This window comes from Simochromis diagramma, unplaced genomic scaffold, assembly GCF_900408965.1.
Source record: "Simochromis diagramma unplaced genomic scaffold, fSimDia1.1 OVJJ01000293.1, whole genome shotgun sequence".
Classification (NCBI taxonomy): domain Eukaryota; kingdom Metazoa; phylum Chordata; class Actinopteri; order Cichliformes; family Cichlidae; genus Simochromis; species Simochromis diagramma.
The window spans coordinates 22223490-22367668 of NW_024386801.1; the positions used below are offsets into that span (position 1 = coordinate 22223490).

The 144179-nt window shown below is 38.2% G+C and overlaps 3 protein-coding genes and 1 long non-coding RNA gene across 6 annotated transcripts in view; 3 read left to right on the forward strand and 1 right to left on the reverse strand.

Moving 5' to 3' along the window:
• Window positions 1–3254: 3254 nt before the first annotated feature.
• LOC120730485 lies at window positions 3255–5518 on the forward strand. Its single transcript, XM_040026891.1, has 3 exons — window positions 3255–4101; window positions 4550–4832; window positions 4997–5518. The coding sequence occupies exons 2-3, from the start codon at window positions 4623–4625 to the stop codon at window positions 5516–5518; spliced, it is 732 nt and encodes a 243-aa protein (XP_039882825.1). The 5' UTR covers window positions 3255–4101; window positions 4550–4622.
• Window positions 5519–28479: 22961 nt separating this feature from the next.
• On the forward strand, window positions 28480–76090 carry LOC120730282 (chemokine-like protein TAFA-5). The gene is made up of 4 exons (XM_040026570.1): window positions 28480–29539; window positions 48123–48272; window positions 59652–59779; window positions 75622–76090. The coding sequence occupies exons 1-4, from the start codon at window positions 29449–29451 to the stop codon at window positions 75628–75630; spliced, it is 378 nt and encodes a 125-aa protein (XP_039882504.1). The 5' UTR covers window positions 28480–29448; the 3' UTR covers window positions 75631–76090.
• A 60950-nt stretch (window positions 76091–137040) lies between these two features.
• Window positions 137041–144179, forward strand: part of LOC120730288 — a 9856-nt gene continuing 2717 nt past the window's right edge. Inside the window, exons 1-2 of the long non-coding RNA XR_005695077.1 lie at window positions 137041–137120; window positions 137367–137446. This is a non-coding gene — a long non-coding RNA (uncharacterized LOC120730288). The remainder of the gene's footprint in view (window positions 137121–137366; window positions 137447–144179) is intronic.
• The window catches only part of LOC120730284 (bromodomain-containing protein 1-like), a 14899-nt gene continuing 13263 nt past the window's right edge, over window positions 142544–144179 (reverse strand). For 2 of the 3 annotated variants that reach the window (XM_040026572.1, XM_040026571.1), the window contains exon 12: window positions 142544–144150. In XM_040026572.1, coding sequence (XP_039882506.1) covers window positions 143964–144150 — 187 coding nt within the window. In that variant the 3' untranslated portion in view covers window positions 142544–143963. The remainder of the gene's footprint in view (window positions 144151–144179) is intronic. The other variant, XM_040026573.1, reaches the window with a different exon arrangement.

Genomic DNA, 144179 nt, shown 5'->3' on the forward strand with positions numbered 1-144179 from the left:
CTGGAACACACAGGCAGGGTCTGAGGGTACAACGCAACACTGGGTTGAGGACAACACAGGGCTAATATACACAGGGTGGTAATCAGGGAATGGGTAACAAAAGGGAGACACAGCTGGGGGAGATCAGGGCTAACGAGACGGGGGAGCTAAGCTGCACACACTAACATAAGACAAAGACTTTCACAATAAGGCAGGAAACAAGAAACCACTAAACAAAGATGCAGACACGACACAGAGACAGACTAGACACTGAACAGAAACTGCAATACACATGAGAACCCAAAACCTAAGAACTGATACCTCACCAAGAATAACTGAAACAGATCTATAATGATAATAATAAACAAAGCACCAGAACATCAGAAAATAATCCATAATGCAAAAATAGACCAAAATATAAGAAACTCAAAATGCTGGGTCAACACTGACCCAGAACCGTGACAGACAGTACAAACAAGAAACAGACAAATGTTAATGTTTCAATACTTGTCATATTTACTTTACTTCTGCTTGGTTTTACTTGTAGGTGGACACCACTGCGTGATTTCTAAGAGAAGAAATATCATGTCGTTGTTCATACAGGGTCCAAATGTTAAGGGGGATCTACAAAATAAGTCCACTGGTAACTGGCACAGTGATTGGATTTTTACCTGCCCTTTTTGATAAATCTGGCTCCCAACATTTCTTCCAGTCAAGTTTAAGGGTGGAAGGAAATCACAGACATTCACTCATGTGCAAGTACAAGTGGTTAAAATAGTAGTATGAAAGAACAAGAGCTCCGAAAGCTCTCTTATTATTAGGATCAGGATGACTGAGAACCTTCACAGACTCTTATTATTAGATTATTAGTAGTAGATTTGTTTTAAATTTCCTGATACAGCTCATGTCATTCTCACAGGTTTTCTCATTATTTTCAGCATCTTCCTGCCAGTGTAGTGTTGCCAGGGAAACCGACCTTTCCAAAAGAACTTTACTATGAAGCACTAATGAGGATAAATCACGAGGGACGAGAAGAAGGAACTCCATCTGAGATACAAATGTAACGATCAAATGTATGTGAGTGTTACTGACTAGGTTCATTGAAATAACCTTATATCAACAGCTAAAATACTTTGGTTAAAATATATCGTCTGTTACTGTAAGATGGGGGTGCAGAGTGGAGAGACTCAAAATCTCTGTTTCAGGATATCATTACATTTTTAGAGGGTTCCAGGTTCCAGTAATGGCATGGCAAAATGGCAATCTTGCAAAGATGAAGTACAGCCTCTTCTTTCATTTTAAAATCTAACTTTGACCTAGAATGCACATATGTATGTTAAGTTGTATTACAGAAGGTAGGAATTAAAGTAGAAATATAACCCCTCCTTCCATTTTAGCCTCAGCAGATTTGTGATGTCGCGGGGTCCTCTTTTAACCCTCTCCCGGACAACAAACTCAGGCGTAGTCGGTAAGGTCTTTTAGGGTGGATAATTTATTTAGCCGGCCTCCCCAGTGCACAGAAAATTATTATGTACAGCAAATAGAATTGACTTAGGTCAGTGTCAACAAAACGTCTGTATACCCGACCCAGCCTACACGTTACCCTCCTTGTAACAGCTCACTGGGCTCTCTCCCCACCCCGTATGACCTGTCTCTTATATCCCATAGCCCCTCCCCCTAGGCGTAACAATCATTTCTTTATTATTACTTTAATCCCCACTGTACCCCCTCAGCTTCTTTCCCGCTGTAGTCTCACAACACACATATCTATTTACAGACTCTTAGGCCACTTCCAATCAGCCTACAATGTTTCACAAAACATTAAAACAATCCAAAACAAAGGATGCAGTTCACGTGACCGTCCAAGCCCACGTGAACCCATTATTTAAACCCCGGAACACCATACCATCGGCTTGCATCATCCCGCATCATTGGAGATCACAGCGCGTCTCCTCGACCGACTTTATTAACAAGGTAAGGGGAAATAAGTTGGCCACCCTCTATGCTGCTCCAAATCCCCCCCGCACCCCCTTTTATTTATTGGTGTCTGTTAGAACTAATGGTGGCGGTGCGTATATGCGCCCCGATCAGCTGTCTGCGGCTGGGGCGATGTAACTCCGTCACACCACTGCACAAATTTCTTTCTGGTACAAGGCTTCTTTGGATGGTTGGAATTACCACACAGGAAAATCAGCTTGGAAAAATCCAAAGGTTAAATCTGACCTGACAGCAATGACCAGGCGAACATGCTTTTGTACTGACAAATGTGTCAATAATGGAAGGCGAACAGCAAACTTAGAGTGACCTCTTGCTTTCTCCCAGAGTTTGGCCTCCTGGCAGATAAATGAAGCAGAAACGAGGCTGTGTTCTTAAACAGAAAGATGTGATATATTATGAATGGACACTGCTGTTGTGTGTTCACCAGATCCATTGTCAGACATCCTCTGTGTTGTTCACTGTTAGAAATTTGTCATGTGAAGCAGAAAATGCACTCTGCGTGAGTAAACACGCTCCATATGTTAGAGACACACTATGTGTGTCGATGACAGGTCACATCTCAGAAATAACAAGCTGGGATAACAGACTCGATCACACACCATAGCACATCCACCTGCACTGGAATAGAGTTTAATGGTGCTGCCACATTTTGTACATGATTAGTTTATTGGTTAGCCATGGGTAAATCTGCAGATTCCAAATCACATATGAATCAACAACAGAAAAAAACCCTCAAAAAACTTCTAAACCTTCCAGGCCAGCCATACTTGTTTGATGTTTTTCTAAATTTATTGTCATTAACTTTAAGATTTAACATGCTAACTGAGGTCCATAGAGTCTGAGATGTAGTTCGTTTTTTTTTTTTGTTTTTTGTTTTGCTCTTTCTCTGAGCATTGCATGATCTCACCATCGAGTGAATTTGCTATGAGGTACACTCCCGGGAAGATTGGGTTACAACACCTTGAAGCTCCAGGTCAGCAAAATACAAAATTACTACAATTATAGAAGTAGTCACACATACTGATAATCACTTAATCAAGTCTCGCACAAATGTATTATGATCTGGGGTGGATTATCCATTGGGCTTTCTAGGCACATGCCCAGGGGCCCGTATACATTTGGGAGCCCATCCAAGAGGCAAATGGAAAAGAAAAGTCCAGAATTGTATTATCTTAAATATTATCAAAACACTTTTTTTTTTTTTTATCATAATAAATAAATAATTGGTAGAATCCAGTAGTCTGTGTTTAAAAAACAAAACAAAACTTTATTGGTTTTCTAAATGGATACATCCTAAAAGTGCTTTTCCTGATAACAGCTCTCTGGGCTTCATTATTGTTTCAACACTCATTTGGGAGTGGGACTGTGGTACTGTCAGGAGCTGCAGGAGCTGCCAGAGGAGGAAAAAGAGGAGGTGATCTGCTGGAAAACAGAGATGTATGTGTATGAATGTGCTTTAACAGCTTTAAATAATGTACTTCAGAGGTTTTAGTGAAATGTTACTGTTATGGCTACTTTTCTCTCTTTTTACAGTTTTTCTCAGTTGCTTTGGTGCATTTCTCACAACAGAATTAAACTTTGCACAAGGCAAATGCCTTTGGACATGAAGCAGTTGAGTAAGTACAAATATCTAAAGAATGGTCACTTTTGACTTGCAATTCCTCACTATCTCCTTGCTTTTATCATGAATGTCACAATTATTTATACTTGTACCGGCTGAATATCCATTGTCCTTACAACTAATAGTCTTCATTTCATTGCTTGTGTCAGTGCACTCAAAATTGTTGAACATCTCGTCAAACAATTTGTACACCCATTTTGAAAACCCTATTTTTAATAGTTTCCATGAAAATCTCCATAAATTACTTTTCTCAGGTGAACCTTATCTCACACTAATGAAAATTAGTGTGTGTTACTCTTACTTGCAACCAATGAAAAGCCTCTTCTACCCAGTCACAGATGAATCGCGTTACAGTATCCCCTACTCTACAAGTATATATATAATGTAAACCAACAGACAGGATTGGCATGAGGTGCATACTGAATCTACAAAACTGCAGAACATGGAACGTCAGCCTTGTGGAAGAGGGGGTGAGGATCGGTGGAGGACGAGGACAAAACCGGGTAAGAAGAGGCCAACCACATAGACACCTTCCTGACGAAATCAGGGCAACACTTGTGGATCATGTGATAAACCATGGCCTCACAATGGCCGAGGCTGGTCGAAGGGTGCAGCCAAATGTTGGGAGAACTACTGTTAAGTTCTATTATTCAGACATTTCGTCTGGAAAACAGGTGAGCATACTGTAATGTAGTTATTCAGCACAAACTAATTTGCTCTGCACTTTCATAGTCATACAGGAGACTTGCATTAGGACATGACCTTATAGATCTTTACATATAGACGTACTGTAACTGAAGCGCAGACTTGGCCCAGGTGAGGCATAGTGTGCTGTGGTACAATACAGTAATGCTGTAAAGAAAGGAGTTTTGAATGATAGTCATGTAACAATTACTGTAAGCATGTTTGCGCTTATTTATGTTTGTGTTTTTTCATCTGCATCTCAAAAAGGACTGCCAGACAACCTAGAAGAGGTGGAAGAGGTCCACTTTTGACTCCGCAGCAAGAGGAAAGAATTTGTGCAATGGTGGCTGCAAACAACGCTTTGAGACTGAGAGAAATACAAAGAACTGTCGTAGAAGATGACACCATCTTCGGAAATATTCAGTCAATATCAATTTCCACCATAGACAGAGTCCTCAGACGGAATGAAATGTCCATGAAGCAATTGTACAGAGTACCATTTGAACGGAACAGTGATCGAGTGAAGGAGCTCCGTCACCAGTATGTACAGGTAAAACATGTTTGCATATGTACCTCTGTTTACTGTAAAAGTTTAGGCCATGTACTGCACTTACATTTATGCATGTTATTGTAATCCTAGTTACAATTCAAACTGTACAATCTGTTGTGCCAAATGCACTATTACAGACTTTTTTATTCTCATCCTTTGTATAGCGTATCCTGGAATTGGAAGCCAGGGAACCCCTGCACACGTTTGTATATCTTGACGAAGCGGGATTCAATCTCGCAAAAGGCAGACGGCGTGGACGAAATCACATTGGAGAAAGAGCCACCATTGATGTCCCAGGCCAACGAGGAGGAAATATTACAATGTGTGCAGCAATCTCAGAAAATGGCATTCACACCCATATTCCTCGTATTGGTGCATACAATACACAACACCTGTTGGCTTTTCTGGACGCTCTTTATAGGGACCTAATCCCACAAAATAAAAGGGATGATCCTGGTGACAATCGGACAATGTATGTAGTGGTTTGGGATAATGTTAGCTTCCATCACTCTGCTGTAGTCAGGCAGTGGTTTGCAGCACACGACAGGATGCTTATGGAGTTTCTTCCTCCTTACACTCCATTCCTAAATCCAATTGAGGAGTTTTTCTCTTCCTGGAGGTGGAAGGTATATGACAGGCATCCACATACCCAAATGACCCTGCTAGCAGCCAGTGTTGGGGAGTAACGGAATACATGTACCGCCGTTACGTATTTAAAATACAAAATATGAGTAACTGTATTCCGTTACAGTTACCGTTTAAAAAGGTGGTATTTAGAATACAGTTACTTTGTTGAAATAAATGGATTACACGGCGGTACTTTCCTGTTTCATATTGTGGTGGGTCAGGACTGTTTGGGTTTTGTTTGACAGCTATGTTCTGTAGTTCCAGGCGGCAGCGTTACGGTTGCCATGGTTACAGGGTGACGCTCTCTCTCTGCGTGTTTCCTGGGTGATAGAGCGCCTTTTTGTTGTTGTGCTAAGCTAATAAGCAGAACGCTACAGGTATGGCTCTAATGTAGCCTCATGGGCAGTGTAGTCCGTGCTGCTGGGAGAATGGACTGCCATACCCGTTATGTGTCTGTGAGCGCGAGGAGGGAGAAAAAGGCGAGTGGAAAAGTACGAGTTGTCATTGAGCAAAAACGGGAGCTGGAAGCATGTAAATATAATAATAACCACTGCAGCCAAGAAGAGTGCCTGACGAGCCCAGTTGTAAGTAAGCTATTAAGACTTGACTGTACGCTGTGTTCGTGTTTTCCTCCGAAACAATAAGTTCCGTTGGAGCAGCCTTTCAACGCCTCTCTCTGTCTCTCGCAAGCAAAGTTGACCTAGACAACAAAGTAAAGCTATTTTTTGGCTACGAGCCCGACACGGAACCCGCCATATTAGTCAGAGGTCTCGTTCAGAGCCGCGGACCTTCAGTAATAGTAATAAATCACAGCAATAGTACATTCACGTTGTTGTAAAAAGCATGATAATATATTAAGTAATCCAAAGTATTCAGAATATGTTACTCTCATTGAGTAACGTAACGGAATACGTTACAGAATACATTTTAAAAGTAACCTTCCCAACACTGCTAGCAGCTATGGATGCAGCTTGTGACGACATCACAGCAGAGTCCTGCAGAGGGTGGATTCGACACTCCAGAAGATACTTTCCCCGATGCATCGATAGAGCTGACATTCGCTGTGATGTTGATGCAAATATGTGGGCAGACAGACGGGAGTGTCTAGATATCAATGATTGATATGCAGCAGTGTCTGTTTTCCAGTTGTTGTTGTTTTTTTTTGTTTCATAACTACTGCAGTAAGGTTTACTGTCTAAGTGAGTTTATGTTTGCTGTAAAATGTTTGATTTACTGTATTTCCCCAGTTGCACAATGCTGTGAACAGTTTCAATTAAATATTATCAAGAGTGCATATGAAGTGTCTTGATTTTCCTTTACAATTTATGGTTTTCAACATGCCATGCATGCTGTCCAGACTTGACATGTCATTGGGAAGCACCTACAAAGAAATCCGTCACAATGAGAACATGTTCAAACCATTTGATTTTGTGACCAAAGGTGCTGGTGTAATGACTTGTAATTGTGACAGCCCTGTCTCAGCCCTGACTCAGACGCCAGCAAGGTGGAGGTGGAGTACTGGTTTGGGCTGGTATCATCAAAGATGAGCTTGTGGGGCCTTTTCGGGTTGAGGATGGAGTCAAGCTCAACTCCCAGTCCTACTGCCAGTTTCTGGAAGACACCTTCTTCAAGCAGTGGTACAGGAAGAAGTCTGCATCCTTCAAGAAAAACATGATTTTCATGCAGGACAATGCTCCATCACACGCGTCCGGCAAGAAAGGGTATACAAGAAGAAAAACTAATGACATGGCCACCTTGTTCACCTGATCTGAACCCCATTGAGAACCTGTGGTCCATCATCAAATGTGAGATTTACAAGGAGGGAAAACAGTACACCTCTCTGAACAGTGTCTGGGAGGCCGTGGTTGCTGCTGCACGCAATGTTGATGGTGAACAGATCAAAACACTGACAGAATCCATGGATGGCAGGCTTTTGAGTGTCCTTGCAAAGAAAGGTGGCTATATTGGTCGCTGATTTGTTTTTGTTTTGTTTTTGAATGTCAGAAATGTATATTTGTGAATGTGGAGATGTTATATTGGTGTCACTGGTAAAAATAAATAATTGAAATGGGTATATATTTGTTTTTTGTTAAGTTGCCTAATAATTATGCACAGTAATAGTCACCTGCACACACAGATATCCCCCTAAAATAGCTAAAACTAAAAACAAACTAAAAACTACTTCCAAAAACATTCAGCTTTGATATTAATGAGTTTTTTGGGTTCATTGAGAACATGGTTGTTGTTCAATAATAAAATTATTCCTCAAAAATACAACTTGCCTAATAATTCTGCACTCCCTGTATTATCTGTTTTGATTAAGGGACTTTTGAAGCATTGACTACTTACAGTATTTTGAGCAACTGACTTGCTTTTGAACAACTGACTTTTCTTTTTGATGAAGTGACTCACTTTTGCAAGTTATCCACCATGTTTTGCAGTTTGCACTAATTGTTTTGAGAAGAGCCTTAGTAGTGGTGCAGAGATCAATTCTGTTGTGAGAAATGCACCAAAGCAACTGAGAAAAACTGTAAAAAAATTTATTTATTTATTAGTAAGTTATGGTCTGTTCTGTGTAAGTGTATGCATGCATTCCTGTACAATATGACTGATTACTGAAGAAAGTGTGATCCTTAAAACAAGTTGGCTAAGGCTCATTAAACATTTGTGCCAAGGGGTCTGTTACTTAATAATCCAAGCATGATTATGATCTATAGTCATAACTAACATTCAAAACAACACCAAATCTTCTGGGTTTATTTTCTGAACCCCCACCCCCAAAAAGGTTAACATCATTACATCAATTTAAATAATGATCGATGCAACCAGGAGAGATAATCTATTGACTATCTATTGACCTTTTTTTTTTTTTTTTTTTTAAGTTCAGAGTTTGCCACTGTTGTCCCATCTGTGTTTTTACAGCTGATCTAATGTGTAGTGATCATTATTCCCACAGTTCATCTAGAAAAACCAATACTACTGATCAATTTCCACTTCCATTGTAATTTGAGTTAATGAAGATGTTTGACTCCACGAAGAGGTCGGAGGTCAAATGCTGCAAGTGATGAAGGGTTAGAGGGGGAAGTACAATGGATAAGTGTGGAGGATAAAACATATTCAGTAAGTGTCAATATATATTTCTATTAGCTGGGGAAAGAAGAAAATAGGGAAAACACTAAAAATAACAGATAACTATATAAATTGTACACAGGACCCTAAATTAAACCTTGAAGAATACCGATAAATGTTCAGTAAGTTAAATTAAACTCTAAGAATAAAACACATTTTTTCAAACCAGAATTAAAACCACAGTATAAGAGAAAACCAGGAGATTCTGGAAAGATCATTGGATTAAAAAAATGTATGTGTAAGGAAATAAAATGACGTGAGAAAACTAGGAAAAAATTGAGAAATAATAAGGTTATAAGAAAATCAGTAGCAAAGACTGCATTTTTTGAATTGATCAGTTAGTGAATAAAATGTATCACCTTAGTATAAGGAATAAAAAAAATATAGTGCGACACAAGGACTGATGCACACAATTAGATTCCAAAAACGTTAAAATGAATCTGAGGAAATATAGAAAGAAGTGGAAAAACCTGGGGAACAAATATGTTTGCCTCGGAAAATAAAAATAAATTTATTTTTAAAAAGACCACAAGGAAGGTGGGCTCAGGAGAGAGAAAAAAAGTCCCCCTTCACCCACCAAATCACCCAAGCTTTTTCCCCCCTATATGCTACATACTCTTTTATATACCTTTCTCAAGCTGCTGAGATATAGTAAATACAGTGGTCTTCTGGAAAAAGAAAAAAAAAAAAAAAAAAAGCGTTCTCCTCTGTGCTCACTGAACTCTGAGTGCTTGTCTCCACACAGCAAACTGGCACAGCATGAACCTGAGGTGAAGGAGAGAAATTCACTGATGTCTTAAAGAGATGAAAACAGCAATTTGAGAGGAGAAGCTCAACGGGAGGCAGAGGAATCTTCAGAGACAGAAAAATATCTTCACTTCAGAAAAAAAGAGAAGTAGTCAGCAAAACCCTGCTGTTTAACACAGTGCTGAGACGGTGAATACAGATGTCACTTGATCCAGAGCAGGAGGGTCGACAGAGAAAACTGAGCCTCAAAAATATACACAGAGGAGCCAATTATGACCTTTTCTGGTAAGGTTTTGGTGTCTTGGCTTCCTCCTACTGTCAGGGCTCTGTGTGCGGGCAGGCGGAGATGAGGATCTAAATGCAGGACTCGGATACTGAATTGCAACTCAAAAAACCTCAGCATTATTGCTGGTGATGAAACAAAACATGAACTGACAATGAACCAGTGGCAACAGGAACACACAGGTAAATATGAGGGTACAACACAACAGAGAGCAAAGGAAAACACAGGGCTTATATACACAGAGGAGTAATCAGGGAAAGGGAAACAGGAGGGAGACACAGCTGGGAGAGATTAGGGCTAACGAGACAGGGGGAGTGAAGTTAGACACACTGACATAAGACATAACCCTTCAAAATAAAACGGGAAACAATACACAAAGACGCAGACTAAGAAAACACGGACTTTACACAGGCAGAACTAAAAGAAACTAAAGGATGCTCTAACTCAGTTGTCTGGTCATAATTATCTGATCATTGTCAGAGTTCTTTAACATCTGCTCATTTCTCATGAGTCCAACTTATTACAGCTAGCAATACCTGTTGTCAACATTTCTGTGGATACATTAGATGCTAATAGTTTCATAGCTTTATTTGAATTTTGCTGATCTCTCATTCAAGTTAATCTTCTCTTGCATTTCACACTTGCACAGATACTGCAGAACCACTGGTAATTTTAGATAGAAAGAGATTTTGAGAGAACTAACCAGTTATGCTGTGCACTGTGCAATTTTAACCTTTTGTGAATGATCGTTGCAGGTGATAAAACCTGGGTCTCTGACTATGGGCAAACAGTTTTCAGTCCAGACTGAAAGGTACTGAGCCAGGTTTTTTGTTTTTTCCTGTTAAGAGGACGTTTGGATAGTTTGGTTCCCGTTATAATGCCATATGACCATGTCTGAGATGACAGTGATTTGCTGGGATAAACATGAAACACATTAGAATTTGAATTTAAATCCTTTGTTTCATAGTTGTTATAGAGCTGTAGCTAATTTTACCTCTCTTAACTGTGGAGATGGGATAGTTCTGTGGATATTAAATTAGGGGCATGGCTGCTTTGACAGATATGCCAATATAGACGACTCTATCCATCACCTCTCTGTGAAGCTTCATATTCAATAACTGAAGGAAACGTCTTAACCAAGTTTGTAGTGTTGATACCTTCTGGACCGGTTTGATGAAATCTGCCACATAAGGTATCATATGCTTATGCAAGGCTCTTTAGTCATTTGTGGATGTAGCTTGCTATCCAAATAACAGCACTTCACAGTCCTGGATCTGAAATACCAACACTAAGGCTTCAAAATGCAGAGATAACAGTGGGTCATAGCATAGTGACAGCATCCATCACTTATATACAGTTTATAAAGTACATCTAAGAAGAGGTCTCTGATAAACCCTTTAAAGCCGGTCGGAGCGGGCACGCTCTGTTTTGCTAACTATTTTTAAATCCCTGTAAAACCGGAACCAGGTAAGCTAGCGCAATAATTTTTTTTGCACATGAAACCGGAGGAGGTGTACTTACATCTTGTGCCATCAGCTTGTGCTAGGTCATGGTTTCCTTCCACATATAGCTTTGCAAAAATTGCATAAAAACCACTTGCAGGAACAAAAACATAATATTCCAGAAACACACTTTGCCGATCTGATCAGCTGTTCGTAACACTTCCTACATTGAAATAGATGCCAACGATGGCATGTCTGCCATTACCTGCCCAAAACCGGAAGTGACATAATTTTCGCGGAACATGTAGTTTTTTAGGGCAGGGATAGCTCAGTAGGTAGAGTGGTAGCCCCATGATCGGAAGGTCGGGGGTTCGATTCCCCTGAACAGCTACCCTGAGGTACCCCTGAGCAAGGTACCGTCCCTACACACTGCTCCCCGGGCGCCCAATGGCTGCCCACTGCTTCACTGAGTGAATGGGTTAAATGCAGAGAGGAATTTTCCCCACGGGGACCAATAAAGTACACTTTCTTCTTCTTCTTCTTCTTACTTGTAGGCCTTAAAAGCCTATACTGGTGTCCCAGTCATGTTTGACTTTATGCTTTTCTGAATAGTTGCTGGGATGCTTAGAACTCAAATTGCACTGCTTTAAATAGTTTATTTTGATGCACATGCTGTTTTCTTTGCAAATTTGCATCATTGGATTGTTTTTCGTTTTTCTGCAGTATATAAAAATTGGTGTATCTCAAAAATAAAACTATGAAGACACCCAAAATAAATTTCCTGTGGTTGTAAACTATTTTTTGCAACTTTTTTGTATTTAAAGTTTTGAGGGATAAACCTCTTAAATTTCTCTAATTAGAAATATATGTAAAAAAACAAAACAAAAACGATTTTCAATTTGTCTGTAGTTTATTGCACTTTTTTGCAATTTATGTGGTTACTATGGATTTAATGCATAAATATTATTAAAATTCGGGCTATAACAGTTGTATTGATGTATAGCAACTTGAAATGCTCCCAAAAATGGCACTATAGCATGTAAAAATATAAAGTAAGCTCTGGCGGACTTGGTTCTATGGTAGGTCTGAAAGGGTTAACTTAAATGTCAAAATATAGAAGCAAATAGGTTGGTCTTAATGAAAGAAGAAGAAGAATTCATTGTGCCATAAGTCGGAGTAATTAAACTAAAGAACAGTCTATACAATGCAAATCTTATTGTGATAAATGTCACAGATTTGTAATTATTATTATTAGCTATTCATTTGAGGTAACCAATATATTTTATAGGTAAACATTCTCCTCACTGCCACCATTGCTAAGCTACTTAAATGGCTGATGACCAAAATTAGATCATGATTAATTTTGGGTTATATTTAGAAATACAAGACAACAATGTAGCCATTCGGTCACCTGTTTTTAGTTTGTTTGAGTTTTTTTTCCTAAACAGTGGCCTAGTACAATCTTAGCATCACAATACTGATTTTTATAACTGTAAAATACTAGAATCCATAGACGAAGGAGTTTATACTAAAATCACATATCTTGTTATCTTTTCAATAAAATGTTCTACGTGTATTCTCAGTCTTTTGATCTACTACCAAAGAAGGATTGCACATATGTATCCTGTAGCAGGGTGTTACTCTTGACCTCAAACAAAGATGAAAACTTTTTTTTTTTTTAAATCTCTCTGACCTGGAAAATTCTCTCTGAGGTGTTCACCACTGCCTGTCTACCCTTGACGACATAACCTTCCATAACCACTGCTGCCTGGAGAAAAGGCCAGCACTCACCCGCAGAGAGTGCTTAGCACTGGTGGTAATTGGATCCCAGTTTTCCTTTGCCCCCCCATCCCTCCCTAACTTCTCCGTGTCCTCTCCCTGCTGGAGGTGTCATCATCAGTGCTCTAATAAGGCGAAGGCTGCAAATGCCTTCAGCAAGTCATTAGTCACAGTAATGACTTCCCACTCCGCTCTGAACACACTCTGCTCCTAATGTGCAGGACAAGTTGTATCTGCATGTACAGTACAGAGCTGGATGGAAGTTTAAGGACTGAAGTCAAAAGACAGGAAAATGCAAAGTGAAAAGTTGTTAAAATATTTTCCATCCAGCAATGAAACCCAGTGACAGTTTAACGGTCTTTTTAAATTTAGCAGATTTTTTCATATAGATTTTACCAGAGATTGGTCATCAAACATAACAAGTCTGTATGAAAAGCAAGCAAGAGGGTTTTTGGCCTCTGTCTGGGACCACTTGTGGCTTTAAATAAATCCTTTCTTAAAGGCAAACTTCTCCCTTCTGCAAAAAAAAAAAAAAAAATGCTGTTCTTAAATTCGCTTGGTTACTGCAATACTCATACTTCCTTCATTACTAATGTTACATGTTCAGCAAGCGTGACATCACCGGCAAATAAATTCTATGTATGTTTATGCCTGCTACATTTATACACTGAAGAACTCGATGTGATTTCTGTTGATCTCATCTACATGTTAGGCAATAGGCAGTGCTTCACAATATGAGCTCAATGTGTCCTGATCCAGTATCAGTGTTTGAGGCTACCCTGTGTTTATACATACAGACATACATGTTGGTTACAGTCAGTGTTGGGGAGTAACGGAATACATGTACCGCCGTTACGTATTTAAAATACAAAATATGAGTAACTGTATTCCGTTACAGTTACCGTTTAAAAAGGTGGTATTCAGAATACAGTTACTTTGTTGAAATAAATGGATTACACTGCGGTACTTTCCTGTTTCATTTTGTAGCAGGTCAGGACTGTTTGGGTTTTGTTTGACAGCTATGTTCTGTTGTTCCAGGCGGCAGCGTTACGGTTGCCATGGTTACAGGGCGACGCTCTCTCTCTCTCTGCGACTGTGTGTTTCCTGGGTGAGAGAGCACCTTTTCGTTGTTGTTGTTGTGCTAAGCTAACAGGCAGAATGCTACAAGCATAGCTCTAAAGAATGTAGCATCATGGGCAGTGTAGTCCGTGTTGCAGGGAGAATGGACTGCCATACACGTTATGGGTCTGTGAGCGCGAGGAGGGAGAAAAAGGGGAGTGGAAAGGTACGAGTTGTCATCGAGGAAAAACGGGAGCTGGAAGCATGTAAATATAATAATAACCACTGCAGCCAAGAAGAGTGCCTGACGAGCCCAGTTGTAAGTAAGCTATTAAGACTCGACTGTACACTGTGTTCGTGTTTTCCTCCGAAAACAATAAGTTCCGTTGGAACAGTCTTTCAACGCCTCTCTCTGTCTCTCGCAAGAAAAGTTGACCCACACAACAAAGTAAAGCTATTTTTTGGCTACAAGCCGACAGGGACCCCGCCGTATTAGTCAGAGGTCCCTTTACTACAGTTCGGAGTCGCGGACCTTCAGTAATAGTAATAAAGCACACAGCAATAGTACATTCACGTTGTTGTAAAAAGCATGATAATATATTAAGTAATCCAAAGTATTCAGAATACGTTACTGTCATTGAGTAACGTAACGGAATACGTTACAGAATACATTTTGGGGCATGTATTCTGTATTCTGTAATGGAATACATTTTAAAAGTAACCTTCCCAACACTGGTTACAGTTATAATGATCTCTACACATTTATAAGAAAGATTTTTTGTGTTACTTGTAGACAGGAGTTAGGATTTTTGTAAAGACTTGACTTTTGGATGAAGTCAAATTTTAATGCAAAGAAAAGAAGCAGAAGAAGAGGGCTCTGCTTTGTTGGATGAGTCATTGACCAGTAACCTGGGGTAACACAACTGCTTATGTGTGATTGCTTCATCCTTTGATCATTTATACTTCAAGAGTCTCTTTTCTGCTCTAAACACACATACATGAGTGAAAGAGGAAAATGTAGCTTGGCGTTGGGTAGTAGTCTGTAGGATAACTTCGTAAATTGGAAAAGAGATATAAAATGGTGGAAGTTCAAGGAGAACGAATGCTCCTCAGAGTTCAGGAAAGACTTGAGAAAGGCTCTTTAGGGTAGAGTTCCAGATGATTTATGACTGCAACGGTACAACTGAAGTGGTGAGGGAAACTACCACAAGGCATTCGGTGTATCCTCTGGACAGAGAAAAGAGGATGAGGAGACCTGGTGAGGATGTACAGGGAAATAGTCAAAGGAATTGATTAGCAAAGAAAATGTGGGATAGTCAGGGAGGTGAAGAAAGAAGGCAGGAGTACTGGGAGGTTAGGCATACAGCAAACACAGGTAGCAAAGGAATAGGTTATATTGAGTTGTATGTGAGGTTAGATACTAAGGAAAGAAGAGGAATTGCATCAGTTGGCAGAGAGATCAAGCCTCTGATCAAACCTCAGAAAGACCCTTGGGGCTCAAGAGGTAAATAACAATAATTCAAATCAATTTTATTTATACAGCACCAAATCACAACAACAGTTACCTCAAGGCACTTTACATCGTAAGGTAGACCCTACAATAATACATACAGAGAAAAACCCAACAATCATATGAACCCCTATGAGCAAGCACTTTGGCGACTGTGGGAAGGAAAAACTCTCTTTTAACAGGAAGAAACCTCCAAACAGGCTCAGGGAGGGGCGGCCATCTGCCGCGACTGGTTGGGGAGAGAAATAACAGTCGTTTAAGATGCTTTACATGATAAAATTAAAAGCAAAAATAAAAGAATAAGAGGCAAAAGAAATACCAGGAGTAACAAGAGCACCCAGAGAGCACAACTCCCCCAAGGGGGGTGGTTAAAGTAAAGTAAAAACTTTGATGGTTTTATTACAAAATTCTGATGTTTGCCTATTATGGCATTTGCTGTGTACACCCAAAAGCAATATTTCAATACCCACACACTCAACCGTACACACAGATACCAATCATGTACTAAGATAGGAGCACCACGTCCTGTGCTGTATAAATCAAATAAACAAATAAGAATGTTGCACCTGATGTATCCAACAGACATGAGAGAATTCAATAATGAAATAAGATATATTATAATGCACATAGTGTTATGAGATTTTTTTTTACACATGAACGGTGTGATGCAAATATAATAGTCCTGAGATTAGGATGATGTAGATGGTGAATTTGAGTGTTTCTGGGAGTTTAGTACAGTAACGGTTCTTGGGAAGAAGCTGTTTTTCAGCCTGGAGGTGTCTGGGCTATGAATGGCCCTGGAGGTGGCAGTAAGGTGGCAGTAAGAGGAACAAAAGGTGCTGATGAAAGGTCAGTTCCATCTTTCAAAGGCTTTATGGAGGCAGCAAGTCCTGTGTCATTCAGTGTGGGGAGTGGGAGTCAAATGATTTTCTCATCTCTGTGGATGGATTGACTTTCTTAAGTGTCAGGAAGTAATAAAGCTGCTGTTGAGGCTTGTTTTAATCAGAGCAGTGGAGTTGCCTGTCCACACGAAGTCCTCCTAGACATCCATCACCAGAAATTTAAACGAGGAGACTCTCCCCATTGTTGCTTCTTTGATAATTAGTGCAGGGAGGTCTTCTTTGTGTTTTCCCTAAATCCATAGTGATTTCTTTTGTCTTTGATGCTTCATGTTAGGTTATTTTCTGTTCTGTGTATTGTGTTCTGTCCTTCACTTTACAGATTTTGGTTAGTGTACAAGCAAACACAGACAGACAGACAGAGAGAGGTGGGTCAGCCAGGAGCACATATACAGGTTAAGACAAGGCTTGCATAGCCTAACATTTGGGTAGGAAAGGCGACCTAAAATTCTGATCACTCACCATTTAGACATATGTCTGTGAAGGTTCTCAGTCATCCAGGTCATCGTAGTCTAAGGAGCTTGGAAAGAAAAGCGTCTGGACTTCTTTAAGTTGCTTGAAGACATTTCACCTCTCATCCGAGACACTCATTAGAGTGTCTGTTTTCTGTGTCTTAATAGTATAGTCTGAATTGGTTTGACTGTGTAAAGACTGTGGTATGATTACCAGTAGCCTAACTTTACAGGAAAAATGGTAGTCTTGATACAGGTGCTGTGTCTCTGAGTAGACTTTATCAGGTCAGTAAATCGCCCTACCTAGACTCTAATTACAGGCTACCAATGGCCCAGTTGCCATAGTCATTTAACTTCCTAAGCCCAAGGCTATTTTTTTTTAAATTTCCACAAGAGAAATCTGGTGCAAAATAAACAACCTTGGGCTTTGTGGATAAGAGGCACAGGGGAGAAGAAGGAGACAATCTAGGAATGGTTCTGTCATTCGTGTTTATCCTGGTAAACACCTTTTAATATTTAGGAGCTTTTATTTTGACAATCTAGCTTGAAACCAAGCTAGCGTCCTAGAATTATGCAACTATTTGCTTTTTTTCTTATGCATGTTTAAATAATTATTTTTATGCCTGTGCCAGCTCTTCTAGGGATCTCTACACAGGATCTTCACAATTTTCTGGAGGAAAGAGAGGCCACCATTTCTATAGAGTAAAGCTAAGTCAGTACATGGTTTGGTATAATGGCTAATGGTGAACTTAATCCGTGGTGATCTTGTTGTGGAATTTATATGGACAATCTATATATACATATATATATATATATGTGTGTGTGTGTGTGTGTGTGTGTACAAGCTTGATAGCATTCGCTGATAACTTGCCACACCACCCTTTATCTATATACATGTAATTTTTTTGCTTCTATTAAAATTTCAAAATGATTCTCTGTGATAATTATTTTATTTTCTTCACAGCGTTCTGTTTTCACTAAAATCTTGGCCAGGAGGGAAAAGAGAAGGAGGAAGAGTGATGCTTTGGGAGCAAGCATGAAGAATCCGTTTGCTTCAGTAGTGGTGCTGGTGTGAGCAACAGACAGCGGCAGGGGGATATTAGGAGCTGATATCTTGCCTCCTCATTCATCCCTGATAAAACACAGCAGGATGACGGCTCTGCTATTTCTGCTGCTGCTGCTGAGATGATTGCTGTTATTATCTGGCTGCTGGAAGCTTCTGTTTAGAGCTCCTGGATTGTCACAGCAGACCAATCAGTCAATATCAGTGATATATTTATGGAACTCCTGCTGGGTAACATTAGTGTTTGTTCAGCTAGAGTCAGCTGATTATACACAAGGACATTTATCATGTTTGCATCAAATGTTTTAAGTAGAAAATAGACAATATTATGGATAAGGCATTGTGTCTTTTATCCCAGCATAAATGGGATGATGGTTTAAAACAAGTTTAAATGTCAAACAGACTGGTTTCAAAAGTGGCTAAACAATGTATGGAGTATTAGTTCCTTATAGTATGGTTTAACTTTATGTCAAATGGTTTTTAGGCTCAAGTTTTAGTTTTAGATGCTATTATTTACCATAAAAGTATTTTGTTTCCCTGCTTTGGGTAGCAAAGCAGTGCATGAACAAACAACTCTGACTGGTTTTAGAGGTCACCAGTGTGGATCATCTACCTCCATCTCACCCTGTCTCTAGCATCCATTTCTTTCACACCAATAGTCTCCATTTCCTCCTTCACTACATCCATAAATCTTTTATGTTGTCTTTCACTTATTCTCTTTTTTTTTCTTTTTCTTTTTTTTCTTTTTGCCTGTCCCATTTGGTTCTTTAGCCGTCAGAATTGTTGTCTGAAGACCAACAAGGATACCCAATGGATGTACTTTGCCAAATGGATCATCACGGCCTTGCCGTATTGGTCCATTTGATCAGCCAGGGATAGGAAAGGGAGAAAGAAAGATGAAGGAAAAGAAAAACAGAAAGTAAGAGGGACAGTGAGAAAGGGCAGTTAAAAAGAGAAAGAAGAGGAAAAAAAATCTCCTGGATCACCTGTTGAGAGAAAAAGAAGAGAAAACAAGCAAAAACAACAGAGCAACATACTAAACACAACACCATCACGTTAATCTAGCTAAGTGTAAACAGCAGTAAATACTAAATATTGAATGTTGTTCTGCAGCACATAGGACCGATAGCGCACAATGTGCTTGGAAATAGCAGCCAATAGAGGTGTAGTTTATGTCTATGAACAGTGAACACCTGTGTGCACACCTGTGTGGATCAGCGCGCTTGTATTCAAAAGGTTTCCCCATGTAATGGTCTGCTAGAGGATGTAGAGAGCCATAGCCCTGTCCCCCAGGGCATGAAGCAGGCATGGAGGAGATCCAGGCCCCAGACATCCAGAGGCCCCAGAGTGCGACAGCCAAAGGAGGACCACCGGAGGGGCATCAGTGCCACCCTCCTGGGAAGAGCTGAGGAGAGCCCCAGATGAGGAATCACCCAGTAGCCACGGAGCAGAAGCCAGAGGGGGCTGCAGTGGCGTGCCCGCCGGCTCTGCCGGCAGCCAGATGTACCAGAGTGAACCGAGCCGCAGGCCCAGGCCTCCCGAGGGCCCCCTTTGCCCTGGAAGAGGCCTGACCGAGCAACAGGCACCAGGCCCCGCCAAGTAGTCACCGGGAGTGAGCTGGTACATACCTGAGCGCCCAGCCCGGACACCAAGAACCACCAACGCACCGACTGAGGGCATTTCACTTATTCTCTTGCCTGGGAGATTCATCATCCTTTGTGCAGTATATCCACTATCCCGCTTGTCCAAACTATAGCAACCTTGCCTCACTGCCTTGGTCTCCAAATTGCTCAAGCTGTCTCTGTGATGCACTCATTTATAGTTTTTTTCATCTTGGTCACTCCCATTGAAAATCACCACATCTTCGAATCTACCACCACCACCATCTCATCATAAAAACCAGCACAGAGAGACTTTAAAGTGATTGTTATAGTGATTTGACTTTAGAAACATGAACAGGTAGAAACAGAGGCTGCAGCCTGACTGCTTTTGTTATGTGTTGAAGTTCAGGGTCTGGCTGCTGGGCTGCGCACCATTCACTCAATCTTAACATCATCTGGATTCTTGGCTAGCTTAGTGTTAGCATGGTGTCTGTGCAGGTACTTGCAAAGAGCCCGTTAGAAGCATAATATTGCTGTCAACTGAGCCCTCAGTTATCTCTGTCCTGAATGCAGGACAGAAACAACTTTAACTTCCACTTTACTATTGCGCTTTCATCTATTTGTGCAATAAAAGAAATGTTTATATCCACGTTGTGGACTGAGCCACTATTTTCCTCCCCTGGCACACAAACTGAAATCAGCTGATTGTAGTGCATGTGAAACCAATAAGCAGGACCAATAGACAGGCAGACTAACGATCCCAAGGAACTGAAGCAGTGGGACCATTCTCGATTCCCATCCCTAATCATAGTCCATGGAAACTCCCGCCTAACCTCATCTGTCAACCTGTCCATCAGCACTGCAAGCAAAAAGGGCCTGGGCTGTCCCCCCACTCTTTCCATGATCTCTTTCACTCCTCATTCAAACCGTCTGTTAGAGTTACTTCTATCCTTTAAGAGTCTTGTCCGGTCGAGGTAGCCCCTCTGTATTGTGCCATTTTTTAATGGAGTGGCTGTTTGGTGTGTCCCAGGCTATTTTTTGCTTGACAAGATCATTGTAAAAATGATCTTTGAAGCTGCCAATGTGCGATGTAGGACTACTGTTCTAAAGCCATGACTAAAGATAATACAGCAGATCTTTCAAGTTGGTCATTATTTGTTTGGGACTAGCCAAAAATCCATATTGTAAAGCCAGCTCTAAAAGATACGCTGCTGCACTCTCTATGGTGGAACTGATTTTGCATCAATGATGCAAAATCAGTTCCACCCAAAGAGTCTTAAAAAATATGCAGAACAGATACAATAGAACTCCATTTAACTACAAAAAACCAGCTCATGTCCTTGATGGATGAATGCACAAAAGCTGCTCAACTTAAGAAAAAAACTGTACTATACATGTATACACGTTAAACTCATGGACTGAACATACACACACCCACAATGGACAACTGTACCCTCAAACACACAATAATAACATGGACTGAACCACCACTCACAACCACTAGCACTTTATATAGCCTCTGTAGAAACTATCTACACCCTCACTTATCTTAACTGCACTACTGTATAGCTCTGTGTAAATAATCATTCTGTACATTCGATAATCTTTAATCCTACAACTGTTTACAACTTGCATAGTTCCCATTTCTGTATAGCTGTATATCTCAGATTCTGTAAAGTTATTTATTTCATATTCTGTATAGTTTTTCATATTTATATCCTGTTCATAGCCTGTACATAGCTTGTACTCACTACAGCCTGTACATACTTATAGTTTAGAATATTCCAACATACTTCTACCGTGTACATTATAACATACCATAATAGACCCATTTCTGTAATATACTCACATATCTATATTATTGCTAATATATATGTAATATATCTATATCACTAAAGCACTTCTGGATGGATGCAAACTGCATTTCGTTGCCCTGTACCTGTGCATGTGCAATGACAATAAAGTTGAATTCTATTCTATTCTATTCTATTCTATCTGCCTTGCCATCTTTAAATGTTGCCTACAAATTTGCAAAACACTCAGAAAGATGCAATGCGATAGGCTCGATGAAACTGAGAAACATTTGGAATAAATTTGTGAATGGTAAATTGTATATTTTCATAAATGTAGGTATGTTTATAAATATAAAAAAGATGTAATGTTTACAAATTTTAACATTTGCCCTACTGTCCATATTGCCCATCACATTATTCTAAAGTAATAAGCAATTATAATGTGCCTCATTATAACTAGAGGTTATTATAAATAACATAGAGGTTTGATCGTGTACAGCAGTTTTATGTATGAAGGTTTGTGATATAGTTATAAAATCCTGAGCTATTTAAGTCTTGTGCAGCAGATGTGGACCCATCCTAATATCTGCTCATTACTGTGCTTTCACTCTATTTTTGAAATGCAACATTTTTCACTTGTTTCATATTTTATCTGTAATCTGATTCAGTCAGCCTATAATGGATAAATTTGCCTATTTAAGCATGCTGTCATCTTCCTTCAACATCTTTTAACTTCAATGATTTCTGTACATTTATCTTTCCACAAAAACCTTCCCCTTCCTCTAGTCTAAAAATCTTTAGTCAAGACATGCTTTTTAAAAATCATTTTCACTTAACAAAAACCTTCTTTTTTAATATCTCTGAATTTAGTTACTTTCTTGGGTTTTAGGCTTCAACCTCAAACTGTTGCATCTCACCTACACCTATGTAAACACTGAGAATTACTGTCTGTCGCACCCTGGAAAGCATCAAGCTTCATCACAGAAAACAGCTCGATGATTTTTCTTTCACCTTTCCATGCTGGCATTTGATCAGTGAACCACCTGCTGCTCGAGGCAGTTCAACCCACACTTACTGAGGTTATATACTTCAACGGACCAGAGAACACAGATAAGCCTAGCATTTTTTCACTTCCCAAACCAGTTAATCCATGCTGACATTTATCCTGATATCTTATTACAGCAGAAATTTGAACACTTTGACTTCAGAGTGAAACTTTTAAAGAAAGCTTTTTTATATTGAGTTACGTTAATCTGCCCTATACACGTTTAGGCAATGAGAAGTCTGTGAATATAAAACAAAGAAGACACCATGCTCCTGCTGTCATAAATAGAAGGACCACTATTGAGTTTTGTTTACTATCTGGGTTTACATAAAGATTATATTTAACCAGGATTGTTTCTAGCTGTAGAGGATTCCCAGTTAGATTCACCATGATATGATCGCTTTCTTCTCTATAAGGCTTTGGGTTGCATTGTGAAAATATTAAACAATATTTTGAAAGGTGTCAGTGCCTGTGTTTCACATTTTGGTTTCACAATATGGAATAACTTATTAAATATTTACAAAGCATGACTCCTCCTTAGTATTTATAAATACAGATATACGTATCTTAATTAATAAGCTCATATATAACATGTTCATGGTATCATTTATAAACTTGAAATAAGTTATTAAAGTATTTAGATGCATACACACGTGTGTGTTTGTGAATGTGTTAATAGAGGTTTTGTAAATGCTTATTCAGTAGTGTATTTCATGGTAAATTCATGCAGATATTAGTTGTTACTTAAGTGTTTTGTCTGTCCTCATCTAAACTGTGGGCAATGCTTGCTGATGAAAATTAAAGTACCTTAAGACTCAAACAAGTCTCAAATCTCTTCACAACAGCACAAAGGACAAAAAACAGCAAATGGCAGAGAACCTTGCAAAGGATTATTATTGTTTAAAGCACATTTTTATTATTAAGAAAACTTTTTTTTTCTGGCTCTATTCTGTTGCCCTAATGCACTTCTGATATTCTCTCAGTGTTTTGTTCATTGTTGTTCAGGCACATGTTCGAAGGTCTAAATTATTTTGTAAATTACAAATGCCTTGACACATATATGCAGCTCCGACTGACCCCTTTCCTGTTTTCATACTTAAGTCAACACCAATGCGTGAATTACTCCATAAAATGAAGGCAGGTGATTGAAGCGAGACTTTACTTAAGTCCAGTTGTCTAATTAAGGTGAATTATTCTTGAACGTTTTTTGTTCCTGTTATTGTTTTGAACATTGCCAGATAACATGTGGGTCCATTTCTGTCATTATTATTGTTTCCTTATTGGTGTATCTAAGTTTCTACCCTCACCGCTGGCTACTCAGGAGCTACTGTTACTGTGATAAAAGCAGGATGTGTGTTCAGTGACATTTTAAAAAAGAATACTTTTTTTTTATTATTATTTTTGTTTTTATTTTTCTATAGAAGAAACTAGTAAAACACATGCTCAAATTGTGGCGTGCAAATGAATGCAGAGGTGCTCCAAGTGTGGAAGTGTACACAGAGATGAAGAATGTTGAGATAATTTACAACATGAATGCTGCAACACTGGTAGGCAACATGTCACCTATGGGAGCATCGAGGGAGGGTACCAGAGAGAGAGGGCAGAAAGGGTGAGAACAAAATCAGAGGAGGAACTTGGTGTATATTTTGAGTGAAATGTAATTTGGGTTGGGAACTTCAATGCACAAAGCACATTACTGGGTAATTGCAATGAACGGTAAATATTATAGCAGGTGAAAAATCAACAATTCACACTAGGCTTACATTCATTGGTTCGTGTTTGTTATGAAGGGTACTTAAAAAAGATATCGGTAGGAAGTGACCACTGTCCTTTAAGGGCTGATAAACAGTTAAGTGTAGAGGAGAAGGTTGCACCGAGTGTACAGAAGTGAGCCTTTTGGAGTACCATTGAATCCTGGTACCTCATTCACCCCTTCGTAGTCCTATCTATGTTCCTAACACACATACACCAACACACATGCACACATCTTCCTTTACATGCTTAATATTCATTAAGCTATTTAAAGAGCACTTTTGCTCTGTTTCAGGTAAATTGTAAATCTGCACCACTGATTTGTGTGATGAAATTTTCTCTTCATCTTTTTTCTGCTGTAGCAACCAAAGTCAACCAAAGTAAAACACAGGTATTGTCACAATTTGTTTGGTGCAGGACTCAATTGCAGGACTCCAAAACTAGTGAAAAAGTGAAGAGATGGGGATTGGGATAATCAACACTGTGGAAATTGTTTGGATTGTTGTTGCACATTACCTTGTATATAAATCCACTGAACTTTTGAGTGCGTCCTGCTTGCCTGGCTGCACCTTGACACTGATGAGTGTCATCCCCACTAACATTAACTATTAACAGGTAACCCCACATTTGCCTGTTAATAGTTTAAATTTTACCGCTATGGGGTTAGCACGCTTTGTTTATCATTTATATAGCACTGCCACCTCCTCAGGTGCTGCCTTAGTACATACTGACTTGTTTACTAAGACTTTTTACTTGAATCATTTGCAGCACATTTGGTTCACCTTGGATGGTCATTGTAGAGACACATGATATTAATTCTGCTATTTACTGTCCTATAGTACATGTAGTATGATTTCTTAATTACTTTGTGAGTGTGTATCCTTTATCCATGTACCTGAACTAGACCTCTGGTTGATTTGATTGACCTCCTCTCCTCAGTTCCTTTTCTGTCAGACACTTTTCATTTCCTGTGCTGTTACACACACCAGATAGGTCCTGGCAGCATTCTTGTTGATGTCTCTCTCTCTATAGATTCATCTCATACAACACCTCTGACTGACAGTTCTGTGGAAAGCTAATCGATGGCAGGAAAACATCAGCAATAATCACTGCCGGCAGAAATCCAGAGAGCGTGACCTGATGAAGACGGATCTCCATCAGAGCAGTAGGGCAGCTCTGATGGAGTCTGTCTGACAGGACGCTGAGAGCTTTGATAAGAGTCTTTGAAAGCAACCTGGAGCCTCTGAAGCTGAGCAATCAATCAGCTGGATGGATTCATTCAGAGAGGTTGAAAAACTGATGCACTGCTGTTACTGTCTTCAAATGTTTCCATCATCAACCAACAGTTTTATTAGTCCTCATTCATCTCTAAATACTGAACACAAAGGAGAAACGTTGCTGCGTGATATTTATCAGGCGAAGTTTGGAAAAAAAATATTGCTGCTTAATATAAGAAAAATTATTTGATAAATAACTCTCCCCCGAGATAACTTCAGGCTTTACTCAGTGGACTAGAATCATTCATTCACAAACATTCATATTTGTTTGTTTTTCTTCTTTTTTCCGCAGTTATGAAAACACTTTTGTGATTCATGAGCTCAGCTAAATCAATGAAATTTGGTTGTCTGCACTGTTTCCCATTATAGCTTTCACTAATTATTTACTGTAATAGGTTTGCAGTGTAGCGTCCTTGTGTTGTCTATATATGTGTTCATTACAGATGTTTGTTTTAATAATTTGCTGTTTGTTTTTTTCTGTTTCCTGTCATTTAACTGAAACTAATCACTTAATAAAACCATGATGTGGTACTGACCTCTCCTTAAAAAGAGAAAAAGGAACTTCCTTGGACTGTTAAAGCCTTTTTAGCAAGTTTTAAAATGTAATTGATCAGTAGCGACATTATTAGTTCATATGACACAACATGATCAGGGGTGCAATGATGCATCGAGTTAGTTGAATAATTCAATTATAAAAAAGATTTTATGTATATTTTTAAGCTATTTTTTTTGTCTTCTTTTAGGCTATACTTGTTATTTGTAGCTGTCCATCCTAACACAGCAGGCTAAAACTGACTCTGATCCTCAAAGGCAGGACCGCATACTGGAATATATTTTTCCTAGTGTGATGTCAAGATGTCTGCCAAGAAAAAAAGGTCTATCTGTATATCCCACCTATCTGTCTGTGACTCGTAGGTACATCACTGTTTGGAGAGGATCTCAAAGAGCCACCTAATCACAAAGACATTCATTCATTCATTCAAAGACTTTAGTTTTTCTTTAGTTCAATAAAGCTGGGATTCATGTCTACAGACTACTTTTGACTACTGCCTTGCCTTAAGAGGTCTCCATAGTCAGCAGTGCTTTTTTCATTTGGCAGACTTTAATGCCAAATACACTTCCTGGCACAATCCTCAAAGAGGGTTTGTGTAGAGCAGATCTATTAAGAAAGGGTTTGTGAATTTGATGATTGACTAAACAGAAAAAAACTCTCTTGCAACCAGTGACTTTAATGAGCAGAAAAAAAATGACATTCTTTATTGAATTTTTAATTTATTGAATTGAATTTATTATTAAAACCATGGTTTTAAATAAAACTAGTTTTGATTTTATCTAGGATGTTGTTGCAGTGTATCTGACAGCTGGTACCTGGGAAACCCTACACCCTACTACAAAAACATATCCTAAAAAACCAGTAATACTCCGGCAGCTGGGGGGCCAAAATAATACCATAAAATACCATAAAATAACTTTCCCATGAAAATACGGTTATTTTCAGTAATGACAATGCAGTTTGTTGCCCTAATTTTACATGGGATTTTGCCTTTTTCAAGCGCTTTTAAACATTAAATTAGGAACAATTTAATGTGATTAAACAATGAAATTACCTATAAAAAAGGTCAATGAATGCGGCAATATGAATAATAATACTTAAATGTACAGAAATATACAGTTAACAGTTGGTTTAAATAGCAATGGATTGCATTCATATAGCGCTTTATGAGACCCTCAAAGCGCTTTACAATTCCACTTTATAATTCCCCTCTGGCCATCACCAGTATGGTAGGTGAAGTGTCTTGCCCAAGGACACAACGACCGAGAGTGTCCGAGCCGGGGCTCGAACCGGCAACCTTCTGATTACAAGGAGAACTGCCAACTCTTGAGCCATGATTGCCCTAAATAACAATAATTATTATTATTATTTGATGTAAAAAAAAAGTTTATACAAATCATTTTATATATTTTTCCATAGCATTACATTTGAATTTAACAGTTTGATCTTTCAAATAACGGACAAATGTTTGTGAAATTATGATGCATTTGTGAATGTATTTTAACAATCTAAATATGCATATGTACAGACAGATACATTTAAAAAACAAGAAAATTGTGTTACAGTGATTTTACGTTAATTTACATTTGAAATGTAAAATCACGGTCTATTTATGGGAATTTAATGATATTCTAGAAGAACAGTACAAAACTGTAAAATACACAGTAAAATACTTTTATATCACGATTTTTTTACAGTGTACTTAACCCTACATATGCTATTTTTGTATTTATATTTAACTGATTACCTTTTAAATCTGTTTAAAAGTATTTTTCTTGTATACTGATTGCTGATGGATGCTAATATTTGTGAGGTGATTAATAATTAGCAGCAGTGGTATGGACAGTGATTCAGAGTTAAGAGCGTGATTCCTCTTTACTGGAGCAGATCGGCGGGGAGGAGCTTGAAGTGTTGCCAGTGACAAGTTATCGGTTGTTGCCGCAATAAAAGTGAATAAATAAGATAAAAAATACATTGACCAGCTGCTAAAAACGGCTTGTAAAATACCACGAGTTGTGTGACACTGCATACTTTTAACATAGCAGTGTAACAGCTCGAGCTTGTGGCAGCTACCGGTGCACACTACTAAACATCTCGGGAGCGGCGACAGCTCCGGCTGGAGACTCTGCCGAGGACCGTTAATTTGAGCGGTGGAACTGAAGGCTCGCGGAACCCTCGCAGAACATTCCAACTATAATGTTTACCAAGCGATTCACATGAGAAGCCTACCTATCAGACAGTCCACAGCATTACCAGTTTCTCATGTGGCCCCTGGGAAAACATCTCACCCCTGCTCTAAATGAATGTATAATGAATAAATAAATACACGAAAACATATTTCTGACATTTCTGCTATTTTTCATGTGTTTACTGTCGTATATATAACAAAATAGGGACGATACTGTAAACGTACTTTTGTTCTGCAATTTAAAAAATACCAACATGCCAATGTTAACTAAAGTAGGCTTGCAAATAGTTTTACTTGAAATGGAGATTCCTCTTAATTTCTCTGAACACGTGATATTTTTTTTTTATTTCAATGAAAATCAAAAAAATAAAATAAATGATGAATAAAAAAATGTTCTGTTTATTATTAAAAAAAAAAAACATTATTAAAACAAGATGAAGCCTTAAGAAGACGCTTTCAGTTTCCAGGTTGTGTTTGCGTCCTGTGGAAACTGAGATACCAAATACCAATAATGGAATAATAGCAGTAATTTAAAATAATCTTTTACAAGTGATGACACTTTTTATTCATGAATCTGAATTTATTGACCGATAAATTCAATTTAATCCCACCCCACACAAACGTCAGAGTCCTCCCCGGAGGTCAGGGACTCTCTGATTCCGTTCCTGTCCATCATGAAGTAGCCTCACTCAGTCTGGTTGTCTTAAATACTGTGTACGCTTTTTTTCCCTCCATATTGGTCTTTGTAATTGGTGTGACGTCAGCTCGTATGTGACAGAGAGAGAGAGAGAGAGAGAGAGAGAGAGAGAGTGTGTGTGTGTGTGTGTGTGTGGGGGGGGGGGGGGGGGTACTCAGACCTGCACACATTACCTGCTCTTCATCCTTCTCCGTGCTCATCACTTATCGCCAGACAAGCACCGGGGCACCGACCAGGATCACAAACCCCGCGGAGAAGCGTAAAGTATGCCTCCCGAGGCGCTTCGGTTTGGACCCGGTGTCTGTTGTTTAATCTTTGGCGGATTTTACGTGGACGAGTTAGTGAATGGATCCAAAGGACACCGAGCCGTAAGTTGCAGGTTAAAGCTGGAAAACTTCTAGTTTGAAGCTTATTGGATTGTGACTCTGCAGCGGAGGACTTCCCACATCAAAAGCTGCTGCTGCCCGCAGGGACCGCCGGGGAGCTCTGTGAGGACCCTGTGATTTCTCGTGTAGTGGAGAAGAAGATCATCTTTACTGTCCCAGATCTCCTCCACTGAGGATCTGTCACTTCAGGCCCGTTTGTGAATACATATCTCGAAGATGAGAGGTGTCTCCTCTCTCTGTCCTCCTCTTGGTCGAATGTGGATGGATGTGGCGTCGTGAGGAGGCACTAGCCTGAGGACAGTTTGGAGTTTTTTGCCCACACATTCTTCACCTCATGCAGTTCTTTCGGCCGGCCTGGGCTCTGACTGCCGCCGCGGTCTGCTTCCTGCTCCTATTGCTCCTCCACAGCCAAATCCTGAGGGAAGGTAGTGTCTGGTTACATAGTTACATACATATGTGCCTGTGTATGTTTGTGGTCAAACTTAGGAGCCAGAGTGCCTCAACAGGTCAGATACAATATGGGAAAAAAATGTACTGAAAGGTTTCTGTCTCTGTGGTTTCAGTACCCGGAGACACTAACAGGGAAGTGCATTTGTGCATGCAGTCCCGCGGTTTTAGTCGTCTGTGCAGCGCTTGTGCAGCAGTGATATGGTTACGGTATGATGATGATGATATGGTAAATTAAGGCCAGAGATGTAAAACAAATGAATCAACATCAGTAGAAACGGACCGTGGTCGGGACGTCCGGGCGGGATAAGGCGCTCAGGAAGCAGTCTGAGCTCCAGCAGAGCTTCGATGTTTTTCGCTGTAGGAAACCGAAGCAATCAGAAACAATCTCAGAGATGAAACACTCTACCTGTCTATCCATCGTGCCACACACACAGACTGTACGGTTCTGTACACAGACCGTGCAAGGAAATCTAATGAATGTCATGGCAAGTTATTAAACTTCATTCTTAGCAATTGTGACATTTATTTTGTTGGTCTGGTCGCTCTACTATTGCAGTGTTTCATTTCTAGACTGATGTGCAGGTTTTATCAGTAACAGACACAATAATACAAAGTGTTTATTTTACTAATGTTCTGGACTATTTTTAATCCTTGTTAAAAAGTAGTTTTGATATTTGTATGCTGATCTCTGTTGTGTTAAGAAAATATATGACATAATGTGGCCCCGCCGTACACAGGGTTTAGGCTTGTGCAAAGCTCCACTCTCTCAATGCAGGGGCATTACACTTTTATTACAATTATGATTAGAAATTAAAACTTGACCAAAATCTGATTAGATTCAAGCAGGAGCTAGAAAAGTCTCTTTGCAACTCTAAAAGACAACAATCGGGAAAACAAATGTTTTTCTGATACCTTTTATTATTTGCAATGAAAAGAATGAAGTTATTGAGCTTTTCTGAGGGGGGTGGTACTCACACAATGAGGGTAGAGTTCATTTGTTCCTCTGGAGGACTCAGTAACCTCGTACCGTGTTTCACTGTGTGCTGTCACATGCATTATGTGAATGTGAATATAAACAATAGGTTTTTTTTTACAGTAATTACATAAACAAACACAATTGTGTCTGAGAGTCAAATTGAGTCACTTAAAATCCAGTGAACTGTTCAAGTTTGTCAGAAAACTGCTTACTGACTTTATTTAAGGGATAATTTTAAGGCAATATCTCCTTCTCCTGTTAACTTCGTCTTGGATTCATCTGCTTTGTGACTGCATTTAACCTCTAACCATCATATTTACCATCATCTATTTTTTTTTTAGTTTACTTTAAGCATTTGATCTTGTTTCCCCACCTAAGAAGTGGTTTAGATACTGCTACTCATCCTCTGAGACCCCTGCAACTTTCTTATAACAGGGTCATTGCTGGTGGATCCCTTATTTTCTTTACTTATCAAATTCTTCATCTTTGATAATGTTCCTTTTCTATTCTCCTATATCCTCTGAGATCTTTCACTTTAAACAGATCTTCAGATATTGTAGTCTAGATAGTCGGAAGAATCTCTCTTATTAGCAGTCACTATTATTTATATCAGTATATGTCATATATCATATCAGATTATTCGTGATATTATTTGTGATAATATGAAGTATTTACGTGATATAAAAGTGTCATATTACAATGTTATCACAATGCCAAGTGTTTACTTGCATAATACACGTGACAGGAGACAAAGTCAGGAAAACAGGAGTTTCATCAGCAATTGCTAACAAAGCACAAAGCTTTGTAAAATATGCAAGAAAACTGTTCCTGCCAAAGGTGGAAACAGTACAACCAGGCTATGACGGCATGTGAAGAGATGATACAAGCAGCTGATGGTATGTGACCTAAAAGTATATAAATTACTCCATCAAACTCTCTCGTTAGGCTCAATATGACAAAATAGTGCATGGAAATTAGTAAAGCAGTTACATGGTAGTAAAGGAGGACTTTAAGCAGCTGGTTCAAAAGCCGAACTCAACATACAATGTCTCGTGTAAAAAGAGACATTGAAGAGTTCTGAAGAGTTAAAAGGTTAAGTTACTTTAGTTATTATTACTCGAAATTACAGCGCTCTGTCTTTATTCCATATGTAGTGGCGACAAGAACAAAATTCTGTCACGGATACAGATGTTGGTGATCGTGACCTTAAGTGCAGGCGATGTCTGTTGAACGTGACCTGTGGAAAAAAATACAAACAGAGAATAAAACGTTGCATTTGCAGGGGGATGATTTATACAAATATAATATTATACTAAATCTTTTATTTAAATTTTTTTTTATAGATTTGAATAATTGCTGTATGTGTGACAATATTCACGAACAGTTTTGTGGAGATTGGCCTGCACATTGAGGAAGAAATAGTGTACATATATGCAAACATACATAATGATCATTATAGTAAGAAGATAGATAGATAGATAGAGAGGGAGAGAAAGGACGGACAATGATCTTAATTTTGTTTGCACTAACAAATAAATTGTACTGCTTACAAACTCCAGTCACCAGTAAAACATAATAAATATAATTGTCATCATTTTCTTGAAACATTGCATTATTTACATCTTTAGCTGAGTGATTCTTGCCAAAACAAGCAGCACTGCAGTAGTAGAGAAATTCTTTTTGTAACTTCCTTCCGGACTCATCTGGCTGAAATGTCGCCAACAGTGTGAAAATTTCAGTGTTCAGGTTTGTTCTGTGAAGGAAGTGCAGAGCATTTTTACGAAGCCTTGTCCCTGAAGCACCACACACACAATACTCCAGCTTAGTGTTGGAGTCCCACTCGTACTTTGCATTCACTAAAAACACTGATATAAAATTGCTCAGTGATCCAAGTGGAAAAGCACCACAGCGTTTACTTTAAAGAGAACAAAAAAAAAAAAAAAATCAACCTATTCTGCTTCCATCTCTAGCAGCACTGATTTTTCTGTGGTTGTCAGTACTAGTTTGCAAAAAGCACCTCATCAGGGGGTTCTGCAGTGTTGAACGTGCCCCTTCTTTGGGATACCAAGAGAGCAGTAACATTAATAAGCTCAAACGTTTCCAATGAAAAGTGAAAATGAGTTAATAAGTTGTGATCAGAAAGGGCCAGTAAAAATTAAACAATGTCTTTTGCCTCTATGGTGTAAGCTGGATCGTGTCCAGTAAGTTGAGCAATTTTAAATTTGGAAAAGTGGACAACGTTGCAAGGAGCCAGATCTAGTGAACAGGTCAGCCGATGAGCAAACATTTTGTCGATGTAGCCTAAAAAATGTATCTTTAATACAGTTTGTGCCAGCACAGTGTCTTTGCTACAGCCTAGTGCAGCCTCCATGTTGTTGTAGGCTTTCCATAAATATGATTGCAAAAGTCTTCATCAGCAGCTTCTGCAGAGGAAAATCTGCAGGAGAAAGTTTATATTCTAACATACTAACAGTCATGCTGCATCATGTTCACCTACAGAAAAACAGAGAGAAACATCTGGATGTATTATAATCAGTGTTTTGTTAAGCTGCATTAACACTCAACGACATCATCAGCTGTAATATCAAAAACTGGAAATGATATTATAACAATTTGTGTCAGCCAAGAATACAGTGAGAACATATTCAGTTCTCTCATCTTTGGTTAATACTGCACATAAAATCTGCAGTTATTGAAGTGAACTTATTTTTTGTTTACTTGTGGAGTGAACTGAAAAAGATTCCAACTAATAATAAAAGTACAGTGAGGGTAGGATTAGTTAGTGTCTCAGTAGGTCTAATGACTTTTCTCAGGGCCTCATCTTTAGCTACTGTAGGTCTTAACATCCATCAGGTCACTTTTCCAGCTAGCCAGTGTTGAAGAACCACTTGCAACTTTTGAGGCATGGAGTAAAAGCTAACAGTCTTTCCTTGGTTTTTGTAATTGCTATAGCCAGGACAAAACAAAACTGAGCCCACTTTTTAGACCATACAGTGTGAAAACTGTAATACATTTATGTTTTAAATTATGGACAGTACAAGCATTTTATGCCCACTTTGAGCTCAAGCCCCTTGTCCTGTGAAACCAGGCAGACACTCTTTCTACCTTTATGACTTTGTCTTCCAGAGAACTGTTTTGGAATATTTTGTCATTGGCGGTGATAGTGCTGGGATTAGGTTCACAGCTTAAGTTGTTATTATTGTAGGCTCAAGAGACTGGGTGATTTGCCATAATGCACTGGGCTTGACCACTTCCCCCTTTTGTGCTACTATTGCACACCATTAAATTTGATCTACTCTTGCTTGTAATTTGTGTTATGTCCTGTTTGTTATTGTGTTTACTCTATGCAATCCTCTGGTGTCCTCTTCCTCTTACAAGGCAGTTCTTTCTTACCACCATCACCAAGTGCCTTCATAGGAGATTGTTAATTTAGTCTTGTCTCTGTTTAATATTGTTTTTCTACCACAAAGTGTGTTGAGATAACTATTGTTGCTAACTGTTGTCTGAAAAATGATGCCCACCCCACGGACATGCCAGATTAAAACAGACTCGCCTCCAACTCTAAACTACAAAAAACAGCAAAAACAAAACAAAACAAAGAACAAAGTTAATCATAAAGGCAGATTATAGTGGCAGGTTGTGGTTTTTGCTCAGGGAGCGGTCTGAGGGAGGGCTGATCGGCACAGGTGTTGTACATTCACTAATCCCACCTCTCTCTTGTTATGCGGTAGCCTGCTGGGACCTTGAGGCTCTCTTGCACACAGGCTGAGAGGTTACAGCCAGCTTAATAAAGAAGAGCTCAGTTATGATTTGTGTGCAGTTTGGTGTGCTGAGCAGTTATAGCTGAGCACACAGTCTTTATGGTGTGACTGAGGAAATTAACACTGTAATGTACATCTGAGTGTGTGCTGAGGAGACCTTACGGTTTGTGGGATGACTGTTACACGGCAAATTTCCCAAGAGAGGTGGGAAACTGAGCACTGTTTTATTGAGTGTAACGAGAGGCCTGTGACTGTAAGAGATTTGGGTTTTGTTTTGAATTCACACACCAGTAAAGACAAAAACTTGAAGAGGGGAAAGAAATGCAAAGAGACTTTATTTTTGAGAAGGGGAAAAGTTTACCAAGGTTTTTATGTTTTCTTGGAACCAATTTCACACTAGAAGTCTAGTCTGTGTGGTATGTAAAAACCACATAAGATTTCAAAGGTTGAGGGTAAAATTTTAACAATTTGTTGTATTGCTTTTACACCCGGATGTATTTTATGTAATAAAATGCAAAGGCTTGAAAAATGTCCTTTTCAGGATTTTGCACTAGCTGCATGGTAGTTAGCTTGTTTTGATTAAAGATTTTCTTTTAGTTGTGTGTGGTTCAGGGCTTTAGGCAGACCTGAGGACTGTACTATGAAGCAGGACTTTTCCTTATCAAGTTAAGTTCAAGCTTAACCCTGGGTTTTCAGTAGAGATGGCACGATACCACTTTTTTATGTCCGATACCGATACCGATATCATAAATTTGGATATCTGCCGATACCGATATGAATCCGATATAGTGTGTTTTTTAATCAATAAAACTGTTTTTTTTTTTTAATATCTTGCTGCATTTTGTACAAGTTCATACTCAAGTTTAAATAAACAACAACACTAAAGCTATTCTGTTATACCTGTATGTAAAAAACACACTGCACCCAAAATATTTCATAGTTGAGCAACACTGATCAATCTAATAAACTTAAACCTGCACCATCCTTCCTATTCTGGTATTTTAAAGAGTACTTAGAGAAATATTAAGCAACCTAACTAATAGGGTTGCAAACTCCCAGCAAAAAAAAAATAAAAATAGGGAGCCACCCCTCCACCTCATGATGCTTAATCGATGTAATCAAATTTAATTTGATGCAGGGGGGGAAAAAAAATGCACAGAAATAAATTATTTTTCAAGAATAATTAAATAGATTCAACATCTTTCTTCAACAGAATTGCAGGATTTACAGATGGTACTTTCCCAAAGGAAAAAGTACTATAGCTTACTAGGGTATATTAGACTTAACAGTTACTATATACAGTAATGGACTTCTATACATTTTACATCAGATTAAAACTTTGGGTGTAAGATTCAGATAATTATTTATTAAAAGCTAGACATTTTAAATGAGAATAAGAAAGAAAAGTATGTCTTTGTGCCCCCTTTTCCCTGTTAATGCCCTATCGGCCCCCTGGCTAAACTTTGCTAGATCCGCCCCTGCACAGTTACCAGCCGTCAGCTACGTAGAAAAAGATCCTGGTGTAGAAAGTAATATTAAATAAATTCTAACAACAGCTTATCAAGCTTAAACGTGCTGCTGTTGTTCAGCCGCTGGTTTCCTCTTTCTGGTGCAAAGTGGGCCAAAAACAAAGAAGAGAGACAGACTCGCAACAGAAAAGCCGATCAGCTGATCATTAATCAGTTTCCCGATTGAAGTAGCAGCAGGAGAGGGAGGGGAGAGAGAGGCAGTCGCTCCATATATCGGTTGTTAAGCTTAACATGGGAACGCTTTACAAACATTCAGAGATGAACTTACACACTTGCTTTACTTCTCTCTGGGATAACTTCCTCAGATGAAAGCCGCTCTATCACGTGAGGCATACTGCTCCGACGTGCTATGGTTATGAGCAGAGTTACGCCATGTCACAAGTTTTGTGAGGTGCTTTTTTGATATTTAATGGATCGGATTACATTTTTTATTTCTCTACGATATCCGATCCAGTAATTTAGGTCAGTATCAGACCGATACCGATACGTAATATCGGATCGGTCCATCTCTAAGTTTTCAGTATTTCTTTTTACAGGGGTCCATTGCCATGGTAACCTTAACCTGCAGCAAACTTGTTCCAGATTAGAAATCAGCTGATCAGTTCTCTAGAAAGCTGTGCCTCCATTCCTGGAAGAACCGTGAGAGTTGGAAAGTCTACATTTTTTTAATAGTCAAAAGTCTATTTCCCATTCTGTGTGATGTATTGAATATATATTTCTATATGCAACTTTATTTATTTAAAACAGTCTTATGGTTCTACTGCCCTGCGACAGACTGGTGACCTGTCCAGGATGTACCCTGACAGCTGGGATAGCCCCCCCCCCAACTCCGCTCCTCTCCACGACCATGAAAAGGAAAGGTGGAAGAGAATGAACTACTTGTTTATAATCCATTATAATTCTTTTGTATATAAATGACAAAGCTGTGAGTAGTAACTCACAGAAGTCAGCATTTTTGCTAGTTTTCCTTTATGACTTAAAATAGGCTAATGTGTATTACTATAGCATCTCATTTCCAGTTTTACTGATCCATGTGCTTAAAGCACACACATTTAATACTACAGTGCTTTTCTTCTCTCACACACTGTTGTGTTGTTTTCAGTTATTGTGCGTTTCATCTAGTTTTATTTTGTGTTGAAAAATCAGCCACTTTGTTGCCAGTACACTTATCAATAATTGTGGTTGGTCAGATACTACAACACCACCTCTTTAATGTGAATGCACAAAGGAAACCCAAGTTGAGCCAGAGTCATGTGATCGCTGCTGTTCACGTAACAGAAAGCTGGCCTCGGTATGTTGAGCTCGATTCATAGTACAAGCCTCGAAAAGAAACTGTCCTTGATGTGACAATTCCACTCTGGGTCTTTGTGAAAGTGATTTTTGACATTTCTGATCTGATACCAGACTTCTTTCACACTGTGGGTGATACCTGGAATCAGTCATGTTTCATAGATGTTACTGTTTTTATTTCAGGTAGAATATGCACTTCTGAGGCAGCCAGATGCAACATAACACTGGCACATTTAAAGTTCTCCTCAGTCTCTGATGTATGACAGAAAAACAATAAAATCCCCTCTGCTCTCCGTGAAGCAGAAACTTGCTTTTTTGTTTTTATTCAGCAGCTGCTTCCGAGTTTCTTCATCATATGCAGATGTTTCAGATAATCAGTGCTGCTGCAAAAAGAGGAAAATCATAAAGTCCAGCAGCTGCTCATTGAAATTCATCAGTCATAGCTCAAACAGAGTCAAGTGAGCAGCTGCATGTTTGCAATGATTCTGCAGAGTCTTTTTTGTAAAACGGTCTGCCAGTTTACATGACATCAAAACACAAGGTAAAAAAGCACAGTATAAAAGATCAGTTGTAGAACGTTGTTTTGGTTGTCTCTTTTTCATTGATCATCACAGTGTGAAACACTTTAATGAAGACAAACCGCAGATCAAGTTTAATTTCCTTATGCTCTCTGTTTACTTTGTGTTTCCTTCCTTTTATCTGCCTGCTCATAAAGCTCATTTAGATCCTGGAAACAAACCTGTTATGCAGCAGACACGCTGTTGTGCCTGCGGTGTTGAAAGCTTAACTAAGGAACCTTCGGAGCCCAAATTAATTTTCAATGCTCCATTAAGTTGAGCGTATATTCATGGGAATTATGAACACAGCAACTGAATGAAAGAGGGAATCATCAGCTGAGGAAAAAAAAACACACAACAAAAATTAAGAAAGCGAAAAGCTCCAGAGAGTGTAATTGGATTTGAATAAATGGGTCTGGAGGAGGAACATCAGCGAGTGATTCAGCGGTAAGCATGGAAGTGTGACAAAAAAAAGCCAAAACCCCCTTGGCTCAGCTAGACAAGATAGGATCTGTTGCCGTGTGCACAAACACTGACAAGCTTTGATTTCCAAAATAAAAGTGTCTTCAGCAGAAACACGAGCTCAACTGAAAACATTAGTTTTAAAAAAGTTAAACTATATGTTCCTGTGCAAAATAGAGGAGTCGGACTCCAGGGTATAAGAAAGGGTAATATACAATTAAAAACCTTAAAAAAAAATCCTATTTGGAAGCAACACTGAATGTGACTGACGATGGCAGCTTCTTTTGAAGGGTGGGTGGTTAAAGTCTCATCACTCAATCAAAACGAGAGGTTTATTTCTGAAATACCAATGTTCACGATGCCAACGCTATGTGGTACATCACTTTTTTGCACATGCAACACTCTGTCATGTTCTCGCAGGTCATGTAGCTTCTCTGCAGCTGGCTGGTTGTATGTCACATGTGTGCAACATATGCTAACATGCTTTCTGTGATTGTTGTTACAGCAGACGCTGTCACTATCCATGGGCTTCTATATTTTAAAAAAGCAAATAATAATATTTAATAATAATATATTGCTGAATATTATATAATAATAATATTATATAATAATATTGTAGTAATATTTTTTGTATTTTAATTATGTAATTATTTCAGTTATGCATTTCAATTTATCTTTTTACATTTCATATTTATAAATCAAAGTTTTCCCTGATATTTAACATTGCACTTTAATAATATACTTACATGGTCTACCTAATAGATGTAACAAAGGTATCAATTAAATGTGTCATTAATTAAAATTGGAAATAATAACAATAATAACAGACATTCCTTCTGTTACCTTGAACACATAAGCAGATTTCTGTGTCTGTGCATTGTTCTGCACAGTTTATGAATGCATTTTGCTAGAAATCTTTATTAGCTTGTGTGGATGGATTAGCTTAATGGATATTTGATGCCACAGTGGCAAATATCAAACATCAAACATACAATCTACAGGAAAGGCCACAATAAATACACAGAGAGGTCATTGAGTGATAGAACACTGGTGAAACTAATATGGGCAGTGAAAGCAATCATAAATCCAGGAAATAAAAACAAACATACAAAATACCCACAATGAAAGTAATTGTAAATTTCCACAGTAATGCTAAGCACACATTACACTGAAGAAAGGGGAAGATACAGACAAAGAAAGACAGGAGGCAGGAAAAAGAAGTAAAAAACAAACAAACAAATAGTTAACAGTTTGGTGCATCTGTAGATTTGCTTTAATACTTCCTCTCCAAAAGTTGCTCTACGTCATGTTAAACACAACCTCTGACTTCTTTGATAGTTTGCTAGTTTGCCGTCTGAGAACAAACTGCTTTAGAGACTTCCATCTCACCCGTTGCTGGATTCTGAATTTGTTTCCTGGTGCACAATAATAGACTCATTAACTGTCATCAGAGGGCCAGCAGACAGCTGCTTTATCACGTCAAAATCAGTTTCACCCTCATCATTATTCTTCTTTCTTCCCTCTTACGGTAAACAATTCAATTTGCAGGGAAATTGAAAAAAAGACAATAGATAATAAAAGGTCATATCCACTGGGTGTCAGTTTATCTTTTGTCATCTCCATGAATAGATTGTGTGTCAGCTCCCACTGGTAAGGAAACAGCAATACAAGTGGAAAAAACAATGTCCTGTAACTGTTATTATTTTCCTGTAATCTGAGCTTTTCTGCTACAGCCGAGTTTAAAGCGATTCGTTTGGCCAAACAGTGGAGTAAAAATCATACAAGTGTTTCACTGCAGAGAGAAACAGCAGAGATCAGAGGAAGGACCCACTGGCAGGTAGTCTGCACAGAAAGTGTACTGCTGTAAAACAAAGGATGATGCTGAATGTCAGCTTTAGTCCTGTTAAGTTCAGCTACAACTGTGCCTCTTACAGTGAAATTTCTTGACAAAAAGGTTATTTTTCTTGTCCACTTTTAAAGTAAAACTTGAACAGAGTTTTTCCAGTGGAGAAATTAACAAACAGGAACTAAAATTCAAAATCACAATTCACAATCAAAATTCAACTAAAACTAATAATTACAATGATAATTAAATGAGCAGGATTTTTAAAAAAAATCAGACCTGAAGTTTAACATGACTAGAATAATATCAAAATTAAAATATCAAATTCAAAAACCAGAGAAATCCCTGAGACCAAGAAAACATACTGAATTAGGTTGATGGAAAAAATTCCTGAGGTTAGAAAGAAAGTCCGGACAGACTAGACAGCAGTTTTTCTTACTTTCTAACTGTATTAGTGTCATTTGTTGGAAGCAAAGCTAAATTAAGATCCTCTCTAGTTTGGTGTGATTTTATGACCTTTGATTTGCATTAGGTATGAGAGCAAACAAAGCGATGGAGAAATGTCATCTCCCCAAGATGAACTTTGGCCTTTTGGAACCGGAAAGTAAATCAGTGATTTGACAAATCTTACGGACCTGATTTTATACAGAGAGGAGAAAGAGGGAGAAGTGTCATAACTACTATCATGGTAACTCTCAAGCAGTGATCAGTTTCCATGCTGCCTTGAGGTTAACAGAAGCGGGAGGTCACACCAGAGAGATAGCTAGAGTGCTATTAATGCAGGCTGTCATATGTAATTATGAACTTCATTTCCCCCCCTGGCCTGTCCACCAGTGTAGCAATCAGAATTGTTGTCTGAAGGCCAAAAAACGCCAAACAAATTTACTTTCACAAGTGGAGCATAGTGGCATTGACTATAATGGCCCACTTGATGGTCATATTTTATTATAACTTTATTAGGAGTTTTTGTTTTGGATTATTACAACCCAGGAAACAGAAAAGGAAAAAAATGAAAGAAAGTGAAGTTGGGGGAGAAAGGTAAGAGGAAGACAGGGAGAGAAAAATAGAGGAGAAGAGGAAAAACACAAACACAACACCTGTTGAGGAAAAAAAAAACAGCAGAGAAACCACAGCAACGACCAGCATAAATAACAATGACAATGTTACTGAACAGCACAGAGTACTAATAATACAAGATATTTTTAGAGGCAACAGCAGCCCAATATTGTGTGTGCGAGCACCTGTGTGCACACCTGTGTGAACACTTGTGTGAACACCTGTGTGCACACCTGAACTTCATCAAAAGTGTAGTCTCAGCACAAAGTTGTGTGCAGTGTTAGTGTTAGGAAAGATCATGTTACTGTTAGACTCACTTTTATGAAACTGTTTTCTTTGTATGCGTTTCATCAGCACAGAGCTCAGTTTCAGCATTGCATCTTTTGATTAGTGTCTGTCCTCAAATAATAACCAGCCCCGTATGAACCTCATGTACAGAAAGTCACAACTTCATTTAAAGACAGGCTTGTATTAGAGACACACGGTGTGGGTTTTATTTTCTCGAATTTCCTGTTTTATTAGTATATACTGTTGTGTTTTAAGTGCAAGTCCTCAGCTTCACTCTTAACGTCAGTATTATTGTATGTGGTGACTCACTCTTGAGTGTGACACTCTGAGTTTGCACTCTGGTAATGAACCATACATTTGGAAAAAAACAAACAAAAAAAACCAAAAACAGAAACAAGTGGACTTGTGACTTATATGTAAACTGAGGGGTGAGCTCCTGCCATTAAAAGACTTTAGGAGAAATCATGTTGTAGTTTTTTTTATCTAACAAAGTTGAAGTAATACAGCAAGCCTTCTCTACACTAGGGGGGTAATTTGTTTGCATACTGACACTTTTTGTTGCTCATTTGATGTTTTCATCTATTGTTTCGATAATGCCATTTTCCTGCACTTAAAGGATCCTGTGTGTTTTGAAGAGGAGAAAGTATGCCTTGTCACAAAGACATTAATCCTCCTGAGTGATTACTTCCGTGACGGACAGCAGCAATGACTCCGAGCTGATAGAAACAACAGCACTGCGCCTTTATTCATGTTTCATCGAGGCGTTGCTGACAGCAAACACTGCATGCTGCTTCAGAACCTCTGAGCTCCCAAGCACTTCTGACACTCTGCCATGTTTCAGTCTGACAGGCTTTTCACCCCAGCAGCCAGTATTTCAAACAGCCCCAACCACAGAATGACAGAATGAATACAAAAGCAGCTGAAGGACAGAGTGGCCTCTGAGAGAGGCTGTGAAGCTGTTCTCGAATTATTTAAACTCAATGAAAAATAGTATTAAAACTGCATAGACCGCTTACAGAAAAGTGATCACCAAAATCTTAAACTGATCCCTAAAATTTATAGAGGGCCAGTGTAAAGAAGCCTTGTGAGAAGGCTTGCAGGGACATGTGGGGTCATTTTTAGGTGATCCAGGGATTTAGTGGGGCAAAGGAATAGTCATTTATAACAACTGAACTGTGAAAGCTGTAAAATGGACACTCTTCAGCAGATGATAGAAACTGGATGGTACAAAACAACCAACATGTTTATAAAAACTGAACATCTGATCAGAAGGAACACTAATTCCAGGTGGCTGAGATGTGATGGATCTAAGATTCTCAGTCACCATTCAGAGGAAATTATTAGGTACACACACAAAAAAAACCTTTTTGTTTTTTTGCATATTGAATGCGTGATAATTGGCTGTCATCAAGTTAATCAGATCTAAAAGACAGATCGTGTAAATTTAAATATACAAAATGACATGTGCAACTGAATATCATCTCCATAACAACCAGTGTTGGGACTAACGCGTTATTAAGTAACACGTTACAGTAACTACGTTATTATTGTGGTAACGAGCACGGTAACTAGTTATTATGCAAAAATAAGGAACGCGTTAGTCATTACTGGGATTTAAATAGGCTCGTTATTCGTTACTTCGTGTGGTGGCTAACGCGGAGCTTCCACATATTCAGTAACATTAGCAAGTGGTGGAGAATGGCAGGTGGATGAGGGAAAGGGGAGGCAGGAGGAGAGACCCGAGGCGGCCGCTGGTCTGAGTGGTTTATCTGGTTTATATTATAAACAGGTTTATCTTTTAGGTGACATGAATGAGTTGAAGGGAAGTTATGAACTGTTTCTGAGAGACAAATAACACCAGGATCTTTTTTTACGTAGCTGACAGCTGGTAACTGTGCAGGGGTGCGTCTAGCAAAGTTTTGCCAGGGGGGCCAGGTAGGGCATTAACAGGGAAAGGAGGGCACAAAGAAATACTTTTCTTTCTTATTCTCATTTAAAATGTCTCACTTTTAAAAAATAATTATCTGAATCTTACAACAAACGATTGATAGATTGATACATATATACCATCAAAACAGTGTACATCACTGTCACAACACTGAAGGACCCGTCCCATCCTGGCAACAAACTGTTCCAACTTCTGCAATCTGGTAGAAGGTTCCGCATCTTCCGGGCAAGGACAGAGAGACTCAAGAGGAGCTTCTATCCCCAAGCCATCCGTGCCCTAAACACACACACCCGCCCTCTCACATCATCTATAATTGACTGAGACAGGACTCTCTTCCAGACACTAAACCAAGGCACAATATACATTTCAATTCCTTTAATTTTAAATATGTTTATATTGTCTATCCTGTAAAATAGTCAGATGTCTATTCATATTAATGTACAGAATTCACCTGCTTGCTGCTACTACTGCACATTCACCCAATGTATATACTATATGTCTGTATATATATATATATATATATATACTATATGTCTGTATATATATATATATATATATAATGTTCTTCCTCTACACCCCCCCCCCAATTTTTGCACATGTCGAGGAGCGTGTCAGGCTACATTTCACTGTGTGTTATACTTGTATAACTATGCATGTGACAAATAAAGAACCTTGAACCTTGAACCTTGAACAACAGCGTTTGTTTTCATTCAAAGGCTTTATAATTTTTCCTATAATGGCGGGCCGGTCTCCAGTCAAAATGCCCGGAACGATTATAGTCCCAGTCCAGCTCTGTATGCAGCTCATCTGCAGTCTGGTGTTACCTACATCTTCCTATTCAGAAGGCAGAATTTCCGAGTTCTGAATACAATCAAAAGCACCACGACTGCAGTTTTTGTGTTGGATGTAAAAAGCGCACATGACGCTGTGACGTAGGCTAGAATCATGGCAGCAGTCAATGACGGTCCAGGCGTGGGATTTCTCTCGTGGAAATATGCACATTTTTTTTTCTATTGGTAGGTGGCACAGTGCACTTGTGGCAAGTAAGCAAGCTAGAAGACTGGCAAAGTTATGGAAGCAACACATTAACAAGAGAATTCTGAGTAAAACCAAAGTTACTTTCCCTAGTAACTAGTTACTCTGAAAGTAACGAGTAACTTGAAGTAACTGAGTTACTTTTGATAGAACTAGTAATGTAACTAAGTTACTAATTTAAAGTAACTTACTCAACACTGATAACAACTCTATGAATGCTCAAAGACAACAGAAACAGAAACAGACATTTGAAAGCACTTCATATAACTAAATAAACAATTAGTACTTGTGATTTCTTAAATATGTTTGTGTTTCTTTTTGATAAAATGGGTATATGTGATGATTGTAATCCATCCATCTATTCTCTTCCACTTATCCTTATCAGGGTCCTTGGGGAGGGTTTGAGCCTATCCCCGATAGGTCGCCAACCTGATGCAGGGCTAACACAGAGAGACAGACAAACAACCATTGTACTCACATTCAAACCTATGGGCAATTTAGAATGACCAATTAACCAAACCCCACTAACTGCCTGTTAGTGGGGTTAGTTGGGAAGAAGCCAGAGTACCCAGAGAGAACCCAGGCAAACACAGGGAGAACATGCAAACTTCACCGCTCAGAAAGGACCAGTCTCTATATTACTACAGTTCATAGAATTCCTTAATGGACATTTTGCAGGCTTACATTTCACCCTCAATTACAGTACTGAAGAAATTAACTTTCTGGACATAAAAGTAACAAAAAAAGACAAATCTCTATCCACCTGTCTCTATTCTAAACCCACTGATCAGAAAACATTACTTCATGCTGCAAGTTTCCATCCGAACCACCTCAAAAAGAGCCTCCCTGTAAGCCAATTGATTAGACTCAAACGTATCTGTGAAATTCCAGATGAATATAATGAGAGCAAAGAACAATGTTGAACAAATTTAAAGAAAGAAAGTACAAAGAGGAGTGGTTAAGATCTGCAGAAGAGAAGGTGAATTCAGTAAGCAGGGATTTCTATTTAGCAACTAAGAAATCTCCAAAACTTAAATCTAACCTTGTCTTTTGCACAACTTTTACACCAAAAACCAGAACCATTAAAGAAATCATTTTAAAACACTGGCATATACTTCAAAATGACCCAAACTTATTAGGTACCTATAAGGAACCACCAATGATAACCTATAGGAGAGGAAGGAATATTAAAGATAGAGCTTGCCAGGACCCTAATACTCCAGATAAAACCCTAATAAGCCATAACGTACAAGGTAATTTCAAGTGTGGGTCATGCATTAATTGTCAATACACCAAAAATGTAAAATCATTCAAAGACCCTATAAGTAACAAAACCATTGCAATAAAGGGCTTTATCACATGCTGAACTAAAAATGTAATGTACATGATACAGTGCCCATGCATTAAAATATATATAAGAGAAACATCCCGCCCTCTGAAAGATCGAATTAATGAGCACAGAAGTTCGATCAAGAGGAATGATCTAACCAACCCTGTTGCAAGACGCTTCAATGATAAACATCCAAGTTCACCTTTATTTTTTCTTGGCATTGAAGTAATTAAACTAAACCAAAGAGGTGGTAATACTAATTTTATCCGGAAAAAAAGAGAAGCATTTTGGATATTCCGTTTTAAAAGTCTGCACCCTAGAGGTGTGAATGAGGATTTTTCTATCAATGAGTTTTTGTGAGCTTAAACTTTTTTATATTTTTAATGTTTTTACTATTATTTTTTCCCAGTTACAATATTCTCGCATGGGTAATGTTTATTTATTTATTTATATTTATTTTATCAGCAAAAGAAGGAGTAGCATTCTAGACATCTCGTTTTAAGTCTACATTTGAGAGATTTTACATTGTAGAGACATAAATGAGGACCTTTCCACAAATGTGTTTTCATGTTATGACTTCCTCTTGTTTCTTAACTGCTGCACCAACCTCCTTATTTTTTTATGAAATGCTGTCATTTGTAACCATTTTATGTTTTGTTTTGTTTTTTTTGTATATTCATAATATTCTTCTTATGTATTTCACACATGTGTTATTTTGAGACAGCTGGGGATTATGTCCCCCCCCCCCCATCTTCATCATTAATGATCTAGTCCAGTATGTTTACTTGGGTGTGACTTAACCAAATACCAACCTGTTATACGTTATCTTATCTATCTATGAAGATGTGATTGGTTATTTTGAAATTTTTTTCTGTTTCCTGTCTTTTATTTAAGCAAACTTCTACAATGTTTTACTATGACCCTGATGAAGGCCACAAGCCGAAAAGCGTTGGTCACATAATAAAGTTGTTCCTCTTCCCTTAAGCGTTGCTGGAGTTCCTGCATTGTGAATTGTTTCATCCTCTCCATGCACCTTGGAACTAGGTGAAGTTGTGCCAGAAACTTTTGCTGTGATTCACACAAAGGCCCTCGCCAGATGTTAGAATCAAACTCAAGAACTTTCTGTGAAGCAACAGTGCTAACTACTGTGCCACCATTCTGCCCATGACAAATATAATGAGTGTATAAATTAAATAAATAAATAGATCACAAAAGAACCATAAAAAAAAGGTATAAATGAAGAAGAACATATTACAGATAGTATACAGGAATTAATTATTACGTTTCAGGAGGTCCCTCAAAGGTGCCGTGGATATCTGACCTCCCATTCTATGCCCAGCTGTTAAAAACCTCATAGGGCAGAACAAACATCTCCTTCTCTGTTTTTCTCTTTTGTTCTTTTGGAAAAATTTGTGTCCACAAAGGTGTTTTACAGACATGCCTGTTGACAAAAATGACCAGCTGCCCAGGGAGTAATGCTGCTGAACCTTTTGAAAATGCCTCATCTTTAATGAACTTCTCCCCTTGTTTTTGTGGCTGTTGCTGTGGGCACTGCTGCTTTTCTGTTGTCGTTGCTGTTTTTCATATTGTGACCCTGCTGACCCCTCTCTGAACGGAGCCTCTTGTTTTCTCTTTTCTGAGCTCGTGGCTGTTGTGAGTCAGGACCTCTCTGGAGAGGCGATGGTCCATCCATAGCCCTATTGATGACAGTTCATCAGCATGCAGGGGGGACTGCTGCAGTCACCACAGAAACCACATACACCCAACCTCTTCAAATCCCAAGGCTTTAATCTTCTACTGTGATTCGATTCCACTGCTCTCTATTTTTTCCTTTTCATGAGAAAAATTTATTTAAATAACAAATTGACAGAATGTGTTATTGTAATAAAGGAACTTTAATTTTGTTTCTGAGGATTAATTATACATCTGCATAGATGAAGGGGTGAGGGGTTGTATGGGCAAATTGTATGGGTCCCTGCAAATGTTTTTCAAAGCCTTCATGTTAACGTAGGAGCTTGAAAGCTCATTTTTCACATGAAAATCATGACATGATATGATTATACAGTCACCGGTAACTTTCTTTAGGTACACTTGCTCGTACCAGATGGGACTCCTTTTACCTTCAGAACTACCTTAATTCTTTGCGGCATAGATGCAGCAAGGTTCACATTCATCAACTGTACAGCCAAATCTTCTATTCCAGCATATCCCAAAGGTGCTTTCTTGGACTTAGAGCTTGTGACTGTGACTGAGCTTGTGACTGTGCAGATCATTTAAGTACCCTGAAGTCACTGTCATGTTCAGGAAATAGGTTTAGAGAAGTTCTTAGCTTTGAAACTTTAAGCTGGAAGCTGAGTGTATTCCGTGAAAATAAAGTGTTAAAGATGTACAATTATCGTTAAAATAAACAGAATGTAAAACATTGTCATCAAAGTTAAATTGACCGATGAAGTTTATGGGATTTTCCTGCTCGCCTCCCTCAGGCCAGCTGGTAGCAGGGACCTGTGAGATTGTGACTCTGGACCGTGACAGCAGCCAGCCCAGGAGGACCATCGCACGGCAGACAGCTCGCTGCGCCTGCAAGAAGGGACAGATTGCTGGTACGACGAGAGCCAGACCAGCCTGTGTGGATGGTAAGATCCTCACTGTCCTCAGACGACTGCTGCTGACTGGTGAATACGATGAATAATATATAAAAATATATTATGTTAAATAAGACAAGCAGTGAATCAGGAAAAAAAGTTTACATTTTGAATATCAAACTGTAAAAAGAGTTAGAAAATGCCAGGTTTCATTTAACACCTTTTTGGCTACCACAAATGAACTAAGGAAATCCCAAAAAGTTGGTTATGTTCATCTGGACTCAGCGTTTTTAGTGTCTTCTTCAGTCTCAGCTGACTGCAGGTTTCCCCAACCCTATAATCAGCACATTTACATGATGACCAAAACTTGCTCCATGACTAACAATGCGCTGTGAGGTCAGTTTTGTGATTATGAATATGCAAATTTATATGCCCAGTGATCAATGGCAATGAGAACCATTCACAGAGAGTTGGGGAATGGGTCCAATCATAGCATTGTAAGTAAGTAAAAGATGTACCATTAAGTGTAATTTGTGTACACAAATGTGTCCATCTGTGTAGACATTTTTGTTCAGACAGGGGGAGAGAGGTTTTTACCTACTCCAATCGACTAACTCCGTGTCACTGGAACTGGGTAACATATGCATTTTTCAGATTGTGGGAACAGAGCTCCGGCAGGAAGACAGCCTTTTCTTCGTCTGCCAGCAGACTCTGAACATGCTCTCCTTGCTGAACCATAAGGCCTCGGCCTCTGGTCCGAGATGGATGTTACCTTTTCACATAAATGGCTTCCATAACTCTTTGCTCAATCAAGCTTTGGAGTTTGAAAGCCACAGAGACTCATTGCTATTGATCAATGGTTACACCAATTTATATGTCAATGATCGTGAAACTGACCTCATATTAGTCAGTGGCATTTGTTTTGGTCATAATACAAATGAATCCCAAAAAAAAAAAAAGCTTTGAGGCTGAATAGGAAACAGTAAAACAAACAGAAACGTTGGCCTGGTTTAATTTGACAACTTTTTAGCTGTTAGAAATGAACTTAAAAAAACTGGTTTCTTGTGTAGAAGTAACATTACATAACAGTGCGTTATACAAAACTACTGCTTGCTGAAGGCACTTGGATGAGTGATGAAATATGTCTCCCACTGAGCACGCCACATCCAGATGAACAGAATCCGCTTTCTAGGATATAACTTAACTCATGGGAATAACATGTTTCTGTGTTTGGATACAAATTTCTGTACTAAATTTACAGCTATAACATATGAAGGGTTAGCTGGATGACAAGATGAGCGTGCTTTTATAGCAAAGCTCTGACAGTATTGGTGATCTTACTTTTATTTGCTTATCTATAATCTTTGATTTGACTTTTCTATATTTTTTATTATGTTTACATTTGTTTATGTTTGTTTGAGCATTTGCTTTTGTCATTTCCTGTTTTTTTGTTTGTTTTGTTTTTTTATTGTATTTGTATAATTTATTTTTAGAGCATGCTATGGTAAATCTGTTTGCTATGGCTGGCTGCATCTGTCTAATAGAATACTAGATAATAAAAGTACAGTTGTGGTCAGAAGTTTACATAAACTCATTATAGTTATTTGAGATTTTTATTTCTTTGAACTGTTTTTTTCCAGGATGGAATGATCTTACAGCACGCATCTTTATTTACTTTAAATTTGTATTGCTCATGTTTGGGTTTATTTTGGATTTTCTCTAATCTATACAGGGTCAAAAGTATACACAAAAGTATACAGTATTTAAAATCTGTCTATATGCATTCAGTTAAGTCTTTTAATAAGTGGTGTTGAAGATTCCACAATGATTTTTAATTTGACGATGCCTATTAACTTCTCTTTAGTCATCGCGATTGACTACAACTGGTAGTTTGTCAACATAAAAAGGACTTGTTTGACAGTATTTACTAGATTAAGAACTTCAGATACAGGGCATCATTTAATTTCAAATTTGTTGGAATAGGTCTCCAATAGATATTTACTAAAGTAATATAACATACTGTGAATAATTGTTTTTCTAGGAATATACAAAAAAAAAGGTACCCTAAGACATTGTGGTTTCACAGACTGCACAATCTTCTAAGACACAGGTATCGAACTCCAGGCCTCGAGGGCCGATGTCCTGCAGGTTTTGTGTCTTTGATCCAACACAGCTGATTCAAATGGCTAATTTACCTCCTCAGCATGTCTTGAAGCTCTCCAGAGGCCTGCTAATGAACTAATCATTTGATTCAGGTGTGTTGACCAACGGTGATATCTAAAACCTGCAGGACACCGGCCCTCGAGGCCTTTAGTTCGACACGCCTGTTCTAAGACAACAAATCAGTCCAGTACTTCTATTTTATGAGAAAACATAAGTGAAGCTTTCTCTCAGTCTTCCAATTGTCTTCTTGAATGTGAAGTTCAGAAAGTCACTGCCTAGATGGATAAAGCCCAAAGTTTCTTTGCATTTCATCAGTAGCTGTCTCCTCTTTTGTCACGGCGCTGGGTCTGTGACCCAGTGTTTTGTATCAGTTTTAATTTGTATTCCTTGATTATTGTTATTCATGGTTTTGAGTTCGGTAGATGGTTTTCTGTTCATATTAAATTTGTTGTGTTTTTTAGCTTCTAGTTACGGTCTCTGTGTCCTCCCTTTGCTCCACATTTCATTTCTTGCCTCCATGTTCCCTCTGTCTCCCCGGTCAGTCATGTCTCTCTGGCTACGTTCACACTGCAGGTGAAAGCGCATCAAATCCGATTTTTTTGACCCTATGCGACCCATATCCGATCATGGTATGACAGTGTGAACGGCACAAATCTGATATTTTCAAATCCAATCTGGGTCACTTTCGTATGTGTTACTGAATCCGATACATATCTGATGTTTTAGAAAGCGACTGCTGTTTGAACGGTCATGTCGCATTAAATCCGTCTTTTACATCACTGACACAAGACAGACGCCAATTATTAGCGCCGGAGAAGCGCCTGAGAAGATTTGCCGAACGCTTCTTGGCCATCCAGTGTAGATGTCAGTGAAACTGTCGGGAAGACAACGTTGGAGAAACATGAACATTTTATTTGTACTGTATAATCTGCAGATTCTGACAGAAATCTGCAACTATCCTTTGAAGCACCGCTCCTCTAAAACAGCAATAAGGATCATTATTAGGTTATTTACATTATTATGTAAATAACAAAATAACTTAAAGCAAAAATTGGGAAACGTAAAATCCCGAAACAAGTCTTTATATTAAGGGCCATCAGTCAAACAATACTGTTTGCTCTGGGTCTAAACAGAGCGCATTGTGTGTGACGTCTTGTTTTGCGCATGCGGGCCGCTTTGAGCGTTCACACTAGAGCACGTTTGCTGTCGCATTTTATTTGTAGTGTGAACGAGCAGACAAAAAAATCGGATTTGATCAGAAAATCAGAATTGAGCATTAAGACCTGCAGTGTGAACGTAGCTTCTGTCTCTGTGTCAAGTCCACGTCTCTGTGTTATACTTCCCGTTTTACTTTGCCGGTTACTTGTCTCATGTCAGTGTATCTAGTTTTGCTTCCCCTTGTCTCATCATGTCTAATTAGTCCCAGCTGTGTTTCCCTCCTGATTCCCATTCCTACATTACGCCCTTGTGTATTTAAGCCCTGTGTTTTCCTTGCTCTTTGTTGCGTTCTACCCTCACAATGCTGTGTTTTTTCCCTCTGTGTTCCTTGCCGTTTCTGAGTTTATGTCCCCCCCCCCTTGTGTTCTACTTCCTTCGTTGTCTGTCAGTCCTGCATTTGGGTCCTACATTTCCCTGTCACACCGCAAACATGATATCTTTCTCTTTATGTTTTTGCCATCGAAAACAATGACAAAATTTGCAGGGTCTTGTCCACAAGGACTTTGAGGCTCTACTGGTGATTTTGTGAACAGCTGTTTTGCAGAGTTTGTGAACCTTTTCAATCTCTCCTTCTGTTTGGCCTTCAGAAGAAATGCTTTAGATGGAAAGGACTTCAATCACTCTAATTCAGATTTTCCTTGAAACAGCAAAATTTCCTGACATTCATGTCCAGATGAATGTCAACATGAACAGTTTCTGGGTCCGAAAAGTGACATCAGGTTGATCCAGTCCCTGTTAGTGACAAGTAGGACAGTGCAAGTTTAATTCGATTTTTTTAAATATAGCACCAAAACATAACAACAGTTATGGCCCTACAATAATACAGAGAAACCCCAACAATCAAACAATCCCTATGAGCAAGCACTTTGGTGACACTGGTAAGGAAAAACTCTCTTTTAACAGGAAAAAACCTCAGGCAGGACCAGGCTCAGAGAGTTCAGCCATGTGCCACAACAATCAGCTTAAAGCTTTGCAACAGGCAGCAGGTGGCGAAAGTACAGACATGTCGAGTTTCAACTGCTCTTTTCAAGTAAATGTGAAAAACTACAGGCTCTGAAATATGAAATGTTCTCCAAGTAGGAAAGTAAAATGCAGCTCTTTGAAGGACTTTTCTACCAGAGCTATTATATAAGGTTCAGCTAGATTTCCTAGCAGATAATTAATTTTATTAATTTCAGCTGCCAGTGACTTAAATGTTGTTGCTAAGTAGGAATATATGTGAAGCATTAATTTCATAACATTTTTAGCTTTTTTGCATCTGTATGTATATTTGAATTATTTTGTTGTGTTAGTGCTCCAACTTTGTCTTCTATTAGAATAAACTCTATTGCCCTAAAAGCTGATATGGCCGATATGCTTTATTAAATTCAAAACTATTTGAGTCTGACTGTAAACTGCAATTTGATGGAAAGAACAACAGTGATGTGTTGACTCTAGTTATGCAACGAAATCCTGGCAGACACTTCAATACTTTCCATTTTACTTAGTTATGGTCTAATTTTTATTTTCATTGTTATTTTATTGTTATTGGGTTTTTTTTAACACTGTTCTGTATGTACAATTTTTTCACTATTTTACAGTATAAGGCCCTCATTACACACCTGTGGCACTTTAATTTAATCTCTCTCTCAGCTAGCAAAGACTAATGGGTCGCTTCAGTGATAGCAACTAAACTGGGGAGTAAATTTAAATAGCTTAAAATTGTTATAATATGATTATAATGGATGCACTCTAATAAGCATAAGCTTGCTAAATTGTGTTACCATACTTTTTTCCCCTAAATTTTAATCATTGTTAAATCCAATGACTGCAGCCCAACCGCTAGGCTTTTTTAGTATCTTAAATGAGACCATTTGCATTAGATTACATGGAGATTACATCACAGCCATTTCTATTTGCTAAGCTAACAATGAATAAATAAAAGGAAATCAAAAATACTTTCATGCTGGAACATTTAAAATTCACACAAATAATACATTTTCTTAGATGCTGGAAGATACGTTGTAGTTAATAAGTTTACTGACGGAGCCACTGATAGAAACAATTTGTGTAGCTGTTCTTGTAAAACTCCGTTACTGCTGTTGTTCCCGGTGCTGTATGTACAGTTTTGGATCCAAACAGCTTTATGTTTGTGTTTTTCAAGATGAATGAGTTAAAAAGTGTGTCTGTTATCAGAGCTGGTTTGAAAAACTCTCTCCTGCTTTGGGATGATGCTTTCGGTAGTTTATCATCATCATCGACAGACACTCATTGGTATATAGCGCAATTTAAACTAGATAGTACAAGTATTACTTCTAAATTACTGTAAATGACCTTTAGAATAACTTTGCTAAAGTACTCAAAGCACACTCAGTAGTATCTCAGCATCTCTTTAACCTTTGCATGAATCTAATTTGATATTTATGCAAGTTTGTATTTTCTCTTGTAATCTTAGGTTAAAAAAAATATCTGGAGTTCTTGAGGGAAAAAAAACTTTATTTAAAAATCAACTTTATTTAAAATTTAGATATTTATTTATCTCATTATTTACTGGTTAACAGGAATAGAACTACAAGTTAAAAATGAAAAAGCATGACATCTTTGAGACCACAAACAAAGATTCTTTGCAGTGTTCACACAAAACAACCTCTGAGCACTGTTTTTCAACACCAGACACTGCCCATCACCTGCTAATAGCATCCCTGTAGTGAATAGTGGAATACTTCAAGAAAATCTGCTCCAGAGCAGAGACTCAGGTGATGACATACCTTTCACCACCACAGTATCCTATTAAAACTGGTGTCTGTGTCCACTTAAAAGTTTAGCACAGATTTTTTAATTTCTAGCAAATTAAAAAACAAACAAAAAAAAAACCTTTCTCAGTGTACTGTCGACGTGAGTAACATAGAAAAACAAATTCCTATTTTAACCTGCAGCACAGTACAAGCAACTCGATTAACATTTCATTATCCTTTCTGTTAGCCAAAATAAATAGTTCAGGCATGGCAGACGTGTGGAGTAGGAGAATAGGACCCAAGATGCAACTTTTGATGTGAGTGAGCTTTATTTTAGAAGGTGGGTGAAAACAAACAGAAACGGCAAAGGCGAGGACGAAAACTCAAGCTTGTATCTCAAGCAACATTTGCCTTTAATTTTTATTGTTTTCTGCTGCTGAATTACACCAGCAGAGCACAGGGGGCAAAATCATACCACAGTCTGTTTTTATCCGTCCCTTCAAAGCTCTGCTCAGGAACCACTCGGGTTGATTTTAGATAGTTGAGCCAAAGCTCACACTGTTTCAGGGAAAAGATCAACAGCCACACAGACTTATATAAACTATTTATAGATAGACAAAGTCTATGAGAATGGAAAAATTGAAATTTAAACTCTGGATGAGTTTGATTAAAACTCTGTGTGTTTAATTTTATAAGGATTTCATGTTCACAGAAATGAATAAAAAGTAAACAGTCAACACGTTTTTTTTATTCCTCTGCTGTTCTTCCATGATTTAAGTAGTAAAATTTAAAAAAAAGTTACAGTTTTGAGAATACCACTTACTCCTGGTAATGACTAAAAAAGACTGTGTGGTTCTGAGCCCTTCCACCCATTTTCTTCCACTTATCCCAGCTACCACAGGGCGAGAGTCGGGTACACCCTGGACAGATCGCTAATTGGTTGCAGGACTAACGCAACGACTAATGACAGACAGCCATTCACACTCACACCTACTGGTTTGATGTGCTTATTACCTAGGTAGAGTACCCAGAGAGAACCCACGAAAACACGGGGAGAACCTGCAAACTCAGTGCACAGTGCTAACCACCGTGGCTCTGAGTCCAAACAGATGAGTGAAAGAAACCTTTTTCTTTCTCATCAGGTGGAGACGAACCCAAAGGTCAAAAAGCCAGAGTATTCAGAGACTGTAAAACAAGTCCTAGACTCAGATGTTAAAACATCTGAGTCTAACAAACAAACATTCACTGACAGCACCGGCATCAGACCTGATGACGGAGGAGATTGTAGAGAAGCATAAGCGGGAAACATTTAGCTGGAATTCAAAGTGTATTTACAACCGGGGGAAAAAAGAACATGTAAAACAGGTGTCTGTGTCCACTTTAAAGTTTAGCACAGATTTTTTGTTTGCCTCATTTTTGCACTTCAGTCCTAACGTGTTCTTTCCTGTAGGATTGTCTCATTCTCTAGAGACAAAGGAGCAACCCTCCTTCAGGTCACCCTCTTTGATGAATGAAGTCATTACAAAATGGCCTCCTCGCTTTCTGGATAAATGAACTGTGCTTGGCGGTGGTGGATGGATCTGCATTGCAGTCATTAATTTGTCAGAGTAGTGATGCAGCGCTCACAGGTGTTCGGGTACTTACCGATACATGCTATTAATCCACTGATTCTCCATTTCACACTATCGATTCAAAGTCTCTTTCCTGTTTTCTACACTCTGCAATGTAATTCACCTTGAAATGCATTCATCCATCCTGTGTTGTTATTGGTCAGACATTAAGAGACTTTTAGGGGAATGTGGTATACATGAGGAAATAAAAACTACTAATTTAAACAAACATTTAGTAAGAAATTCAATCATTTTTTTGATCTAAAAATCTAAATTTTTGAAACCCCCTTTTTTAAAACAATGCAGACATAATAATAGTAAGCAGATATTTAGAAAGCAATTCATGTTTTAGATTTAAATAACTAGGCTCTAATACAGTGTCTGATTATTATCAAATTACTGAACTTACAAAAAGCAAAACTCTAAGTGAAGCATTCCTATTATGTTCAAATTTTGTGTTGATCACTTTCTGTAAGTCTAGTTGTGGAAATCTTCACGTACAATTTCATCTTGGATGTTAAACTTGTGAAGAGGTCAACTTTGATGTCGAACTGACCCAAATTTCATGTCAAAGACAGATGCTAGTGCTGACAGCTTGGTCTCTGCCCATGATCCTGAGACCAAAAAAGGTTTTTTCAAGAGTAAGAGTCAAAATCCAAAGATGCTGCATTAGGTCAGGAGCACGACTGAGCTCACGCTTATTTTTTCAAAATTCATGGAGCTATGGACCATGAAACTGTCCTCCATCCATCCTCTTCTGATTTTCTTCATTCATCAGCTCCTCAAGGTACTCCTTCCATCTTTTTAACACAGTCTTCTCACTGCTCATCTCAATAGCCACATCATTAATCACCCTAATCTTCTGCACATCTTTTCCAGCTTGATACAAGTCCTTTTCTCCTCAACATCACATACAACTCACTATAAGCCTTTTCCTTTGTCTTTACTACCTCTCTGTTTCCCATACGCCTTAAACTCCCAGTACTCTTGTCTACTTTTTTCATCTCTTTGGCTATCCGACTTTTTCTCTTCCTTCAGATCCTTTCCTTTGTTTGGTCATACCACTACCAAGTCTGCTTGTCTTTGTTCCTTTTTCCAGAGGATACATCAAATACCGTGTTTCCCTCAGCACTTCAGGGGTACTTTCCCAGTCATCTGGTAAATGGTAAATGGCCTGTATTTATATAGCGCTTTACTAGTCCCAAAGGACCCCAAAGTGCTTTACACATCCAGTCATCCACCCATTCACACACTGGTGATGGCAAGCTACATTGTAGCCACAGCCACCCTGGGGCGCACTGACAGAGGCGAGGCTGCCGGACACTGGCGCCACCGGGCCCTCTGACCACCACCAGTAGGCAACGGGTGAAGTGTCTTGCCCAAGGACACAACGACCGAGACTGTCCAAGCCGAGGCTTGAACCGGCAACCTTCCGATTACAAGGCGAACTCCCAACTCTTGAGCCACGATCGTGGTAACCACTCAGAGCCATCTCAACTCCTCAATGAACTCTGTGCAATATTTTTCCTTCCGCTTCCACCAATTTATCCTTAACTTTAGAAATCAAGAAGAAGGCGAAGTCATCCTACACACTACAGATGATATTGCTAGTATACATTCAATATGACAACAAATGATTTTTCATTTATTCCTATTAATGACACCAGGAACAAGAAAATATACTCCATTTCCAACAAAGGCCAGAAATCTTTATAGAGATTTATATCTTAAATTACAACCATACTAATCTTTGTAATTTTATATTGTGTCCTAAACCTAAATTCTAATAATAACATTTTCGATAAAAATGAGCTGCTGAAGCTGAACTGTTTCCTCCTCCTGAAGGATCTCTCCATCTGGGTAGAGGTGTGAGGGGATGTAAGAATGGCTGAGCAATGCTACTGTTGTTCAGTAGGAAATTGGTTTGATAATTGGGGGCTCACAGGCTATCACAATCACACCACTGCTCCGATGGGCGAACTGATTACCAGGTTATGTATTACAGGCCTCTACAGTCTTTCATTTTCTTTGTGTTTCCCCAGACATGGCTCAGAGTGTGTAATTTAGTGCCAGGAATGAGAGCAAGAACTGAAAGACTGGGTCAGTAAAGAATCACTTCAAACAGCAGGAATATCCCTGCAAGTGAAGTGAAGTGTGTGCGTGTGTGCGTGCGTGTTTTCCACATAGTGCTGATAACTCAGGTCATTCTATTTTACATAATATATTAGAATATATTATATGGCATGTCATAAGCTTTGTTCGTGCTATGTCATGCTACATTAATTATGCACACTGCATTAGATTACCTTTATGTTGCATTTATTGGCCACAACATTAAACCCACTTGCCTGGTAAGTAACCCTCATGCTCCCACAGCTGCTTTCACTTGTCCAGATATGCACTCTGCAAGACCTCTTAAAGATCTACTGTAATAGTATTAGCAGCACATCCTTTAAGACCTTTAGGATATTTAATAAGATTGTGATTGGAGGGATTTTTAGGTTAAACCTCTTATGTTCTTTGTTATGTTTTTGAAGGAGATTTTTATTGTTGTTGTTGTTGTTGTTGTTGTTGTATGCCCAAGAGAAAAAAATAACCCTCACAATAAAATCTAGAAAAGAATGTCTACAAAAAAAAAAAGAACCAAAGTGTTCAAATGGCCCAGGCGATGTGCAGACCTCAACCCAATTGAAATATTGTTGCATTTAAACAGATGACGCAAACCTCAATGAACTGAAACAATTTTGTAAAGAGGAGTGGACCAAAATCCCTCTATCACTCAATGATGACATTGTAAAGAAAATGGTTACTTTGAGTTATTGCTGCTAAAGATGGTTTTACGAGCTGTTGAATTATGAGCATAGTTTTAAACTGGACTCCAGTTTCTTTGAAAACTTTTTCACATGTCATTAGCTGTAGAGTGTAGAGTGACTGCTTTTGCCTTTCATTCTGATCATCTGGTAAGGCCCAAATTACCATGATATTTATGCACATGATGAGTGCATGTAAATGTCTGACTAATGTTCATCTTTATTTATTTTTACCCTTGACACCTTTTCCTCACATTTCCTTTGCATAATGAGGAACATTAAATTATTTTGTGTTGTCCACTGTATGTGTTTAATTGAAAACACATACAGCTGTTAATAACAGATGTTTGATGGTCTTCTTTCGACACGATCCAGAGTCACACACATCTGACTGAAAATGCTGGACAGAGGTTAACTATCACAGAACCCTTGTTACTCTACATCTGCTGCAACATTGTTTTAAAGGGTTATTTCACCAATGTTTACCATAAAGCCCTTGATATTTCTTGTTATATTTTGTATGTGTATCTTAATAAAATTGTCAATGTTCTGTAAAGACTGTGTATGAGTAGCTTGGTATGTTCAACAATTATTTACCTGACACTGTGCAGTAGCATGTGTGTACACTCTATGCAAACACTGCAAACTCGGAGTGCCATTGCAGAATATAGATTACAGATTATGTAGAATTTTCAAATACAGTTGTGTATCTGCACTTATTTCTTCATTGTTAACAGTCTAGGAGTAAAGGGAGGAACATCAACAAGAATAAGATCATCATTTATGATAAAGGAGATGGGGGGGGGGGGGGTTTGTTCAGCCATAAGATGCTGATGAAAAAACACAAATAACGTAAAAACTTAAAATTGAAGCTCAAGCATACTTACCTCTTTTTCCTCTTGCCGTCCTCCTCAGTTCGTATCATCACGAGTCGACAGTGGTGTGAGATGACTCCGTGCTTACAGGATGAAGGCTGTAATCTCCTGGTCAATCAGTCAGGCTGGACCTGCACTCAACCAGGAGGCAGAGTGAAAACCACCACGGTGAGAAAACGAGCTTAGCTGACAAATACAAACACACTTACCACTGAAAAAATGGTGATTTGAACATATTTGCAAAACATACTGGAAATTGATTTCACCACTTTAGATGCATGTAGTAACAGAAAGTATAGAAGCAAAACCTGCTGTATTGTTCAAGGAGTCATCCTATTTTTACAAAACTGTGAATCACAGAGTTTAAGTAAGCTCCAAACATGGGAACTTAAATTGTAAGAATGAAGAAAGCTGCACACCCTACCTCAGGTGTGCAGTCTTTATTGGTGCAAGTTTACTGTGAAGGAGGAGCTATTTTTCCCCCCAGTTGTCAACAGCCTTCCAACAGATGTGATTTGGAGTAATAATTTTATAATTTTTTTTCTCTTTTAAATACCTGATGAAAAACAAATTCCCATATTTCATACACAGTTCTGCTTTGTTGTCCATGAAAAATATAATGTCAGGTTCGCCGTGAGTCTTGTCAAAAGTAATTTTGAGAATTATATTAACGATCCTTGAGCAGAAACTGGAAAAAAACAAAAAAAACAACAACCTAACAATAATGAGTTAAAACAGGGAACATTTTTGAATTAATATAACTTCATTCTTCCCATCTGAATGTCCATTGGTCTAATGAAGATCTAAATTTGTGTTGTTCAGATTTTTTTTGTTTAATTCATTACAATCTTCAGCTACTTTTACCCATGTTTTTGTACCAGAATGAAATTAACCTGGTTCAACAAATTAAGTTTCTGTTCAGTTTTTAACAAGGCTGGTTAAGTAGCAGGACTCAAATGCATGATTCAGAAACACAAAGGGTAAACTAAAGGTAGTTTCATTAAACTAAAAAGTCCAAAACAAGGAAAATCCAAACTTCACAGCAGAGAGCACAAACTGCAAGGGAAGACACAACCACAAGGCACTACATTACAAACAATATATACACATCAGGCAGTTGGGAAACACCAGGGAACATAGCTGAATGAAATCTGATTAACGAGACAAGGGGACCCAAAACTAAACGCAATCCACTCGAGATGAGGGGCTATCAAAATAAAACAGGAAGTAACAAAGACTGAGACCAGTACTAAAACATATGAATGTGATACAGTGACAGGCAATAAATAAACATGAAGACATGATTGACTGACGAGACAGAAAGGGAAAGATGATGATAACAAAAGGCTACATAACCTTATAAAAATACAGACTGGAACCAAAGGGAAACAAACATAATCCATGAACCAGAAATATAGATAACAATCTCAGAGGCACAAGGAGGAACAAACCTCAAAAAAGTTCAAAGAGCTTGAACACAAATCATCTCTTACTGTAAAAAAAGAAGAAGAATGATGCATCCACAATAAATTTCAAATCAATGGGTCAAAGACTGAGCACCATGATAGTTTTTCGTTGTATGATTGTTGAGTTCATTCAACTTTTCCTGAGGTAATGTCATTCAGTACCATGGAGACAAAATAATTTAAGACCAAAGCCTTCTTGTTTTTGATGCCCCGTAGCTCCTAATTATAGCTCTTATAATTATTTCCATTTTTAACAGTAATTTCAACAAATGCTGTTCAGTCTTTTTTTCCTTTTCAGACAATTGTAGGCAAAATATTTCAGCTTTCAGTACTCACGTGTAATTTTTGCCAGAAAATTCATTCAACACTGATTTTAATCTATCTCTCTTCTTACTCTTGTCCCATTGCTTTCCACACCTTTGTTGTAGATAGACTATTTACACCAATGCTGTCATTTTTTCGAGTAAACCTTTTACGCCTTTAAACAAAACAAAACAACAACAAAAAAATGGAAAAACCATAAAGGATCCTTAAAATTCCTTCTCCATTCAAGTAAATGAGAAGGCTACAGTAAAGAAAAGTTGAAACAACCTCCTTTTTAATTTTCGCTCCCCTGACCACATTTTTAATGCTAAGCAAACAAAACAATTATTCAGATGTGCACACTTTAAAGCACCTCAATAGAATTTGTGGCAAATCTAGATGAGCATAAACATGTTTTACAGTTAAAGAATATGAAACTGTTAATGCTATGAACCTTTTAAAAAATTAAAGCCCTTTCTTAATTTTAGAAAAATAAAAGTATACTCAGAATATCTCTGATTTTAAAAATGTTAAATGTTGCCAGTTAGCTATTGGAGTTCATGACCATGTTAAGATAAGCCTCAAATTAAATTTGCTTTTCAACCTTTTACAATAGAAATGTCAATTTCTGTTTCTCTCCAGATGTTTTAAACCAGTTTAAAGGAGAAACATCACAGTTTTAAATATTTAACACAAGAACCAAGACCGAGGTCATTTTGAGGCCATTTTAAAAATAGTGTAACTCTCTGCAATTAAACTCCATGATCTCATGTTTCATTACTTTTTCAAAAATTGAATTATTCATTATATAGTGAATTTGGGGGTAATAGGGATAGAAAGATGACAATGTCATTTTGACCATATAGAAATTGGTATAAAAAGGTAATTTTGCCTAGCCAGACCTAGGTTGCTGGTTGCACAGAGCAGCAGGGGAGTCATAGATGAAGTGAGCAGACTCCGGAAATCCACAGCAGCTGAGTCGGACAGGTTTCAGTCCCGAAAAGGAAAAAAGCTGAGAGGCTCAAAGGCTGCCGACTGAGGTGCAGCACTGTGGATGCTTAATGAAAGAGAAAGGCTGCGTATCCAATGAAGCACAGGCAGTTGTAGATGGTGTGAGAAACTTTTACTGTTGTACTTTTACAATACATAATGTATTAAAATGTGTCCTAATTTTGAGGTCAGTTTTAAAATGCAGACAATGACCTGTTCAATAAATTTAGCAGTGAGAGTTTTTCTTCATTTGTTGTTGTAGTTTTTTTTTTTTTTTTATTGTAGTGTAACTAATGCCACCTGTTATCCAAAATTCCCTTTTAACTTTTCCATAATTATCTTCTTCTACATCAATTATTTAGATGTAAAATTTGCTTATTGGTGAATTTTACATACATACATATGATGTGTAATGAAATAACCATTCGTGAAACCTACGACATTTTCAGAAACTTAAACTTTAATACTTATTTTGCCTAATCTTGCTTATGAATAGAAAAAATATGAAAATTAACAGCTTAACATCTTCAAGAAATGACCTCTTTAGCATTACAGTTGTTGCTATGGGATGGGATCTCTACACCAAGCATCCCACATCAACCCTCTCCATGTTCTCCTTCACTCCTGCACATCCATAAACCTTCCTCTTTTCCTCCTCCTCACCAGCTGCATATTCAACATCCAGCCCTCTGCACATGTCCAGACCGTCTCAACCCTGCCTTTCTAACTTTGAGTCCTAACTGCTGAACCTGAGCTGCCCCTCTAATATTCTCATTTCTAACCTTTTCCATTCAGGAACTTTTACTTTACAGCCATAATTTTACCCTCAGATCACAGAGGAAAAAGTTTTCTTTCTAACAAGGTTTTTTTTTTTTTTTTAAGCCAACAGATGTAGACTTTTTGAACTGGAGGAATGTGAGTGAGGGGAAAACTATATCTTTATTATATTATATTATATTATATTATATTATATTATATTATAAGCTTTTTTATCTAATTTATCTCAAACATGCTTACAAAAAACAAACATACCTAGAGAAACTTCTTGGGATCTTCCAAATTTGTAAAACAGACTGATATGACTTAAAATTTGGATTTTAGAAGCCATTTTGTGAGATCATAGCAAAGCCTATTTCAGAGAAATTTGTCAGTTGATTACAAGCCACTGACAGGAAAGTTGTGTCATCTGTCTTCACTCCAGTGGCCCATTTTCTTTACAGCAATGGCAGATCATGGAGCCTCATGATAGTTCCCTGAAGTTAGCAAAATACACTTCCCATAGAGATATAGCAACACAGGCATGTTAGTGGATTATTCACCAATGAATTAGTGGATGCTGATATTTTGACAAACTAACAAACACATAATATTAATAACCTTATATGAAATATTGGTATTGGTATTAAATATTATGAAATGTGAACAAAAGGCGTCAAAACGTAACTTTTCTGCTGGATTGAGCCATTGAAATACTAGTTAAATATAACATTGTGATATGTAGCTGTCTGGTCTGTTTAAACTTATTTAGCCACTGGGATGTATGGCCTGGTATGATAAAATGGTAACTGCACAACAATCCGGGAAATGGCTAACTATTTTTGTGATGACTGGCTATAAATAAAGAGTCATAGAGGACATCTGAGACATTTTGTAAACAGACTTTGTGGTCATGTTGACTGTGTCTTTGTTATGTTACACCTCAGCTGATCGCAGACGCAGACGGAAAATGGAGGACTCAAATGAGACTAAATACTTTTATAAAACTGTAATATGTATGTTAACACACTAATCATGTATGACAGTATCAGTATGACAAGAAAAACAAAAAAGGGGAAAGGAAGAGAGCTTAGATTTAAAGGTAAGAATTGCTTATTTAACTTTGATGTTCCAAACCAGTTACCAGTTGTACGTCACAGGTGTGAACTAAAAAACCTCCCGTAGTCACTTATGCTTGGTATTCTGAGTGCAGGAAGGCACTATGGATGTGCCAAGGTCTTTATGGGCTATCAACTAGCTGTGATATAAACAGAAATTTCCTGTGTTCTCCAATAATCCAGAATAGAAGCGTCTTCACCCTTGCATTTCATACATATCAACAAAATACTGGGTCACCTACACATTATAATTACAGGAACTGCTAAACCATTTAAACCCATGCAATAAAGCTCTTTGAAAAGAGTTGTTCTGTTCATGTTAATGCTAGAGATGGCACGATACCACTTTTTTATGTCCGATACCGATACCATAAATTTGGATATCTGCCGATACCGATATGAATCTGATATAGTGTTTTTTAATCAAGTTCATACTCAAGTTTTAAAAAAAACAACAACACTAAAGCTATTCTGTTATACCTGTATGCAAAAAAAAAATATTTCATAGTTCAGCAATACTGATCAATCTAATAAACTTAAACCTACACCATCCTCCCTATTCTGGTATTTTAAAGAGTACTTAGCGTAAATATTAAGCAACCTAACCAATAGGGTTTCAACTCCCAGCAACAACAACAACAACAACAACAACAAAAAAAAAAATAGGGAACCACCCCTCACGCTCCACCTTAATCGACGTAATCAACCTTAATTTGATGCAGTGTAGAAAAAAAATGCACAGAAATCAATTATTTTTCAAGAAATATTAAATAGATTAAACATCTTTCTTTAACAGAACTGCACACAGCACAGCCTTCCCAAAGTAAAATGTACTATAGCTTACTAGGGTATATATTAGACTTAATAGTTACTATATACAGTAATGGACTTCTATTCATTTTACATCAGATTAAAACTTTGGGTGTCAGATAATTATTTAATAAAAGCTAGACATTTTAAATGAGAATAAGAAAGAAAAGTATGTCTTTGTGTCGTTCTTTTTCCCTGTTAATGCCCTATCGGCCCCCCTGGCTAAACTTTGCTAGATCCGCCCCTGCACAGTTACCAGCCATCAGCTAGTAGAAAAGGATCCTGGTGTAGAAAGTAATATTAAATAAATTCTAACAACAGCTTATCAAGCTTAAACATGCTGCTGTTGTTCAGCCGCTGGTTTCCTCTTTCTGGTGCAAAGTGGGCCAAAAACAAACAAGAGAGACAGACTCGCAACAGAAAAGCCGATCAGCTGATCATTAAGCAGTTTCATGATTGAAGTAGCAACACGAGAGGGAGAAAGAGAGAAGAGGCAGTAGCTCCATAAATCGGTTGTTAAGCTTAACGTGGGAATGCTGTACAAACATTCAGAGATGAACTTACACACTTGCTTTACTTCTCTCGGGGATAACTTTGTCGGAGATGAAATGCTGGGTTGGTAGCGAAGCTCCAAATGCTCAACCAGACCACTGACAGGTCTTGCAGGCCACAGCCGCTCTATCACGTGATGCATACTGCTCCGAAGTGCTAAGGTTATGAGGCGAGTTACAGCGTGTTGCAAGTTTTGTGAGGTGCTTTCCTGATATTTAATGGACGGGATTACATTTTTTTATTTCACTCTGATATCCGATCCAGTAATTTAGGTCAGTATCGGACTGATACCGATATGTAATATCGGATCGGTCCATCTCTAGTTAATGCCAGATAAGGTTTTGAACTCTGCAACTATTGAGTCAACAGAATGTGGGCGACTTTTATGCACTTTGGGTCTCAGCACTCTTTGATCCTATTTTGTAAATTTAAATGGTCTGTCACTTCATGGCTGAGATGGTCCAACAGACTTCCACTTTGCAATAATACCACTAATAGGTGATTTACTGATGTACCTCAGCAGGATTTAAACATATGTTGGTTGGGTGAATTAAGATGCTATAAGTTATTCAATATTAATGGGATAATTTGTGATTTGTGTTTGCTTTAGAGGTGAAATAAATAGAAACAGAGCTCATTATTTGTCATCACCAGCCACAATTCATCATAAAGCAATTATGTTGGAAAAAAAGCTGCCTGCTTTCCAGTTTACTTTCAGCTGTGGTGTTTATCATGGAAATGGCAGATAAAACACACAGACACTAATGACGGGAGCCGGTATATGACATTGTAGAGCAGTAATGTATTTTAAACTAGCGTGGAACACAGTTAAGCTCATATCTGGCATCTCTGTCACTTACATATGCAAACTACAGATGACACTGTTATGTTATTAAGACATGAAGATTTGTAGATTTAATCTTGTTTTATTGCATCTTGTAATAAAACAAGTTTAGATTGCAGGGGCACACACAAGAAACAATATACAGATTTCACATTATAGTCTGAGCATTTGAATGTAAGCGTATGTGGTTACAGTTTGCTGAAGTAATGTATGTTAGATGACCACTGTAAGTCAATAAGGAATGAAGTATAACTAACCTGCAAGTCTACTAAACAGTACAAGATTGTTTTAATGATTATTTTTAAAGGGTTTTTTTTTTTAGAAAGTTTTATATTTCTGAGAACTCTGCTTTCTAAAATTTGTCTGTATTTGCTTCATTGGATCTAAGAAGCGTAGTAAAGGGCTCCATCTCAGCTTCTACTTACATTATGTCAACTGCCTGGATCACCGTGTTCTCAGTGAATGGCGGATTTATTTCTTTTCTGTTAATTGTCTCTGAAATAAACGACTCTTCCACTGGGAGAGAAAAAAAGTGTGACACGTGACGATTTGAGCTTAGTTCTGTAATTGATCCCATTGGTCATGCTTTGGTGGAAGTCAGCTATAGCTTGGATTTAAACTGTATCAATAGCAAGAGACAGGGAGTCTCTAAAGATTATCAGCCTCATCGGCAGCATTGATCAAGAGGATTTCAGTCTTGCTAAAACAAATAGCACAGTTATAGCTTCTCACACATCTTAAAATATTTGATCTGTGAGGATCATGTGAGGATTCATGCTGCTTTTACTAATTTCTGGACAGATATTCACGACTATGGACTGGTGCGTACATACATACATATATATACATACATACACACACATATATATATATATATATATATATATATATATATATATATATATATATATATATATGTGTGTATACATACAAAAAACAATACAAAATTTGTAATTTATTTTATCAACTTTCCTTCTGACGATGCTGTCTGTGTTGAGCGCTCAGTGAATCTGCGTTCGACTACTCCGCCTAGGCTGCACTGTCGAGCGCAGATCCACTGAGCGTTCAACACAGACAGCATAGTCAGAAGGAAGAGCACAGGGCAAGCTAGCGAGACAGAAGTTAAGCTCTCCTTGCAACATGGCAAATTGAACCTCCCCCACCCTCATTCAGATCTGGCGTTTGGAATTATTTTGGTTTTCATGTGACGTATGACCCTGAAGGTAAGCGCGTCATGGACTAAAGTAAAACAGTATGTTGGATGTGCCACACAGTGCTCAATTATGGGTGGGAACTAGTGTGTTAGCGCAGTTAGCTCGTTAACGTGTTGGCTGTCTAGCCCCACGCAGGGGTAGCTCGTTAACGGAGATTTGCCGTGTTGTGGCGTTAACGTCATTTCAACGAGATTAACGCTGACAGCACTAGTGGGAACACAACGAATATGACTGCACATTTACGCCGACATCATCCTACTGCAAAGACAAGTGGAAGCAGACAAAAACAACAAGCATGCATGCTACAAACTTTACCCGAGTCATTTAGACAGCCGTTAGCACATGATTCTCCTTATGGGGACCTGATATGTTTAATATTGTGGCGAGCTCAGACAAGGAGGAGACGGAGGTGTCGTTTGGTCTTGCTTCCCGTGAGCTAGCCAGGGAGCACAGCCGTTTATTGACATCTGCAGAAGAACACTGCCGCTAGCTAACTGCTCAGCGCGGCAACAGCACAGCAACAACAACAACAACACACAGGGCGCCCTCTGACCCCGGAAGGACACACCGTCGCAGCGAGAGGGCATCACCCGTCACTATGGCAACATAAACAAAACATAACTGTACAAACAGAACCCCGAACAGCCCCGACCCGCTACATAGCCCCCACCTAAGGGGTCAGTCGTCCTCGACGACCCCATTACCCCACACAAAGTCCTGCAAATGTCCAGGTGCCTTCTTTTGGCGCACCGGCCGGTCACGACCGGCGGGGGAAAAGTCACTCGGGTCAGAACATGGGGTGCCACCATCATCCCACTTCTGACACCAATGTGGCGAGCTCAGACAACGAGGAGACGGAGGTGTCGTTTGGTCTTGCTACCCGTGAGCTAGCCAGGGAGCACAGCCGTTTATTGACATCTGCAGAAGAACACTGCCGCTAGCTAACTGCTCAGCGCAGCAACCGCGCAACAACAACAACAACACACAGGGCGCCCTCTGACCCCGGAAGGACACACCGTCGCAGCGAGAGGGCGTCACCCGTCACTATGGCAACATAAACAAAACATAACTGTACAAACAGAACCCCGAACAGCCCTGACCCGCTACAATATGCTGCTGAGAATATAGCCCAGAAGAAGCGTATAGTATTGCTTTTATTTTGGAAAGAGCCATTTCTCTGTAATAAACTCTCTTTTCCAAAGATGAGTGATTCCTCAATCAGATACAGGGCTCGCAAAATCGCTAGCCCGACGTCCCGGGGCTAGCGATTTTTCCAGTCGGGCTACCAAAATCTATCTCTGCCCTGCCCGTCGGGCTATCGTAGAAAGGAAAAATATATGTCAATGCTTTTGCATTCTTTCGGAAATGTAGCTGGGTAATTATGTCATTGGCATCGGTGAGCGACTGTCAATATGTGACATATTGAAATCGCGTTTGAATTTGCGCTTGTTTTTTGCTTTCACTTTGCAATCGCGCGAACTGTGTATAGAGAGCGACAGCACTGATCTGTGAGTGATGATAATTTGTGCACCAATTCCTCTGAGATCGTCTTATCAATCGTTAGCTTACTATGCAAACATGACAAGTGAAATCTCCTGCAGCAAGCTTAAACATATGAGAGGTTGATCGCGCAGAGAATCGCTGACCGTTATGTGAGTGCGTGTGTAAAAGCAGCAGGATATATATTGTAGCGGGTCAGGGCTGTTCGGGGTTCTGTTTGTACAGTTATGTTTTGTTTATGTTGCCATAGTGACGGGTGACGCCCTCTCGCTGCGACGGTGTGTTCTTCCGGGGTCAGAGGGCGCCCTGTGTGTTGTTGTTGTTGTTGTTGTTGCTGTGCTGTTGCCGCGCTGAGCAGTTAGCTAGCAGCAGTGTTCTTCTGCAGATGTCAATAAACGGCTGTGCTCCCTGGCTAGCTCACGGGAAGCAAGACCAAACGATACCTCCGTCTCCTCCTTGTCTGAGCTCGCCACAATATTTTAGTTCTGCTGAGCCAAATAAGACAGATCAGGGTGAAGAAGTGACAGCCAAAGAAAAGCTTACCACAAAACGGAAAAGTTATGACAAATCAGACTACAAGGCAAAAAGAAAGTGCAGCTTTATGGTTTCATGGACAAAAGAATTTCTGTGGCTGCAATATGACGAGCTATATAACCGGGGCTGCACATAAGTGGTCCGCAGGTGCGCATTCGCTGTCAAAATAAAAAAAAAACGCGCACAAGATATGAAGTTGCAACGCGTGTTTGCATACATAAGATTTTCTGGAGGAGGACAGACATTTGTTTAGAACTCTTAAAGATGTCGAAGAAGCTCCTTTAAGCAATTACTGTGATGTTCCTCCACCTCCAAAAAAATGTCAGGAGTCCGAACCACAAAAGAAGCACGTATTCTCGGAAAAGTGGTTGCAGGAGGTGAGCTGACTTCAAACAAATGATGAACGCACAGAGATGTGGTGCGGAATGTGCCGTGAAAATCCCACTCTAGCGGACAAAAACAGTGCTTTTTATATGGACGCAAACGCGCGTTGCAACTTCTTATCTGGTGCGCGTCTTTTATTTTGACAGCGAATGCGCACATGCGGACCACTTATGTGCACCCGTGTAAATAACATAATGTTCTGCCGGGTGTGTTGTTGGTTTTCCCTCGATTTCTGAGACTTCAAGCGCCTTTGTTACTGGGACCAGTCATTTTAAGAAAGGCCCCCATTAGAACCCATGAGAAATGCAAGAAATGCATTATTGCTCAGTCTGCAATATCTTTCCCAGAACAAACACCAATTGCAAATAACATACTAAAAATCAACCTGAAAAATCTGTTTAGAACAGCGTACTATGTTGCAAAGAGTGAACTACCACTGGCACAATTTAGCAGTCTTTGCAAACTTCAAAAAGCAAATGGCCTAGATCTTGGTTCCACTTGTCTCTTACCCGTGACTTCAGTGGAAATTTCAAATTCAGGATCTGACACAGACTGATTTATGTCCTACACAGTTCTTACAAGTTCATAGAAATTTCTGTTCAATTAGAACCAAGTATTTGAGTTGATGATTGTAATTTTTATACAATGTTGTAATTTGTTTTTCAACAATTTTTTGATTAATGTTTTGTTTCCTTTACAATATTATACTTTAATGTATAATATTGTAAAGGAAACAAAACATCAATCAAAAAATTGCTCTCTTTTTTATTCGGGCTACTTACATTTATTTTGGGCTACCAAAAACTGAAGAGTCCCTGCCCGAAGGGCTACCAGGGATTTTGAAATTTTGAGAGCCCTGAGATATATTTATTTTTTAAATTACTTTTGTTTCAGCAACATTAAATTTAAAAACTGTACTTTTGAGTTAAAATATATATTTATAATTTTAATAAATGACAAATTAAAAAGGCATGAACATTTTTTTGTATCAAAAAAATATCGAACCGTGACACCAAAGTATCGAACCGAACCGTGAATTTTGTGTATCGTTGCACCCCTAATATATATAAACATACACATACATACACATATATATTAGGGGTGCAACGATATTCGTATCGATATTGAACCGTTCGATACAGTGCTTTCGGTTCGGTACGCATATGTATCGAACAATACAAAATTTGTAATTTATTTTATCAACTTTCCTTCTGACGATGCTGTCTGTGTTGAGCGCTCAGTGAATCTGCGTTCGACTACTCCGCCTAGGCTCGACAGTGCAGCCTAGGCGGAGTAGTCGAACGCAGATTCACTGAGCGCTCAACACAGACAGCATCGTCAGAAGGAAGAGCGCAGGGCAAGCTAGCGAGACAGAAGTTAAGCTCTCCTTGCAACATGGACCTCCCCCACCCTCATTCAGATCTGGCGTTTGGAATTATTTTGGTTTTCATGTGACGTATGACCCTGAAGGTAAGCGAGTCATGGACTAAAGTAAAACAGTATGTTGGATGTGCCATGCAATGCTCAATTACATGGGTGGGAACTAGTGTGTTAGCGCAGTTAGCTCGTTAACGTGTTGGCCGTCTAGCCCCATGCACGGGGCGATCGGCGATAGCTCGTTAACGGAGATTTGCCGTGTTGTGGCGTTAAGGTCATTTCAACGAGATTAACCTGAAAGCACTAGTGGGAACACAACGAATATGACTGCACATTTACGCCGACATCATCCTAGTGCAAAGACAAAAACAACAAGCATGCTACTAACTTTAGCCGAGTCATTTAGATAGCTGTTAGCACATGATTCTCCTTATGCTGCTGAGAATATAGCCCAGAAGAAGCGGATAGTATAGCTTTTATTTTGGAAAGAGACATTTCTCTGTAATAAACTCTCTTTTCCAAAGATGAGTGATTCCTCAATCAGATACAGGGCTTGCAATATCGCGAGCCCGACGTCCCGGGGCTAGCGATTTTTTTCAGTCGGGCTACCAAAATCTATCTCTTCCCTGCCCGTAGGGCTATTGTAGGAAGGAAAAATATATGTCAATGCTTTTGCATTCTTTCAGAAATGTAGCTGGGTAATTATGTCATTGGCATCAGTGAGCCACTGTCAATATGTGACATATTGTAATCGCGTTTGAATTTGCGCTTGTTTCTTTGCTTTCACTTTGCAATCGTGCGAACTGTGTATAGAGAGCGACAGCACTGATCTGTGAGTGATGATAATTTGTGCACCAATTCCTCTGACATCGTCTTATTAATCGTTAGCTTACTATGCAAACATGACAAGTGAAATCTCCTGCAGAAAGCTTAAACATGTGAGAGGTTGATCGCACAGAGAATCACTGAGCTTATGTGAGTGCGTGTGTAAAAGCAGCACGATATATATTTTAGTTCTGCTGAGCCAAATAAGACAGGTCAGGGTGAAGAAGTGACAGCCAAAGAAAAGCTTACCACAAAACGGAGAAGTTATGACAAATCAGACTATAAGGCAAAAAGAAAGTGCAGCTTTATGGTTTCATGGACAAAAGAATTTCTGTGGCTGCAATATGACGAGCTAAATAACCAGGGCTGCACATAAGTGGTCCGCAGGTGCGCATTCGCTGTCAAAATAAAAAACACGCACAAGGGTTAGGGTTAAATTTAAAAACTGTACTTTTGAGTTAAAATATATATTTATAATTTTAATAAATGACAAATTAAAAAGGCATGAACATTTTTTTGTATCGAAAAAATATCGAACCGTGACACCAAAGTATCGAACCGAACCGTGAATTTTGTGTATCGTTGCACCCCTAATATATATATATATATATATACGTTTCAATTGGGGTTTGGGGACTCATTTGCAATCAGCTACATTGCCACTGTCATATGTTACTTCTCAGTTTTTATTTACCTTTATGTTTCCGTAAGTGTTGTATTGAAGGCAGCCATGTGGTGGCAACCTGCAGAGGGATTTATCTATTTTCAGTCACACAGGGAGAAAATGACAGGAGTAAATCACAGTCTACTCACTCAGAGAAAAATCCAGTTCTCCTTGGAGAGAAGGGAATCCATTTACTTAGGATGTGAAAGTGACACAATGCAATTTAGAAACTGAATATTATGGGGTTTTTCTCCCCTTTTCTCTTTCAAACATAAAAGAATACAGCTGCTTGTTTTTAGCTTATCAGCAGTAGACACTTACAGGGATTAACTTACAAAGGTAGATATAGAAAATTCTATATCTCAAGTGCACATTATCCAGTCTGTCCCAAACTTGACATGCTTGATGGAAGTCCAAGTCTGGAGATGTCTATGTGCCAATATTAGGTAACACTTATGGCACCATGTAGTGGTACAGGAAATCAGCAGTAGGCAATAATCATCCCATGTACATCACATTTTCATTGGTGGTTCCACAGATGATATACTGTGGCATGACATATAATTAGTAGATATTCTCCAGCAACACCTAGTGTTGGGCTTAAAACATTCACATGACAACATGAAACTCCTCACCTACAACCCAACCGACCTGTAATATGGATCGAGTGCAGCATGAGTGGATGTGCACAGAGAAGCGAGGGCCTGATAAATGCTGTTTGCAGCTTTGATTTGAAATTAATATTTTTATGAGAAGCATATTGAAGTTTATTATCATCATTATGCAAACAAAATGACTGAGATAAAATGATCATTTTGCCACATTCAATTTTTAATTGTGAATTAGAACACCCTTTACATTTGATTATTACTTTTGCGATAATCCAGTAGCCCTGTTTGGTTTCAGACAGTGATAAAGAGACAGCATTTAAAGTTTTTACTGCAGCTTTTTTCTCATTGGCCATCAGAAATGATGGATTTCATGGAAAGAGTTGGTTGTAATAAGGGTATTGTGTCAGCAGTGTATTTTGGCCTAACGCAAGAAAATCCAGTTGCATGATCTCCTGAGTGCACAAGGACGACTTTCTGAGCTCAGTTGCCTCCTCCACCTACAAGAAATCTGCCATGCTTACTCTGAGTGCAGGCAACAGATGCTCTAAATGCACCTTCACTTGATGTTAATCAACTGTGAGCAGAGCATTTTAAGAGCAGTTTGAATGTTGACGTCATTTCAAAGTTATGCATCATTCTCAGTGTAATCTGATTCCTCCAGCTCTTTTAGAATTCCAGCTGCAGTCAAACAGGATGGACATGAATAATTCAGAGAAGAGCTGTTCAGAGGTAGTGCCGCTGCTACTTCATCGTCACTTCGTCGTGAGGCTTCAGCTAGAAGCAATTACAAAAGGGCTTCTTTTCCAAAGTAAAGACGGTACTGAATATCTATTTTCACTAAGTTTCATGTTCTCCTTTATTTTGGGGGGGCATGCCTGCTGTATGAGGTTTATTCTGGTAATGTTCAGCATTATAAGCAGTTCATAATTAATTCTAGTGATGCTGCTTTTCTTACTGTCAGAAAATCTACTAAAAGGGCAAAAAGTATCAATGAAATGATCTTAAATCTCAGGAGCTCTTTCTAAACTTGGCACTCACACGTACATGTGGAAGTATGACTATATTAATTCTACAATTTATTCAGTATTTATTCAATATTCAATATTGTCAGGTCTGTAACTGCGGACAGTGACACAGTTTTTGCAATCCACCACAGTATTGTTTAAATCAAACAATCAGTAACTTAATGAACTGCAAACTTCCAGCTTTAATTCAAGAGATCTAACAAAAGTATTGAATTGCATTAAATGTTTAGGAATTACAGCGATTCTTATACAGGCAATAAGGAATTCAGTTGCTGATTTCATGCTGTATTTGGTTTTATTTTCATTGACTGTTTTGTTAGGTTTAAACACCATAACTGCTTGGTAATGATTACGTAAGGGTAAGGACAAGATTGTGATCTGGTTCCCAGTAGGCTCTTTCAATCCAGACATTGAAGAGTTATGATAAAAGGTACCCATGAAAGCTACGCCAAAATTTGGGATTATAGATTACAGAAATAACGTAATGTAATAACGTAATAAAAATGTTAATTACATAACTTTTTCATTCTGTCGTCAACAAAAGAAATGAATTTCTTCTTGAATAATGGCAAATGCATAAAATATCTATCAGCGTAGAGCCTCATGCATATTGGTGTATTCTGGATGTGTATGTTTTTGGCTACATTTTAGCTTTCTGTCAGTACTAATAAATTGCCTTGTTATTAGCCGGGTCAAAAGCAGTGTCTGATGTTCTGGAGAAATAGTTCTTGGAATTCCACCTTCACAGTTCAGTCTTGGGCTCATCAGATCAGATAATGTCTTCCTCATGCTCATAGTTCCTCGTAGTTTTTTAAAAAGCAATTTGACAAGCTGCCATATCGTTTTACTCACAAGTCCTCTCCCTGTGTTGGCTAGAATTGCTGTTGAGATCCTTTAATCAGGTTCTCCCATCTCTTCAGAGAACTTCTGAATGTCTGTTGACTTGGAGACCTGGAATTTCTTTCTTGATCAAGGGCCCTTCTTTATGTCTCCTAAAAAGAGAAATATTCCTAATGTTGCTTAAATCTGTCCTCTAGGTCTCCTGACAGTGACAGCTACAACAACTACAACTCACCAGAAAGACAGGTTCCCATCATCCATTACCCATCATCAGCTAGCGGACCATCCTCTCCAGCTTCAGTTGCTGAAGACCAATCACAGAACACCGCAGCCTTCAGAGTCGCAGGTCAAAGCACCAGCACTTCCTGTTTGATGCATGGGTGAACTCTGGAAACTGAAGCTTAAACTTCTTTTGGGGAAAAACAGTGACTGTGTTCATTTTCCAAGAGATTTGAAAAGCAATTTTAGTGCATTGGATGGATATCTTTTTTGTGGCACAAAACTCTGTTTCATTTTTACATACCAAAGATGAACAGAGCCCACAAAGACATGTTTTTGGAGGGGATGAGACATTCAGAATGCCACTCTACCACATACCCTACTATAGCTTTGCATAGAAATGAAAATATTGTATAATTATCTACTACATGGCTTAACTAAGAAAAGTAAAAAAAAAAAAAAAAGAAAAAAGAAAAAGAGTTATTTAAAAAAAAAATGTGTTTCTGAATGAAGAGAGATGAAGCTGTTGTTTCTGTTGGGACACTCTGGCTATGTGCTGGACATCAGTCTGGTAGAGAGGGTAAAGGGAAAAAATCATATCAGACATTTTTATGATAGAAACATCAAGACTTGCACTTTATGTAGACAGTTGAAATGTTGTTTTACAGATAAAAATTTCCATCGACCAGGCAGGAACACTTTGAGTGTGGTAACAAGTAGAAAAATATACAGGAACTGTTTAAACTGATGCGCCTACTTAAAACAATGGAACTAAGTGAACCTCAGACAGTTATATTATAGTACTTGATTTTGAACCTCTTTGGGTTCACTTTTATGTTATATCAGACATTACAATTGTCAAAGTTTTCAGTTTTATTGTGCAGGTAACAACTGAGGCAGTGATGCTGATAAATGCATGGAACTTCAGCAATATGAACTCACCTCCTAATTTGATTTAGACATAAATAACATCAGATATTTCAGGAATATAATATTGTCTCTTCAAATAAAACAATGCAGTGTAGTAGCTCCCGATGGTTACAGGTCACTATCCCTCATTAAAAAACCCATCAAACTACAGATTTATAGAGGATTCCTGGCCATTCCACCAGACTACATTGTATATTCTTCTACATTTTTCTATATTTGGCCAACATGCAATTTGCAGTGACGATTTCAGTTAAGCAAGGAATTTCATACCACACACTATTTCTGTTTGACAGCAGAACACATAAGAACACAATAGATTTTCAAGTTCCAAAGTTAACAGTTTTATACATTGTATGTTTGTAGAAAGCCATGCTTGACTCATGTTTGAAACCTGTTGTTATTCAAAGCTTGGTCTGACAGTTATATTGTTTTTAAGCTGGGACTGAGAAGGTGTTTTTCATTTTGACCACTTTCTGATGGTTACCTTTCAAATACTTACATATCATAAGTAATACTTAAAGTAATAACTGATCATTTGTTTACATCAGTTATGAAATATTACCTATATTTTTTCCACGTACTGTTATTAAAAATCAAGTTGTGCATTAAGCCAATAAATCTACAGTAGTAAACAAAAACTGGTTGACACCAGCTATTTACAGATAGCAGAAGACAAATATGAAGTGTTATGTGAAAGAGATGTTTCAAACCTGGGCAAGCTAAATTATAGGAATTAAAAGGAGTTATTATACAACTATACACTAAGTAAAAAAAAAAGAAAAAAGCAAAAACAAAAAATAAACAAAAAAGTGACATTAATTTCTTTTCCCCCTTCAACAGGTAAATGTATACCAACTCTAACAATTCCATGTTTCTGTAGGTCATCGCATTATCTCACTCTTATTCAGCAATGGGCAATTAAGTCACTGCCCCTGTTTTGATGTTGTTCCCTTGTTCTGTCCTTATGGAACCATTTTTTCACTAAATAGAAAATGCAGTTTAATTGCCAATCTTCCCAAATGTTTTCTTCTGGTGACAAATTAAATACTTTTATATGGAAAATAGCAAGTGCAGGGAACAAATCCACAACTATCTCAATATTCATTATTTTTAGGGTCTTGACATGAGGTGGGAATAATGTTAGCTTCAGGTTTATAAGTTTAAACTTTAATTGCAGATGAAAGAACAAGGGAATTCTGTCTTCGCCTTTCAGTGTTATCAAAATTTACATGGTAATAGGGATAATTGTCACGGGCTGCGGCTCCAGACCTTGTATTTGCAGAGAGGATCCAAAAGCAGACACTCGAGGCAGGGCAGAGCTTAACTAAAGGCAAGCAGTTTATTAAAGGCAGAACAAAAACACACACACACACACACACACACACACACACACGGGGCAAAAGGAGGTTAAGACACTGAACTGAACAGAAAGCTAAACACTAAGAACGTGGCACATAAGGCATAAAACACCAAACAAGAGGCATGGAAAACCTGAAAGATGGTAGGAAGATGGACAGACAATCCAACAAGGTAAAAAAGATACATGGCACAATATATACACACACACAAGGGTGAATAGGGAAAGGCTGTTCATCTCAGCATGGGAACATAGCTGAGGTGAACGGACATAATGAGACGAGGTAAGCAAAACTGAACACATTGAACACAGGACAGGAGACTGTCAAAATAAAACAGGAAACACACTGAGACTGAGACAGACAGGCTTGACACTGGGGTCAGGGAAGAAACAGACATGGGAACAAGGCGTGCACAGGAGACAAATCACAGCAACACGACTAACACGCACAGAGGGCGAATACTCAGCAAAAGAATCATGATTGCAAAATAAACAAAAATGCTGGGTCAGTGACCCAGCACCCTGACGATAATACCTCTGTGGGACAACAAACCAGCGTGCAAAGATGAATGTGGAAAGCTTATGACTATCCTCTGTTTTCTTTGGGTCAAAATAAAATAAAAATGTGTTTTTCTTTTCAGAGATGAGCTTCTGTTTTTCAGTATGTACTGTCCAACTCATTTCTCCAAAGAGTTAGAAAAAAAAAAAAAGGAAACTCCTGGCTGAAATAGAATTTATCCTTTAACAGGGTTTACTTGAATTCTCAGGATGATGGTATTGTTTCTAATTGTTTCCAGCATAAGCTCTTGCATTTTTATCTATGTATGTAAGTATTTATTTATTTAATATACAGAATAACAACAACCAATAAGTTTGCTATTATGTTATTACTGTTTCCATTTTCAAACATATAAAACAGCTGATAAACATCCACTTATGTCCATTAATTAAGGCTTGTTAAATGATTGTATGTATATGAATGAGGTCAGCTGTTATTCAGTTCTCTGGTTTATGTTGTTTTCTCTTCATGCTGGAAGTGGGATATAATCTCTCATGTGTTTCTCTGTCTCCCTCCTCTCTCCTTCTGTATGAAGAGCTGCACATTACGAGCACTAATGTTCACAATTAGCAACTAGAATTGTAGTGGGTGTATAATGCTGCATGAATCAAATGCAATACTAAATCTGATATTCAAATCAAATTTCTACTGGGACTTACCAGGTGCTTGGAGGTGAGACAGGAGCTTCTTTCCAGGTCTTTTTATTCATTCGTTTACTCTGTGTCATGGCATTTTTATATTACACTATCACAATATTTCCACGAGTGTCTGTCTGAAAATGGGAGTCATTATCACCATTTTAAACCTATAATTGCAACTGGCCTTCTACTTTGCATTCAAACATACTGTCTTCAGATGTGAAAATTACTTCTGAGAAAAATGAGATCCACATATAAGGGACATTCGTTTTAAATTTTGATAGAACACTGACAGTATAATGTCCCCTAAGTGGATATCAGGCCCTTGAAGAGCAAAATGTAGTATTTTAGAAAAGAAAGAAAGAAAGTGTACTTTATTGATCCCCGTGGGGAAATTCCTCTCTGCATTTAACCCATTCACTCAGTGAAGCAGTGGGCAGCCATTGGGTGCCCAGGGAGCAGTGTGTAGGGACGGTACCTTGCTCAGGGGTACCTCAGGGTAGTTGTTCAGGGGGATCGAACCCCTACTGAGCTATCCCATATCCCATATTTTGGTCTAGACAACCCAAAATGTAATGTCCACATATGTGGACTCCAATTACATCAATTACAACAATTACAGCGGTTACTGTAGAAATAGTAGAAGTGGAAGAAACAGCCTGAACTTTGCTGCAGAGTGAAGCTGAAGGGAAAATATCTCGATGGAAGTAAGTTTTTCTCTCCAGATATTGTTCTACTGCATTTTTGGTGTGTTTGGGTCCGTGTCATGCTGAAAAATGAAGCGGTTAAAAATCCAACAGTACTTGTCTGTACCAAACTACTTCTGTTATGACATGACAATAGCCACGATATAAGGGCTACATTTGTCTCTAAGGATTTTTCTCAAGGACATGATTTTGCCTGCCACTTCTGACTTCTAGTTTCCTCATTTTCAAGGAAACACTGTACACTAAGTTTTCAGCTGAAAGGTTTTTGGTTGGGTGTTTTTTTTATTCCTATTAAAATCATCAGGTACAAGGGCTAAAAATGAGTGTAAAAGCCACCAATATTCAAAGAAAAACCTTGAAATACCTTCACAAAGCCAGTAACGTATTAGTTTGTATACAGATTTGTATCCACAGATCCCTCCTTCATCTCTCAGACTGACAGGTATTACAAGCTTAGCTGTGTTTCTGTCAAAAAGCAGCCTTACTGCTGAATACATGGAGTGAATGCAATTTTCAGAGTTCAGATGAACTAAAAATACTGAGCAGAATGTAGGGTGAGCTCTCCGAGGCCTCACTGCTCTTAGATTATCCTTTATTTATTAACTCTATATTCTGCCCTACTTCAACTCCTCAGCAGTATTAACCCACTTTTATACACAGAACAGAAAATAATCAGAAAGATGATTCTCTTTATTAACTGTTTGGTGAAATAAGGTAAAGGGAGGGCTGGTGGGAAGTTATCACTGGATGGTATTTATGTGGAGCAGCAGCTGGAGAAAACTGTAAACATTAAGCCAGTAAATCTTGGGTTTTATCTCATACAAGAGCTGAATACTGCTGTCTAGACTTTGCTGCCCTTGCAGACTTGTGACCTTCACAGGCACATTTCTAGCAAGTCTGAGTCTGCAAACAACCTCAAGTTATTTTCTGAGGACTTTCGCAGGTGTGCAGACTTCAGAACAATGTCAATAGTGAATCCTTATTGCAAGTTTTCTTATAATAATCAGTCAACAAAAAATGAGGGAGAAAAATATTTTGCCATTTGTTATTAATTGAATTATATGTCATTTAATATTAACTTGTAATAGCTGGTAATAGATTTCCATCCCAGTGTAACACAAATTTGAAAAGCAAAAAAGCAAAGGAAAATATAATTGGTATTAAGGTGCACTGCTTAAAATTTTTAATATGTATTACACACACACACACACACACACACACACACACACACACACACACACACACACACACACATATAAAAGACAGATGTCCGTAGAAGCAATCGGTCCATCCAGATTCCTAACTCTGCACCATGGCCAAGACCAAAGAGCTTTCCAAGGATGTCAGGGACAAGACTGTGGGCCTACACAACGCTGAAATGGGCTACAAGAGCATCGCCAAGCAGCTGGGTGAGAAGGTGACATCAGTTGGTGCAGTTATTCGCAAATGGAAGAACCATAAAATAACTGCCAGTCTCCTTCAGTCTGGTGTTCCATGCAAGATCTCACCTCGTGGAGTTTTAATGATAATGAGAACAATGTTTGTAGAACCAGCCCAAAACTACTCCGGAGGAACTTGTCAATGATCCCAAAGCAGCTGGAAACATAGTCACCGAGAAAACAGTTGGTAACATACTACGCCGTGAAGGACTGCAGGTCATACACTCAAGAAAGCACATGTACAGGCCCGTTTGAGGTTTGCCACTGAACATCGCAACGATTCAGAGGAGAACTGGGTGAAAATGTTGTGGTGAGGTGAGACCAAGGTGAGCTATCTGGCATCAACTCAACTTGCTGTGCTTGGAGGAGGAGGAATGTGAACTATGGCTCCAAGAACACCGTCCCCACCGTCAAACATGGAGGTGGAGGCATTATTCTTTGGGGGTTTTTTTCTGCCAAGGGAACAGGACAGCTGTACTGCATCAAAGGGAAGATGGGAAAATCTTGGCTGAGAACCTTCTTTCCTCAGCAAGCCATTGAAAATGAGTTGTGGGTGGGTATTCCAGCATGACAATGATCCAAAAAACACGGCCAAGGCAACAAAGGATTTGCTCAAGAAGAAGCATATTAAGGTCTGGGAGCGGCCTTCAGACCTTAATCCCATAGAAAATCTATGGAGGGAGCTGAAGGTTTCAGTTGCCAAATATCAGCGATGGAACATTAATGACTTGGAGAGGCTCTGCAAATAGGAGTGGGACAAAATCTCCCATTGCGACCAACTACAAGACACACCTGACCTCTGTGATTGCCAACAAGGTTTTTCCACCAAGTACTAAAGCACATTTTGCAAAAGGATCAAACACTTATTTCCTTCATGAAAATGAAAATTAATTTATAACTTTTTTGAAATGCATTTTTCTGGATTTTTTTTGGTATTGTTCTGTCTCTCACTGTTCAAATAAACCTACCACTGAAATTATATGAAATTATAGACTGATCATTTCTTTGTTAGTGTGCAAATTTACTAAATCGGCTGGGGTTCAAATATTTTTTTCCCTTACTATGTGTATGGCAGTGTAAATATATTTCCCATTTGTGGGACACACACCTTCCAAAATGTTAAACTTTTGTCTCATCAGTCCACAGAGTATTTTCCCAAAAGTCTTGAGGCTCATCAAGATGTTTAATGGTCTCTTTCTTATGGTGGAGTCGTGAACACTGACCTTAACTGAGCGACTAAGGCCTGCAGTTCTTCTGATCTTCTTCTGGGGCATTTTGTGACCTCATCACTGCACTCTTGGTTTGCTGGAGTCCCAGAGCTTTAGAAATATCTGTATAGTCTTTTCCAGACTGAGAGATCTCAATTACTTTGTTTCTCATTTGTTCCCGAATTTCCTTGGATTGCGGCATTACGGCCAGACATCATGCCACGATCCAATGAAACTGAGGAGCCATTTGAGGATGTTTTGGTCTCTTCCACTTTGTGAGGTGGGTCCTACTTAAGTGATTTCTTGATTGAGAGCAGGTGTGGCAGTAATCAGGTCTGGATGTGGTTGCAGAAATTGAACTCAGCTTTCCAAAGATGTGATACACCACAGTTAATTTATGTTATAACAGGAGGTGCAATCAATTTTTTACACAGGGCAGTGTAGGTTTGGATTTTTTCCCCGTTAATAATAAACACCCTCATTTAGAAACTGCATTGTTTACTTGTCTTATCTTTGTCTAATATTTACATTTGTTTGATGATCAGAAACATTATAGGATATCAGGAATGGGGCAACCACTTTTTTACACCACTGTATATTGTCTGCGTCTCCCTCTGCTCTCATCCTCCTTCATGGTGCATGTAGCCTCTGTCCATCTGTCAGTTTGCCTGTCTTGGACTTGCTTAGTTTATGTGTTTCCATCTTGCTTCCTTTTGTCACCGTTTTGCGAGCAATAAAGCTGTGATTTTAAATTATACATCTGTCAGCTGCATTTTGGGTCCACTCCCTGCCCCCCACATGCTCTGTTTCACATGACATATCCTTTTAATGCCCAATGTCTTCATTTAACTCCCTTTCTCTATAAATGAGTCTGAATGTTTAATCTGGCAAGTTCAAAAGAGCTCTATTAAACTCAGGCAGCCTCACTGCCACGATGAAATTAAAATGTGACCTGTGTTGTGAGAGGCTTTATTTGTATCACGGTTACCTTTTCCGGATCTTTGCTTTTCATATTCTCATCACTTTTTCTTAGAAACATAGCCTTACACAGACATTTTGGGGAAAAGATAATTAAGCCAAAACGGAGGTATTAGTATTTATAACAGATAAATAAATTGCACACACTAGCACACCTTTTGCTTGCCTACATACTTACTTTGCTTATTTGTTTCCACACCCATACACTTCAGAATCAGATCCAAAATCATTAGATTAATAATCTATATATTTCTACAAACTGATCAGCTGACACATAGACAATGGACTTTTCATTCATTGGTTCTATATGGGTCGTTTATCATATCATAATACATCTGCATCATACTACTTCCTGCTAGATGATCTGATCTAGGACAGAAGACAGCTGCTACAATACCCCTTGTGTTTTCTTAATCTGACCTTTCATTGTATTGTACCACAACTGGGGAATGTAAAATCAATATTATATGATTTATGATGAATTATAATAATTAAGGGTTAAGTGTGGTTTATTAACTTGCTAAGTTAACCCACGTTTCACCTGCATGCTCACATGAAAGACATGGTGTTGGCAATATCTAACAGATCAAATGACATATGGTCATATGATCCATCTACTCCAGAAACATTAGTCAGTAAAATGCAACACTGTAAAAAGGACACATGAATGCAGAATGCATGTTAATGTTAATGTTGTGATTTAGCACACAAATCAGTAAAAAAAAAAATTTTTTATTCAAGTAAAATATTTTATGGCAGAGTGAGTGAGTGAGTGCACAGTGAGGCTATTTATTTCTGAGGCAACAGCGATTGGACCTATTTAAAGAAAGCTCGCTGCTCCTCAGCCTAATAAAGGAGAGGTGCTAATCGCTTTAATTTGTCACAGATCAAAGTGAAACTGGAAACAAAACAAATAAAGCCTTAATTTACAACAAACGTAATATGAGGTCAACAGGCAGTATAGGTGTCCTGTTTAATTACTGTGCCTTGCGGTGCACATGGCCAAACATGCTCCTCATCCTTCAGCATCAGCAGAGGAATCTTAGCTGTGTTCATAGGCTGCATCCTTTAAAGGACCCGGCCCTTCGAAGACTGCAAATACCACGCAGGCCAGGTCTAGCCTTCAGATTTGCGTCACCAGCTGTTCCCGCCGCTACCACTTTTCCCTTTGGTGACAGCGGGAAATGATGGATGCCGAAATTTTAATGGCTCTCTTTCTCATCTTTTTATTAATTGAAGAGCTACGACAAATAAAGAGTCGTCTCAGTCGTCTGACTTATCTCCGACTGAGAGATAACCTTGTTCAGGTCCAGTGAAAAATTCACGTCTTCATTATTTTTTCCCTTCAGATCTTTGATGTGTGTATTTTCTTGAAATTGTTCAAAAGTTAAAAGCTTTTTACTAGCTAATTAAAACTTTTAGATTAGTATTTCCAGTATTTACTGTGATTTTAATATAGGACTATCCGCTCTTTTATCTTTTACAGTGAACGAGTACATTTTAATACATTTTACACAAGTGTAATAATCAAAATAATGTTTTGACATGTAAAATCGTTTTTTAAGAACAAGTAAAAACAGTATAAAGAATAAAATTCCTGATTTATATTTTACTGCCAAAAGCTTAGTGGAAGGCCAAAGCCAGCGTCACCCTACTGGATTTGGCCTTTCACACACAGGGCAATATTATTCAGGATTCAGGTCAGGATTTCTACGCTTTATTTGTGGATGCTGTACAATACAACCACATACAGACAGAATGAAGGTAGCCATCACACTTTTCACAAAGAGTCAAGCCTTGTCCATCTTCTTTTAATGGGCATGTCTTTACTGGCATCGCTGGGTGATGGCAGAGAAAATCACTTGAATCTGCGGGAACTGTCAGTGGAGATCATGAAAGTCCTTCTGACACAAGTCTGATGCTCTTGATGTTGCCAAGGTCATCAAAGTGGATCAACAGGACACCTGGAAAAGCTCTTCTTCCAAGGCATTGAGGAAGAAAAGGGATCAGGTTTTTCCAAACCATCCCACCCCAGCCAAACCACTGGACCTGGGCATCCAGACCTAGGTTGGTCCCAATGGTCTCCCTTGCCTGTGCTTCTCCAAGGCGAATGTAGCTGTCCCCAATGATGTAGATTTTGGGTCCTGTCAATTGTGAAATTAATGAACAATTTTATATAAAATGGTGTGATTTTTTTGGTAAGTGTATTATTAGTTGTTTCAATGATGTTTCAATCTAGGTGCAGTTGACAACAGATACAGTCTAAGTTCACTGTAAAACAGTGCACGGGCAGTCTAGCTCTACCAGGACACCACATCTGTATGTGTGGTTGCAAGAAGGTTTCCTTTATCTCCAAGCACAGTCAAAAGAGTGTGGTAGATATGCCAGAGGACAAGCTATTAAATGAGAAAAGTAGGACATGATGGGACCGTAGAAAGGCATCAACTGAGCCTAGGACCAATGGTCTCAGTGCAATGAGGTACAGAACAGACACTTCCAGTCCTTTAGTGGGACTTGTTCTCACAGAACCATGCGAATCATCTGACAGAAAGAAAAACAAGTCTGTGTGAGTGCAGGAGACCCTTAAATAGACAAATCTGTCTAAATCCAAAGAAACACATGTGCTAACAATTGTGTAGAGGTAGCTGAATAGCTAAAGCTGCTAACATTGTCACAGTCATTAGCTTTGCTAGCAAGCCCACTCTCCTCTTAATATTATCTTGAAGGGATTTGTTGGTTTAGCTTAATAATAGCTTAATAATATGAGTATAGGGATTAATGCCAATCTAGAGTAAGGACATATAAGTGTCCTTATATTAGAAAGCTATTGTTACTTGGCTTTGGTATACTTGCCTTTGCAGGGCTGGCTCAGTGGTGTAAATTAGCCTTTATACATTTAGTGTTTCATGTCCACTTTAATGAGCAAACCCATGTAATATTGCAGAACCTTTACTTCTGTTACTGTTATTTTTTGTCACATTACACTGAATGCATCAAATTTTAAATATGTGTTTACAATATAAAACAAGAATAGTTTTATCTTTTAAATAAACATGGTATATTTGTGACAATATGTTAAACTTATAAGTGTATCTTTTGTGTGAAAAAATAAATACAGTTTCTGTAAAAATTCAATGTGAATAAAAAATTTACCAGTAGCTTTGTTCATTAGACATGGTAATTTACAGACATGTTTTGTAATTTTATTGATATTACATGCGTTTAAAAATGAAAAATTACATTTTCTTTTACAGTTTACTTAGAGAAGTTGAGTTGCCTTCTTTTCAAGCTCCTTGCACTCTCATCCCGATTGGATGTGTACTCAAGACTTCATAATACAATCCAAACTTGTTTGTTAGTTTTTCTAAACAAGTTGAAATGCACGTGTCCAAAAGGATAGGCTAACGACAAGAACTTCTGACATTCAAATATTTTAATTTATAAAGGATACTGTAATTCTGTTGTCTCGGAAAGGGCCTAATCGAGTTCACTTGTGCATTGTAAATCAGACTAGCTTTCTTTTTACAAGCTGGTGGTGAGATATTATTGCTTATGACTTTGTGGCTGTTCAACATGCAATGGTATTTTAATCTCATGACACTCACAAACATGGACATGGCTGTGGCAGACATTATTGTTATCTAGCGATCACAAACCGATTAACTATGTGACGTTGTTCCTCAGGGCACATGAAAGCCATGTCCAGCTGGCTGTGACAAGAAAAGTCAAAGGAGAGCTAGGAGGTCTGCAGTCTAGAAGAATTAGAAAAAATGCAATTGTTGGGCATTACATCCTGTTAAAAAGTCCTGAGCCAGGTTTTAAATGAAAATATCAAACTCTAAAGTACAAATAATTTTTTGAAATAAGCTTGTCAAGTAAGAGGCCAAAATGGATTGAACTTAAAGTATTGCAGAGTAGAGAACTCAAATCCAGATACATGGAAACATTTTAGTTAAACTAGATTTTGGGGACAAAAATCAAACTAACTGAAACAATTTTATAACCTTGGAAAACAAACTGAAATGAAATAAAAAAAAATATAGAGGTATATATTCTGTCATGGTTTTGTTTATGAGTTTATGAGTTGTGATTCTGCACTTATTTTTTGCTTTGAAAGTATAAGGTAGTTTTTGTTGTAGTTGCTGAATGTGGTATTTTTTAGTGCCTCTGTGTTTTTTAGGTATGGTTCTCGATTTGTGTTTTTTTTATGTTTGTTCACCTTCATGTCCAGTCTGTCTCTGTCTAGTCTCTGCGTCCTGTCATCCCTGTGTCTGTCTAGTCTCTCTGTGTTCAGTCTTCGTGAATACATTTGTAGTCCTGTACCTGTGTTTTGTCCCTTAGTCTCCCCAGTCTGTCATGTCTCCGTGTCTGTTCTATTACAACTTGACTAACTGGGCATTGATGAGCATGTTTATTGAGAACCTGGATGTCTCTTTGACTGAGTCAACTGTTTAAAAAAATCTACGTTTTATTGTAATTCCCGTACTGATTTTCCTAAATCTCCATACAAAACCTCCATACCATAAAGAGTAAAAGACTAAAACTAACAATGAAACTAAACTAACCTAATACTACACATTTTCAAAGAAAAAACTAAACTGAAACGAAACTAACTGAAACTAAACTGAATTAAAAACCAAAAAGAAAAAGTGGCATTAAAAAAATCTAATTAGAAAACATAAAATTACAGTAACTCTGTTCAGCCACTCTACTAATATTGAATTAGATGACTGGATGATATTAAGCAAATGTTGGCATGCTAGCATGAACAAGTTGGTGAGCAGACAGTGAGTTAAAACTCGCGTTCACCCTTTATTTAAGTAAGGCTGAGTTGGGAGTAGATCTCATCAGTTAGCTCGATCCTGCTGCAATGTGACATCACTATGATGCATTTCTCCCCTTTGCTTCTTTGTGATAGTGAACAGCTGCAGCCTCTGACTGTTAGTCTGACACCTAAATGAGAAGATTCACCTCCTCTGCCAGGTCCTTCAAAAGCCTATTTCCATCCTGTCAGCTGTGATTAAAGCATAGAGTGCTGCTGCCACCCCTCATTGAATTTGACCCCATCAAAAAAAAAAAAAATCTCAGTGATTCTGTACTATCATCATCATCTTCAGGAATCTATTGTTTGTAATCACTTTATTGGTTTAAACACCTCACACTGTGCTGTGTTTTGCCCTTTTTGAAACTTGAGTGGGGTGTTTGGATCTGCTGAAATCTCAGAAAGGACTTGTGCCCTAGTTTATTTTTTTCATAGACATGTAAAAATATACCTCCACACACATATTTTTCGAGCACATTTTTACATACCTGCATGGTAGCCTTGTCAAAGATAAAGTTCCAGCAGATAAATGCATTCGATCTGTGTACAGCAAATACAATGGCATAATTAAATATTGTTTTCCACATTCATTTTGTTTGCTCGAGGGTCCTTTAATTGCATTATATATGTAATACACTATTTTCAGATCTCGGTCTCCAGTAAACATGTATGCAGAAGAGTGTCGTGGTTTTTGATCAGAAATTTGATCAGTTTGGCAAAGACTAAATACATTGTATGCACATTATATTCCTAAGTTAGTTCCAAAGTTTTAAGTTATTTTGTATTTAGTTTCACTTTTCTTTCCTTGTGTGGTTTTTATTTTTTCCTTTTAGTTTAATTTTAGTTTACTAAAATGGTTATTCACATCTACTATTAATTTTTAGTTTAGTGGTCTTGGCGCCATGATTTTCTATGAGTTTTTAATTTTATTAATTAACAAATTAATTAAATAATTCTAACTCTCTTTTTCTTCCCATGCTTTTGACATTCTCCTATTTCTCATCATGTATAGTTTCCATGTCATGGACTTAGTTCTTTGGATTGTTTCATGGTTTTTTTAAGGATTTGTTTCTTTCCTATGCTTTGTGATTATTCTTCATTAATTTCCCCTCTGTTTGATTCTTCACTTCTCACATTTTATGATCAGCCCCCTGTGTAAATACAGTCTTGTCTTTCTCTCCATTCTAGTTGTTTACCCTGTGGTCCTTCCAAATGGTTGTCTGAGTTCTTCTACTCCATGTTCCCTTGTGTCTTTTCTTTGTCCTTTTATTTGGACTTTTGCTTATCAACTTTTTGAATAAAGTACATCTTTTTATTTTGATATTTCGCTTCTCATATTTGTATTTGGGTCTTCCTTTACAGATCTCAACATTAAGTTTTATCTAAATATAATATGGTTAATGGATTGGCTCTCTTACAGTGTTTTTCCAATCTACTTGAGCACTCAAAGCATTTTATACAACATTCACACCCATTCATACAAGCACTTTTTTTCTGTGCCTAAGTGCTTTCTAGCCATCATTCACACCTTCATAGTTTGATGGATGCATCAGAGAGAAAGTTGGGGCTCAGTATCTTGCCGAAGGATACTTTGGCATACAGACTGGAAGAGAATGAACTACCAACCTTGTAATTGGTGGATGACCTGCTGTATGTCTGCAGCCATACTTGTAACCATTACAAACGCCTGTGTTTATGCAAGAAATTTGAAATCACATATTAAAATTATACTCATCTATGTATTGTTTTTTTTTTTAAACTTTTTTAACAATAAAAAATGCTTTTGACAGAACGATACCTTTTATGTTTATAACAAAAGCTTTGCACACTCGCTAACGTCTGACACTTGCTAAACTTAGTCATAACAATTATCACTGATTAGTCACACACTTGGGGTTTACTATAAGGTTTTAGTAAAATAATTTTTTATATTAAATAATATTATTTCAGCTCTAGAGATGCTCCAAACTACTGTAACCCAAAACACTTTAGTCTAACTTAGTCAACTTACATAAGTCAACTTATAAAAAAAAACAAAAAAACAAAACCTCAGCAGTGTGTGAGGAAGAGGAGGAGGAAGAGCCTGCAGCAGCTGACAGATGGAGAGAATAGACAGACTGTTTTATTAGGTAATGTTCAAATAATTTTATCATTCCAGTGTTTTCAGTGTGGGAGAAAGTACTCAGGGCCTTCAAGTTAAACACTATGAAAAGCAGAAACAAGTTTAATATTCAGAAACCTAAAGTATGTATCAGCAGCAGAATGGAGCTAAAAATAAATGTTTGTTTCAGTTCTATGAAGCTTTGAGTATTTTGGATTAGTAGCACTGCTGTGTTTGTTGCATCATATTGATGTAATTGTTTATATGCTTTATATATTCTGAGGTAAGTTGATCTATAGTGTTACATCATATTCTATAAGGATGTTATGTGTTTGGATACTTTCTGCCCAGTTTGACCCATTTAGCAGAAGTCAGCCTGTTTAAGGCTCTGATATCTATTCTGTATGACTTAAAGCAGTTATGACATGGTCTGATTTTCTCACCCAATAAAGGAATATTTAATATATCAGTCTACTCTTCATTCTATCAGAAACAGTTATCACAGCTTGTACATTTTCATTTTACACATATATGTGAGCATTGAGCCAAATTTAGTGCTGCCAACATAATAAAAGAACAATATTTGTCTCTTATATATAATACACCTATATATACACTGTTAAATATACTTGTCTTTGAGTGAAGATTTAAGGTGATAGGAAATATAAATAACTGGAACTTGAATCTTTACTGAAGCTCAGTATTTGACACAGAAACGTCTTCAAGAAACTTAAAGATGTCCAGGTGCTTGTCTTTCCAAGCTCCAGAGGTTGGAATGAAGAAAGTGATTCTGTAGACTGCTGTATACATGTAATGAGTTGAGATCAGAAGTATCTTTAACTGACTGATTGTAATCTGTGTTCCTATCTGTGAAAGTCAGAATTCTGGCTCAGTTGTAAGGGAACAAATTTTCCTTCCTTGAGAGTTCTAGCAATTTACATTTAGCCTAGTTATTACATTCAACTAGAAATTAAAACAAAAGCAGCCACAAATTTTGTGGATATACCATAGATTTGTTATAATCAGTTACTAAAAAAATATGTCTATCTATCTAATAAATTATTGACTTGACTGAATCAGCAAATTAACTCAGCCTATCCTTATGCATTTGAAACTGGGTCTGCTGGACACATTCATTCTGCAGATACTAGCCTTAGGTCCCGACTGCTAATAACAGATGGTTACTGTATAGGCCTTAAAGCTGAGGGCTATATGAATGCAAAAGGCATGAAAAATGCAACAGCTTCTCCCAAAACTCTCATCCTCCATGTAGTGCTAACATGATGAAATACATACCTACACACTTTATCAAACATAAGGCAGGCTTCTCATTGGAGAATACATATTAACATGAACTGAATTATGCACTAAATTCATGTGGGTCTCTGTGAGGGAGTGTGGCATGGTTTTGTAGACGGACTCAGACGCAGACCAGGAGACCTTTGCAAAAGCTGGCAGTGCATTTATTTACAGTGATTTCACCAGGTGATAATACATACAAAGTGTTCGGGAGAGGGGTCCGCTGATCACAGAATAACTGACGCTGGTGGCTCAACGTTCCAGCAACGAGTAGCGTAGGTCTGCCATCTTAAGAAGCTCTTCTGATTGTAGCAATCAGCGACAGGTGTGATGATGAGCACAGGTGCGTGGGCCAGGGGCGGGAGCCCACAATGAGGACCGCTACGGCAGGGGGGAGAGGGAGAGAACAAAAACAAAAACATGTTGCCTAACACGGAGTCAGCCGGAGAGGCACGGGGACCGTGACAGAGTGTGTGTGAGTTTGTGTGTTTCAGAGGATTTTAATTTTAAATTATTAAGACTTGTGAGCTTCATGTTTGCAGGATATGATGCACAAACATCATATTTTCATATTCCATGCAGACATCTGGAGGACCAATTATAGAGGTCCAAAAGAGCCACATGCATCAAAATAAAGAATTGTGCAATAAAACATGCATTACTAAATTCATTTATGGATTTCGTATTAAATTCCTTTATTTTTAATATTATTAAAATAATTTCTTATTTAACAATTTAATTCTAAATAAAAACACTATTTATAAATCAATATTTAAAAATGAACTATTAATCCACTTCAAATTGAAAATGGATTTCACAGAAAAATAATTAAACTAAACTTAAAGAATTAAACCTCATTTCAAAATTAACCTCATTTTCCAAATTAAAAAACAGATCTTCAAAATCTTTTTCAAAATCCAATTTAACAAAGAGAAATAAGTAAATGAGGGGAAAAAATTAAATATTTATTTCTGACATATATAACGGTGATTCCACAACTCATTTTGGGGTGATACAAAAAACCTAGCCATAGGCAAAATACAAATCCATCAGGAAATAAAAACTAACTAAACTAACTCTGCTCAAGGAACCACTAGGGAACAAAAACTGAGGAACTGCACTCTGATAAAGGACAAGGGGAGACTGAGACAATTAGGAGAAGACTAGCGTTACTTAGCGTTTATTTATTTTATGCTTATTTATTCTATCCTGTTATTCTATTATTAATTTAGGCTTTACCTAATATTTATTGATTTTATTCTTATTCATTTTTTAATCTTCTTACTCTATTTATATTTATATTTATATTGTATCCCGTTCTTATTTATTTTATCATTTTACCCTGTATATAGCCTATTGTGTCATATCTCCAGTGTTTCCTCGGACTGTGATCGACCGTGGCTGCTGGGTCTCTGGGGGTCCTCTCAGCCTGGCTGGAGGGCTCCTTTGCCTCCCTCCTGCTGTGTGCCCAGCCTGGAGGCTGCGGTCTGTGACCGGCTCCCGGTGCAGACAGCTCCCTGTTATAGTGTTTCCTCACTTGGCTCATGCGAACCCAGCCCAATTTTTACTCTTTAAGTGTGCGCACGTGTATGTGTGTGTGTGTGGGGGGGGGGGATGTGTGTATTCACATCATTTATGTTAATGAGAGTGTGGGGGGTGAGTTGGAGGGTGGGGTGGGCTGCTTTTAACTATGTAAAGCACTTTGTGCTACATTTTTTGTATGAAAAGTGCTTTATAAATAAAGACTGATTGATTGATTGAAGAGGAGACATAAGGGAAACAAAGTGGGAACCATTAATTAATATACATAAAGGGGAAGTTAGACTCAACACAGTGCACACACAATAGACTATCACAATGAAACAGGAAACGTAACTAAACTAAGGCAGAAGATTTAAACAGAGAAAAAACACAGAACGGACAGACACTGTGGCTTGACTGAGGGAAACAAAGGGATTACAAAACTGTTACATTAAAATGTTACAAAACCCAGGAAGAGCCAGAATATAACCTTGGACTACAAAGATATAACAAATTCTAAGACACTCTAAGACCTTCTAAGATGGAAAAAGGTGTCCCTCAGTCTGCTGGTTCGAGACCGGATACTGCAGTAACTCCTGCCTAATGGAAGTAGTTTGAACAGTTTGTGACTGGGGTGACTGGAGTCTTTGATGATCCTCCCTGCTTTCCTCAGGCACCGCTTCCTGTAGATGTCCTGGAGGAAGGGAAGCTCACTTCCAATTATCCTCAGCAGGGCACAGAGACTTGGGTTCTGTTGGCTCTGAAACTCTGCAGGTTCAGGATCTTCTGGCTTATACTGGGCTGGCTCGAATGCACGAATATATGGTATATACTGGTGGAGTGGATGTTTGCCGCTGCACATGTTGCCTGGGCATCCCAGGCCACTCAGGTTGCTCAGGATACTCAGGCTGGTCCAATGTAGGCTGCATAGTCAACTCTGGAGGGTGGGGCTGCAGTGACGAGGCTTGGGTGTTGAGCTGCTGCAAACACTGACAATGTCAAAAGAGAGGAAGTGGGCTCCGGCAGGTGGCTAGCAGTCACTGCACCAGGTGGGTGGCTAGCTGGCTGTATGTTTAACAAACCCTTTTTGACCTCAGGTGAAAAAAGGGCATGCAATGTGTACACCTCCTGCATGCACTGGCATGCCCTGGGATCACAGCTTCCAGTGGGGGTCCTCATGGACCATGCAAGTCCTCCAAGTATCACGGCATGAGCCTTGTCCTAACTTCAATATTCCTCTGTGAAAGGGAAAGAACATCTTCAAAAACTTCATAGTCTGAGTAGTCTATTTTATTTCCCAGTGCATTATGTTATGAGTTGTGGATGAGAACCCCAAATGCAGACGTAAACATAGGCAGTGCCCTTTTCATATACTTCCATCAACTATCAGAAACAAGTGTTGTTGAATTTGCTCTGTACTGAGTACTGTTTATCCTCAGCTTCCCGAGAAATGTATCCATTTATTAATCTCCAGGATCCATCATGGTCTGCAAGGGGAGGTGGTGAGCTGTTTAGTCCAGAGAGGAAAAGTCCGGTACTGCAGGATTCAGTTTTAAATCCAGACAGAGTCGAAGGATTTGAGCTCCTTCCAATAAATAAACATTTTGTGTGAAATAAATCAGCTGAAAAAGCTTCATCATCCACCTTCAGAACATGCAGGATCCAAACAGTAAACCTGCTCTTATTCTATCAGCTGGAAAAACACTAAAGCCAGGTTTAATTTAGTGTTATTGATCATTTCAGGGGACAAACAGATCACTTTATTTGCTCATATTTATTTTTACTTGCACTCATGTATATACATAAGAAGGTGCATTCCCCTGGGTAATAAAAAAAAAAACATCTGTAATCCATAACTTAAACAGAAGCCTCATACGTGTGTTATTCACAGTCAAGTGAAAATGAGCACTGTTTTGTTTTTTTACCTTCATTTCTACTGGGACCCTTAAAAATGACTGGAATGAAAAAACATTCAGTATTATCTAAAGCCAGATAAAACAAAACAGATCTAGAAATTGAAATTGAATTCAAATTAACTACGTGGTTTTATACTACTACCTTAACAAAATAAAGATGACCTAAAGTTTGGGTTAGCATGTACACTAGGAGAAGATAAATAAATCTGAATTACAGTCATGTCAAAATTATGACCACTGAACACATTTCAACAGCAAAGACTTCAGAACCATTTGGCTAAATCTGGGGAAACTAAAAATAAGTGAAAATTTTAAGCCAGAATCTTTTAGTAGTATGACATGTACTATATTAAATAAATAACAACAACAATAATAATAATGAAATGACCAAATTTTCCAGGTTCCAAAACACTATTGCTGACTTTACATGCACATCTTTTTTGTGTGGGTCATCTGGACTTGGGTTACAAAACTCTTGAGTTGTGATCAAATGCTCTTTTTGTGAGCTGTACCTCCACAGTCAGTACCTCTGGATATGAAAAACGGACTCCTCCATGAGTCCATGATTCTGCCCTTTTTTGGTTTTTTACTTAGCTACCCTATTCTACTATGATTGTGTCAGTATCTCCACTGTGCTTTCAGCCAGAGCTTGGCCTCAGTGGTTGCAAAAGAAAATAAATCTTGGTAATGATTGCACAAAGTGTGACTTGAACACAGAAGCATTTACACCTGCAACTGAGACATGGTGGATTTGTTTGAGTGTTTCCCAAAATGATGGGTGATGCAATTCAGAAAAAAGGAAAAGAGACTGCAGAAGTGCTGGTGTAGGAACAGAAGAAGTTGAAACAGGAAACAAAGCTATCAGAGAGGATTATTTTTTATTAGCTGCAGACTCACTCATGATTTCCAACCTTTGCATCTTCCTCACTGTCATCTGAGAATATAAAATGCTTCTGCATTCATGCATCTAATCCTGTTTTTTGTTTGTTTTTGTTTTTGTTTTGTTTTTTTTGTTTTTCAGTTTTGGACTCCCGGTTTCTGTTTGATATTTTCTGTTTGACTTTGTAGTAGTTTCCAGTTTGAATATCACCTTTGCTCATGTTATGTTTTCATTCTGATTTAGTATTCCTAGTTTTCTTTGTAAGTTATTCTCAAGATTTTTTCCTTTTCTCCCATGTCCCCTGTGCCTAGTCTGTGTTTCTGTTAGATCTTCCATGTTTAGTCAGTTTTTCTCTTTGTGTTTACTTTGGTATTCCAGCCTATTAATCAACCAAAGACTAATACAGACTTTTCATTCATTTTAAACCCTGATGCTTAGCCTTGTCAACTCTAGCTTGAAAACTCAAAAACCATCATATTTGTTATCATCTACATCGGTTAGTGTTTCTAAAGACAATTCCTTTGCATTCTTTCCTCACTTAGGAGAGGTTTTAAATAAAAAAAACTCTTGAACCCTTGATAGAAACAGAGTCAGTATTGCATCTCTGTGCCACTGAGCCAGTGATACTAAGCAGACCTGGCTCCCACAATGCATCAGCTGTCCTGAAATATCAATTTTGCACTTGACTTCACACGGCTCGCTCCCCATTGGCTCAGTCTATCCATTTGTCATTAGTAGACCATCAGCAGAGTCCAACACACACAAATGTACTGTAATAGCACTACAGGCAGCCCTCTCTGATGAGGGGGAGTCCTCTCTCCCTTCATCCCAGGGGTCTTCAAAGTGTTTCTCAAAAATCAAAGAAAGAGTCAAAACAGTCTACTCGTATAAAATACCCTTTGTGTGTGTGTGTGTGTGTGTGTGTGTGCGTGTGTGTGTGTGTGTGTGTGTGCAGTATTATTGTAGGGTCCTTAATTTACAATATAAAGCACCTTGAGGTGACTGCTGTTGTGAGATTTATATTTATTCCCGTCTCGCCCCTGCGAGTGGTCCTTCAAGCACAGGTCCTCTACCAGACGCCTGGGATGTTGAGGGTCCTGTGCAGTGTCTTTGCTGTTCCTAGGACTGCGCTTTTCTGGACAGAGATCTCGGATGTTGTTCCTGGGATCTGCTGGAGCCACTCACCTAGCTTGGGAGTCACTGCAATCAATCAACCAATCAATCAATCAATCAATCAAGGCTCTATTCGCCACGTGCTGGTAGCCCTGCAGTGAAATGGGAACCCCCCCGACCTTACACACACAACACAGACATCGCATGGGGATACAGGTCGGAGATCGGTAGTGTTACAGAAAAAACACTGAAATATACAATGGGAAAGTACAAGATGAAAAAAAGAGACCTCTACTCATGCTGGGCTCCTGGGATGCCAGCATGAGAACAGGAAACAAAAAAACTCCTCTGCACAAAAAAGCACATAAATGTCCACAGCACAACATTATGGAACATGTGACAAGCCACGGGGTTGGGTAGGGGGTGAGGAGTAATCCGTAGCAAACACAGCAGCCATCCTACCCAGCGCTACCATTCCAGCGCGGGCTCAGACCTGCCGTGTTCCCAGGAGGGAACAAGCATCGAAGGCGTTTGGAAAGGGAGGGGGGGTGAGTGTGTGCAAATCAGTGTATATGTATGTGTGTGCGTGTCCAGAGTTCAGCTGAGACGGTGTCCTTCGCCCTGCTAGACTAAGTAAACAGTCTTCCAGCCAACCCAGGTGGCCTTGCATGGAATGGGAAGGAACAGTCTAAACACAGTCGTTATCAGGGTGTTTTTGTTCGGCTCCAGCCTTGAGCCCACAGCACCTAGTTCTCCGATGACCACTGGAACCACTGTTACCTTCATCATCCACATCTTCTTGAGCTCTACTCTGAGCCCTTGGTACTTTTTCAGCTTCTCATGTTCCTTCTTCTGCCATTTGGTATCACTACCATACATGCCAACCCTCCCGATTTTTCCGGGAGAATCCCAAATTTCAGTGCCCCTCCCGAAAATCTCCCGGAGCCACCATTCTCCCGAATTTCTCCCAAATTCCACCCGTTAGGGAAGAGTATCCTCAGTTCTCTGTTTATGTATACACTTGTATCTGTTGTTGTATAGCATGCTCCTATTTGAACCATCACTACCATCTGTTGCACAGGTACTGGACAGCTATTTAATTTAACTTATTTTGTCTGATAAATAAACACTGTAAAATTCAAGTTTTTTGTCTGTATATGTATATGATGACCAGTGTTGGGTAAGTTACTTTAAAAAAGTAATTAATTACTATTACTAATTACTTAATCAATATTATATTTAAAATACTTATCTAATTACTGTGTCTGAAAAGTAACTTAATTACTCAATAAGTAATTTAACTAAATACTTATTAAAATCCCCATAAACCTTGAGTGGACAAACAATAGAAATTAAACTCTTTAAATAATAAATAATTAAAAAAAAAAAAATACGAGTCAACATGAAATAGTTTAGCCTTTTTGCTTCCTGAATCATCTTTATTACATTCTATTAAAAAAACATTCTTTAATAATTACATTTTTTAGTAAGGAATGTAACTTTCTTTAGCTAAGAAACACAATTCCAGAATAACAAATATATTTTTCTGCAACATATCTGAATAACAAAAAAGCTTAACTTAAGAAATGTTAAACATGACATATTTCACGCAGTAAACATTAAAATGTTTACATTTTCAAAGCAATGAGTAACATATTCATACATAATGTATGTAATCATGTCATGTGATTCAACAAAGTGAAGTTAACTCTGAACTTTGGTTAACAAACAGAATTCCTCTGAAACTTCCTCAAACCAATGAGCACCATATTTCCTGCATGCTGTATGCACTCATGTTTTCCAAAACATTTTTTGTACTACTTAGCTGTGTTGTTTTTGAAAAAGTTGTTGTATCTCATTAATGTAAGTCTCTCAAAGCGTTCACTTGACAGCCTGTTCCTTCTGGGTGTAAGCACAAGATTGCCGAGGCTAAAAAGCCTTTCGACTGGTGCGCTTGATGGTGTGGCTGTGTTGTACCTCAGTGAAATGGCCTTAATCCTGGGAAACTGGCTAAGAACACCCAGCTCAGACCCAGCAGATTTCAAATATTCCATCACCTCTGTTTCAGCAGAGTAGGTACAGTCGTCCTCCTCAAATGAAAAAAAGTCATCAGTGGAGTTATCAGGGTTCTTGTGATCTTGAGCAGGTTGTTGGTCTTCAAGAGACGACCCAACCCACGGCACTCTGTAGTAAGCATTGCCCTGCCCTAACCATGTCTTTTTTTCTCTTCTTCTCTGATCCAGCGTAACTTAAATTTAGGCAAAGTGACTGCAGCCAGGAGAGCTTCTTTATTGTCCATCATTGAGGAAAAGCGCACCTTGATCGCTTATGAGAAAAAAATAAATCAGACACTTCACATAAGAGCATGATAAATAAAACAAAAATTTATTTTAGGGTAAGGCTATATATAGATTATCTTAACAATGATATCAGGGAGGGATGCTGTCAGCTTAAGCTCGTCCTGCAGTGCCAGCGTCCTGGACATTAGAATCTCCAGAGTTGGAAGAAGGATTCCAAAATAGCAGTTCTCTTCTCCTTGCAATATGTCTAGTGCAACAGTGAGTGGCTTCAACACGATACAATACTCCTTTAGGAACAGATACTCCCGATCAGTGAAGCATTTGATTCCAAACTGAGTGCAGACAGTATTTAATTCAGCAAGGGGAATGTCAGTGATCCTGGACAGAGCCTCGTGAAATGAATTCCATCGTGTTGAAACAGGTACTGAGTTTTTTCTTGAAAAAATTATCTACCAACTCTGAAGCAACAGAAGAACGGTTTACTTTTGTCCACATTGCAGAACACTTTGAAGTTGCACTTCTGTAGATGAATTTTGCCTCATTTGCTTGAAGCCATTTCTCAACATCATGAAAAATTAAGTTCAGTGTGTGAGATGCACACCTTAAGTGTGGAGGGAGAGACAACTGTCCTTCAGATTCTGTGGAGAGGGTCTGCTCAACATCAGTAAATGTCACCTCTTCATCTTCTTCCGATTCCTCATCAGTGTCTGATTTTTGGAACATTCTAAAAGCTTTGATAAAATTGGACTCGTTGTCTGTCACGGTGGCTGTCACTTTAGAGAGTCCATAAGCCGAATGTACTTGCTCGATTTCATTGCCGATGACATCATGTGTGTGTCCCTCTCGAACTCTTTTACACGCTAGCGCAGCATGTCCTCGTACAAAAGTAGAAGGATCAATCCAGTGTGCCGTCATTCCGAGAAAACTTTTGTTATGGCTGGTCCAAATGTCAGCAGTCGTGGAAATATATTCCAAATTCTCGAATGTCTCTTTAAGCTCCATTTCCATGTCAGCATAGCACTTATCTAAGTAAGTAGAAAACGTTTTTCGATCATGTAGTGCTGCTTTTTTGCCACACACAGGTATTTTGTTTAATATGCACCTAAAAGACAGAGACTCTACAGTACGCAGCGGTAGCATCTCTTCCACAACGTAACCTGCAATCATTTTCTTAAGCTCACCTTCAGACACTTTCTGTGTTGCTGAAGTGAAATGAAGTTTCGTCTGCTTAGCAGGAGTTGCCGCGGTGTTATCCATGGATGATGAAGATGGCTCACTCAGAAGGCTTTGTATGTGCTGCCGTGTCAGGTGCTTCAGCAGATTACTCGTGCTATTGACAGCGGCCGATCATTTTTTCTCCCCAGGACATAGCTTACATATTACCGTAATGTTCTTGTCTGCTTGTTTTAGAAAAGTGAAGTGACGGGAATATTTCCATTTCATAAAACAGGCCCTCGCTTCAGCCGAGTCCGACATCTTCCGCTGTAGAATACGACTATGCGGCAAACTGGCGTGAAATGACGTACAGCTGCACTACAGCGATGTTAAAGCAGCAGAGTTTATTTTTACCTTTAGAAGATAAATTATTGAAATTAAATAATGATTTTCAGCGAGTTTAGTTATTTTACAATGTAACGCAAGTACATTGTAAGTAACTGTATTTAAAATACCTAAAAATGAACAGTAATTAGTTACTCTACTTTTTCAGTGGAAAAGTAATTTAAATACAGTAACGCGTTACACCCAACACTGATGACGACCCCCCCCCCTTCCAACAGCCCTTTTGAACGTCTCCCTAATTCTGAGGCATCAAGGTTGGCAAGTATGATCGCTACGACTATCACTATGGCCGGTTTCCTCTGCTTGTCCACCACTACTATGTCTGGTTAGTTAGCCATCACCATTTTGTCCATCTATCTGGATCTGTATCTGGAAGTCCCACGGGATCTTAGTCAGCACAGATGTTTCTTTATACTATGCCGGCCACTTGGTTATGGCGTTACATGTATACCCTGCCTGCTAGCATCTTGCACCCTGCTGTTATGTGCTGGATTGTCTCTGGGGCATCTTTACACAGCCTGCACCTGGGGTCTTGCCTGGTGTGGTAGACCCCAGCCTCTCTGGATCTTGGGCTCAGAGCTTGTTCCTGTGCTGCCATGATTAGTGCCTCTGTGCTGTCTTTCAGTCCAGCTTTGTCCAGCCACTGGTAGGACTTCTGTTCCTACCAGTTTCCTAGCAGCCTCTTCATGGTTCCCATTTGCATGTGGGATTCCCAGGTACTTGTAGCTGTCCTCGTTGCCAGGGACTGCAATGTTGCCTTCTGGAAGTTTGATCCCCTCAGTTCTGAGTACCTTCCCAGTCTTTGTTACCATCCGACTACACTTCTCTAATCCGAATGACATTCCGATATCCTTGTTGTATATCCTGGTGGTGTGGCTCGGTGAATCAATGTATCCATAGCTAGTCTTGTCATTGATCTCACTGAGGGGGTTCAGGCCTATGCAGAATAGCAGTGGGGAAAGTGCATTTCCTTGGTAGATCCCGCACTTGATGGCAGCCTGTGCTATGTCCTTGAAGTTAGCCTCTAGTAAAATACTTATGTATGTGTTTTTCTTTTTAATAAACTTGCAAGAATTTCTAGCAAAATACCCTCATTTTATTACTTTATTACTTTATTACTACTGAGTGTAGAATTTTGATGTGGAAACATTTTATTTAATCTGTTTTGGAATAAGACTGTAACGTGACAACATATGGAACAAGTGACGTGCTGGAAGCACTGCAGTTACTGTAGTTAAGTGTTGTTCAACATACTGGATTTTACCCACCAAATCACTCCATGACTGGTGTTCAAAAAACACAACAGGTAAAACATTTCTCAAGAAAAGCAGACTATTTATTTTGGTTACAATAACCAAGACCAAACTGGCTGATTATAAGGTGTTAATACTATGACTTCTAGCTTCTGCATTCTTTCACTCTGCTACCCACACTAAAAAGTCTACTGCCAGTGTCACATAACAGCCAGGGGAGATCACCATACCAGACTCCTCTGCTAGCTAAGCTAACTAATAATGTCAAAGTAAACAAAAAGTAATGGTGTGAGTTATGTTACAGACTAGTAGAATTTAGGTATTTAAACTCTAAATATTTACTTATTAGCATTTGCTCCACTCACCACTGCCAAGATTTCTCTCATTTTCCGCTTTTTATTTTCCTTTCATTCAAAGAACTCCTTTTCATTTTAATTGACACACTGACTTTCATTCATTCATGATTTCCCAATAGTATTATTGATACCTTTCCAGATGTTTCTACACATTGTAGCGTACCCTCCATTTCTACCTGTGCATGTTTCTACAACTGAATGACAATCGCTTTTTCAGTCTTTTTGGGCTGATGCTCAACTTTGTTCAGTGTTGTCATTTTGTAATCATACATAAATACTGAATGAAATATTGTATGCGTTATCATTAGGATAGGATTTTGTATTGTATAAGTGTGTGGAACTGTAGATTTAAGATTTAAATGCTTTGTGATAATGTCTTTAAGTTATTTTTTGGAGTAATCTAAACAACAGGTAATGAGTAGAGTAAAAAATTATAAGTAATTAAGTAATGTACAACATTGCTTCTAAGAAAATTAACTAATTTAACTAACTTAATAAAGTAATCTGTAATTTTTGAGTAATGATCCCAACACTGTATATAATATTGCCTTTCACTTTGATGGCGATAATAGTTGGACATACCTATCAGTGAAACCTGACACCAACTCCTATTAATGCTTGTAGTTGTTTAGCTTTTTTTAATCCACTAAACTATACTTACAAATTAGCTCTGTTGTCAAAATAATCTTTTTTCATCATCTGACATTTAGCTAAGTCAAAGTCAGATTTATTTATATAGCACATTTAAGCAATAACTATTGACTAAGGTGCTATACATTTAAGATAATCAAAAGAGATTAAAAAACATGATAAAAATTAATGATAAAAATTGAGAAATACAAGCATAAAATGAAAAGATTTGAGTAAGAAATAAGACAAATAAAAGTAGTAGTAATTCATTCTGATTTAAAAGCCAAGGAATAAAAGTGGCCAAACCCTTGCTTTCTTTCAAAGACTGATTGTAACTTCAAGGCTGGAATATTGCAAATCACTGTCAGAAAAGGTAAGGCCTTAATGCTGGTGGTGCAGAATGCTAGCGCAAGATCCTGAGTGACACATGTAATTTGCAATATTTCCTCTATACTGCCATCTCTGTATTTGCTATCTATTGAACATATAATCCATTTGGAAATCTGATTGTTTCTTTATACATTTAAAGATGAACTTTCAGACCTGTTGCATTATTAGTTCACTCTGACTCTATGAATTGTTTTGAATCATCAGAATGGTAACAGTTTTCTTGTCCCTTCAAAATACTTTCAGATTTGTATTTTGTTTCTTTACTGGATGCACAGGGGTGTAAATAATCTATATTTATCTATTTTTATATCCCTCTTGGAAAAATTGTGCTTGAATTAAAGTGAAAAGTAGAAGTATAACAAAAAATTTAGTGGGCCAACAGTTCTCCTGGAATATTGTGACAACGGTCTCTGTTGTCCTCCAAGATAAATTTAACATAGGAACTGTGTGGTCTTCTTTAAAAACATGGAGATTTTCATCATCAAAAAGTTTTGACAGACTTTCTGCCTGAACAGGCGGCATTTCCTGCGGCGACAAAAATGCGGCATGATATGCAGTACAAAAGAGAGAAACGTGGCGTTTGTTGGTGAAGCCAAAACTCCCGGTCGCTTTCATCGAGTCATCTAATTATTTCTCAGGAGGTCTAATTAGCAAAACGATGGCCGGACATGAAGCAAAACGATGGTCCTGTAAGGAGCAAATGGACTGGATATCTATGCATATGGTACAAAAGATGCTAAAAATACACAGCTTTAAACTGCTCGTGAAAATTCCAAGTAAAAGTTAGTGTTTTTCCTGAACTTTAAAAACTTTTTAGCGGTGGCACACGGATGAGACAGTTCTTTTGATGGCTACAAATCTGGAACCTGTCAAAGACAACGCAAGTCTCATTTTAGCAAATGACCAAATGCGGTTCCATCACTGCACACAGAAGTCCAAGTAACAAACCTGTGTTGATTCCAGAAGGTTTTCTAATATGATTTAGTATAGTTATGTAATACAAGAGTCAAACATCACACAGTGCTTGTTAGATAACTTTACGAAAATAAAATAAAAATACTTTAATAAAGATATCAATTATGTTATGTTGTACACTAAACAAGCTCAGTTATACAGTGTGTGTCCAGCTTTTTATAATATGTAATCAAGGGTAACAAATACTACTTGCTGGATATATTTTAAAAATATGGGTTTATTGTTTAAAACCTCAATAACAGTCTCTACACCTGCTTAATTTCAAGAGTCATGACAAGCTCACTACTTATATGAATGTCCACCTTTGGAAAATAAACAGAACAGCTTGGATTCTCTCCAGAATGCTAGCTTGCTCCTCCAGTCCAAAGACATGCATGTTAGGTTGACTGGTGATTGTAAATTGACCATGTAGGCATGTTGAAAAAATACGTTTTTACAGGATGCTATGCTGTCCTGTGAAGAACAAGTATGCTCTTAGTGCTTCCATACAAATTAAAAGGTAGCAAACCAGTGCTGCTAATCAAATGCACTTGATTAATACATCAACAGCAGTTGTGATTACCTCTAAATACAAATTATTTAGCAGTTGTTTGGTCTGGGCTTCAGGTATCACTATAACACAATTTTCCACAGGAGCACACATCCCAGCAAATTCCTCCAGATCATACAATGCTCCGAAATTTCAAGACAACAACAACAACAACAACCACAACAACAAAAAGCAAGAGCTCCTCATTTTCTACAGGGTTATTTGGCAACGTTAAACATTAAAATTCATGTTAGTAAAATTAGAAAAAGCTTGAACGAGATGGGACAGTGTCCTTTGGACAAATGAGTCCAGGTTAAAGATGTCTAACAGTAATGCTGAGTGACAAAAACCAGATACAGGATATCAACACAAAAACCTTATTCCAACTGTCAAAACAGTAGTGGAGGGGTGATGATTTAGCTTCTTTTACAGCAACAGGATGTGGCATCTTGTAATCACTGAGTAGACCATGAACTCCTCTGCATAGCAAAGTATCCTAAAGTCAGATATGAGGCCGTCTGTTTAACAGCTAAACCTTGAAATTGGGTCACACAACCGGACAGTGATCCCAAGCACACTTGCACACTGACACAATGGTTGAAAAAAAAAGAGAAAAGATCCAAGGTATTAAAATTACTTAATCAAAATCTAGACTAGACTAGAAACTTCAATGAACTGAAGCAAATCTATAAAGAGCCAAAATTGCTCCACAGTGATAAAGAGTGATAAAAATATAGAAATGTATTCCTTAAAGTTCTTGCTGCTGAAGGTAGCTATTGAATCAAGGGGTGTACTTAGTTTTTTGCAGGACTGCATAGAGTCACATGAAAGTGTATTTATCACAGGTGTGATTGTGAGCATGAATGATTGTATCTCTTTGTTGGCCTTGTGATAGACTGACACTTTCCCCACTGCCGTCCCTTACACCCCACTTCCTGAACCTAGTGAGCATCCATCTTATGTTCTTTCTTTTGTAGTCTCTTCTTCTTTGCTCTACTGTGGCCAGCCAACACTCAGGACTGCATGTTAATCAAAGTTTTCTTAACAATTGATATGGGCAAGCTTAAAGCACAGACAAATGGACTAGGATGTGCCCCATCCATCACACTCGCAGAAGACTCATTGTTTGCAGATTTTAACCTAGAGGAGCTCTTCCCATTCCTCTCCTGTGAGACCCACAAATCACAAACTGACAAGAAAAGCCAGACTGAGTTGGCCAAGGGACAGGAAGCTCTCGGGTTTAACAAGGAGAGACTCTTCTGCTCTGCCTTCTTGGAAGTTTTTTCAGAGGTATGTTATTCAGAGGTATGTCCTTTAAACAACCTCAACAGCTTGTTAATAACAGTTAGGTAATAAAGTTTAGCTCAATTAACAGCTTTGCATTTATTTTTGTTTGCCTGCTAGTTTAAATATGCAGCAATGGTAAGAACAAACACTTTCTGACAAGGAAAGTAGAAAATTTAAATATAGCATTGCAACAGCAACAATTACCGGAAAAAGGCCCTAAGAACATACTGACAGTAAGATTTACACAACAAGAGAGTCGCACTCAGCATGAAGTCAATGTAATGTGGACATTAATGAAGCAAAATTGTGATGATGTTTGAAATTTGAAAGTTTGACCTTTCTTTTTCTTGGGAGAGCTGGAGAACAGAGAGAGTGAGCCAAATTCACTGGTTGTTCCAGGAGGTTCTGTAATCCAGGAATACCCATCTCTCATCTCCCCACACTGACTGACTTCTTTATCAGTTATCAATTTTTTATACGTTTTACTCGACCCAAGCTAACGAAGAGAAGAATGTTTAAATATTTATTAGGATATCAGTAGAAATAAATGAGTGAGAGGGAGAGAAAAAACAAAACAAAAATCAAATGTAGAGTCATAACTAAGTTGCTTAACAACACAGCATAAGGGCCTCATGACATGTCATTATTTGGTATACACTATTTTATTACCAAAACAATCAAATATAGAGGTGTCAAACTCATTTTAGGTCAAGGGGCACAGACAGCCCAATTTGATCTCAAGTGGGTCAGACCAGAAGCCTGTGCTATGAAGCAGGGTTTGGGATTATCGACATAACTTCAGGGTTAAACCTGGGTTTTCTGTTTTATAAATAAATTGCTTCTTACTGTTATCATAATGTGATATTAGCATCAATAAGTCCTCTGACCTACTCATATCTTCTCCAAAAGAAGCAGATAAAAAAAAGATTACATGAATCTAAGAATATTATTGCACATCATTCAGTTATTGCCTCGAAACCTGGATGTGGTGAGAACAAATATTGGAATGCATGTTTCTGGAATGTCTCTTAATGCATAATAAAATATTTATTTCACAATAAAATAATAATTTATTGTTGTTTCATTGTTATTGAACTATATATTCACCACTGTGCATGAGAGAGAGGGAAAGAGGGAGAGAAAAAAGAAGAGTAATGTTCCTGGGTGGAAACTCTGATCCAGATGGGAGCTACAAACCCAAAGAGAAGCTTTGATTACTGGAACATAAGCAGGTGCATCTATAGAATTTTCTACATGCCAAACACTTGTTGTAAACGTCAACAGTCTGTGAGATTCATGACCATATCTCCACCCTGTAAAAACTCTAACCTGTTTAACCTAAAAAAAAAAAAATGAATATGTAGTGTTTTAGTTACAGCCTTGCATTTTTATGATTGTTTTCTTATAAACAATTAATTTATTTTTTTTCTTAATAATAACACATTTAGGGGTGATACCTGGATGTGAGTCTCCCATGCCTTAATTGCAGAGTTGTGGTAAATGGACTGTTACTTGTGTAGTGCCTGTCTACACAACTCTTTCGATTTGTGAAACTGAAGTTTGTTCACTTACACGATCAACATTTTTTCCAACTTCAAATGGGCTTAAGTTTATTGATATAGAAGATTTTTCTGACATTAGTTTTATCTTCCTTTGTAAAACCAGCTATTCTACTGACAGTATGCTTATCCATAATTATAACTGGTCAGTTTCTGCTAAATCCACCTTGGTCTTGTCATGTTGAAGGACATTGTAGAACCTTAAGCACCACTTCTCAGCCTATGTGCATTACAGAAAATCCAAAATACATTTCAACTTGTGCACCAAAGTTCTGCTTTTGAAAGTCTAAATTTGTATGCTGTACAATCATTCCACCCTGAAAAGGGATATTTCAAAGAAATCAGCTTTTAAAAAGTGCCGTGACATTCATGTATATAATGAACTGTAAAGTGAAATTAATTTTGTAGGTGTTCTTGGTGTGTTCTGTGCTCTGTAACTGTGTTTGGCAGTGTTAAAGAGACTTTACACAATTTCTGTATCATAAGGTGAATACATTTGTATTTGTATTTGTATTTGTATCTTTATTTATTTCAGACATAATAAAACAAACAAAAAAAAACCAATATATACTCGTCTACATGTATTTTCATTTACGAATATGAATATATGTGTAGATATACACACACACACGTATTTGTACAGACAAACAAGAAAAATATAATAAAATAAAACACATTCGTCTAACATGAGATAACAGTTGTTTGGTCTGAAAAGGAGTAGGAAGAAGTATGCACATACTTATTAACTCCTACCCCTGCTCAACATCTTATTAATCCCACATATTTACCTAATTCTCCTCATCACATATTCCACACAATACACAAGAAAACTTATATCAACAAGGCTGGCACGATATTTATAATTTAAATACGAGTTGACATATTTATACATACAATGGGTGATTGTCTTTTTCAATATCATATCCTTCCAAGAGTAATTTTCGAAGTGTCTTTATGAACTTGCCAATTCCTGAGCATTGCTGTAATTCTGCAGTAAAGCTATTCCACAGTTTTACTCCATAAATAGTTACGCAAAAGGTTTTAACATTTGACCGTGCTTTAAGAATCTTCAGATTCAATTTACCCCTTAGTTCATAGTCTCCTTCTCTGTCATAGAACATCCTCTGTATATTTCTTGGTAACATATTGTATCTAGCTTTATACATAATTTTTGCCGTTTTGTATTTTATAAGATCCATAAACTTCAATATTTTTAATTTCAAAAACATGGTGTTAGTATGGTCTCTATATCCAGCTTTACTAATTATCCTGATTGCTTTTTTTTAAATTTTACATATTGGTTGAAGTGACGTTTTATATGTGTTTCCCCAAATTTCCGCACAGTATTCCAAATATGGCAATATAAGTGAACAGTAAAGTACCCGGAGTGATTTGGAAGGCAAAAAATATTTAACTTTACTCAGTATGGAGACACTTCTTGACAGTTTAGCTTGTACATACTTTATATGAGGTTTCCAGCAGATTTTGTTATCTATTATCACACCCAGAAATTTTGTATCCGAAACTTGCTCTAATTCGACATTATTTACTAATAACTTTGCTTCGGCATCTTTTTTATAATTACCAAATAACATAAATGTCGTTTTTTCCAAATTTAATGATAACTTATTTCTATCAAACCATGTTTTCAGTTTAATCATTTCTTGTGTGACAATTTCCAAAAGCTGCTGTAAGTTCTCTCCAGCACAAAAAATATTTGTGTCATCTGCAAATAGAATAAACTGTAATATATCTGATGTTCTACATATATCGTTGATATAGAGGATAAACAGCTTTGGTCCCAATACTGACCCCTGTGGAACTCCACAAACAATGTCCATACACTCTGATTGATGTTCCCCAATTTTCACAAATTGTTTCCTGTCTCTCAAATAACTCTTTACCCACTCTAACACCACTCCTCTAATGCCATAATACTCCAATTTATCGAGTAATATTTCATGATTAATTGTATCAAAAGCTTTTTTTAGGTCGATGAATATACTAGCTATACATTGTCTTTTATCTATATTGTTAGTGATATTTTCAATCAATTCTATTAATGCCAATGATGTTGATCTATTTGATCTGAAACCATACTGACTATCCGTTATTATTTTATGTTTGTCTATAAATTTGTCAAGTCTATTAATAAAAACCTTTTCCAGTATTTTTGAAAATTGAGAAAGTAGAGAGACAGCCCTATAATTTGTGAATTGGTGTTTATCACCATTTTTGAACAATGGTGTTACTTTAGCTATTTTCATTTGTGTCGGGAATGTACCAGTTTGTATGGACAAATTGCAGATATGTGTTAAGGGTTTGGAAATGCCCTCTATCACTTTTTTGACTATTTCCATATCTATGTCATCAGAGTCTGTAGAGTTTTTTGTTTGTAATTTCCCAACAATATCAATGATTTCCTTTTCTTCTACTGCCGTTAAGAACATTGAATGAGGATTGCGATCAATGAGTCTGGTTTCTTTCTCTACCGAATCTGTCATATCAGGAATTGTTTCAGCCAAGTCTGGCCCAACACTTACAAAGAATTTGTTGAAATCATTTACCACATCGCTCATATTAGTAATGTTTCTATCATTATTTGTGAAATACGAAGGATAGTCTGACTGTCCAGAGCCCTTTTTAATGATGGTATTTAATGTTTTCCAAATCCCTTTAGTATTATTTTTATTCATAATCAGTAATTTCTCATAGTATTCCTTTTTACATGACCTCAAAATACTCGTTAATTTATTTTTATATTTCTTATATTTATTTTCAGCTTCTGTGTATAAGGTATTTTTCCTCTTACATGCATTTTGCAATCCTTTTGTAATCCATGGGCATTCTGCATATTTTTGTTTTTTTCTGTATTTCCTTACTGGGCAACGACTATTATATAACATTTTAAATTTTCCTAAAACATGCACATTTTACTGACAATGCACTGTGTAGTTTGCACTGTAACATTTTTTTCTTTGTGTGATAGCAACAGTGCTGGGGACATCTTTTCCAGGGTCTCAGCTTCAAAGGCACTGTGAATTGTAATGTTACGGACAAGCTTGTTAAGACTTAACAAACAGTTGTAATTAGTGTTTGTTAAGATAAATAAAGGTGTGTCCTCATTGGCGTGGTAGTATTTAATAAGCTGCACCACAACAGAAGGCCAATTACTAGGGTAATGATGGGAATAAGAATTAATACCTGCTACCAGCTGGCTGATTGTAATGGTTCACAGACTGACAGATAAACAGGCAGGAGTGTTTACTTTCACTTCCACTTCCTGACATTTAAGAACCGAAGGTTCTGTTTAGGGATCACAGATATAGATAAAATACATTTGTAAAATAAGTCATTTCACTCAAAGATGCAAAAATCATTTAGTATACAATTCTGTTTAGAATGTATCATTTTAATTAAGTTATTTAATTGACTGAATATATCCATTTGTACATTTGTTGAGTCTAATCTTCATGACATTTTTTTGAAATGTTCTATTCAGTTCCCTGACTTTCATTCATAGTTTTTAGTTATTCACTGAACTTCTCTAACTCCTCTCTCAATCCTTGGTATTTTTCGAGCTTCTTATGTTTGTTTTTCCTGATGTTGCTGTCAGCTATAGTGACATTTATCACTACTGTCGTCTTCCTCTGGTTGTTCACCACTACTATGTCCAGTTGGTTAGCCATCACCAGTTACTCCATTTGTATCTGGTTTAGTCTTTCTCAACCACCCTGGGGAGTGTATCTTATTTTGACTTCCGGGCCATAATCGGCACAGATGTTCCTGTATACTATGCCGGCCACTTGGTTATGGCATTCTATTTATGCTAGCATGTCTGCTAGCATCTTGCACCCTGCTGTTATGCTCTGGGTTGTCTACAAACAGTAGATATATTTGCCTCTGGAAAATAAAATGTAAATGTGGCAAAAGATACCAATCGGTGAGATAGTCAGGGGCAAGGTTGTTTAGGCATTTGAAAGTAAGCAGCAGAACTTTAAAATCAATACGAAATTTAATAGGCAGCCAATGTAAGTCAGAGAGCACTGGAGTAATAGAGGCAAACTTTCTAGTTCCGGTTAGGAGACAAGCTGCAGCATTCTGAACAAGCTGTAATCAGTGGAGGTGAGCGAGTTGGAGTCCAGAGTAGAGAGAGTTACAGTAATCTAATCTGGAGGTCACAAAGGCATGTATCAGTTTTTCAAGATCTTTGTGCGGTATTGTTTGACCTTTGAAATTTGGTGCAATTGGAAGAAGCCAGATTTAACCACTGAGGAAACCTGTTTATCCAGCTTAAATGAACCATCCAGGCAAACACCTAGATTACTTACAGTATCTGTAAGAAAGAGAGCAAAGGGACCAAATCGGGCAGCTAGCTGGTCATGTGGAGTGTGACTATCAAACACCATAATCTCAGTTTTCTTCTCATTTAAAATGAGAGGATTGGCTGACAGCCACTCTGTAACCTCTTTCAAGCAGTCAGACAAACGATTCAGTGAAGCTGGCAGGTCATCAGACAACTGGAAATAGATTTGAATGTCGTCAGCATAACAGTGGTAGGAGATCTGATATTTGTCAAAGATAGAACCCAGGGGTAGCATGTACACGGCAAATAGTAGAGGGCCCAGCACAGACCCCTGTGGTACTCCACAACAAAGAGGAGCAGCGGCAGACAGAGAAAGTCCTACCCGAGAAGTAGGATTTAAACCAATTAAGGGCATAATCCTTGATGCCTATAACATGTTCCAGTCTCCCTAAAATAATTTTATGGTCTACCATATTAAAAGCAGCAGACAGATCCAATAAAATTAAAATGGCAGGGCAACCTGAGTCGGTGATTAAAAGAAGATCATTAAAAACCCTCAGCAATGCCATTTCAGTGCTGTGGTGAGGTTTAAAACCAGACTGAAATTTGTCACTAATGTTATTTTCATTTAAGTAGGCCAGTAGTTGGGAGATGATGATTCTCTCTAATATTTTAGATAAAAACTGAAGTTTAGAGATTGGCCTATAATTCGCAAGGTCAGTGTGGTCGAGGCTAGTTTTCTTTAGGACAGGTTCCACCGCTGCATGTTTAAATGCAGATGGGACACGGCCCGTGAGTAATGATACATTTATGTCCATGATAAGAAATGAGGCCCAATTACATCAACCCATCCTTTAAAATCCAGGATGGGAGGGAATCATGATCCGAGTTCGAACTTCTCGATTGATCAATTATGCTTTTAAAAGTAGAAAGTCAGATTGGTTCAAACTGGTAGAAGTTAAAGACTTCATAGTATCACATCTCCCCAGCACTTTCAGAATGCTGGTTTACTTGTGGTTCCTAGAGTATTAAAAAAGGAGAATGGGAGGCTGAGCCTTCAGCTTCCAGCGCCTTTTCTTTGGAACCAGCTCCCAGTTTGGATTGGGGAGCCAGATGGGTGTCATCACATCTTAAAGATCTCATGGTACATTATTATCCTAAAAGAGTTTAAGTCTGAAGTTTAAAAATGTTCTTAACTATTTGCATATCCACATATAGATAAACTCTGTTTTGGCACTGTGAATTACTTTAGCCATAAAAAGGCTGGATGTTAAATCTTTTTATTCAACTTTTGGATAAACATGAGCCGAGAGATCTCAATCTCTAACTTGGCAGCACAATGGAAACAGAACGTACTGGAAACATTTAAACTGTTGTAGATTAGCACACTAATTAGAATACCATCAAATCCCACAGCAGTCCCACTGCTCCCACTCAGTAACACTACTCTCTGTGGTCTCCTTTTGACCTCTGACCACTCAGTGCTGTTATGAAGTCACCTATTTCATTAATCCTCAGTATCCTCAGATGTAATTAAAGAGCCAGTAGTGTGACTGGAGGTGAATATCAATCTCTGAAGTGGTAATGATGTTGGCGGCAACTTCTGTCCACCCACATGATCGCACCTGTCTGTCAAATTCAGCACAGCAGTGGAATAAGGAGTGATGTGTGGGTGTGCTAAAGTTGCCATTCAAATGGAAGATTCTTAGCTTATTTCAGTGATGCAAATTATTCATGAGCAGAGATGGGCAGTAACGCGTTACTATAATCCGATTACTTTTTTCAAGTAACGAGTAAAGTAAGGGATTACTATTGCAAAAACGGTAATTAAATTACCTTTACTTTCCCGTAGGAACGTTGCGTTACTGCGTTACTAAAACCGTGATTTTTTTGCAGAATGTCTCATGACAGTGACGTAAGCAAGTGCGACAGTCGTGACAACAGCTGTGTGCAGATCAACAGTGGATCATATATCTACGGGAGAGAGTATGAGCGTGCAGCGTTTAAAGCGTGGAAGTACTGACCTTACTTTGAGTTTGATTCCATAAAAAGTGACAAAAACATTAGTGTCCATTGTGCGTGGGAAGAAAACTTCTTTTTACAGCGAAAAAAAACCCTAAACTTCCAAGCAAGCTCCGAGTGCGCTACCACGTAACGGGAAATTCACAGAGAAACTGCCGTATCCTTCCACTGACCGCTGCGGCACACCTGCACCAAGGTAAACCTCCGCCTACCCAACTCCTGCTTTACAGGTGAAAATAGAGCAAAAGGACCGCTAGTCTTTGACTTTATTTATTTTCTGCTGTGTTTTACTTGCATCTATTTGAAAGACTGAGTGTAAACACACAAAAAAAATATTTTATGTGCTGGAATGTGCAGAAAATAGGTTTAAATATTAAACAAATTTCTTCCAGTCAGCGAATGTTGCATATAATTAAATTTTTGCTTGATGCATAAAGTTAAAAGATTAAAATTAATAAAACTATAAAAGTTTTAAAAAGAGACTTTTCCATTTGATTAGAATAGAATAGAATAGAATAGAATAGAATAGCCTTTATTGTCATTGTACAGAGTACAACGAAATTGGAGTGCCACTCCCTTGGTGCAAGTTTCAATAATAAATATAAATGTAAAATGTAAAAAGTACAAAAAAACAATCGTAAGTACTCAAACAATAGTATGTACAATATATACAGGATAGCAGCATTAATATAATGACAGTGACAGTATGGAATAGGTTCAATTGTTTTTGTGCTTATTTACTACGGCGATAGCTCTGGGAAAGAAGCTATCCCTGAATCTGTTTGTCCTGGTTTTATGTGACCTGTACCGTCGGCCTGATGGTAATAGTTCAAACAGTTGGTTGCTGGGGTGAGAGTGGTCCTTGATGATATTGCCAGCTCTGCTGAGGTACCGGGAGTTTGCAGTGACCTCCAGGCTGGGCAGAGAGCAGCCAGTGATCTTCTGGGCTGTGTTGATGACCCTCTGCAGTACTTTCCTGTCCGCAGCTGAGCACCCTGCATACCATGTTGTTATGCCGTACGTTAGGATGCTCTCTATGGTGGCTCTGTAAAATGTCACCAGCAGCCTCTCCATTACATTTTGTATGATGGATTATGCAGAAAAAGTAGAATTGGGCTGAAAGATCTATCGCTTTATCACCTATTCAGGTTGTAAATCGTGTTTTTAAAAAGTAACTAAGTAAATAAGTAATCAGTAAAGTAACGGGATTACTTTTTGGGGGAAGTAATCAGTAATTAGTTACTGATTACTTTTTTCAAGTAACTTGACCAACACTGTTCATGAGTCATTTCATTAAAGTGCACTAAACTGCACTTTTCAATTTATGATAACAGAAAAGGTGAAAATAATTTTATTGAAGTGGTTTCAATAATTATACTTTTAGAAGGAACTAGTGCTTTCCTGAAATAAGCAGCGCAAATAAAAGTGTGCCTTATAAAAACACTGTGTATTTCAGGGCAGAGAGCAAGCTATAATCAGTGATAAGGTCTCACATTAAGCATGCATAGAAAAGTGTGAATAATGTGTGAATGTGAGCTAAAAGACCCCTTTGGTAAAACAGAGGGTTTAATAAGTTGGGTGAACCATAGCACTCAAATAATGTTGGACTAAACTAACTAAAGCTGAACATTTTAAATAGTCTTCCTGCATGGTCACAATCATAACCCCTCTCCTAACACTGTGTGGATTCTTCAGTGAATAAAAATGCATCTTTACACTGAATAAAAGGAGAGAAAACAGAAATAAAAATGTTTTGCTTGTCCAAATACAGCTGTAATGAAGTTTAACAGGCAACACTCAAATCTTTTTAGTTAGAAATGCTATTTGAATACACACTAAAGATAAACAAAAACAAAAACATGGTTAGACAGCACAGTCTCACATAGTTTATAATATAGTCATTTAATTTATTCATTGTATTAACATAAATTTTATTTTTTTTACATTTTACATTTTTATATTTTATGATTGTCATTCTATAAAAATTGAAGATTCTTCTGTTTTAAAAGGTGAGAAAACTCCACATTTTGAGTTTGGAGGGGTTTGCATTAAAAACAATCACGCCGCTGGTCACACCTTAGCTCACAGTTTGAGTGGGATAGATTTTAGGACTTTTTAATTGAGTTATTAATCATTGAAAACAGTTCCTTATAATCAGTTAAGTTAATGACATAAAAAGCAGCCGGTTAAGCCTCTAAAAACCAGTCAGGTTTAAAATAAAATTATGGTGTTGGTTAGCAAAGAATAGTTTGCTATAAACTGACAATTTTTTCATGCACACAAATTGTCTTTTCATGACTATTTTACATTTTCCTATGAAATGTGTTGGTGTTATTTTTATACCACACTGCAATTATGAGTGGAACTGATTATTATATTTTTGTCGTGGATTAAAGTCCAGTGTTTGATCCTTTCATCCACCACAACCTGATCTTAATGTGGACTTTGTTGTTATGCACTTCTTTCACTACAAGATGAGCTGCACTTTAGTGTTGTCCAAACGTGTGAGCTATGACATCCCAACTGATTTGTCAGTTGCAATAAAGTTGGAGGAACAACATCAACATAGCAACTTGGTCTCAGCTAACATGCTTTCTATATAAGCTGAGACATGCACGCACTGAGAAGTGCAGGCAGATTCATGAAACTATATGTTTATTATTTCATAGTATAAGATTATGCCAGAGTAATAGGATTTGAGTTTAAAAATTAAAAGTGAATTCAGAGTTTCTGCTTCTGGTTATAGTCCATACATGCTGTCTCACCTTTAATCATCTCTGTGTGAACCTTCACCAACATGAAAGCGATATTTAAAGGTTTGTGGAGTCAGAACGAGTACAGCTTTTACTGATTCCATACATCTCTATGTGTTTAAAAGATGTCACCTTTATCTTTCACTCTGTATTTTCTTCTAATTACCTATTAGCATGTTACTGCTCTCTGTTTCTCTTTGGGCAAGGAGCAGTAGATTCTTTTTTTTTCTGACACCTTTTGGGAAATTAATTCATTTCTTGCTCAAATGTCTTAATAATTACAGCGACATTGAGGTTAATTGCTTAATCTCTATTGAATTGGAACCATCCTGTTGAAATCCCCACACAATTTGTTCTAGAAACAGCAGCCAGAAGATCCTTTGTTACCAGAGGGGACGTTCTGACCCAAATATTTTTTTTTATTCCTTGAACATGGAGTAGGTAGCAGACAGGGAGCTCAGGTAAGCTGTCGACTGTTATTAATTCTCTACTTTGATTTCACGTCTGAAACTTGTTGTGTTGCAGAGGGAGAGAGTAGCTGACTGAGGTTTTTAAAGTATGGAGGTTCAGTGGAGGAATGTCAGCCAAGGACTCATGCTAGTACCTTAAAAATAAAAGTGCCACAGTTTGTTCTAATCTTAAAGTTCTGAATTATGACCAGAAATCACTTAATGGCAGAGCTTTCACTGAATCATAAAACTTGTCCTTCACATTTTGAGCTTCTTAATAGCCGAATGCCTTTTGTACACAATGACAAGTAAAGTTTTAAGCGTTTGAGGAGACAAGCCTCTGTCTCCATCCCAAACTCATTCAAGAAAAAAGAAAACTGCAATTTGTTCTGTTTAAGTGTGACTCTATTGTTAGTATTGATCCACAGGTCAGATCTCCATATCTGCACGATGGCCTGCTCTTGTTTCAACACAATAATTCTTGAATTATTGTAGCATAAAAGGCAGCATAAACCTGGACTGCCCCATTAACTCCTTCACTCTATAACACATCACTCATCTGCACAGTGAACTGAATGGTGTGATTGGAATGAGTGGTCATTATGTTCAGGTTCAGGCAGTGTAGGACCCAATTCTGAAATCTCTGGTTCAGGCAAAGTGGGACCCACTGGCTCAAGTTCAGGTGGCTGCAGTGGTACTGGAGATAAAGAAGACTCAGAGTTCCCTGGAAGCTCAGGATTCTCAGAGGGTTTGGGCTGTGCAGGGTTCACATTCTCCTCTGATGATTGGGCCTGCTTTGCAGGGTATGCAGTCTTGTCAGAAGGTTGGGGCTGCACAGGACCCACTGCCAATTCTGGAAGCTGAAGGTGAGGCTGGGGACTGGCTGCACTCAACTTTGGAACAGGAATGGGCTGGGCCCTGGCCACACACACCCTAGATGCAATTATAGGTGCAGGGTGTTCAGTCTCTGGAGAGACACTGAAGACTATTGCTCCAGCTGTACAGGCAAAGCTGCACTGCTACAGGTGGAGCAATAGTCTCTCGTCAGGCCTGCACATTAAACTTTCTCTGGGAAGAACCAGTTCAGGAGCATAATATACAGTTCCTGAAGGTTACTAAAAACAGCTTCTGAATCAGCAGGCTGGGAAACAGAATATTCAATATCCGAGTGAAACAGTCTATGCTCAGCGGTATAAAACTCATGCTGGGCTCTAGAGGATTTACAAGCATGAAACACAGATTTTGAGTGAGGTTCATATGCTTTCGTTCGAAAAGCTTTTGTAAATGTCATTGGGAAGGCACTCAAGAGGTGCTGACTCTGAAGTTAAAAACACGTCGTCTACAGTTTTTACATTAGCTGTTTCAGTTACAGAAAACATATTGTTCTCTTTTTGCACAATGGATATCTTGGAAAGGTTTGCATTACGTTTAAAAGAAAACTATAAACAAAGGAAAAGAACCAATATGTTAATGAGCTCTCCATCTTACCTTAAATCAAAGTAAGGACAATATTTAGAAAACAACCATAGAAACCAGCATTTCTTTCTCCTCAGTCTTGTATTCTATGTACAAATATGGTGTGATATTGGCTAAATTTTCTTCAATAATGACATATTTTCCTTATTAAAGATTAGCTGATATAAATTTGAACAGTCCAAATATTGTCTTATTTTATTCATACTTCTAAAAAATGAGACTGTTGGAGCCTTGTTATCTGTTGCAGGACTCCTTCCAAATGAAGAAGCTGCTGAATGAAGTTGGGACGAGTCAAGTACTTTGGTGATGGTACTTCATCACCAAATTCATTGATTCTTTGATTCATAAGAATCAAAGAATGTAAAGTGACAAAAACACTACCCTGCAAAAAATATCAATATTCGAAGCACTCATATCGTCACTCTGTCATGAGCTCACATAAAAATGACCAGCACCGACAACCTCAGCATGACATCACCAGTCAAAGCTCAATTACAGTCAGTGGCATTCAATTTTTTTTTAAAACCAATGACCATGCCCTTCACACGTCAACACTGCGGCAGACTAAGCCGTCCGAGTCACACCGTTTACACCAGCACTGATAGCCCATTTATCACTGTTTCAAACAGCAGCAGCTGGTGGTGGCAGCCACGGCCCCTTCGGCACTCTGACGGCAGGAGAAGGTGAACAAAGATCTTTTCAGAGTGAAAACAGCAAGCAGTCAGTGAAAATGGCTGTTGTCCTCAGGCGCAAACAATGTTTTTCATTTAGCGTTTAATAAGTTGTCATAACATGACAGATGATTTGTGAGATGATTGAATAAACTATTAGCTCAGGGAAGGGGTGGGGGTCTGTTGTATGCTGGTGGACTTGAATGAATATGAAGTTTGTTTTTGAATATTACTGCTTAACATGCAGGACAATATATCAGCAGCCTGCATTAAACTTTATGTCTTTTTTGTTGCTTTTCAAAATAAAACATAAAAAAAGCTATATGCTCCAATGACCATGTTTAAGCATACCAACTAGTATCCCCAGTGCATGTTGCCTACTGTCATCTCCAGTGAAGAAACAGATGTTTTCGACACACCTTACAAGTAAATACAATGACATTGTGTGTAAAATCATGGGATATCTTTTCCTACTTGAACTTACAGGCTTAAGTATTTTCAGATGTGACACAGTCAAAAAGCTACGTAAGACCACAGATGAGTAGTTATTCCTGTTAAGTGCAGCTGTTTCAGTGTTCAGAAAAATTATTATTCATATGCATTAAATACACATGATTTTATCTGTAATAACATCCTTTCAATCAGTATGTACTTATTAAGATTTGTAATTACAACAACCATTTATGAACATCTTAAACATAAAAAGGTACATCCATTATTTTTTTTATCAGAATACCATTTTAAAAGTAAATATGGACAAGAAAAACATTTTTATGTAGTATCATATAAAAACCCAATCTATAGTTGATATTTAGTACTTTTAAAAATATATATATATTTTTTTTAATCAATATGGGTGTCTAAGTCTGTGAGATGTGCAGACTGAGTCCTGAGGTAAAAGACCCAAATACAAAAAGACAGGATTAATCTTAATAAAAGTGAGACATTTATTCCAAAAACAAAAAAAATAATATTAAAATAAAATAAATAAATAAAAGAACTGAGAATTTCAAATTAGTAGAACTAAACTGGGAAAGTGATGAATGGCAAAATGGGAAAATGAGCTGGCAAAGCAAAAGTGATACAATGTATACACTGGAGGGTGATTAGGGGAGTGGAGACAGCGGGGAAACACAATAGGGACAAATTAGACACAATGAGACGGGGGGAGTAAAACTGAAATAATGCACATGAGACAGGGGACTGTCAAAATAAAACACAAACACTAACATACTAAGACACATGAGTTGGACATAGACAAAAACAAACAAACATGGCAGACTTAACATGGAAGAAACTAAAAAATACAAAATACAGAGGTGAGTGTATAAGGACAAGAGGGGAACACTAAAGGGTAAACTAATAAACCTGAGACATTTAAAATAGAGATGCATAATAAAGAGGAAAAACAATATTGAATAATAATAACTCATAAACACAAGGAAACCAAGGTATGAAAATAGAAGCAGGGAGCATAAACCATTTCACAAAACGTATAACAATGAAGAGCTATAAGCAGAATTTGTGGCCAATGCAAGTTGCAAGACTGTTATTTGCAGCATACACACAGTAAAAAGAAATCTGTAAAAATACTGTACAATATACAGTTTTTCTATGAAGGAATTTTCTGTTTTGATATTTCACAGGTTTTTATCTGTATTTCTTTAACCCCCTTAAGACCTGAACTCTTCCATGGCATGCATTTTTAATTTCTCGTTAATATTTGGGCATATTGGGACCTGATGAATGTAAAAACAAAGAATTGCCAGATTTGTTTTCACCTTATTTTTGTTTCGGACAAAAATGAGATGCACATATGAGGATATTCGTTTAAAATTTCAATAGAGCAGTGGCAGTATAATGTCCTCGTACGTAGATACCAGGCCCTTGTAGAGATAAATTTAGTATTTTGATCTAGACAACCCAAAATGTGATGTCCACATATGTGGACGCCAGGTCCAAGGAGGTTAATTACGCATTGCATTGTGGAGCAGGAATCCACAAGAAGCGTGAAAATTTACAAGCAAGGCAGCTATCTTCATGGGCAGGGATTTGGAGACAATTTTGCACCTTTCTGAAGTAAATATCAAAAATATATTTTACATTTTAAAATTTATATCTTAAAAGACTTAATTTTATGTGCTTTTGAAAAGGATGTGAAAATTATTGCCTATGCTTCTTGGAACAAAGAAAAAATATATATAATAAAATAATTATAATAATAATAATAATTAAATTATAATAAAAAAAGAAATATTAGATTGAATGTTGCTATGGCTCAATGTTTCAGAAAGACATTCTGAAACATTTAATGCCTAGTTTAAAAAAATGTGTCAACTTAATTTTCTTCTGTGACTTCCTAATATAACAAAATACTACATTCCCTAAATTTTAGAATATCTTAAACTGTTCTCATATATTGGCACAGTAGTTGCTGATGGGCGAGTCCTGTTATTAACTATTAAGTAAAAATGTATTGTGTTAAAAAAAGATTTTAAAAGTTAAAACCCCTAAAATAGGGGTTAGAAAACTGAAATAAAACACTTTGCCTACTTCAAAATTTTCTTTAGAAGGCCAGCCACTGTTTGATTTTTTTATTCATTTAAAAAAATAAATCATTCAATGGCTGTAATTCTGTTAGCTCACTTATTAATGGAATCCTAAAACAACTCCAAATTTCCACATTTCCATGTTCTGCATTTGTAAATACAGTGCTTGTCTCCATACTGAACAATGCTAAAAAGTGTTCTTTGCTTGCTTCTAGCTACTCCTTACCCAAATCCATCTATTTTCTTTTTTTTACCTTTGACTGCTGATCTACTCTATGTGCAGCCATTGGTTTGATTTGTTTTGCTGATCTATAACCAATAAATACTGCAGTAAGCAGGAGCAAAAAATCTTTTTTTTAGATGCCTACAGTTAGCTGATCTTAAGCTGCCACTCATTTACTCACTCATTCCAAGTCACCCCCAGTGACCTTGGGGGTGACTGGCAATGTCACCGGCAATGGATTGCTTCCATATTTACTTACATAACCTGATCATAAGCGCTGAAGACAAATTACTCCACAAACTGTTTCAGGCAAGACTATATATATTTATATGCAGTTTTATATTTATAACTCCAGTGAGTTATTACTCAGCAGCAGAAAACATGAGGAGAATTTGAAACTGGAGCAATGTCGGAGGAGGGCATCAGCAAAGAGCTGTTTTACTAGAGAGTTCAGTGTCATCTTCCTCTTTCTTTCTGTTCCTTAGTCAAAAACGTATGATCCTAAAAACTGCTAACAAAAAGTTATGAACTTAATTTTCCAATCCAATCAAGAATTTAGAAACTGAGTTCTTGATTGCAAGCTTTATTTGCAACAGACTTTTTGACTGTAAAAGGATTGCATTGTTTCACTGAGATAGTGTGTACAATGTTTTCTCCTTTTACTTGTTGGCAATTAGACAACAAGTAAAAGGGGAAAAAGCAGCGTTTAAGGTTTAAGTAAATGTAAATGTGATTGAAACCAACATTCATGTTTGAAACATACATAAATTTGATAATTGCAGTTGCTTCGTTACATTAATTATCTGATGATTTCCTTCAGATTTGTTGATGATTCTATCTTGAATTCTATAGCACATCTTCGGTTTGTTAATATCCTTTCAATAAAATATAACAGGGAAACACATTTAACATAATATAAAAATAAAACTCTTTCATGGAACGATCTTTTATTATTTTAAAGTGCTTGCTCTTGAAGCCTGAAGACTGATAAAAACAGCCAGGATCAGCTCTTTTGTTGTGATGGCTACCCCGACTTTAAGATGTGTAGAAGAAAATGGCTAACAGGTGGCATTTTCACCAAAATGTGTGATTTTAAATACATTAGTCATCAACTTTTTTATATTCTGTTTCTAGCTTTGATTTCAATATGTTGTTTCGTCTGTTGAGACTAAATATAGATCATTGCCAATTATAAGCAGAATTTGTGGCTACTGCAAGTTTCAAAACTGTGGCATTGCAAACAATTGAATTTTGCCCCACAAAAGAAAGTAAATGAAAGGGAGAGAGCTCAAACCCTTTAAAAATGGGGGGGGGGGGGGGGGGGGGGAATTAAGCATTCAGTAAAAAAGTCAATCAGGTCATCCCATGGTGCATCAGCATCTGATGTGAAGTCCGAAGCTGATGCAACCATTTTATTTAAGTAGAAAGTAATTTCTCCAGTCTGACTGGACTTCTATTCTGCAAAGAAACAAACCTAGATACACAGTCCATTAAGTTTTATCAGCAATTCAACAAGGACTCAAAACACTGTGAGGAAACACCTTCTGAAACACCTAAAGTGATTTCAAGTGATGTGAAAGACTAAACAAAGCAGTGCTGTCACAGACACACATCTGACGGGTTTACTATGAAGGAAGAGAGTAATGGCTTGAAGTTGGAATTTTTAGTGTCACATAAGTGGCTCTCTTTTTACCTGGCTATGTCACTTTGGTAACTTTTGCTGAATATGGGATTTAGTATGTTCTGAGTTTTTGTTCACAATCATCTGGAAATGCCAATTTTATTGATTCTTTCAATCAATGCTGGATTCGCTGCTGGGCAGTTGTGTTTTATAAGTTGTGTACTGTACTAACACCAGTAAATGAAACAAAAAGTATCTGTCACATTGTCACTGTGGTACCATATCAAGGCAATATGTGTAATAGACATTTTACTTTGTTCTAAACTGAACTAAAGAGATTTCCATGGTTTTGGGACAGCAATATTTTAATTTATTTGAATGAATCCAATGTAAAGTTTTGAAAGCTCTGTGTGCAGCTGTCAATTTAGAAATTAACATGAGCACAAAGAGTACTTATTTTACCATTCTCTGACATGCTTTCTTTGGCGCAAGTGCATCAGAACCATCTCCCCATCACCATTTTACCATATTTCTACTTTGGTTTTTATTGATTCTGGACAGCCCCGAACCTACTTTGTAACTATGGAGTATTTTGAGTGCTGAAAGGAAACTGAAATTTATGAAGCTTGTAATAAACCTTTAAATGTTTAAAGAAGATACAAGAAATGTAGTGAAATCAAAGGGCTATCATGTGAATATTATTTCAGTGCCTAAAAAACAGATTTTCAATTTTTTTTTGTAATTTTTTTCTTTTTTTTTGCTTCCCCCGTTATTAGTACGTAAATACTCCAATGTATGTGATCAGACAGTTATTTTCCCCTTATAGTGTTTATTTCTTGGATTGGAGCTATATTACATTGTAACTGTTACCATAAGAGTAGTAAAACATTTATACTGGTGCAGATTTGTACTGAATGATAGCAGTACTCAGCCATCCATCACCATCATGGTGGAGACATTGGAGTGGTCTCACATCACCTTTACAATCTGCCAGCATTCAGTAGTGATCTAGACACTGCAGTGCTACAGGGAACTAAACTTTAAAGAGCCAATATCAAGCTCCATTAACTCTCCTTCACAGCTTTTCATTACACTTTACTATTTGCTGGTCGACCACCACATAGCATGTTCTTACAATGTAGGGAAATGCATAGTTTAACTGCTCATTTGTCACTGTAGACATGACATGGGTCTGATTTAGTGGCCATGAGCAGGAGGAAATGTCATGTTCAAATTCATTTCCTGACTGCACTTCTATTTCCTGTTAGCTACAAGATTAACTTGTAAATTAGTTAATGTATTAGCTTTGGGATCAGATTAGCCATCCCATTTAGCATTTCTGTGATTCCTTTGGTCCTTGGAGAAAAATCGATGCAAATTAGCCATTCACTGTGATTTAAGGAGCTCTCTGCTTTTTTTTTCTTTCCCGCATGCCCCGTTTGGTTTTGCTATCAGAATTATTGTCTAAAGGCAAAGAAAGATACCCAGCAGATTTACTTTACCAAATGGACCACCCCAGCTTTGCTGTATTGGTCTATTTGATTCACCTTTGCTTTTATTGTTTATTTTATTTTATTATCACTTGCTACACACGGAACAGACATGCCTGGGGGAAAGAAAAGGGAGAAAGAAAGAGGGAAAGAATAACAGTGGAGAAGAGGAACGGTGATAAAGGGCAAAAAACAAAAACCAACAAAACAAACAGACAAAAAATACATATATCAATCACCTGAATCACCTGTTGAGAAAGAAAAAAGAGAAAACAAGCAAAAAAGAGAGCAATATAATAAACAACATCATCGCAATGATCTATGTGAATATAACAGTAAATACTAAATACTGAATATTATTGAGCAGCATGTAAGACCGACAGCGCACAGTGTGCTTTGAGGTAGGAGCCAAAAAGGGTGTAGTTTGTGTGTGTGAGCACCCGTGTGTACACCTGTGAGCATGAGCGTGCTTGTATTTAAAAGGTTCCTTCATGTAATGATCTGCTAGAGGGTGTGGGGAGCCACAGCCCCGTCCTCCAGGGCATGAAGCAGGTATGGAGGAGATCCAGGCTCCAGACATCCAGAGGCCCCAAGAGCAAAGGAGACCAAGGAAGACCAACAGAGGGGCAACCATGCCACTCTCACGGAAAGAGCTGAGGAGAGCCCCAGATGAGGGGTCATTCAGCAGCCGGTGTGTACCTGGATGCCCATCCCTGGACACAAAGAACCACCAATGCACCAATGTCTGAGGGCGTCTGCCACTGGCAGGGGGAGTGGTGAGGGGAGATAGGCCTCCATACCTTGGAGGGCCTGAGATGTCCCCAGAGAGGTGGTGTCTGATACCCGACCTGACATATAGACACAGACAAACAGGCACACACAGATACAAACATCCATTCCCACCCTCGTGTTCTCATATGAAAATACTCAGCACTCACCCAACATGGAGACAGACATAAATAGACACTGTACACACAATCACACTCCCCAAGCGTACTCTATACCCCAGGTCTAGGTACCCTTGCCCCTAGAGGGAGAAACTGCACCCAGACCCAGGTAGTGTTACCCTCTTCCCTGGGGTGGAGAGAAGCAGACTGCCCCGACTCCGCAGCAGCAGGGAGGCCCCACATTCCAGACCCCAATCGGACGGCGAACTCCTGTTGTTGTGTCCTCCCATGATTTTCCTGTTGAGTCATAGGTTTGATTTTCCTCGCCTTGTTTTTGCACTTTATTTTGTACAGCTGTTTGGATTTGCCTTTTCCAGAATACTATGCTTTGCTGAATGATGACCTGTTAATGCCCTCAGCTTTTTAGATTACAGACTTGGCATTTTACTCTCACTGCCTTTTTGGTTCCCTGAGTTTGGGTATTATGGTCTTCTGAACTTTCTCTCTTTTTCTTCCTGCTGTTAAGTTATTCTGTCTCTCTGTGTAGGAGTGTGGCTACTCACTTATTCTTTTGCGCCCCATAGCTAGCCAAAAAGCACTATTTTATTTATTTTTGTAATTTTATTATTATTTCATGTGTTTAAAATAATGGGAAAATTCTGTTATATTAAAAAAATAGCAAAAAGAACTTGCTTGTTTACCCATCAGCAGATATATGATAAGATACAGTTTAGATTTGGTTAGGTTAATGTATTTTGTCTGTCTGTCTCCTAGACATAATCTGCCCTTGATCATCTCCATAACCATTTAAAAAAAAAGTCACAGTGTCTTCCTCCCCAGCATCACTTGACACCTAGGTCATTACCTAAGGACCTCCTTGGCAGGGTTGTGGCAATAGATGTGTGCCTGCAGCACTCTGCTTTGCAAACTAGTATTAGTCCAATAATATAATATGACTAGATTGTCATATTATATTATTGGACTGCAGAATGGGTGAGGTGAATGTCTTAAGAGGCTGTCTTGGCTTTGTTGATCACTCATTTGTTGCTGCTAGGATAAATGTTTTTCTTGTTTCACAACTTAAAAACATTTCAAATTGAAAAACACACTTTAACTATCTGTAATTAACTCTAGCTAGCTCTACTATGTATAACTATGTTTGTCATTTTCTCTTTGAATCAGCAGCTTTGCATATTAGCTGCTTGGACTGCAGTTTGTTACAATGCAGACACACACAGAAGCATTAACCTTGTACAAAGATTTAGTTTTTGCAAGCTCAGTAGCCAATCGTGTCAGAGCTAATTAACGGTCTGAAATATGCTAATAAGTCAGTGTGGAGACTGACAGATATTCAATCTCTATTCCATCACACAGATGTGGTGCAGCTGAATATTGCCCAGCTTTATTTATGAATCAGCAGATTGATCAGTCATTTGACTTGATGATGAATGTGCTTGTGTGTGACTGACATCTCTCTTAAAAGATGACTTTGGCCTCCCCACAGTACAGGAGGTGAACCCTGCCCACAAAACCTAATGTTTGAATCATATGAATAACTCAAGCAATTTTAAGGTGTTCTTTAAGTGAAGTTTCAACTTCTGATGATGATTTAGTTATTGTCTGTGAACAAACACCTAGAACGAATCAACGCTCTCACAAAAAACATGAAAAGTCCAAAGACATGCAGATTTGGTTTACTGGTAAATGGTTTCCTGAATGCACTCAAACCAGTGGACATGTTGTCAGGTTCCAAAACAAAAAAAAGCTACAACTGACTCTGCAACCATACACTTTAGAAATGTTTAGTCTACTCCACAAAGTAGTTGAAGGGAAACAAGTCAATTTCTGGGAGAAAAGTACAAAATCCAAACAGGATGGGAACCAGTGTCCCCTGGCCAATAAAGCTGGAGGTTATACTATATACTATCTTCCAAGTTTCTCATGTAGATTTGTAGGCTTCTAAAGCAGTGAGGTTATTTTTCAATGGTCAGTATCACTCTGATTGATTAGGGACTATAGTGCAAGACCAGTATAATGGTAAGACATGCAGCCTCTGACAAAAATGTCAATGTACTGATGATGAAGGCATTGTTTTGGCCATATCTGCTTGAGCTAATTGTAAATAATGACGGAAAAATATGTGTTAAATATTTTAAGATTGAGTAACTGGCATGCAATTTGCTAATTATTGGCCAGCCAATAATGGCCTCCCTGTATTGTGTTGTGGCGCTGCTGCATTGTTTCTGATTCTTTTCATCCTGTGAGGAGCAAAACTGTCTTGCTTCCAAATGTTACACGAATATCTCACATATCTGAGACATTTCATTAAAAATTTGTAACCTCATCCTAACAGTGGTTCTAAAATAAAAGCAAAAGACCAATCTTTAAAGTCAAGATTAATCCTCTGGCAAGCATCAACACAGTTTTGTGCTACTAAGGATGCATTAGTGAAAAGGCTCTCTGCCCTCTGCAGAGATTTTTCTTTTTCTCTTTCCTCCAGTCTGCTGCAGACTGAACCAAGATGAAGTGGAATTAAATATGAGCCTACACGTCTTGATCTTTGGTCTTTTTGAAAGATTAAATATTAGATTAATAAGGGTAACAGATAAAAGTTTAAGGAATCATCAGCTATTGTAATGCACCCTTAAGGAAACATGAATGTCTGAACTAAGTGGCATCAACAAATACTTAACTGACAGTAGTGCGCTTTTGTAAGAATATTGCACTATATTAAAGCTTAAAAAACTAAAAAATTGCTTGCGGCCAAAAGGAAAAAAGTAAATAACAAAATTAGCGTCTAAAATTATAGACCTAAAACTATAAGCCTGTCTACTATGTGTGCACAGACGTCCAGAGTATCTATGAGGATTGGTGGTACCTGCAAAATAACACTGAAGACCTGGAGTTAAACCTGAAGTTACCCGCTGGAGCCTTAAACCCTTGAAAGCCTTTGAGGATGCCTTGTGATCCAAACAAAGCATCCTAATCCTAGCTTATAATAATTACTTTTTCTTTTAGAAGTCTCAGGGGTTTGCAAGTTTAAAGTGTTTCTTCTGTTTTCTAGTATTGTTTAGGATTTTAGGATTTTTTTATAATTACCAATATTTGCAAAAATTGTGCTTTTAACCACTTCTCATGGGCTTTTTTGATTCTTTGGTTACAATCCTTTCTTGATTGCTCACCATCTGAATCAAACTATTCCTTGAATTCATGAAAGGAAACACAGAGTCAGTACGCATTCAGCAAGGGCTAAAATGCCCTCCCTCGGTTTGTCTCTTGGCTGGCCTGCCTCCTTCTGAAGTTTGTAACCTTACTCCAAGACAAAAATTCAATAAAAGAAAATGTTGAAAAACTATTTTCCAAAAGAAACAGTGGACATTTTGGGTTGAGAATATTTTTATATAATGCAGACACTTGAAAAAAATCTGTCCAATAAAAAATCTAATACAGACTAATTTAATTACACTGCTGTGTTTTGTCAGTCTAAATAAGTTGAGAGTTGATTGTTATAGCTACACCTGGTGTTTCTCCAGGAAATAGGTCCCACTGATGATGCAAATCTCCCCTCATAAATCATGGGTTTTGAGGTAATTCAGTTTAAAGATAAAAATATCTTTGCTGACTCTTGGCTTGTCTGGAAACACTTCAGAAAGTTTAAGAGCCAAATATCCTGTGACTCAGACATTCAGAATCACCAAATCAAACGATTGAAACAACTAAGGGAATCCATACAAGCCATAAAGGTACTTCTTGGGACTGATATTCTATTTTTGTATCATAAATATGTATCATAAAATCTATCTTTTGGGTTCTTGTGTTAGGAAAACAGCAAAAAGTACTTTTTATAGTTTTGTCATGTTGACTTTTGATGAGTGGAGAACCTAAGGGGAGGCCAGGAGAAAAGTCAGTGTGAGAGGGGTTGATGTGAGCAGCTTTTCCTTCCCTCAGTAAAATTTATTGCCTCTTTACTTTTAATGTCTTGTCACAGTTAGTATTCACAGTCTGCTGTCATTTAACAGTGGGTGGGTGTTATTGCTGGAGCATCCCCACTTGCCCAGAAATGACCACCATTTCTTCTTGTTTTGGATCAGTTAACCTATCTGTTCAGTGCATCACAGTGGGGTCCTGCTCCACAGTTTAGCCACTGATGCATTTATCAAGGGGTGACAAATGAGCTGTCCTTCCAGATGCCTGATTACTTGACCTTTATTCCCCAGGAGCTGAGAAGTTAGCAGGGAGCAGCGGGTGGGGTCGGTGCAATGTCCTGATGGAGCTCAGTGATGCCACTCTCATATTCTCCAAGCTGTTGTAAGAGGAAAATGCCTAGATGGAACACCTGAATGCAGACATGAACATGACTTAAGAAAGAAGTAAAGATTAACTGGTGTTGAGTTGGAGTAAGTGAAATTCTCACATTCCCTAGGAACAGCCAGAGACCGTGCACATCAGTTCCCATTTGAGGCAGAGAAGCTGATGAGCATAACACATTAAAGCATGGGAGGAAAACTCTTTTTATTGGACTCTGATTCAAGATCATTACATGAGTGGAATGGCATTAGCCTGTGAATGTGGCATTTCTTTTTCTTTTTTTTTCCATCTTATTTCTAGTTTTGGGCAGCAGATTGCCACTTACAGCCCTATTTATGTGTTTTCTATTGCTACTTCCCAGTTTCTGCACACAGTAAGCAGGCCTGCTGGTTATCATAGGTCCACACCACAGATAGCATTATCATATCATTAGATTAGATTATCATTAAACGCTGCATTAAACACGCAAACTCATACATGTAAACACATTCACATACAGTACAGGCATTAACACAGTATGCTGCTGTTAATGCTCTCCTCCCGAAATTCCAACTAAATATTTTCATAGTACAACCTTCTGAAGAGGAACTGAATAGCATGTTTTCATCTTCTGCTCTTTAGATCAGAGAGATTTGGAAAACACACATGTAGTCTTACAGCAATGACTCACAATCTATAACAACTATGATTTGATGCTTCATGAATGACATACTTCAATGCTACATTCATTACTCATAGTAAGACACTGCACCTCTGCTCTTAAATAGTAAAACCTTATGCAATTCAGTTAATCGCCGCGTGCAGCTTTCAACAGAGTAGCTTATAATTTTAGATCAACCACTAGTAGTCCTGTTTTACAGGCTTTTGAGGTTTACAGTGAAATCAAAGAACAAATAGAAGTGCTACAAGGAATATTGTCATCATTTCTTTTATTTTTTGGCAGGAGTGTGCACCTTAAATTTGATCCTTAGCATCAGGCTGTCAACAGGGATGTGAGGACCTGGAAGAGCATTCAGTTCAAGAAATATTGTGCATCAGATTGTACAAATTAAACACAATGATCAACAACTGCCATACTCACCAAATGTGGCTCAATCCCTTTTCCCCAATACGAAATTTACATTAAAGATTCACAGGTCCAGCGCATACGGCCAGTGCTGATATGCAAATAGTTGGCAAAACATTTAAAGAGCAATCTAAAAATAGCATCAGCACTGAATGCAGTGCAGAGGTGCAGAGGGAGATGACCTCCAAATTTAATTAGAGTAAGGATTTTCTGAGTCTGACTGTGCTGGTCTGCTGGGGCCCCCTATATGGTGCTAACATGCTCCAGCAAGAAGTCTGGAAGTACATAATCAAAAGATTCAGTTCAATTAATTGAAATTCAACCATATTTATATAGCACAAAATTACAAAAACAGTCACCTCAAGGCACTTTATATTGTATAATAGAGACACTACAACAATAAAGAGAAACCCCAACGTTCAAACAATCCCCTTTGAGGAAGTTCTTGGTGACAGTGGGAAGGAAAAACTCCCTTTTTTCCTGGAAGAAACTTCTAGCAGGACCAGGCTCAGGGGGGTGGCCATCTGCTGTGACCAGTTCAGGGTGATGAAAGTATTAGTCAAACGAAAGTGTTAATGACTGTTTTTAATGAAGAGCTTAATAAAGCAAGAAATGGGTACTTCTCTATTTCAATTAACACAAGTAAGCACAGCCTTGGAGCTCTTTTTAACACACTGGAGTGTTTAAATTCTGTAACCTTTAATCAGATTATGGTGTTGATTGAGAAAAGTCTTCACTTTCTACATTTTTTCAAGTCTAAAGTTAAATGACATAAAATTCTAAATAGCAGCTCCTCATTCTTTTATTGGTGTCCCTGGCTCCCAATCTTATTTAATGACAATCTCTATGGATGAGCTTTTAAATACTGGTACAACTGAGTTGCTCCTCAAGCTGTGTCCATATGATTCCACAAAATTTCAGTTAAATGTCACTGCACCAAAATGCTCGGAATGAATAAAAAATGTATGTAAGGGAAAACAAATAAAGGTGTAGGCTTTAACATCCATCCATCCATTTCTTCTGCTTATCTGGGGTCAGGTCACAGGAGCAGTAGCTGAATCAGAGAAGCCCAGAGCTCCTTCTCCCCAGTCACCTCCTCCAGCTTATCCGCTGAAACACCATACACTTTGCTTTTAAGGTCCCGGTATACCCGCCCCAACTATTTTTTAAAAATTTTTTACTCCCGCAGAAACAATTTGGAAATCTGTGCCTTCCTACTTGGACCTTAGACACTGTTATCAGGTTTGCTACAGTAGACTTTTCTTGAATTGGTTGTGCAGGTTTCTCTCTTATCATTTTGTCACCACTTTCTCCACTTGTGAGTCTGTTAGCTGGAGCGGTTTGGAGCAGAGTATGAAGTGGTGAGTACTGGGACCTCCGAGTCTGAGGCCTTTGGTCTCAACCAGGAAAGAGTGGACTGCACACTTTAAGTCAGGGACGAGTTGCTGCTCCAAGTGGGAAAGTTCAGGTATCTTGGAATCTTGTTCATGAGTGAGGGAAGAGGGGAGTGGGAGATCAACAAATGGATTTGGGCTGCCACTGCAGTGATACAGATACTGTACCGGTCTGTCGTGATGAAGAGAGAGCTGAGTGTGAAAGTGAAGCTGCTGGTCAATCTTCGTCCTTACCCTCAACTATGGCCACAAACTTTGCATAGTGACTGAAAGAAATTGTGAGTACAGTTGTCAGAACCCTTAGACATAGAGTTAGGATTTCATCCATTCTATGTGGAGGAGTAAAGCCGTTGTTCCAAGGATTTCCAAAACAAATTAATCTCTAGAACAAAACATAACAACAGCATCATAAAAGATGTACATCCAGTCATCCATCTGTAATACTCATACTCAATGTATCACCTTCAAACTCCCAAAGCTAGTGAAGATGTGACCTATTTGTCCTGTCAGACAATCAATGAGAGAGCCAAGTTCAGCTCTGGCAGTAAGCTAATTGATTGCACTGGTCTGCTTTTGAACTGCTGCTGGTAGTTAATTTGGGCCACTGTGCAGTAATCACTCACAATAGATTATATTTCATCATCACGTAGTGGCTCAGTTATACCCTTCAACTGAAAAATAAATCAAGTACCTGTAAACAATAAGGATTGGCTGTCTATTGTATTATGCTCACTAAAAACAACATGTGCTGAAGTTACATCATGCGCTAAAAACATAGTTTTTCCTCTAACATCTTTTGCAGTGACTCACTCAGAAGTTTGTTAAAGTTGTGCTTTTTTTTAAAAAATCTGACAAGTTATAAACTTCATAGGTAAACATTTACAATTTACCAAGTTCTTGTAGTCTTGGTACTCCGGAGTCACTTTTCTCATATCAATATAAAACTTTCAGTTGCTTAGCATAAGTGGCCATTTTAACTTTGAACAGGATGACAATTTTTTATTTATAAATTTTTTTAATCCTGTGAGTTCTTGAGAGTAAGGACAAAACTTCATTTGGGGCCTCTGCACCTTCTACAACCCTCCCACTCCACCCCAATATCTGCTGCAGATGAGGAGATCAGCAGGGTGTGAAATGGCCATGGTGATTGCTCCGAGGCCATAGGGCCTCTAGTCCATTCACAGCCTGTCAACTCTCTAATAGAGCCAGAGGAGATTGGAGACAACCCCACAGTTACCAGTGCTACCCCACCACCATTATTGCCACCATGCTGTTAAAAGTATAATGCGTTTTAGAAATGGAACGGATTTTCTACCAGTTTCCTACAGTATTCAAGAATTAAATAGATGTTCCTATTCTATTTTAAGTTTGATCTCAAGGGAGAGGGTGATTTAGTATGGTAGCCCTTCCTTTTAAAGTCGCCTTATTATTACGTACCAAGTAAAATATGGTAATTTATAGTGTAGAATAGAACGAGCATAGAATAGAACAGATAGAAGTAAAAATATCAGAGCTATACCAAGACAAGGGATAAGAGAAACCAAATAAAAATTATATTGTTTTAATTTTGGATTGGATGTTGACACAAATTCTAGTGAAGTAGCTGCAATTGTGTGAAAGAAGGGATACGATAATTAAATTAATATGACATTTTTGCTCTGACAGCAGCCCTTAAGCAATTATTTTTATAGTGATGATGGAAACATACAAATTTGAATTGTATTATAAAACAAAAGGAAGTGTATGTGAACTATTCCACCAGATAATTTGGACTAAGTGAACGAAATCTTAAAATGATGACAGATCACTGACATTTTGTATCTACTGTGACTGTGCAAACTTGAGTCTTGAATTAAGAATGAACTGCCGTTAAAATATGTCATAACAGAAATTACTTGATCTAAGAATTAGATTTAGTTTCAGAGTGGCCTTCACAGGGTAAGCTGTGCATAGCGGACAAAAAAGTGGGCCAGGCTTCTTTTTGATGTGTGGAGTGTAAATACAGCCCTTCACCCCCCCTTCCTCTAATTGTAACTGTGTTGTTTTCATATTGTTGAGTCTCAGAGATGTATAATTTATCACACAAATAATCTGGAACAAAACAAACTCTCCTCTCAGCTCCCGAGAGCCCGAGCATCTAATGAGTTCACTCCATAAAATATTCATACCTCTGCAAATTATACTATCACTTTCCCTGCAATATACACAAGTGCACACACACACACACACACACACACACACACACACACACACACAAAGAGCTGTCCAACATCCCATTGGATATAATGGCAGGTTGTACAACCTTAAAAGCTCGTTGATCACTGTCAAACAGCAACAATGTATTCTTTATTGCTTTACGTCTGTGACTTGACTTAATAAAGACATCAGTTACTCATATTGATCCAGATCTCATTTAAAGTCTTCTCAAATGTTTGGACCCTCATCTTATTGACCAGGGTCATGCAGACCCCAGCGGTATTTTTGTGTGTTATATTTCATAGGTGTGGGTGTTTTTTTTTAATAGTTTCCTTTTTTAAACTTTGCAAATCAGTTTGTATCTCATAAAGCCACATCATTGCTTTGATTAGTGCTTGAAAAAATGTTCTGGCCAGATTAGCGAACCTGAAATTGATAGTTTCCAGGGAAAGGAAAAAACAGGGACTGTACTTTTTCTCAAAAGGTATTCAAACACTTACATTTCTGCAGGTGATTAATCCAAATTTGCACTGATGAGTTTTTAGATGTTCAGTGCACAATTAGAAAGATTTAATAGTATTAATTAGGAATTAGTAGTAATGTTAATACCTCAGACATATTACCTTGAATTAAAACAAAATTTTTAAAAGAACTTAAAAATTCATCTCTCAACTAAGGTTTTATACTTTTTGGTTTTTGTCCTGTAAATCAAAATGTTACAGCAGTAAACAAATAAGATTTTACAAAAGTACTCTTTTTTTCTCCACCCCGTTCTTTTCACCTGGTTTTAGATTTTCTCATGTTAGAAATATGAGGAAATATTATTTCCAGGCAGCGGGAAGGTTGAAGGTGCTATTTTCATCCAGTCACAGCCAATTATGACCTGGCCATCAAGAGATGAGAAGTGGAAGAGCAGGGAAAGAAATCAGACGAGGTTTTCATGCTGAGAGCCTGCCACCCTCCACCAACTCCTATCTCTCTTCGAGGAGAGAATCCAAAAATCCAAATCAGGAAACCATCTCTCCTCTTTAAAAAAATTCAAATGCCATGGGGCTTCTACAAAAAGCCCATGTGACAAAAGATTGAGCACTTGCTTCAGCATCATGGCGGCAGTGAGGGAATGACTGAATTTCATTAAGATAGACTCCAACACTTTTGTCTCATTAGCAGATCAGGAATCAGGGGACGAGGCAGAAGGAAACTGCACTCAGAGTGATCACACAGGTAACCACTTGCCCAAGCACTTGTTGATTGGTTAATTAGTGTGTTTTCAATCAGCCAGCTCTTGCAGCGCACTCCCCCCATAATTAAAAGGTAAAAAGAAGGCTTCTAATAAAGCCTGCAGCTTCTTCTCTTTTACCCTGTAAAGCTATTATGGTAAAACCTGGACTGAATACAGTGAGGAGTAATGCACACACATAAGTTAAAGTATGTATAACACTATAAGGATATGTGAGAATACTTTATGAAGCTTATACTTGATAAGGTTTGAGCTGGCAAAAAAAGTCCTATTTAGAGATTTAAAAAGGACAAGCCAAGAAAAAAGACAATTATAAAAGTGTTTGGTTACAGTTCATTTCAAAGTTTATTGCTGGATTTACAATCAGTCATACAGGTGTAGCAGTTGAACAGCCAATCATAAGGGGAATACAAAGGCTTAAATAGATGATTGCAGCCAGGTGTGGGGACTGCTTCCTGCCATTGTCCTGGACTCTGGTTCGGCTCCCCTGTGGGTTGAACTGATTTATACTTTTGCCTGGTGAGCTGAAATAGTGGACTTTTTAATAGTTTTACCCACTCCAGTGTTTTGTTTTGTACTGGTATATTTCCATTTAGTAATTTGTAGGTGCCATAGCTAACTTATGTTTTGTTTTTTCAGGAGCACTGACTGCTGTTTATTCTGGGATTTATTTATTTTTTTTTAGCTTTCATTTGAAGTATTGTTTATTTAGCTGTTTAATAACTGTGTTTTTCATATTTGTTGTTCTGTCCTCTTTGTTTTTAGTGCTGTGGCGGGTGGCTGCCTCCAGCTCTAGGCTTTGTTGATATATTGGGAGCAGTTTGTTCACTAATGGAATACTCCAGGTATCTCAGCAGTGGTTGGTTTTATTTATTTTTAAACTACATATTTTAGCAAGATTCTTAATAGTCAGTTGGCAAATACAAATGAACTGAATTATATTAACCCAGTTTTAAGCATAATCCCTCACAGCTCAGACTTGTGCAAAGTGCACACTAAATAGATTTTATCAGAGTTCTTGATTTTAAAAACTTATTTTTTCAACTAAAGGCATCACTTCAGACTAAAGTTCCTTTCTGTGTTTTAATTTCCTTTTTACCTCCAAGAGGAAGGAATTAAACTTGGCACACTTCGTGAAACCATGATTATTTTGTTGTAGCAGCGCTTCTAGGCAATAAATCTTATGCTATTGGCGTTATTTCCCTTAAAATGGTGGCACATTTGTAAGGAAAATGCATTTTTGGGTTGAGTGTAAGATGTGAGTGTATGCCCTATGTCTATGACAAACGTGCACAATCTTTCTTTACTCTGATATTGACTCATGTTAATCATTTATTGGACTGGATGATTTGTCATATTGGCAATATAACAATTTATTGAGTTAATGGTCCTTCTGCATGTAGAGGAACCACAAGTATGGAACCACCTCCTGATGGTTACCCACTGTGGGATGGCATCTCATCAACCAGAATAAGATTGTGTTATGTGAACTTGTGGACTCAACATTAGCTGTATTGTCCCTGTAACAAGGAAAATATTGAAAGTGGGTTGTGTTTTTAACCTTCCAATCCCCCAGAATTTTTAGACTTGATCTGGGCCCTGTTTCAGGAAGCCGGTTTAGAAAACTCAGAGTGAAAAACGACACCCACGGTTGAGTAACCCCGAACTGTCCAACTCGGAATATTCGGTTTCAGAAAGGCTGATAACAAGTAGTTCAATCAACGCGGAGTTGCTCTAACCCCAAGTTAAGCGCGCGCACGAGGATACATAAAGCCCTGATAAGCGGAGCACAGATTCAGCGAGTCACCATGGAGACGGAGGGAAAGAAGGCGCGGTCAATGTATTTTACAGCGCTTGACGGCGAAATTCTGATGGCAGCCATATGCCGAAAACATGCAAATTCCGCGGAAAAAAGTAACACAGCCACAGCTGCGAAAGAAAGGGAGCATGCATGGCAAAACATAGCCGACAGAGTCAATGCGTGAGTGTTAATTTAAACATTGATCTAGGGATTTCCACCAATTTAACATGTTATTTATATTTTATTTTTTATTTTATACATTTTATTTTGTGACGTGATGTGAGCGCAGGTGCAACCCAACAGGCCCCAAACGTTTCTGGCAGCAAGTAAAAATGAAATATAAAAATATAGTCCAAACAGGTGAGGTGTAATTGTATTATGAGCCATAGTGCTTGGTCTGTTTGTCCCATGTAAATCAATTGCAGTTAGAGGCTACATTAATTTTCTTTCTGTAAGCACTTATTGAAATTATCTGAGCACATTACAAGTACATATTTGCTTACTCTGTATGCTCAAATGTGACCCGTTATAGCCAACAGAAAAAAAGCGGAGGCCCGAAAAACAGGTGGGGGTCCTCCACCACCACCACTCACAGAGGCTGAGCAGTTGGCCCTCAGCCAAAACAGTGGGCGCCCTGTGGCCGAAGGCATCTCTGCGGGGACATCCTCTGAGTCAATAACCCCGCAAGACACAAGTGCCTACATAGGGGGTAAATTCAAAATAAGACATGATGTGCATACATCCTGTCTTCAGTCACCTTTGCAGTGCTACTCATTCATTTGATAAACTCTTTACCATAATGGATTATTTTGTAGTGAAGTTATTTTCCTACTGATTTTGCCTTCCCTCAGTCTTGGTTGTCTTTGAGAGCAATATGACAATGAAGTGTAAGGTGATTGGTATGTTTGTTAATTGCCATTTGGTCCCTTGTAAGTTATAAGTGACCTGTATAAACCTCATATACTATCAGTTGATGGTGGTGGTGTACTGCATCTGGTGCAGCCTCCTGTTGAGCCAGACCAACATGCAGTTGTGAGTAATACTCCACAGATTACATGAGTTTACAGTAGAACAGCAATGTTGTTTATTTCTTTACTACAGGAAAATAATGAAGAAACATTGACAGCTGTTACAGAGGAAGCAACAGAGACACTTTATGAGGTTTACATCTTTTAATACTTTGTGTACAGGAAACACAGGCGACCAATAAAGCCAGTTGAACACAAAATCTGTTTATTCTTCTTTCAACATGTTGAGGTGATGGGTCAAAAGAAATGATTGTGACATATGGTGTCTCTGACTGCGCTTCCATCTTGAATGTCCGTGGGAGGGTCAGGATGTTCATGGTTTGGATCACTGCTGATGTTTGGTTCAGAAGGACAGTGTTCTCCTCTAATTGTGGCAATGTTGTGAAGAATCACACATGGCCACAATAATGTCACATGCCCTTTCTGGGGTGACCCTGAGTCTTTGCAGGCACTGGAACCTGGCCTTAAGCATTCCGATAGTCATTTCAATTCTGGCTCTTGTCCTGCAATTAGCCAGATTATATCGCTGCTGTGGGCCCGGTTCAGGGTCAGGGTAAGGGGTAAGCAAATAGGGTAAACATGGATACCCCCTATCACCAAGCAAGTAGCCAGTGAACTCTCCTAAGACAGGAGGATACACTTCAGTTCAAATGTCCCTGAAGCAATTAGTCTTTATATATTTTAAAGTATTCTCAACTCACCATGTCCAAATTTTGTGCTCAGTGTACATTCACGGAATATTTGAGTCATGGACAGAGCCTGGCCACTTGGCTTCCACATTTGTGATAATGTTGGCAGCATCATATATGATCTTCACAGTGCAGAGAACACAAATTAGCATCTATTACTATAATGAAATAATCTGTTAGTTTGAAATGCTACAGGGAACTATGTACCTGTACATTAATGCTGTGGAAAGACTTCCTGTTCACATAGTCTCCTTCATTTACTGAAGGAGCAATGATTGGAATGTGAGTGCCATCTATACAGCCAATCACGCCTGGGAACCCTGAAAATAAATGTAAAATTTAAGTAGTAGTCCAAGTATCACCACATCATAAATTAAGTTTTGGTCATCCTGATACCTGCAATTTTGTGGAATCCCTCTTTGATAAATCTTGTGGGTCTGTGACCGGGGAACACCACAAACGAGTACAGGAGACGTTTCAGTGCAACTGTAACATTCCTGACTGCCCGACAGACGGTAGCCTTGGAAACGTGCTCAGCGTCACCAATATTATACAGAAAGCTCCCGTTTGCAAAAAACCGAAGTGCAATACAAATAATATGTAATGAACTGAGAGAATGTCCGCGATGTGTCACATGCGTAATATATGGCCTGAGGATGTTATCCAAATAACTTATAGATTGTGCTGAGAAACGGTAACGTTCGCACAGAAAATCATCAGGAAATGATAAAATGTCCAAACGCGCTCTAATCACTCTCTCCCGGCGGAGAGCTCTGCAGAGAATTCGGGCTTCACGATCTACTGGCTCTTCAAGGCAGGGGCACGCCATGTCCGACCCTTCCTACTGTCAGGTTTCCGACAAAGGGGCGGAGACAGTCAGGGTTAGTTGTAGTAAACCTGCTAGGGGGCAGGTTAGCTTCACGGAGTGTGTCGTCATGGTGACTCACTGAGGCTTCATCTGAACTCGCTTTGTGAAACCGAAAACCCAGAGTTTTCGTTAACTCAGGGTATACTTACTCAGTTTTTCCACTAAACCGGCTTCCTGAAACAGGGCCCAGTCCTCCAAATCCTCCTCCATACACATGAATGCACATTCACTTTTATCCTTACCTCTTGGCTTAAGTGAAAGAAAACAAAACACAAACTTCAACTAAAAACTGTATTCTGACAAGGATATTGGTTAGGGCTCGAGTGATGCTGCATCAAACACCATGATTTTTACATAGTAAAACAGGAATCCAACTGGTGCTGACAGGACGGCGATTTCAGCAGAATTTTTGTCAGAATTTTAGAGAAACTGTTTCAGCTTTTTAGATTTCACTTTGGAGAAAATGAGTTTCATGACCTTCAACACAAACAAACAGATGCAAGCTGGTTGATTCAGCCAGCATCGTATATGCAGCAGTGGCGGCTGCATTGTTGTCAACACGTGTTAGGTTTATTGATTAGCTAGAAATTGTTAATTATCCATCCAAACGGGTAATTAACAATTTCCAACTTCAAAGACATTTAAACCCCTGGACCCTGTCTACTGCTCAGCTGGACAATAAAATATCTGCTTCTAATTGGAGGTTAACGAGTCATCAGAAAAACATTTGAGAGACGGCTGTCAAAACTGAATCAGCAATGATAATAAAAACAAATGGCAGCCAGTTTGAAGAATGGAGCAGAATGACTTTTCATTTGTGTAATCATAGTCTTTCAAAGTAGTGTTTTGTTTTTGTTTTTTTGTTTTGTTTTTTCTTTCTTCTTCTTCTTCTAGTGAATGCATACTCACAGTGCAAATGAGTGCAATTAAATATTGAATGAAATTATATTTTCTCACTTGAAAAATTAGTGCAGTAATTTGTGGAAATGGTTCTTCCTTCTTTTGTGACATTTCAGTGCTCAGTTAACACTTAAAGTGGTCAGACTTCATATTGAAGGCATGTGGAAAATGTAGTGGACCTGACATTAAAATCAAAAACAACATCCACAGAAAAGTTGAGGTCAGGCAGACTTTGGAAGCTCCAGCTCTTAAAGCACAACTTCTATCCACATTATCAGAAGAAGCACGTGTCTCTATAAAGTAGTGCAACTTTGATTTGTGTTGTCAAACAGTGTCATGGTGATGTAGTATATTGAATGAATAGATGACTTATCCCTGTTCCCAAATGGCTACAATGCATTGAGTTCTGCATTTATTATTCTCGTTTGTGTTAATAAGACATATTTCCTTTAATCAGCTAAGGTGCAATGGCTCCATCTAATGGTCACTTGGTGATATACAGGGAAGTTGCTGAACTTGTTTACTCAAATTTTTATTTTCAATATAAAAACTTCTCAGTATAACAAGTACTATAAAACCAGGCAAACAGCCTTGATTTTTTTTCTTGTAAAGTCTGAATGAAAAATGTGTAAAAACAAAGCCAGAAGACATTCGGATTGATTTAATAACATATTTTAATTTCAGTGTTTTAGTATAAAAATCCCACCAGCCTGCTGTCAGCTGGGTTCCGTTCCCTGTTAACTGTGGTTTTTCCCAGAGAATCAGCTAAAGTACCAAATCTATTTACACACAACATCCACATTCAGAAGGACCAAAGAAAACAGGAAGTCTACCCACTGCTACCCTGCCAAAATAAAACATCAAACACTGTCACCTCACCCCTCAGATTTAATGCTATCAATATGGGAAAACAAAGACTGACACAGGTAAAAGAGAAGGGGCTTCTATGTGTGACTCCTAGTGCACCTGTAGTATTTTCTTACTTTCTCTATAAAGTAATGCATATACATTTTTGAATTTACAATAAATTAGTACAGGCACATTCTCTTCTCGCCTACAGCTGACTCTCCACTCCAGGTTGAGAAGGTGATTCTATGACATTTTTACAGAAGACTTGAACTCATCACAGCAAACAAACAGGCCAAAAACCTGAAAAAAAAATCTAATAAAAACCCCATAAAAGATAATTGGGGAACCTGTGGGCAGCTTTTTTTTCTCCTTTGTTTTGGTGTGAATGATGCACTTTGGGCATTTTAAACTTTGAGAGTTTTATAGATGTTATATAAATATGTACAAACAGTAAAAAAAACAAAAAAAAAACCAAAGTAGTCCAGTAAAAACATTCAGAATTTTAAAAAAAGAAGCACACACACAAACACATTAATGCCAAAGATGAGAACTTGAAGCTTGAGAACTCAATAACTTACAAAAAAACATACAAAAGAAGGTGAAATAAAAAGGTTCAATACAGTATGCATGTTTGATTTTTCTCTGTAGAGATAGCACCAGCAGAAATCCCAACACTGTCAGTGCTGTTGACAGCGCGGATCATCACCTCACTGTATAAATATCAGAATGCTGTGTACCAAAACTGACTGAGGGAATGAATAAATTAGTGTCAGGCCTTGTACAGGATATTTACAGGAGCTGCTGCTGTCACACACAATGATGGACAATTTCATGGCAGTGAGATTGCAGCAGTCTTGCAGCACATTTAAGGAGGTCAGAGGCCAAACTCTGCCACATTCAACAGGTTTAGACCTGCTACTTTTCAGTCCTCGCAGCCAAGATTTGATTTCTTTTTTTTTTTTTTTTTTCCCCTGTCAACTTTTTGAATCCACTAACAAAGACGTTTTTCATTGCATAGGTCTTGACAAATAAGAACAACTGTTTCAAGCTACAGTATTTCAGAGAGGTGGAACCTGTGTGTGAGGAAGGGTGGAAATGATTTGGTTCCAGTTTGAAGGACATAGTAAACAAGATGTGTTTGTGTTGTGCGTATACAGCAGACACCGTGTTCTCTGCAGTGACAAAAACATGATTAAGAGATGGGAGGATTCTTGAGGTGGCGGGGCTTCAAATCGTGACACCAAGGCCAGTGTTCGGCTCGAGCTCTCTAGCTCGGTCTAGATGGTTCATGGCTCGATCGAAGGCGAGTCGCACAGATTTTCGGACAGAGGACGACCGAGCCTCCATCAGCTTCATTCTGTCGAGCATCTTATTGACGCCAAAGGGAGCCATTTTGGATTTAGGAAGCCATTGCCTGATGAGAGAGAAGACCATTTTGGAAAA

Coding starts and splice junctions, on each gene's coding strand:
- LOC120730485 (XM_040026891.1), top strand. CDS start 4,623: ATGGTGGCTGCAAACAACGCTTTGAGACTGAGAGAAATACAAAGAACT. Junction 4,833..4,996: donor TCCGTCACCAGTATGTACAG/GTAAAACATGTT, acceptor TCCTTTGTATAG/CGTATCCTGGAATTGGAAGC.
- LOC120730282 (XM_040026570.1), top strand. CDS start 29,449: ATGCAGTTCTTTCGGCCGGCCTGGGCTCTGACTGCCGCCGCGGTCTGC. Junction 29,540..48,122: donor CAGCCAAATCCTGAGGGAAG/GTAGTGTCTGGT, acceptor CGCCTCCCTCAG/GCCAGCTGGTAGCAGGGACC. Junction 48,273..59,651: donor CAGACCAGCCTGTGTGGATG/GTAAGATCCTCA, acceptor CGTCCTCCTCAG/TTCGTATCATCACGAGTCGA.